The sequence below is a fragment of the Homalodisca vitripennis genome, chromosome 4 (genome assembly GCF_021130785.1).
Source record: "Homalodisca vitripennis isolate AUS2020 chromosome 4, UT_GWSS_2.1, whole genome shotgun sequence".
Lineage (NCBI taxonomy): Eukaryota > Metazoa > Arthropoda > Insecta > Hemiptera > Cicadellidae > Homalodisca > Homalodisca vitripennis.
This window is the reverse complement of record NC_060210.1, coordinates 96,691,589-96,835,767: the sequence shown is the minus strand read 5'-3', so window position 1 is coordinate 96,835,767 and position 144,179 is coordinate 96,691,589. Positions and strand designations below refer to the sequence as shown.

The following is a 144,179-nucleotide window of genomic DNA, read 5'->3' as shown; positions in this document are numbered from 1 at the left end:
CAATTTTATCTGCTCTAATCAGCTGGTTGTAACATTATATTGTTGGATTGTGACCATAATATCCTTACCCACGATAGGTTTAGGGCCTGATGACACTGCAACCATCACTGAGAGAGTTAGGGTTAGGGGAAACAACGATTTATTCCAATAAATCTTACAGATTATTGCGATATTCAGTAACAAGTCGTCACAGACGTAAAGTTCCCTTCCAATCGTATATTTGAAACTGCAACGGTCGAAGCCACACCGCTTCTCTAATTATATAAAGTACTATTTTATAAATGTTCTAGAAAATATTTATGTATAGTTTAAGATAAAAATAAAGGGGTTTATGAATAAAACAAACATTTACAGATTTGATTGATTAATCACCACTTGTAGTAATAACACGATTAAATATGGTTCTATAAATATCATCGTTAAATAAGATAACCAAATGAGGTAGTCGTTCTATCTAGTCGTAGATATTCCAGAAGTTTCCAAAGAAGTGCAAATGGTCAACTATAATGTCTAATACGTAAAAGTTTTTAACATATTACTAAGAACCTATGTATTATTACTAATAAGGCATGTATGGTATCTTAATTATCTGTGTATTGCAATCAAATTCAAATCTATAGACGTTGAAGTTATTCAATTTTTTAATATTTTTATTGCGTCATTTTTGTTATGTTTCAGGACAATTACTAACAAATGTTTAACATATTTCAATTTAACAATTAATACTGTAGATAACAATAGAGAGGAAATATCCTCGTCATCTATTTTCATAAACGTAATGTCTTACGGATTCAAATTAGAGTGATGTATATTCATACAAGCCCGGAGACTCGGGTTCAGAGGAATGAAATATTGGAGCAATATTTTGGACCTTGTGGTTCGGTGGTTTACTTGACATACCCCATTATACCCGAATGTTTGCGAACATGCGTTATGTGACAAAGCTGTAGCTACTTTCGTGTGAAGTCTTAATCATAATCTTTCAGTTATTTATTTCTGTAGCAAAATACGCCTTTTACATAATGTAGGGTAGAGTCATCTATGAAATCAATAATTAAAAAAAAAAAAAAAAATAGAACACTACGTTCGGGGATTTACTTTTGCCCTCTTATTCAGGCGGAAAACTCCTAATACAAATTCAAGTAAGTAAAAATCTATAGACTGCAATAAAGTCGTCTCAGGTACATTTTTGTCAATGGAAAAAGTAGAATGTAAAAAAGTTCAAGCAAAGCCTCAGGCTCAGAGCTGGCAGACGAATCACACATCTGGACTGCACAGTACAAACACACTGCTCGAAACATGCTGTATATATAAGAGAAGGTAAGAGACGGAGGGGAAAACGTAATATCGGCACGACTGAAACAATAAATCAGAATGCGATTGTTGTTAATGGCTAGGGGCACACGATTTCGGCCTTACTTTTTTGTTCTTGATCGCAGAATATCAAGTGGTCATAGTGTGTGTCCAAATTTAACTGGCTGTGGTTTCTATTATTGTTACAATTTGTTTAGGTTTCACAGCTATTTATTTTTTACTATTGATAACTAAATCAGGATAACTTTGACAGAAGGATGACTTAATTTTTATGGCAGTTCTGTCTATGAACTCTCAATTACTTTACGTTAAAAACCTTTCTTCACAGTAATGCATAATTTTGGGTTCATCTCAGTGCATGCGATATTTTTCATACCAACACAGTTTAGCAATTTTAAACGTTAGCATAGCTATTTTAACGATTGTCTATAACTCTCACATTTATTGATGTCTAAGTTTAGCTTATGTTTTTCGTATGACAAGAATATTTTATACTCAAAATACAGTTTTTTTAATCAGCAGAACGAAGTTTTTGTTACTATTTATAAGCCTGACAGAGTGTTTTCTTGAATTAACCATGGTTCTAATGACCCAAACCCTTGGAATTTAGTGCTCTATTATCGTAACTCATAGAGTTTTTTACCAAATAGATTGAACGCTTCTGGGGTTTTTCCTCTGTTCAAGAAGGGAAACAGGAATAGTCTTAATAACTATCGCTTAATCACCAGTTTTTTTTTTTTTTTTCATACATATTCCAGACCATAATAAAAACTTGATGGACTACTATGAAAAAAATGGCTTGATTAGTAAACAAATGTTTGGATTTAAAAAGGTTTATGAACTACTCATGCTATGTTGAGTTAGTTGAGGGAATATGTATTTGAGGAGAAAAATTTTGATGTGGCTATTTTATGTGACCTCAACGGGGAGTTTCACTCTGTTCCTCAAGATTTACTTTTAATTAAACTTTCCTTTTACAACGTATCTAGCAGGTGGCAAATGTATTTACATCGTATCTAAATGCTGCCTCCCTGATGCTGGTAATGAGTAACTACGTACTCGGGCCGCTGCTATTCTTCATCATGATAAACTCCTTACCCTTGGCTTGCCAACTGACTTGATGTTCTGTACAGACTATACCACGTTAATAAGTATGTACAGGGTCACTGAGAGCGCCCTTGTTGATCCCTGCTTAAGACTGTCGAAACTCAAAGATCGGCTTGTTGAAAATGTGTAGTTCTAAATAAAATATATCAGATGAATTCTATTTTAGGAAACTTCTAAATTTCTTGTAGAAACTCTCGACAGAAGGCATTTTTTCTCAATTTTCGCTTATGGTCTTCTCATGTGGGACAATTCACCACTATGTGACTGCTGGTGCTGATATTAAAGCTTACTGCGTTCCTTTGTTTAAATCACTAAATATGGTATTATTTTGTTTACTTTTCATTGATCAAAACCCGATATATTTTTAGAGAACCAAATAGAGTTATGGCCTGGTCACAAGGAGTGGTGGAAACTGTCAATTTACGAGAAATACGAGTAATACTGAAAGTAACGCTCCTTATTGTAGACATGCTTTATTTTCAGCATTTAAGTTAACGAAAAAGTTGTCATTAACTCTAAAACGTTTAAGTAATAGTAAATTTGAGAAGGCTACTTCTAAGTTCTGTTGTGATCATGTATAGTACAGTATAGCCTACAACATATTTTAAATTTTAACTGAACTGGAAGAGACTTGGTTTAATATGTACTCCAGAACTTTTTCAAATGCTTAAGTATTCTTGAATACGTTTGAGGACCGAAAACAGTCATGTACTGGTCACTAGGAACGATGTGCACTCTAATTGCACGAGAAATAAAACTGAAATTAATATCCCATACCTGCTAAATCCAGCAACACTTCTTTATTTTACCATTTAAGTTAATGAACAATTATCCACAATTTAAATAGTAATACGTTGGATAGGGTTGCTTCTAACTTTTGTAGTGACCATGTATTCTTCAGTGACCAAGATATTCTAAAATGCAACTGGACAAAAAGAAACTTCTCTTAATGTTCTGTGCATATGAAATTTTTTGTTGTGCTTGTGCATTCTTGAATATGTTTGAGATGTGAATAAAATCTTGAATATTGTTTCTTGATGGCATATGACCGAAATCCTGCTATCCTTTTAAATTATTATGATAAGCCTAAAATATTAAAAATAAAATTTTAAACTAAAAAACGACATTTTATTTTTAATAAAAGGCAAGCAATATAGTTTTCAGCTTGTTTTATTTCTGCGATGTAATAATAATTCAAATTAAAATCGTGAACCACCGCGCCCGGAAGTGAGCCTCCATCGCCTCTCCACCTTCCGGTCTAACTAATTATTTTTCAATTACCGGAGTCATAATTTCGGTTTACCTATCTCATTTAGGGAAAGCTTGTGGTAATATTTCCGTACTCTTAAACTCTAAACTCTTAATACTAAAGTGTACGTAATAACTATATAATAGTATATTCATATTTTTGACTAAGTTATGTAGTTATAGTAGAAGTTAACACAAAACCTATGATACTTGTATTTAATAAGATTTTATTGTATTAAAAGCGAAGCTTATTAGTTTGAAATTCATACAAAGGATTCTAATGTATAAGTATCATTACACTAGATTCTTAAAGAACCGTATCTCACCACACTCATTGTAGTTTGTTTTTTTTTGTTTTTTTTTTTAATACTCAATGAGTGTGGTGAGATACGGTTATTGAAAAATCTAGTGTAATAATAACTATACCATTTGAGTCTGGTGAGAACGGTTATTTAGGACACTAATGTAATAATACTAACACCGCATAGAGGCTGGTGAGATAAGGTTCTTCAAAAAACTAGTGTGATAATACCAATACTACATTGGGTCTGAGGATATATAGTTCTTCAAGAATCATAAGTATCAAAATTTCAATATCGAAAAGGGGCTGGTGATATACGGTTTCAATAATTTAGTTTACTAATACCAATACCAGAATGAGTTTGATGAGATACGGTTCTTTAAGAATCTAATGTAATAATACTTATACCACACTGAATCTGGTGATATACGGTCCTTCAAGAATCTAATGTAATAATACCAATACCACATTGGTTCTGGAACGAAACCATTCTTTAAGAATTTTGTGTAATAATTCCAATATCTTAAAGAGGCTGGCGAGATGGAGGGAATTCACTAGAACAACAAATACAAGAATTTTGGCCGGTGCTCTTAGCTTACTCTGCTTGTACCTGTGAATATAAAATATTGATCCTTACGAGTCCACGGACAGTTTTGAAGGAAATATTTAGGATGTAATATTGTCAATATTGTATTTTATCTTTTGCACTTAGAAAAACCGTTATTTGAAAATATATAAGTTGAGGCATTTCTGCCTCAGTATGAATTGGTTAAAAGTATATTAACATTTTGACTGTTATATTTTACATTGTATTTAGAATTGTGGTACAGAAACTTTAATGTTATAAATGTTTAATGAATGTATACAGTCTTAAATATACAAATTAAAATATTTACCGATTTAACGTTTAACATTAAAGGGGTTAAAATCTTACAAGAAATCTAAAAGTCTATTTGAGATTAATATTTAAACTGTAATTTTTTCACTCACAATCTCTTAAATTTACATTGGTTTGATTTTCTTTAAGTGTGTGCTATCTTCTCAGTCGATTAAAAGTTCTTGCTGTCATACAGTATTACTAGGTGACTTTAATTCTTGCGTTACTCGTACACTTCATATATAATAGAACACACTGTTCTCAGTGAAAGTAGAGATTGATACCGTGGTCGGGTGAGGAAGAGTTGTACGTGACTAGGCAACCTCTCCGGGAAGTCACCGCTAATTGATTGTACGGACAATGTTGACGCTGTAAACCCCTATGTTTGTCAGGGACTGACCCGGTTTTGATGTATTCGGACTTTCTTTTTACAGTAAACTATTCACGTTCCCCTTTGACAAAATAATGAAATAATAATCCTTTGTAAAAGCACAACCCCGGTCCGAACCGCGGGGGATCAGAGCATGCTGTATTGTTTTTTTTTATTTTCCATATTGAGTTGAGTTTTCAAGTTGAAGGCCTTTTTTAAGCATATGTACGTAGTTAATGGCAACAAAGTTTTCCTTAAATATTATAACTTAGAAAGGAGTGAAATAAGGATGCAATCACTTAGATGAAATTTGAAATAACTCACACTAATCAAAATTGGTAAAATAATGGTTTATATTATACTGCAGTACCAGCGCATATTTATAACAGTTGTCTTCTTACAATATAATTCAAAACATACCAAGAGTTTCTTTATATAAAAACATAAATATTAGAAACACGTGACAGTTCAACGTTTAGGCTAATAAATATAAGTGTAACGTTTATTTATAGGCAATACTACGAAGTAATGATTTTAGTGTTCAGTTGTTAGTCGTCTTCATTGTCTCATCGGGTGCATATTTGGATTTGATATAATTCAGTATGTAGACACAACGTGCCTCAGATGGGTCAACCCGATGTGCAGTAAAAGTTAGTGTTCAGTTGTTAGTCGTCTTCATTGTCTCATCGGGTGCATATTTGGATTTGATATAATTCAGTATGTAGACACAACGTGCCTCAGATGGGTCAACCCGATGTGCAGTAAAAGTTAGTGGTCAGTTGTTAGTCGTCTTCATTGTCTCATCGGGTGCATATTTGGATTTGATATAATTCAGTATGTAGACACAACGTGCCTCAGATGGGTCAACCCGATGTGCAGTAAAAGTTAGTGTTCAGTTGTTAGTCGTCTTCATTGTCTCATCGGGTGCATATTTGGATTTGATATAATTCAGTATGTAGACACAACGTGCCTCAGATGGGTCAACCCGATGTGCAGTAAAAGTTAGTGGTCAGTTGTTAGTCGTCTTCATTGTCTCATCGGGTGCATATTTGGATTTGATATAATTCAGTATGTAGACACAACGTGCCTCAGATGGGTCAACCCGATGTGCAGTAAAAGTTAGTGGTCAGTTGTTAGTCGTCTTCATTGTCTCATCGGGTGCATATTTGGATTTGATATAATTCAGTATGTAGACACAACGTGCCTCAGATGGGTCAACCCGATGTGCAGTAAAAGTTAGTGTTCAGTTGTTAGTCGTCTTCATTGTCTCATCGGGTGCATATTTGGATTTGATATAATTCAGTATGTAGACACAACGTGCCTCAGATGGGTCAACCCGATGTGCAGTAAAAGTTAGTGTTCAGTTGTTAGTCGTCTTCATTGTCTCATCGGGTGCATATTTGGATTTGATATAATTCAGTATGTAGACACAACGTGCCTCAGATGGGTCAACCCGATGTGCAGTAAAAGTTAGTGTTACTGACGTCCACCTAGTGCCCTTCATGTTCTCTACTCTGTTTTATTATATCTCACTATCTATCTACCTACTCGTATATATTCAAATAAAACAAAGATGAGATGTCTAAACAGTTTGCAGCTGTTAGGACTCTGTGTATCTTGGCAAGTTAATGAGACGAATATCCATCCTGAGTGTTGATTGGTCCGTTTGTAGATTGACTAACTTGGTGTCAATTGATCGTGTGACGTATAATTACTAACTCCCTTGTATTGACTCAAAGTTTATAGGCAACTTCACAACATAACTAGATTAATTATATCCGCTTCTAAGCATCTGCTAAGTTATATATACCTAATCAAATACCGATAGTTCATTTATATAAATTGTTTCTTGGCTTTGGTTTCAAAGTTACAGTTTCAACAGTTTCAATCAAAAGTTTGTTATCAGGAATCGAATCCTATTTATTATTATTAATAATACGTGATTAAGAATTTTAAGTTATAAAGTAGGGGTCTATTACGTATATTTTCAGATTACCGCAAATCAATAACTCTTAGTTCCTAGGCTTTCGCAGCAAGTATCGTAACTAACATCAAAGTTCTCCGGTTAGTACTGGTAAAAACGTTGTTTGAAATATATTGGTCTCTAAAATTGTAGAATATTAATTGAAGGAGCCTGCAAAATGTAATGTACTGTTCTTTGTACACATTGTTTTATGATAGCACAACCATGTTTCATTCATTATTTTCAATTTTTTACATTTACACTATAAATGTATCCCCTAAGGAGTAACCATTAGTCTTCATGCAGTGATTAGATTTCAGCGATTAGGTAAGTACTCATCTACCTTATAAAATGTCATAAAATATAAATGGTCAGAATTTGAGACCAAAGGCTTCCTCTGAAGCAGTCGACAAGAATTATGATGAAAGTTCTTTAGATTAGTAGAACTAATGCACCAATTCCAGCTCTGAATGTTCTAAAAATATATTCAGTTATTCAGTGTAATTTTAATGGGGGTTTTAGCCTATATTAAGTATTATGTATAAAAGATTTAGTTACTATCTAATTTTAAATATAAATTTAAAGAAGTTATAAACCCCATATTAGTTGTCTTTTGACAGAAGTAGGATTCTAAGATCTGTGATATAAATTTTTTTGATCGGGAAACAAGACAAAATCAAATATGGAACAAAAATTACTAAGAACGAAGTAAATTACAATTGCTATAAATTTATACTTTTTATGTTTTCCCTTGACCGTGGCAAACAGGCATATTTAACAGTGTCGTCGGAAACATAACTCACTCAAACCTGCAGTGATCAGACACCATGCTAAGGCTGCTAAATTGCATGCAAAGCGGGGGACGTAACTGCTAGCAGTGTATATATAGAAAAAAACAAAGTAGTTTAAATTTTACGATACATTTAAAGGCTGTTATGTTATCTTAGTTGTCTTTTTAAAGGAGTAGGCTTCAAAACACTTGTACTATATTTTCTTGATCTTAGCAAGAAAGAAAACATTATAAATTCGAAACAGAAGTGCTTATCCAGATTCAAAAACTAACAAAAACTCCTAGGTTATAATATATGTATAGCAAAACTGTACACGCAGAACATTTATGAACTGGTGTTTCCGTCCACGGCCATAATTGGTATTATTGACTGTAGTGATATCCTTTAAATTATGCAACTTCACATCGCCACCGTATCCACAGTTGTCAGTTGATTGCTGTGTACCACCATTACACGAACTATCTGTTCTACATAACTGTGTATCGGTCGATGAGGACTGGCAATGATGTTCATTAATTCACTTGTGGATATAATTATTGTGTCGTATCTGTTAATCTTCAAGAAGAATAATCAGGCAGTCATGTACACAATCTTGAGATCGTATGTTACTAAAAGTTTATGAATATAGTAATACTGTTATTATGGTTATTTGTACATTACTAATAAGATTAATATTGTAATGAAGGCGTTAGAAGGTATGAATATCTACGACCTTAGGACAATAGCAGAGACTAACCTCAATCTTCCGCAGAATGTGATTTTGCACAGAGCTCGAGATAGGGTGTTTCAATTTATTTATTTATTTATTTCAACGGCAATCGCCAATTTTATACAAAAGTAACAAAAAATAATTATGGACAAGATGTACAAAAGTTTTCTTAGGAGCTAATAAGACAGAGAGTAAATAGTAACATACAACAAGGAGGCATGACCAGCAAACAACACAGGTAACAACTGTACAAGACTGGAAATTGTAAGGCTAGTAAATACTGTATAGCAATAGGACATAGAACATATAGCCTGATGAGAGCTATTTAAATAAGAAATAACAACAATTAATTTCATGCTAGTTAGGGTGTCTTTCAACTCTAGATTTTTATAGTATTGGATGGACACGCCCTAACGTCAGCTACCAAGAAGTCCTGACGACATGTTCGGACTTGCAGAACGGAAGGACTCTCCTTGCTTTTCTGACGAGGATATGCTTGTTAAAGCCAATTCAGAAGAACGCTAATATTACGAACTTTGGAATGTAATATTTTCAATCATGTATTCGAAGTGCATGATCCATTCGATTCATAAAAAACCAAATTTATATACTCTTTTGATCCTTTTGTATTAAATGTTGCTGAGAGTTAGATGATACTTCCGTGAAGACTTTTCACTATCGGCAAAAACAATATAGTGATAACCCAAAAAGCTGCCTATTTCATTATTTAGCTGGGGTTGTTTTCAAAAGTCTATGTAACATAGAAAGTGAAATAAAACTTGAATAAGCTCGAGAAATTAAAACTGTTGCAATCATGAGATAAGACGTCCCGATATTTGAACGCGTTCAGTTCAAATATCGATATGCAGCTGTGTTCAATATCACCATTTTGAACCAGTATTATAAATTAGAGATTTATACTTTTAATTTTAATTTAAAATATAGATACGACAACTCTCATTTTCATTTTCATGTTAGGAGCATCGTAGCAAAACAGTATACGGCTAAACTACTGTTTTAAAATAATTACGGTATGTTTAAGTTAACTTTGGGCTAGCTACAAAATTATGTGTATTCCATTTTGTTTCTTGCATATTTAAAATTAAAAACTGTCGTTCAAATTTACAAAGCTGTAACTTTCAACAGTTCATGTACTACAAATGTTTCATTAGTATAAAATTTTATGATTGCTTGGATTAATTACGTTTATTTGTGTTCTTTATCTAATACTCAATGATCTGGCTTACACCAGACGTATAGACGATGGCGTAGAATCAGGTTGAATTGCTTCCATTGGCCGAGACAGTTTAATCTACTCCATCACATGACATCACGTGACTGATCGGTCAGCACAGCGACCCTAGTTCGCTGCCCGGGCCATCATTTATTCTAAGATTGTTAATCCGATTGGGGTTCATCTGGTTGTTATTTTGCGTCGGGCTGTCTCTTACAACTCTCTAATTGTTCTCTTCGTTTAAATACTATAGGATTTTCAGTCAAGGGGCTGGTATTATCGATGACCCCCTTGAATCTCGTTAGGTATCGTGCAGTTCGTCTTTTGTCCAGTAAATATGTGGATTCCCGTACAACTGCTGGCCCCCCTCCCCAAAGCCAGTGACTAGAAGTGTGAACTGTGTTTGTACTATCTGTGATTTCACCCGCAAACCCGCATACGACTCTGTGGGAGCCCTCTTAACAGGTTGCGAAGTCTCAGACGTGCATTTCGATGCATGTGACTTATGAATAATACTTTTGAATGGCATCATTCCTATCTTTTTATCTCAAGCTCTACCATTGTCCTTCCCAACCACTCTGTTTAATAATTAATCACTAGCCCTCTAAGCCTGGATTGACTCTTTATTTTATTATCAACTCTAAACTGTTCACATATAATAATAAGCACCAAAGATATTTTGTCTCAAATCCAGGGACAATACCACATAGCCTGTCCAGAAAGTTCAAGAACATTGTGAACGTGGAAGGTCAGACACTTTACGTATACTTTATTTTTGAGATATATTTGAATCAGATTCCACCTTACACTCTCGGGCGGGAAAATTCCCTTTTCCTCATCCACCGTCTCCTTCCACTGTACTAAGCTCTAAACCCTAAGAGTCATTCTTTGTAAAATGTTTGGTAAGATATATTTGGGCACTTATTTGGAGCGTATTAGTTATTTAGGCAAGAACACAATACAATAATACACACTATTGGAAGATAAACGCAAGCACAAAACACAATTTCATGTTTTTTAGAACTTGTCATCTACTCTTGAAGTCTGTTTCAGAGCATAATATTAATTATTTGAGGAAACGTTTCTTACAACAGATTCCAGTAAACTGCCATGTCGATTATTATTCCTCCACGAATTTTGCACAAGTTACACCTAACTTCAGACTTGCCCGGCCGAAACTGCTTTAAAAGTGTGAAGTTACAGTCTAAATCAACAGCTGCAACTTTATAATTACGCCTTATTCCGTTCTCTCAGCAAAACACTTTAACGCTAGTAAAGGCTAAAGTCCTTTCACTCACTAAGCTTACAACATTAAATTTATAGTGTTACTTACATCAATATTATTTTATTTTTAAAATTTAAAAAAACGTATACATATTTTGTTTATTGTTTATAGTTTGTTATTGACGGTGGAAGGTTTGAAAGGAAAACAGGATTTTGGACATTTACTATCGTTATCGGTTATAAAATGAATAACACAACGTTTCGAGGATTGGAATCTATCCTTCAAGCTTCCTTTAGGTTTGAACCCCTTCCTTTCCCTTCTTTACTTTTTTCTATTCTATATTTTTGTATGTATTAACATCACCCGCACCTGACGAAGAGAATAGATTGCAATGCAATCCTTGAAATGATGTGTTATACCTTTTATAACGCATCAATAGTCCTTTTAGAATTATTTTAAGTTATTATAAAATTACTATTAAATACACATTTTCTTTCATTCTATAACCATTAGATGTTACTGTAAGATAAGAAAAGGATCGTCTTCGGATTTCTGAATTTCCTGGTCTTTTTGAATTGGCAACCAAATCTGTTATTGAAAAGGCAAATGTTTTGTTCGAAAAAACACATACCAAAAACGCAAGAAAATTTGAATTCACTGCTTAAGGAATGTAAATAAAAGATATAAAAATTTACATTTACTATTTCAATACAGGTGTATTCAAAACGAGCTATCAATATATTATTTCTGCGGCACAAGTCCATAAGGATGAGGTAAATTTTCAACAGTAATTATGTTGCCACCAAAGACAGGATATAAGAGCTTTTAGACTTGACTCTGTTTCTTTTTTTCCATGTTATTGACAAATTGCTTAAAATTTAACTCAACCAAGTTATCCTAGGTTACCGTAACTCATAGACAAGATACTTGTCCTATGGGCAATTGAAACAACACAAAAATCTCTCACAGCAACACCGTTTGACATTTAGTAATAAACTTGCAGTGCACATACAAATGGACAGAAATCGCAAAAGACTGCAACTTAACACCTGATTAAAATTATTATTCCATCACTTCTTCATCACATAAACTTACAATTTATGAGAGCCTTCTCCAAATAATTCAAACAATAGAATTCAGCTGGTTGACTCAGGTATAGAAGTAATTTAAAAACCTCCAAGCTTTATTAACCTAAACTTTTCAGTTTTACAACTGGCGCTCGGGAGCATTTTAACAACGAAACACTGTGATACCATTTTAAAATAACTTTTATTAAAGAATTTACCAAAAGGCTATATACAAATTCCACTAAAAGGCCTACGTAAACTCTCTGATGCGATAGTAAAATAGATGGCACACGGTGTGATAAAAGACTCCGATGCAGATGAACCACGTTTTGCTACCTGTTTGTAGCGTTTTTAAAGCTACATTGGTTGATTTTTAATTAAAACTTAAATTAAATAAACATTTTGGGAAAGAAGTATTGGGATTTAAGTTTAATTATATTGTGAGAAGATAGGATAAAAACGAATATGTAATCCTTTGGCAAGTTAACTGGTAACTTCAAATTATTAGGAAGGCGGTTCACTGCCTTGAATTGTTTACAACTTGTCTTGTGTACTGCAGTTACGTCAGATCTGAGAGGGCTATTGTTTCTCGAGTTGGATACGGCTGGGCCAGTGAGAGAACACCGCGGATGTCCATCAGTGAAAGTGAACTATAAAAACTGCCAGCTCATAATTTTCGGCCTTCTTTTGGGTAATTATCGTGAATTTAGTTAATGACAGTGCGCGCCGTGTTTACCTAAATTTTTCCCGCGAGGTATTTTGAGGTAAGCACCAAATGTATTGTACGTTATATTGAAATAGTCTTCCAGATCTGATACTAAATTAATTTTGTTGTCTTTTTTATATGTAAATTTGAATTTATAGAAACTACAGAGCAATCTGCATAATTGATGAACAATAAACTAATGAACAATAAAGCACAATAGATTTAAACTAGTTACATTTGGTTCCAACTTGCAAGAAAAGTGAACTAAAATTGAACTATGATAATAACTTTGATTGAATTTTGGAAATTTAGTAATTCATTAATATTTAAATTGAACTGTTTTATTTTGAATTATTAATTGGAAATTATTTGAACTGTAATAATTGTTTGAGAGAGTTGTATCGGAATTGCAAAGACTTGAAAGAGAAGTTTAGTTTTTTATATTTTTATTTTGAGTGATTATTTCCTATCCCATTACGTTTTGCATCGAAGCAAAATCTAAGAACACTGGTGTTTCCTTACTGTAAATACTAAAACTCTGTAATCATTAACATTCACTGAAGTAAACAAAACTGTATTTATCTAGTACTATTAAATGTTGCAAGAATGAGCAATGGGTTTTCCTTATTGTAATTACTAACACTTTGTAATAATTAATATTCACTTAAAGAAATAAAAGTGTAATTAACACGCAGAATATACCTTTTTTAAGTAAGAATATTAGTGTTTCCTTACTGTACTTTTTAAAGCTCTGCAATCAGTTATATTCACTGAAGGGAATACAACTGTATTCATAATGACGTGTTAAACTTTTGCCAGTAAGAAAAATGATGTTTCCTTATTGTAAATAATAAAGCTTTGCAAATAAATGATACTCACTGAAGTAAACAAAACTGTATTTATCTAGTATTATTAAATGTTGCAAGAATGAGCAATGTGTTTTCCTTATTGTAATTACTAACACTTTGTAATAATTAATATTCACTTAAAGAAATAAAAGTGTAATTAACACGCAGAATATACCTTTTTTAAGTAAGAATATTAGTGTTTCCTTACTGTACTTTTTAAAGCTCTGCAATCAGTTATATTCACTGAAGGGAATACAATTGTATTCATAATGCTGTGTTAAACTTTTCCCAGTAAGAAAAATGATGTTTCCTTATTGTAAATAATAAAGCTTTGCAAATAAATGATACTCACTGATGGAAATAAAACTGAATTTACCATATCGCATTGAACCTTTGCCAGTAAGAATATTGGTGTTACCTTACTGCAATTACTAAAACTCTAATCAATGATACCCACTAAAGGAAAAGAAATGGTATTTACCAAGTCCCATTAATCTGTTGATAGTAAGAACAATGGGGTTTCCTTACTATAATTACTATGTGCACGAAAGAAAATGGAACGGAATCTAACGTGTTACGTTAATATTTTGCCAGTGTTTCCTTATTGTATTTTATATATATATATATATATATATATATATATATATATATATGTATATGCAATAATACTGTAATCAATGACATTGCTGTGGTTTTATTATGCAAGAACTGCAAAACTTATTGCACATTATTCTTGTTATCTAATAAAAGCCTGTTACACCACATTATATTTCTCCTTATATTTTTATTTATTTTCCCACTGTATTCTAGATAATGATGATCTATATTGTTTAATTATAGTTATAAATTTGTGAGAGTGAAAAAAGCGTAAGAGTTGCCTGAACCGAATCTAAGCTGCGTATCTTATACCACAGGTCTACAATGATGTCCAATACATCCGTCTTTTTTATACTACGCATGTAGAGTATCTAATTCTAGTCCATATTCTATGAAAATTAAAAAGAGTCGAGTGTACCATCGTATCAGAACTGAAAACCTTCTGGGACGAATGGCTGTTGAAACTGATTATAAGATCTGATATTTAGTGTATTGTGATGAGTAATTAAGATGCTTTTATTTTATTTTGATATTCTTTTCAGTTTATTATTCAATAAAATGTATATTAGTAACTTTATATTTTCTTAATATACTAGTTAAATATAATAATATTATATTTTCCTAAATTCCATTATAATTGGTTAATAATGACGTAAAAATTATTGAGATAAAATGTGACAATGTAACCGATACGTCGGATAACTGTACGCTTATATATTTAGCTGTGTTTGATACTATATATGTACATATTTAATAAGTATTAATGAGATAAATGTTCACTTTCCTATATTACTGTATTTCTACAGACAGCTTGTATCAACTTATCATCTACAAAAGCTGCAACATGCATGAAGGAAGTGGAGGAAAATTCATTAGAAACTCATTAAAGTTACTTATTAAAGATTTCTACTTAATGACAGCTTAGCGAGATTGAGAATAAAATACTAAAGTTCTTAACGGAGTAACATTCGTGAAAAGCATCCTTGATTTGAATTGGAGTCTTTCTGAGAATATTCGTTTGATATAATTGAAGAAAACATTTCTTAACATCAACTTTATAAAATGTTTAATTTTTAGTGTCTTTAGCTGGTATGCTTATTACAATTATAAATTCATGTTGCAACTGTTTAAGCCAGAAAATAAAATGGTTTTCCCTTATTTATATATGTATTTAAAACCCGATTTTTAAAAGTAAACGTTGTAGAAAGCTAATTGAATGTAAGCCTTCTTTTCTTACACACTTTAACTTATGTTATATGTAGTGTTTTAGTAGGTTAAGAAATGTTTGTTTAACAACATTTAACAATTCTGGTGAATTGTGGTATTTTAAATTAAGCGTATTGAAATTATTTTTTAATAGAATATCTTAAATTTTGAATCGATAGTTCTCAGACTACAAAACTGACCCCATTTGAGAGTATATACTTTACATATGTATACAGTAAACGAGGTGCAACAATAGAGTAATGAGACTGATGTGAAAAGATGTTGCTTATAGTTACAGTCAAGTTTAGTGTTGTCTCCTTCAAAGTAGTTCCCTCTGGTAACATTTCGGGAACTCATCTTCTGTAATATTCTCCAATACCCTCGTCACAGCTTTTTAGATTTCTTGGGTTGTTTAAAAATGGGGTCCCTAGACCGCGGTTTTGACTCTCGGAAATAGAAAAGTCACACATAGCGATATCTGGTGAATAAGGTGGCTGTGATAGTACTAATATTTATTTTGAGTTTAAAAATTGCTGTACTGGCAGAGCAATATGGGATGGGGTATTATCGCGATGCAGAAACCAATTATCAGCAATGTTGGCACGGACATGGAAGAACTCTTTTACATTGTCTTTTTAAAATTTCTTTGAGCACCATTGCAAACTTTGACGTTTTCTCTGGATCGTACTGAAAAAAACAAATTTCTTCACTAATTATAACACTGGTCAAAAGTTCTGGATTGATTTCCGTTTTTACCGTGTTTCTCGCCGTTGTGGTTTGAGATTTTGGGGACCATTTTACACAAATCATTCTCATACCTACATCTTCAGTATTTACTAGACGAACAGTTAAATTTATGTGTTCGATTTAAATAAAACTAATAATTACTAAAATTTAGTAAAAAGGTTATTATGCCCAAAACTTAAACTAATATTTTTTGTTAGCCATAAAAACTGTGTCCAAGACACCTCCAAGTATATTTACGACATCACTATGAAGTGACTCTGCCCTCTCTTAACGGTTTTAGCTGGGGTTATTCTACTTCTTACAAAAAATTAATATATCACGTAACCTTTTGAAATAATAAATTAAGTTTCTTTTATGGACGGCAAAAAAGCTTAATCATTTTCTTCTATAATAAATCCAAAGCACGTAATACAATATTATGCATTCTTTTAAAGCAATTTTATTATTTAGTGCATAATAATAACTAATAAATAGGAGGCGCGTCTTTAAGGAATAGTTCCTTCTCCTGCATTACGAACTTTTCTGCCACATTGCATTTGGGTGAGATGAGGTTTCCAATAAGCCCTTCACAGAGGTAGGGTCCCATCAGTTCTAATGCAGTAGGGGAAGTCTCTTCATCTAATTTTTTCCAAGTAGAGACACAGAAACCTTTCAACTTACGATGGAGCTGTTCTGAACTTCGTGGAGGGCTACTAAAGTAATCAGACTTCTATTTTCAGTAACCATAGGGCTAAGTTATATTTTATTCTATGAGAAAATAATTACTCGTTATATTAGTGAAAATATAGCTGTTTTTAAAGTGGCGTGTAGTCACTAAACTAATACATTTACAAAATAATTTATGTCCATATTTATAGGTTATTGTTTTAAATTTGTACAGTTCGACGAAAAAAACATATTTGGAAAGCTGATATCTAAACTACTTCATTTTAATATGTAGGACTTCCTGTATACGTAATATATACTTGTCTTAACTGCCTGAAGGTTAGCAAAGTCTATTACTCACTAAGGAGCTTGATACATATAATATCTTGACATCATTCGAGAGCGACATGCATGACTCGAAATTTGGCATGAATCATCTCCATTAATCCTATGTGCCTATATAGAACTCGATGATGGTGCATTTCACTCCTTGAGATATGGCTAAGCATTAGAAAACACTTTTACATTGGTCTTACGGGTAACTATGATGGGAACATGATACATGCATAATAAATAAGATTGTAAACAACCTGAGTTGCTTACAATCATGTACATATTTTAACACGTGACAACTGTTATACTAGCAACATATCTCAAGAAAGATTTCATCTGATGACTTTAAATATTGCATGGCACTTTCAACATATAGAAGGTAGGAGTACGCCTCCCCACGTGTAACGTAACAGGGTAAGTTGAGTTCAAGTTTATAAATAATTTTATTCTCGAGATGGCCTGCGGACAAACAGACTGACAATCATACTGAAATTCTCCTTCGTTTGCTGGGGGGATGTAATAAAGTCCATTCTATATACTCTGTCCAAGGAAGATATAAGGAATGAAATATAGATTTAAAGTATCGTAGAGTACATTGTATGTGTAGATGTAAATTGTTTGCAGTTCGTAAAACAAATTATTATGGTCAGTTTGGTTCAAAATCCTAAACAGTTGGTTTCTTCAGATTTCAATACCCCTATAACTACTGTAAAACTTGTAATTAAATACATAACTAAAAAGATTATCTCAGGCACTGTTACTATCCTAACTAGACAGATTGATTTGGAAACTAATATAGTGTTCAGTATACATAATTTCTGTCAAATTGATTTTAATATAGTTTGTAATAAAGAGTGGAATAAACGAATAACATGAAAATAATATATAGTATAGCAATATATAAGTCATATAATGTAGGGATATGTTTCTAACTACCCATTGCTTGTGAATTGATATAGTAAAAGGAACATTATTTAGTTATCAGTCAAGCGGCTACATTATTTCAGAGGTTTTTATCTTTCGGACATGAAGACACGGGCACATGGTGACGGACAGTACCCAAGCTTAATAAACACAAAAAGTAATGTACTCATTACAGTTTAATGGTACAAGTTCTTTCATGCTCGAAAAATAACAATGAGACACAAAGCTTTAAGTTGGACTATACAATACACAGTAATGAGGGCTCGTTGTTGAAGGCTACGGAGCAGAAACAGATCTGAGGAAACAATCCCACTGTTCCATTGTTGTCTTTCTACTAAAGATTGGTATAAGGCTTTGATCAGTTAGCTACATATTTAGCGAAACTCTTTTGGTGTGATTGGACAAACTTACATGTAAAATTTGTGTTTTAAATATCGACAAAAGCATATAAAGATACAGAAGTATTTATCACATCGAAGCTATACCTCCAATATTGAGTTTGCCTTGTTGCCACGAGAATCTGTCGAAAATTGTGTTATTATAGCCATTATAATTTAAATGCACAGGTCTTAGAATAAATAAAAGACAACTAAGGTGGATTTTATTACTGTATGATTTTACACTATAAATCTAGAGTAATTGAAAATAGTGGTTAAATTAATTAAACATATCGTTGTAAAGAATATTCAATTACATTTAACAGGCTCATTCAATTATATTATTGTTTGCTCTAATGGAACTTTACAGACCAGTGGGCGTAGCTCGGAGGGATTTTCGAAATAAAAATATACCTATATTTTAATCACAAACCCTAAGAATATCCATGGAAAACTTCAGTACAATCAGTTTAATAGTTTACGCGTGAAATCATAGCAAACAATCTCACTTTCACACACAATACAATATTATTTGTATGTTTATTTTGAATACTTTTTTTAAATTATCTGGGTCACATTTACTATGTGCCTGCAACTCATAAATTATTTATGAAGGTCCTAAATACCATAGAAGATGTTTTGGTGCACCGGACAGTTTATAAAGTAGAAAAGAAACGATTAAAATTAATCTGGTCGAATTGTTGGTGTACTTATCTGTCTCAGATATACGCAGAAATAGGCTCTTCTTCGTATCACAGACTATTACAACTAACTTCTAAAAATCAAATAATCTAACATCAAAAACATGTCAAATCAGTTACTCAAGGAATCTTTTCTTTCATTGATCACAATGATGGCCGGAGGCTTTCGTGACAGACCGTTCGTAAACTAAAAATACTTCCTTTTCTTTTTTAAACTTCATTAAGACTGTCCTTTGGTTTTATTCTACTATCAGCTTTAGATCTATCATTAATGCTTCCGGTAAAGAACGAAAAATGTCACCGAAATAGTGGTTGCTACGTAACAAAACAACTAGAGTCTCTGGTAAGACATGTCTGATTCATCTACAAAATATTATAATTTAATTTACAAAGATGCATTATATAGAAAATAAAGCTGGAGGTTGAATCCCAACGGACTATTTACTTCCAAGATTTTTATATTTTAGCGGAAAGACATTTTACTGATAAATATGTAAAACTGATTCTCGGTAGCATTATTAATGGAAAATAATATATTAAATTCTTTAATAGTTCTAATGAAAAAGCTGCGGACACCAAACAGATGTTGATCATAGCCACGCAAAGCATTGTCATACAAACAAACCGAAGAATTTTGCCATTCAGATATTTGTTATTGATTTCATGATTTAAGTTTTGAACCGACAATATGATTTATCATAAATATAATAAACAATAAAAGATTAGGAAGGGTACAGATGGATGTGGACATGTGTCTGTCAGCAGGATAAAGTGGAAGTGCATACACATTGACAGGAGTGACATCTGTTCCATCACTATGTATGAGCTTCCCTGTGTCATTTCAAGTAATTGTATATCGACTGGACGATGACAAAAACGTGTTGCTGAGTCGCTGTAACTAGCAAAATAGGAAATATAACATTTCGTGCTCTGAAAATTTTTATCGAAGTAAGAAAACAGATAATGTATACTATTAGTCTTTGCGCATGACAAATGAACCAAAACTAATTTTACTTCATTAATATATACGTGAATGATGTAGGGCTATGTAGGGATAGAAGTTCGAAACGAGTATTATTGATATAAAAAGTTTCAGCTACATGCATGTTTTCAACCATTTTTAACACACCTAAAATTGTATGCCTTAGATCGTGCGATCACAGACTCTTCCACAGGAATATATAAAATGAAATAAAAATAAAAAAGGGGTGTGATAATCAATAGGGCATTTTTTCACAAAAAATAATGAATATTATATGGCATAGTCACAAATTATTTGAAACATTTACGATGCGTTCTTCACTTTGGAGGTTAACCAGATTCGATTTATTTCATCAGCATGCAAATTTTAGATTATCTTGTTGCTACCCCTTAAATCTTTATTAGAAGTATCGTTGAAGAAGGATTTAACAAAGGAGAATTCCAACTTATCCAACTTTATCAGCTTTAAGTCACAACCAACGTCATTTTATAGACAAAAGGTGACAGATAATTAGGAATTGTACACACCCAGTATTTGTTGATCTAACAGAATTTGTACAGTAACACTGACCAGGATTTTCTTAGAAAGAGGATTTAGATGTCAAGAATTTCGTATTTTAAAGAAGGTTAGGCAGTATAATCGTATTGTAATTTGTATTTTGAACTTTTACTATACAATCTTACATTTACATCTTAGCTCTGCCGCATTTTCCATCTAAAACACGACAAATTATAGAAAACTTTAAATGGAACAGCTTTAACGACTTGTAATTGACCATTAAACTATCAATATTTTTTCTTCACTGTATATCATGGTGTGTAACTCTATGTATTATTTGTAGAACATTTTACATTTTCATGCAGTGTCGATTATTTCAAAAACTACTAAGAATATAACGATCATAAAATCCATAGCGTACCAAATTTTAAAATAATGCAAAGTTTTGCCAAATAAAACACCATTGATTGCAAAAATTATTTCCAAATATAATAAACAGCGAAGGACAAAATTTAAATTCCAAGATCAGTAATAGAAATTTAATCTTACCAACTTGATTATGAAAATGGTGTTACATACTTGTTTGCCGGTTATGATGATCATCAAACCCACTATATTTTATTCAGTACATTGAGAACACACCCAGCAATACTAATAACTTTTTTTATTTTTGTGAGGCCTTTCGATTTAGTATTGGTTGGTGTGTTCTTAATGTAGTGAATAAATTAAGAATAGCCAATACAAGCTCCATCTTCAACAAATCCTCTACATCCTTAACAACTCTTAGTATATTCAGATCTGTAAACAATACAGGGTGCCTATAAGAAATTCGATAATCAGCTGCTGTTTTGGAAAAATTTAAATTCATATTTTTAATGGTTACAACTTCCTGTGAATTTAATCGTTTGAGATAGTAACAGTAGCACACGTAGCGTGTGTAGTACAAACAGTAGACACGAAACTCTCAATAAGACTATGGTCAATTATTGCAGTGATGAGGTGGTAGCCAGAGTTTAGAAGACCTAGCCGTGTATAGTACTAAGGGTCAATCAATGAAGAATCGCTGCGGAGGTGTTAATGTTGTGCACCTTTTGTGGAGTTAATTGAGGAAGATATTTTGATGGTAGCTATGGAGTTAGCTACTCCAGCCGTGCAAGACGATATTTGGATTTTGGACGTTGCCATGTTTCAAAAATAGAAGACTACGTTATGAGGAATAAAATCCTCATAATCATAATCTTCTTGAGGTATCTCAATTGCTTGTATCAAAATATCAAATTCGTAAACCTATTATCCTTAAAAAGTTTCTTGCATAATTCATTTTGTTAAGCCAATAACGTGACTTGTATTAAATTGTATATTTGTAAACTATAAGAATATCTTAGTGCTTAAACTATATATTGCACTAATATGTGCATACAGTTAATTGCTGATTAATCCACGATTGGTTGAAGCATTGTGGTTATTTCAGGATTGAGGTGATAGTTGAATTAAAACTATATTTGAGGCATTTAAACATTCAGTGATTGTTTTTGTGGATAATAGGACATTTTGTCTGTATAGAACACTTTTGTAATGTTCACCAAAACAAGTTGTTGGTGTACTTCATGTGTTGAAATTTCCTAAAGTGATCATTTTTTTACTATCTAAACCTATGAGGAGGGTTAGATAAAGCCTTAAAACGAGATCGGCATCTCCTTAATACAAGTTTCATATAATCATTTTTGCCCCTACAATTAACTTGATAAACATAACAAGCATTCTTTCATTTTATAATAAACATTTTATGAAAGAACTTCTTGGTAGAGGTTGCCAACAACGTATATTGAACTGATCAGACGCCAGCAACAGAATGATGTTGAAATACAAGAACAATCACTCTGCATATATAAAGAGAACCGTCTTTTACGTTGCATTCTCAATTTATTGGATTTGCTGAATAGAGCTGATTTTGATTAGATTCTTCTCCAAGTAATCTTTTATCTCAAACTGTACTTTCTTCCAATAAGTCTTAGCTTTATCTTTTCATCTTAGTTAAAAGGCGCTATATAACTATAATGTTCAGCAAAAATTAAAGTACAAACTTTTAATACTATTCAATTCCTGAATGAATTTAAATTGATTATTTATTTTATTTTAATATTTATCATTTGATGAAGAGTCTAAACAATAGCTAAGTCTATGATATGTTATCAATCTTGACGAAATTATTTGATAAATTTATTAACGAAATACACTACAAAATAGAACTGCTAATAATTTTCTAGTTACTAGTATTTTTTTTTTTTTTTTCAACTTTTTAGAAGTTTTCAGTCCTCTAACACCAAAACAATAGCATACTTCATTTGTATTAAGTATACTTTTATTTCTGTTGCGACGTCTAAAGCAGCGTATAATCGGGATAGTAAAATACTTTCTCCTTATAAGTTTATGTACATGGTATTAATTAAATTTTATTTTGGCATCTATATGCCACCAGATTAATAAATTAAACAGATTTTGTAATTTCACATTACAATTCTTTGATTACAATTAAGAAAACGTGAATGTGTCTCAAGCTACTAGGCGGAGCTTGTAGTCAGTCAAAATAATATTACAAGATCACACCAAGTTCCTAATTATTCATTTACTTCGAAAGGATTCCTTGCATCTAATGGAGTGCTTTTAACTAATTTGGTCCTCAAAGGGACAGAACCCTTTCATCCTCGTGGGGAAGGGAGTAAATTAGTTCTTCGCAATCTTTGTATTAAATACACTCGGATCACAAGGAGTCGTAATTTGCTCCACATACGCTTCTACATTCATAAAGAAAGATTCCTATTTTAAGTTGAGCATTGTAATATATTTAAAATAAAAAATTCAAATTTTGTAAGGTATTTTAACGTTTTGAACGAAGATTAGGATTTAGTTATTGTCAACATGCATTTTTAATTTCTGTTAAATATTGCATTAATTTTATGTTTTTTTTTTTAAGTTTACAGTAAAATAAATAAATACGTTTAAAGAATATAAATCGTTAATTAACTTAAAAATTTTATTTCAAAGGTTCAAAACAAAAGAGAGGTTATAATAGAGAGATTCGATAAAATATTACGAATACACTTGTTGGTTCTCTCTTTGATCAGTTAAAGAATGTGTCGGCTTGCCCTCAATCACGTATTATCGTTCATCTGATCTCTAAACCCCGCCGCTAACTCAGTTATCACGTCTGTTAGTTGGAAGTTGTTTCTCCAATGTTGTTTCTAGTTTGGTGTTTCCTCTTTAACTTGTACTTTTCCATGTACTTGATTCAGAACGTTCTTCCTTCACCATATCAAAACTCTTTCACTCCAGCAACTCTTACATCTGGTAACATTTTAATCGCATATTTCACTTCAGAAATTATGAACTGTGGAGAAATGGCGGTAAAAGTTACATTTTATAAAAAGAACAGATTTGTATAAATAATTAATACAAATTTGTTATGAAGCTCTGCAGACCTTTTTTGTGTAAAAACATCCTTTATCCTGAAAGTTTGACAAAGTTGAAGAACAGGATCACTAATAACATTATGAGTTATTTTCAAAAAAAAGAAAACATTTCAAACATATTAATATATTAAAACATATCAATATCACAATTGCACAAAAATTTATAATTTATTACATTTTGAAGATGAAGACACAAGTTATTAAAAAATATGTAATTGAAAAAAAGCTCCATCGCAACATACATTAAGTTTTGCAAGTAACCACACTTTGTTCATTTTCCAAATCCTTCTGATTAGAGATAGATATTGTGCAATAAACATAATATGTGGTTTAAATGGTAATATGTCGTATTTATCTACACAAATTACAGAAGTAGCCTAAAATTGATATGAAATATTTGTTTAATTGTATGCATAAATATTCTTAAATAACGGAAATGTATTAGAAACTTCTAGTAATACATCACGATTGTTGGTTTAAATGTTTTGCTCCTAAACAATTGTGAATATTTAGGTATATAAAATTCTATAAACATAAAACAAACTAATTTAGAATTCACTGAAAACTGCTACATACACATTTTATACCTTGAAGTATTTAGTTTCTTAGACAATTAGATGTATAAATGTGTGTGTGTGTGTGTGTGTGTGTGTGTGTGTGTGCGCGTGCGTGCGTGTGTGTAACAGCTCTTTTATACATCTATTTTGTTTTATACACAAAAAATGAGTTTGCTAATTATTAAATGGTCATTTTCTGTACTTTTAAATAATATGAGACACTCAAACCTTTATCATAAAAACTGTTATATTCTCTATTAATTGTATACATATTATTTTTGTAATTATTATACATTGCATATACAACAATAATGACTGACTTGTAAATATTATAGTAATATTTATATATTTTCGTTATTATCGTTTGTATTAGTTTCTGTCATGTGTCAGTATCATAAGTAGAACTACAGTCTTGTATTTCAGAAAAGAATTATTTCATTTTTATTTCATTGAATTCTAAAACTGGATGAATTTAAAATGGATAAAGGTTTAATTTAATTTATCATTTTAAAAGTCAAATAATAATTATTTTGACGCGTCTTCAGCAAATTTTGTATTAACGTTTGTTTTTACGTAAATATTGTTTAAGTGACTGTAAGATAATGCCCAATCTAATTGAGGAAAGGTTATAATTATAATCAACAAAAAGACTAATTTTCTTCCAGGATTAAATTACATTACATCTTTGTTAGTTAGAAAATATCTAATAAAAATATTACTTTACTTAATTGAGCTTCAGTAACATTACCTGATAATTTACATAACCAAGGAGTCTACAGAAGCAGGGGTAAAGCCAGACATGATATAAATATATATGTATGTATCATAGGATATATGAGATATTTTGGACATCATTTACGTCAATAATTATATGAGTAAACTGATCGAACAGTTAGAAAACGTATCATTGTAAAACACTACTAGAGAAAAACATTTCGTTACCTTTCTTATCATATATCATTTTGTACGTTGCTGTGGTTTATATTTCCCTCTTAACCTCTCCTAGCAGGTTTTTCATTAACGTAAACTTTTTTAGTTCAGATCATTTAGATTTATATAACGGTTCGTTTACGTTTCGGATCTGTCATTCTATTTCGGAAATACGTGGAAAACATAAAAATTCGTGACGCGAAACGAAACTTTTCCCCGTGCAAAACATACATCCATAGCTCGCCAAAAGAAGTAGTCACACTAATCACCTTAAGAAGCACGATGTCTCTCGATCACCATCTACTCCTTCCACCACAGATGCCACCATTCTGGTGGTGGTGATGTTGGTTCCAGGCCAATATCCTTCTCCTTAATGTCACCCATTTACTCACGGCCAGCTCTCTCTACGAATTCATTGTCTCGTCTCGTATATTTCACACTGTAGGTATACATGATCAACTGAGAAAATCTTCGAAATCCACGTTCGTAATATCCAAGCCTACTCCTTATTCGGGTTGTTTTTCTAAATCTAGTATAACATATGGTGCCATATCAAGGCTTCCGTTTTTCCTTTTCCTTAGACTGATACGATCGGATCAATGTAGGTTTGGGGTTTTGATTCTTTTTCAACCTATTCCACGGTGGCCAACACGAGCTATCCAACATCAATATTTTTCCTTCTTGAGTGAGGTCAGCCATATAACCACATTCGGAACTGTATGTGCTACAGCTATCTTGAATGTGTATCACACACTTCTGTCTTCCTGTCACTGGCCGAGCTCTTCCTCTTTTACCTCTTCAGTTCCCTCTCCGGAAGTCATAAGGCATCATCCATCTTACTCTTCATCACCATTTGGTTGTCGAATATAAGTAGGGAATGGAAGTTACAGATCAATTCACCTACTCCTAGCTCGGTGTTCACAGTTCCATATTTTATCTTTCCCATGTGTGATGATCGATTGGTACAAAAAGACAGAAGAGTTCAATTCCAAATTGCCGACAATTACTGCCTTCCACAAATTTTCGTGATCAAGAGCACTTGAATTTGGATCTTTTGTTTGTTGACTCTCTACAAATCTTATATCATTATTTGTTATGCAAAAATATTACAGACGAGTATAAAACGTTTTATTACTAGAACAAAACGTATTAAAAAATTAATGATTATTATTGTCGTTGCTGAAGCTGGAGTGTTTTCATTAATTGACTGCTACTATCAGACTCTATCGGTAGTGACCTTCATATTTCCCCATAAGAATAGGGATAAACGCTAAAATCGCAGTTTTTTTTAAATATTTTGGTCCAATCTTTTTATCTTAGGACGATTCAAATATATGGTTTATAGAAATTATTTTATTAAATGATTAATTATAATATTATTACTTATTTAATAAAAAGTAACATCTTTCAATTTAAACACTGACTATTTAAAGAAATATACTCACCATATAAAATGCATTTAATTAAATAATTTAATTTAAAATTTGAGCCTAATACAATTTCCCAAGGTAAATAGTATCAATTATGCGTTATTTGGAATTTCAGACGAGGTTGGTTTGGAGGTTCGAGGCCTTGGAGTTACAACAATGAGTTTGGACGTGGAGTATTCATACTGGCCTATTTATATATCATATTCTTGAGACGCTTTCTAGTTTTTACGAAACAAATCATAATCGAAATTTTCGGCAGTTAAACAATTGTTTGTCTTGTAGGCTACAAGCCAAAAACTAAGATCCAAAATAAAAAATGTAAATTGGTTTACTTTAAAAAATGCAGCAGAATCGCAATCAACCGTCGACCACAGCTGTAGCGATCGGTTCAGTTTGGTGTCAGCGCTTTGGCTGCAAAACCTAATTACATTTGGTGAGGGGTTTACCAATTACAAGATGTAGCTAACTTTTAAATTGAATTTGTCATCACATTCAAAATCTTTTGGTTGAACTAATGTAATTTTAATTCCGTGCACACATTCAAGACACATCGCTTATTGCAGTATAGGTCCAAAAATAATTTGGAATTTATATTTTATAGGACCAGTTCATTGGATGAGATAGAATAGCTAAAGTTATTTTAGGAAACTGTTACTTTGAATAATGAAATAGTCAAATTGCACGAACCATGGCGAGTTGGGATTTGGAGCAATGTTATCTTTGTATAAACTCCTATAAAAACTAGATTTATTTTATGTTTGTTTTAGACAATGGCAGGATTGTGAAGGTAACAGGAGTTTTCTGAACGTTTCAGATTGAAGATCTCATAACGTTGTGTTTCTGATTTTTGTATTACTAAACGATGGAAAATGTCAATTTACGGACCCTTGAAGTGAAATGGATTTATGTGAACTTATGTAGACGGAATAAAATGGTTTTCAGAGCTGAAGGAGTCATCCAGATAGGTATATCCATATATTCCTCGCGTATTAGTTTGATGAAATGAAATGATTCTGCATTGTAGTTATCAGAAACCAACCTAAAATTCCTTTTATTTGTTCTAAAATCAATGTTGGTAGAGTTATTGTCCCTGATGTAAGCAATACACACATTGTGTAAAACCAATTACAAAACAAACTGGCGGTGTGATGATATTCGAGATGACCCTTTGAGGTCAGATGTTGAGAATGATTTTGAAAATTAAAGCCACTGAAAACGGGCGACCTCTTTGGCTATCAAAATACTCATAAAAATTTCCAATGAAGCCTTGGATCATGAGTGGATGATAATCCACTGATCCGATAGAGAACAGAATCTTAATGATTTTGAATTGAGTTGAAATTATAAAACTTTCATCGTTAATACTGATATTCAGCTATTAATTAATGGTACTTGATTAACAACAGCGGACCCTAACTTGGGGTTAAAACATCTCATCTTGTTAACATATTACACTCACAACTCAATTAATATTTTTTAAACTTTCAAGTTGAACTTAAGATTAATCTGCAGAACCTCCATTTTCACCACCAGTTATTGTACTATTAATTATCATCTGATCATTCTCTAAACTCACTACTTCAGTCATTCTTTGTCAGCTTCTAAACAGTTGGACAGTGCGATGTCCTAAGCTTCCACTGTTATTGTACTCGTTTGAGACGTCTCATCTGATTCTTTTATTACATACCCCACCTCATTAAAATATTTCTGACCTCTTAATTAATTAAACACTTCTTTTAAAAATTTGGCTGGTATTTTAAATTAAAAGTTAGTTGGATTGTATTTTATTGGTTTATATTTAAAACGTTTTATATTGTAATTTATTTTCCTTCCACGTCTTTAAAAATATTTTTTATATTTTTTTCTTTTTTACGGTCACATAGTAGGTTCGAGACAAAGAATCAAATACTTCGAAAAAGTCATTTTATAGTGATATGAAATTATTTTTATCGTGGATCCAAGTATATTAATTTCATTTAGTCCTGTTCTTAATGGCATATCATTTAAATATATAAATTTAAGAAATCACGTTCATCCACTATATCTCGCATTTCTAAGACATTAATTTATAAAATGTTTTTCTTATAGAGTATAATATTTTTAACTAGTTATTGGATATATAGTTGAAGTCAACAGTTTAAAATTTAATACTGTGTTAAGTACCGCATAAACAAGATAAAGCTATATTTTTGGAGCACAGTCAACTTACAATGGACGTATAGTAAATGTAATGTTTATAATTATATAAGAATCTAATAATAGTGTTCACGTATTTCATGCCATATTGACCCACGTATGTAGATCTACTATTTATTATTCTCTTTTAATTGTCACAGAGTGTTGTCAATATAAACATTGTTTAGGCTACTTTGTCTATTTGTCACTTATATAGAGAATTACTTTTTATAAGTGTATTTATATGGAAATTTAAAAATAGTTTTTGTGTTGGATCAACTTCTATCTATTAGTGAACCTGAATGACATTTATGTGGTTTTGGCTTATACAGTCATTTATAAGAAGTAAATAGGAATATTTTTAACTTTGTATTATTTGACTCATGCTTGCAGTTCTCGGAATAAAATTATAAATATAGTTTAAATATATATTTGCTTTTTTATTGTTATTGCATACATAATGTAAAATAGTTACTGTTATATTTTAATAATGTATTATTATTTAAGGTACACAAAAAAACCTACTTGTTACTTAACGTGTGTGCAATAATAAAGTGGTAAACCGATTACGTAAAAATGACACAGTAACCAATTACTTGAATTTGGCTCTTCGTGTTACACTAATATTAGTTACATACTTCACTTATATCGGTTATGTGATCGAGTATATCAATGTATAGTAACAATTATCACGTATGACAATTATGGGTTTTACAAAATAAGATAGGTTTAAAATTTTAATGGCATATTTATAGGTAAATACGTTTCAACGTAAAGTTAAATATGCGTTCACAAAACATTTAAAAAGTTGTATTGTACCGTTGACATTTAATATTGCTGTTTGTTATATCAAATGACAAGTTATAAATAAGAGCTCTGGTTTGATATGGAGGTTTACAAGTACATCCTGAAATAGAAAATGTGAGGTTTAATTTTGCTTTAAAAATTTAAAAGAGACAAAAGAGTTGTTTTTAATCAAAATATTGTCTTTCAGTCTCCGTCTGCAGCAGACATTTCTTGAAGAACTCATAACATAAACTGAAGTATCTAGGTTGAGTGAAAACAAAACATTCTTATATTTTCATGAAATAACATCTACAATTTTATGTTCTTGAATAGACTAGAATAGTCTTGATTAGTCTTTGATTAGACTATTTATAAAACAGTTTTCTTGAAACAATAATATTTATATTTACCAAAACAATTGTATCGTTTTGTATAAATTATTTACATATAGACAAATAAAAATGCAATTCTTTTGTCTTTATTTTTACTTCTATAAAAATAATTCAAATGAGGTGTCCTTGCCTACTCGATGATGGAGTGAAATATTAATGAAAAGGTAGGAAATGGGTTACATTGATTAAAGCATATTGAAAAGATGAGAGTAATTACATCACAGTATACACATAGGAATGAACACATTACATATAATAATCTGCTAATTTACATCATACGATGAGTTTGTTTTTAGTAAGTAGTAATGAGTGATACGGGACTGATTTATTTTATTCTCAGAGGACCAAGGAGGTAGGATAATGCAACGAGGAAAGATCGGAAAGAAAGGGAATCAGGTTTATCATTCGGCTCAGCTATACGAAATCCGCGACTGAGAAACGAGCACAAGCTTTGATGCGCTGCAAAGCAGAAAAGAAGTGATCTTGTAGTGAATTAATATAATACTAAGTATTATTATTTGCTTTCATACGTTATACTAATATCACACCACATTTTGTCGTAGAAATTGTCAAGTACGATTTTGTTAAATATTTTAAATAAAGTTTAAACAGTTAAATAATGTTTAATTCAATTATGCATATTTAGTTTCAAAACTGTTAAGGGTTCCAGTTGTATTTCATGACAGGTGATTTCACTAAGAAAGGGTTCTTACTGAAGTTATTGCTCAAGATCCGTAGAATATCTTAAGATGGATCATTATACAGTAGTTCGGAAATGAGACATTTATCTCTCGGCAATTATCAACAAAAACCGTTTTTAAATTTTCGAACTGTTTACAACATTGTGAATAAAAATACGTTTTTTCAATATATACAACCACCATCAATACGAGTGAATAATATTTCAGCAGTATATAGTACCTCAATGTAATGAAACTGGCACTGTTATATTTAATGTGTCCTAATCAAGAATATACTAAACTAAAAAGTATAGTATGATAACATTTTATTAGTAACGCATATATTCATTACAATTACATGCACATATACAAAATTGTGCACAATAATGATTATTTAATCTTATATATATAAAAATCTTGAGTCACGATGTATGTTGCCAATAAACTCCAAAACGACTGAACCAATTTCAATCAAATTTCACATGTATCCGTAATTTAGTCTAACTTAGAAGATAGGATAGTTATTATCTGAATTATTCGCTTATGTCGTGAATATAAACGAATAAAATGAAGAAAAGTTTTCAAAGCGCCTGCACATTATAACCTGCAATTACGAGATAGATACGTATATTAAACAGTGAAACACTATTTGAAGGCGCTAAGTTATGATGTATAATTGTCTAAACTAAATTTTTGGTTGAACTTAAAGGTTGAGTGGTAGACCACTTTGTAATAAAATACATTATGCATGTACAATACATTTTTGACATATTTTCTTGATCGTGACATCAAGGTAAAATCTACATCGGGGTTGGAAATATAATTTACTTCAACCAGAAATGCTCATACGCGGGCAAAACTTACGAAAAGCGTGCGAAGCCGCGGGAAACAGCTTTATATATATATATATATATATATATATATATATATATATATATATATTATATATATATATATAAATATATATATATATATATATATATATATATATATATATAATATATATATATATATATATATATATATATATATATATATATATATATATATATATATATATATATATATAAATGCAAATGTTTGTTTGTATGTTCCGTTATAACTCTGGAACCAATGCACGAAACATCGTGAAATTTTGTACAGTGATTCTACACGTTCCTGGAAGTAACATAGGCATACTTTTAGAGAGGTGGTTTGGTCCACTGGAAAATGTTTTAATAATTAATTTTTAATTTCTAAGTAGTTGTTGATTTTATAATATTTTACCTTCGATCCGGCAGACTGCGCTGCGACACGTAATACAAAATGAACTGATACTTAACAGCTGTTTATACTTTCAGCTGAAGTTCATCAAAGAGGCAAAAACATTTGTTTACATTTAAAATTTAGAAAATTATTATTGTTAAGTGCTTAATTAGTAGTGTAATGCAGATTGCAAAGACGAAGTTATTACCTAATTTTAAATTTAGATTGCACCAATGGTCAATAAACTATCTAATGCAAAGAAAATACTATTGAACGCTGTTATAAAAAACCACCTCATTGTTGAAAGCCGTGAAAGTTTGTACATAAGGTAATCGAATTTGGTTAGACTGAAGGTAAATGAAAAGAGCCGAAAGAAGACGCTTTATGATCGAAATTGGTTTTCGTTGATACATTTTCTTGGTCGGAGCACAAGGTAAACTCCACAACAATACTGGAAATATCTTAGACAGAAAATTAATTTTAACAAACCGAATTTTATTCTTTATAAACAAAATAGTTTATCGACATTCATCTATACATAGTAATTGTACTGAATAACTTATCAACACCTAGCAAAAACCACGAAAGACAGATCAGGAAATATTGTTTATACCTTCATAATGCGCTCAAGAGGCTCACGAAGGAACGACTATCAATTATATCAGGAGTGTTTAAGAATGTGACAGAAAAAGAATAAGTGAATATAGTGTATTGTTTTTCAACAGGAAATTGCGTGCGAAGCCGCGGGAAACTGCTAGTTAATGATATAAAATGATTAGATTTATCAATCATAACTGTTTCCAAAAAGATTTTCAAAATGTTTTGTCAACAATTATGGATATTTAATGTTTAGAAATATGATACAAATTTAAAATGTGTATTAAAATGCCAGCGAATATAGCGCCGTTAAGCAACGTATTTATAGTAGAAATATCTCGTATTACGCATCAGTTCGATATTTCCGGTCGAAGGCCTCAGGAAATTTAGTTTTCTCACACTGAGCCAAAAGGGAATTTTTAAATGCAATGTGAATTTATATGTTTATGTATTTAGTGTTTATAACTCACTTGTGGATGGATATATTTTTTTTTTATTTATTTATTTATATATTTATTTATTTTTATATATTATAAACCAAAAAGTGAGTTATAAACACAAAATAAAATAAATCAATTAATAAATATTACAAGAAACGTAAATGTTTGACGGTAAAAGTAATTGCTCGAATAGGATTCGTGTACTAGTTAACACTCAAGAGGCGATCTGCAGTTGATAACAACAAAATATTTGATTTCTTAATCCATAGAGAAATGTTCTCTAAGTAAGGAACAATCGTCAGCAATCTTAATTTTGGTACATGTTAAAATGGGAGGGTATGGAAAAGGTTAAACTACTAAATGGTCAATTGTTTACAAATAATATGTTTCGTAGTTTGAAACAATTATAACCGACCGTTGAATACGTAAATAAAAGTTAAATAAGAGTCAGAAACTTGTATACAGACCAGTAAAGTGGCGAATGTAAGTCTCATTATCTAGTCGTCTGACGATGATATATCTGTTAATTATGTGTCTGACAATTGGTTTATTGAGTAGATCACGCAAGGAAATACGTAACAAGAATTATAGTTTCATATTTTTTACCCTTTCGATGCCTCCCATTTAGATCTTTACCAAAAGTTTCTTGGTTGACGACCAAAGTTTATCTTAGGAAAAATTCTCCTATTATTACAAAAAACCCAAGTTGCTTTATGCTTTTACTCCTACAATGCAAATTAGCTATCGGTTAGTACACAATACTTATATCGTTCCAGTTTATTTTCACCCACATATTGCAATCCATAACAGGCACGATTTTCTCAAAAATTATAATTAATCAATTTTACTTAAACATATTGACTATACTTTACTATTCTCCTAAGTTCTATGCAGCTACTAGAACACTTAACTTCAACATTGTCTTAAACTTTATTCATTAAACTAAGTGGAACTTCTGTAACATGTGTTAGACACAGCTCCGAAGTGCGACTAATTACCTCACATCAGTGTATAATACAAGAGAGTTTAATAAATTCATTCATCAATAATATTATGCATCATATATTATAACTTATTTTCTTATATTATTCTGACAAAATATTGACAGATAGTCAGTGGTTGTAAAATTATCCCTTACTTCCTAACTAGAACCAAGGCTTATAATTAAACTAGTGCTAGCAAAACATTTGCAATCCTTAAAAACGAAAAAGAATAATAGCAATAAAAGGAGTAGTCCAGAGCTTCATGATCAGTTTAAGATGTATAATATGCGTCAAATAATTATAATAATAATTGTAATTCAACTCATATTTTATGGCGCCTATGTAGTACTACGTTCCTAATACATTTATGGTAAAAAAACTGAAAAGGAAATGCAAGTTAATGCCCATTAATTTGAATAATATTTACATGAGTGCAATTTTTGGCCACTCCTACCAAATATAATTTTACATTCATTGATTTCAACTTAAGGTAGTATCAAACTACATTTAGTCCTCAGGGGGTGTAGATGCTACTAATGTCGATTGCAAGGCGTCTGATAATTTATAAGTTGCGTTTGAAGCTGGTGTGTGAGTATCGTACAAATGTGTGAGCTTGGATACCACTATAAGTGACAGTAGGTCCAGGCCGAGCACACGGCTCGAGTTGGGAACCAAGACCGCAGTGTGGTACAGATGGGAATACTTAGATGATGGTTAGGGATGAGGGGTTCCTGTGTACCGATTGTATTAAATAATAATTCTGGGGTAACTGGATTACCGGTGGAAGGAGTAGGCCCAGAAGAATGATAAGGACTGGACAGTACAAAAGAGGCTACTATCAGCGAGGCGCGCATCGCAGATGGGAGTGTTTATAACGAAATTGAGAGGTGGGGTGAGGTAGACGTGCCGTACCTCCCGTCTCAGTTGATCAGTAGTAGTCGTAACGAGTATAGTCTTTGAAAGTGCTTAGAGTTATTTTTTCTAATCGTCATCGAACCTGCGGATGCTTTCAGCAATATATAAAATTATAACATTGAAAAGAAGTAATATTTAAAGTAAAGTAAAGAAAATTAGTAACAAAATAAATTGAATTTTGAAGATAAATTAAAGTGAAGAATTGCCAAATCAGATTAGAGTGTGAAAGTTTTAAATTTTGAAAATTGAATAAAAGACAAGCTGTAAGAACATTGTACACTTTTGAGTGACGAATATATTACAAGTTTGAATTTAAAATTCATCAAGAAGTTTTTATTTTAATTTTAAATCCAGTAATTATTTTCAAGAAGATGTTTTATTTTAGTTTGAACTTTATTTATTTCAGAAGATTTTCTTTTCCTTTTTTTGAACCTTCACAAAAATTTAAATTTCAAAGCTAACCCCTCATGTGCCAGTAAAACGGTACACCTGTAGAGTGCCGAATTCCGACCTGTGGCATTAAAGTGAAATATCTTGGTCGGAGACGAACCAGGTACCCTTCTAAATAACTTGTGTTTTAGATTTAATTATACATTAAACTAATTTCTCTTAGCAAGTTATAAATACTGAGACGGCCTCAATTATCTTCTTTAGGGAAATTTGAGTTCTTTGGTATTGGCAAGCGATTAGGTAGAATTGGTATAATCAATCAGTGATGGGGTGGTCGAATACTACATTTGGTATAAATATGATGTACACAATTAATATTTATGTTTTGGTTTCGAACTAAATTGAAATTATCAAAGCTGACTAGATCCCACAAGGTAAAATCCCGAGGCCTCTTGTGATTGCTTACGTGTTTAGTGATTGTGAACGGGCTCAAACCTGAGCAATGGTATCGAAAATGCTATATCCAATTCAGAACATGAGACAAGAGCCCAAGATAATTACTATAATTTCCCGAAAAAATGGATTACAACCTACTGCTTCTAGTCAACAGATTGACTGGCCGCTATGTGTGTGGTGAATTTTATTATAAAATTCAGCTTACACAATATTGTATTCGGTTCAACTTTAACCTAAAACTAAATGATCATGAATCTACTTATTTTGAGCAATTATCTCAGTTCAAATCAAAATAACTTCAGGATCTTCATCTATTTAGTTTGTTACACGCAATAATTCACAGTGGCTTTTTATGATATTTGGCCAAAAAGTTTGTTTTTATTCCCTATATTAATGCACGCAGAAATCATATGGGCATTTGAAGAAAACCTAGTTATTACTTTTTATGGAATAAAATTTACATTATCTTTAATGTGTAAATCTTGTACAGACACAATTAATATATAGTAAATAATACTACATATTTTGCTTCAGAAGTTAAGAGATTTGGGGTAGTCAGTAAACCTGTGCTCTGTTGTTATTGTTAATGATCCCTAAAACAGATTTGAAAACGTTTTTTGAGTTTCGAATTTATTTTTAGACATCATTTGCCTTGGCAGCTTGGATCACGTTTCTGTAAGTTTTGTTGTAAACTCGATTATTTAAATCCGTCAGAGAAAGACCATGCGTTAGTCAACAATTTATATAAATACTATGTTCTGTGGTTTGAAAATTATTTGAAGTAGACCATAAAATAATTAATTTTAGGCACATGATAACATAGGCAGTTGGCGAGGTTTTAGTGGTGGAACGTAAGTAAACCTAACGGACGTACAAATGTTTTAGGCGTGGTCGTGATTTTAAATTCTTCTCAGACATTAAATCCTATTTATTCGTATAAAGAAGCCAAACCCCAGTGAGATCCCCTTAATCGCTATTCAGAATCTCCAGCAGCAATAATGACAACTACCCCACTATTCGTCACACTATCTACTTCACAGATTTAGATATGTAAAGCCGTATCTTTGACACGCATTCCCACAAGTGGTAATTTTCTGTTGTGGATAGATAAGAAAGCTGGATGGTGGTAGACCTAAAGTATCGGTTACAAAGATGTATGTAAGACGGTATCTGTGGCACATATCAGACAAGCAATGATTGACTGATTTGGTGAAGGGATGGGACAATTGGTTGGTGGTAGATCTAAGGTTCCGGGATGAAAGGTGTAGAATAGAATAGAATTATTTTATTGCAAGAGTCAATAACGAATATTGCATTGCAAAAGTCAACTGATAATTTTGACACGTACAGCATAATTCGTAGGGCGAAAATAAAAATTCAAAACAGATTTTGCGAAATTTGTTGTCAGACTGATGGAGTTTAAATTATGGACGCAATTGTTGAGTTCGACAAAAGATTGGAATTCCAGATTCGATTGTGTTTTGGAACTTAAACAGAGAGTCGTACGATACTGTACGAGTCTGGTAGTACTGATGACCCTACGTCGTTGAAATAGATAAAAAAGGACTTGATTGAAAATGGAGCCCTGAGGGACTCCAGATTTGTTACATTGGAAAATTGGTTTTATATTAGGATTTTTTCCGTCCTGTGGCTGAGAAAAGAGCTCAGCCATTTGGTGGGGAACTCTTCGAATGCCATGTGATTTTAGTTTATCAAGCAGTATGTTATGGCCAACACAGTCGAATGCTTTTAATAAGACGAGAAACTTGAGTAGAATTCCGACACTAATTAATCTGCAAGTTTACCGCGTCTACCGTAAATTTGCCTTTCCTGAAGCCAAATTGTTCATTTGAGAGCTGGTTGTTTTTATTAAGAAACTGCAGTATTCTCATCAAAAACATTTTTTCAAATATCTTTTTAAAATTGGCAATATTGAGACAGACCGATAGTTGTTAACAGAAAAAGGGTCATGTTTATTTAAAATTGTGGTTACTTTTAAAGCTTTAAAAAAAATAGGAAACATCCTGTTTGGAAAGACAAATTTATTAATCCGGTCAGTGGTTTCACAATGTGCTTGGAAAAATCAAATTCAGGCTGTTTGATTTTTAGCTCGGAGCTGCTTAATAATTCGTACAAGCTCTTCCTCTGTGACAAGTGCCAAAGCCATTGAAGCTAGTGGAATCTGTCTTTGCGTGCGGTACAACTGGGGAAGATGCGGCCGTGGGTTCCGCCTATCAGCAACAGACGCAAAGAATCTATTAAATTCATTAGTAACCTCGACCGCATCATCCTCGAGTCTATCCCCCCACTTTTATTTATTTTTTTTTTGTGTGTTCCCTGTTGTTATTTTTATGATGCCCTAAACATCTTTGAAAACATTTTTTTAGTTTTGAATTGATTTTGGGACATCATAGGCCTTAGCAGATTGGATCACCTTTCTGTAAGTTTTCTTATCAATTTATAATTTGTTTTTAATTTCTTTTTGGTCCATTTTTTACAACATTTGGATTAAAATGACTTTTTCTCGCAAATAAAATTTCTTTGGTTGATCCATGTTTTTCTTTACTCTCTTGGAACAAATTTTGATTGTTTTTGAGAGCAGTATTTGTTAATTTTATAGTTTAAGCAATCCTTAAATGTTTGAAGTTGATCGAGAATTTTTTTTTGAAAGGGAATGATTGAGGAGATTTATGTTTTCTGGTCTTGTATCTCTTAATGTTTTGGTAATTTTGGGCTCCCTTTGAGTCTGACTTCCACTTATTATAACCTCTTGGCCATAGTGGTTATAGTTTGAGTTATCAGTTTAAATTTTTATTCTGCCTGCCTCGAAATCTTTCTATTTTTTTTAAAAGAAAATGTGAAAAGGCGAAACTTTAAAGTAAGTTTGAAATGTTGAATTTTACGCGTATCAATGTTAGTGCTGTTAAACCCGTTTTCAGTAACAACAAGAGAACCGTTGGTAACAACCCTAGCGTAGCTCTCATGGTGCATAGAGGCAGGGTTCGGTGGGGCGGTGAGTTATCTCGGGGCGACACTGCGGAGGGTTAAGAAGCAGGCCAGCGCTCTCAAAATTATGTCGGCCAGAAGTCAATTTCCTGTGCCTTGCAGATGCAAGCCATGCGCCGTGAGGTGCTCTCTGCCGAGGTCGCACAAACCAAACAACTCGACGCCTTCATATTGGTAACTCACCTCGGCAATATAGTTATTGGCCAGTAGTACGGGTTTGTGGACAGGGCTGACGGGAGGCAGGTCGTATCTGGTTAACAGAGGAGAAACGAGGACTCTCGAGGATCTCTTGCAGTTCACCATGACCTGCTCGAAGTGACGGAAGATGTTTGCATGATTCCTGGCAGCCAAGGCATTCGTTCCTACCAGGATTACATAAGCATGGTTAGCTGGAGGGGCGGGGGTGGAAGCGATGTCTAGCAATCTACCGCTGGGCTTGCAGACTTCGGTTATGTTCACCACGCTAGTGGCACTTCTCATGTACAGTACGCTGCGAGCCCTCAACAGTAATATGGCTATCCAATGTTATATTTTGCAACTCCGGGATATGATTTTTTCTCTGCAGTATTATTGGTAGATTCTTGGCGTTTTATCCTTTTTGCGCTTTTTATCCTTTTGCAATTTATTTTCTTTTTGTGTTGAACTTTTATTTATCTTGTTTACAGTTGCGAATGTATTCTGATCTACCTCCGATATATAATACAGTATATGATATTCGTTTTGTGTTGTTCGTGGTGTTCACTGTCTTCTACTGTGCTTAAGAGAGGCTTGTTGATTTGTTATTTTCCATCAGCATATTTTTCTCTTCCTCTAAACATTTGATTGAATCTATCGTTTTTTCTTTCTTCTTGCAGGATATTGCATTTTCTGCAGGGAATTTTATCGTCTATAATTTTTATTTCTAACTCCGCTATCCTCTTCATTTCTCCTTCTAATCTTTTTTCAAGGCATATTTTTTTATTTTTGACTGTCTTCCACCAAATCTACATTATGACCTATCAAAATGTCTTCTGTTTGCATACCAGTGTTTTGTTTCAGTGTTTTTTATTAATTGCTGTAGATGAAGAGGTCGATGGGTTCATCGCAGATACCTGATCCGTAAATTGAACCAGCCGCTGGTAAGACTATTGAGTGATCCGGAACAGTGTTATACTGCTCTTGAAGCTGAGTCATTTTCTCCTTAAGGACATAGTTTCTGGCTGATCCGGATAGTTCGAGTTAAAGGTGGTTGGGGAAGGCGTCGAGGTCGTGGCCGGTGCAATTGATAGGTTTATGTTTCAGGCATGGTCCGGGGTGGCGGTTAAGTTAAGGTTTTCTAAGGTTATGAATACGCTTTATTCTTCATATTTGTTTTATTTCTATTAGTTTTTGCCTAACTGTTGCATGATTTTGAACAACAGCGCCAGATTATTTTCCCATCAGTATTTGTTCTTGACTTGCGGAATGTAAATCCGTTTATTAAAGTATATTGTTTACCAGCTACCCAAGTGAATGTTAAAGTAATTGTTTACAGTCAGAGTGTAAAAAATCGTTAGTTAAAAAATAAAAAACTTTTTTCAATCAGTATTAATATTAAGAACGGTAATCAGAAGCAGACTTGAAATTTTTGGGATGTCTCCGAAACTCCTTTAGTCGAATGAAGCAAAGGGCAGCCCTGTATCGAGATTGTGGTGAAGAATTGAAGGCGATTACCAGAATCGAGTAGAACCACAATCTGTCTTATTGACCGCGATCGATATGTCCTGACATCAGCGCCTCCAGTATTAGCAGAGATAATTATTTGGACAGCTTAGCAACTATTTCAGTGTTATTCCGCAATAGTTAGCAACACTGTACGCTGTTTCGGTGCATACTAGAAGCCTCGATTTGTTATAATAATCAGAAAGAAATCCAGCGAGAGGTTATTTGTAAAGTGGATTGCCTGAGTCCTAACCTAGTTGAAAACTTGTCCACTCTTTAACGTAAAGAAACGTGCGAGTATAAACTATGTGCATACATTGAACTCAACAATTTCACTCTTACTACAAATATTTAACTAATGAATACCCCTATCAGCTTTCCATTCAATTTACACACAATTACCACAAGTGCTGCCACAAAACCTCCAATCGACACTTCTGCTGAGCCCACAGCAGAAAGATCCTGATTTTAGCCCCAGAGCAATAAATATTTCTGCAGTTATCTGGGCGAGAGTTCCACAAATACATTCGGAAACAGGAAAATACTTACTGATAAAAGGCTCTCTGAATAATTGGATTTGTTAATAAATAATTCATGTTTGTAAAAATACAAGACTATACGTTAGGCAAGTTTGTATGAAATTAACACAATACACACACAGAATAGGCACAAACTAGAGGTCTCTAATTACTCTATCAAATTTGGTGGACAAATTAAGTTTGTATTGTTTTATTAAACCCCACAGTTAAAGTGACATTTAAAGTTTTTTTTTTTAACATAAAGTTACTTGCTATGGGTTCCTATTTAAAAATGTTGACTTACCACCAAAATACCCCATTTGTGGGTGAGTAAAAATTTTCATATACGAAAAAGCTTGTCAGTTTGTCATATAAATATGCCCCAAAGTAAATCACTCCATCTCTCTTTACGACATAGTTAACAGGGATGGTGGGACTTTTAAAAAACCCGGTATAAGCTTTTTGTATGAAAAAAAAAACTAAAAGTTATGTAATAAAATGTAGAATTTAGCTGCTGCATTATTTTTCACAGTCTTCTAGAGACTGACGTCATATAAGTCAAAGTAGTGTTGGTGATAAGTATAAACTGCTTTCTCCATGTAGCTACTGAACTTGCTCAATAGTAGACCAGTGGCAGTGTATCCTCGAGTGCATCCGTGAACGATATGACAGATTTGTCTTATCAAGGCGTGGCGAGAACGGAAAATAATATTTTGACACATGTATGGTACATTACCCTAACAACAGTTTAAAAATTCTCTTTTGTACAATTGTTACTACATGTTTCAAGACAAAAGTCCCATCGTCAGGTATATAACTACGCGGAAGTCAACTGAAATAAAAGCAGGTAAAAATAAAATATAATAAAACATAAAATTCAATAAATAAAACATAAACACGTTAAATATTTTACGAAACATGTAAATGGTACGCCTACCGCACACGTGCTACCGCTAAGAAGAACCGGCAGATCGGCAGCGCAGATACTGAGAGGTGAAGGTTATGTCACTCCTCTTCCCCTGATTCCTGGTTCTTATCTATTTGAGCCTTATCAGTAGTTAAAAAATATTCTTGTGACTATCAATGTATCGTATATACTTACATTCTTGTGACATTGGATATTTTTTTAATATAATGGGAACTGAATTGGAGCTTTTCGTTTAATATTGCACAATTTTGGTCTTCGTTAGCCTAAACGAACAATAATACTTGCCTAATTCCTCACAAATTCCGTCACACACTTCAGTTAATTAAAACTTCTTGTACTTTTTCCTCAAATAGTTTATGTAAATTGTTGCTTTTGCACAAAAAAAACAAAGCAATTTGTTAAACGAATTCATAATATACTTATGGTCGTTTTAAGCTTAGAGCTTTGAATTATTTTTCAGTGCAGTAGAACATGTTAGTATTCAGTAAGCTGCCGGTGCCCAATCGATTTAGTTCATAGCCCCTTCTAAATATTGCATATAATATATGCGATGGACTAAATATTAACTGAAAATAAATGTTACCTTTCAATGTATCAAGACTGCGGCGCACTTACGTAATATTGTTCTGCAGCATACATATGGCCTGAGGAAAATTCGTTGGGGTCACGCGATCTTTGCTCATAGCTAAGACAGTAGCATAGCAAGAAGCGAATCCTCTTGTTATGTGGATTAAAACCGTCTAAAATGTTTATACGGAAACCCCAAAATTGAAGTGAGAAGAACATTTTAATAAAAAAACAATCTACACTATATCATTATGATAGTCTCCAATCAGCGTATCAATTTATACTGGGCATTACTCCTTGTAATCAATGAAGTCGTTCCACTGTCAATATGTATAAACTTCATTACAACTGTCACAGACTATTACACAATTGTTCGATGGTAACAATTCCTACTCAAATGCCCACCTTGTTAAAACACAATCTATCGTACTAATTTCCCATAGTATTCCAACTTAAGGGTAATAATTACAAATCGACATAATGTTTAAACTATTGCTGTTGTACATTCGTGAATATTCCTTATTCATCCAAAATCTTGATAAACAGATGTAATGTATACTAGAGCAGACACACAAAGAGACCGAGTTATCATAGTAAAATTCCATTAAAGTTAGAAGAGAGTCCTTATGATGTTACGTTAACGAGGTTAACTTAAGAATGATACAGCGTTAATATGACAAACTATGCAAAACTTGAATGTGGTGTAAAATAAAAATATATTTTTTCTGAGATAGCGGTGATTTCAATGTAGGGCTTACAGCACAATCTCAGTCAGGAGCTTTTCAGGATACAGTTTCAATATAATCTTGTCTTCTGTTGTTCTAATATTTTTTCTTCTCTGAGTCAGAACAGAGTCCTTACGTTGGTCTGTAAGATAAGGACTGTACAGCGTGAATATGACAAAATACACTAAAATGGAAAAGTAATGTAAAGTAAAGAGAAATTGTTCTGAGAGAGCGAAGAGTTCCATGTAGGGCTTACAACACAATCTCAGTCAAGAGCTCTTCAGGACACAGTTTCAATATCATCTTGTCTTCTGTTCGTTTCCCCTTAACATTTTCTCACCTCATATTTTGTACAAGGGAACTAAAGAGTATTCAAAAACGTTCCTTTCCTTTATCTTCTGTGGATATTACCTTTATGGAGGTTAATAACAATGAAATCTACTAAATTATAAATCATGCCCCTACGTATTGAAAAAAGCTCATTTTGATATGAATTATCAGTATATTTCGAATATGTATTAAATATACCAGTGCATGAAAGTAGAACATCTGAATTTGCATTGTATGAACACAGAAACTAAGTACACGTGAAATCGATAAGGGGAGGTTGTTTACGGTAGAAATCGATTGTTAGTCGTTTTAGTTTAGGTGAGGGGTTGAGATGAGAGAATATCGAAAGAGTTAAAAATATCAAGCGATGATTTTCTTATCTGATTATTATTGTTCTTATATATAATTTAAATAAAACGTCAGGCACGTAAATGACAGTAAATTTCCTTCAACCAATCGGATAACGATACTAAGAGTCTAAGTTTTAAGCAATAAGTCGGTTTTCATATCTTTGGCTGATGCTGATCTGACTTGTATGCATGTCTGGTGATTCGTGTTAAGTGGGAAGTAAAAAAGTTATCTGAGACAACATCATTCGATATTTTCAACTCTTTTGATATCCTCACACTTCGACCTCATATTTATTTCTTAAGGAAATGTCTCTATTGCGTTTACAAACAGTAAGGTTGCATATGTTTACAACAGAAATTGGATTTCACGTAGTTAGTTATTTTGTAAAAACTTTTAGATGATAAAAAAATATAAATTTATACAAAATTAACACCTTTTAACTTCAATAAATATTGCTCATAAACTGAACAAACTGTGATTTTTTTTATTTATTTCATTAACAAAGTTTTCATTCGTTATAATTATCACACAAGCGGCGATTACAAAATATTCAATCTAATGCCATAGTATACTAGTATATGAGAATTCAAGCTGTCACTTTATTTCTATTGTCATAATAAAAGAAACTGTCGCTTTTGCCAGTTTCTTCCATGTAATACAAACATGGAAAATTAAACTGACCCAAAAAGACAGTTTGTTTTATTATGACAACGGAAATAAAACGACAGCTTGACTCAGTGACCGGATGTATCGGAGGAAGTGAAACTGGTAGCTACTGTGATAAGCGCCGTGAGGAAATTAGATTTGATGTTGTAATAAGAGTTGTGTACAGTGACAGTATTACTGTTGCTATCATTTTGGTACACAAAGCATTGTTTCCTTCATTTTAACACAACGTATACAGAGTGGAGCATATGTCAGTTTCACTAGATGAGAAATTTAAAGGCGTTATAGGTTAATTGAATGAAACACTTTTAGGCAAGAAACAAATTCATTATATGAAATGACTTACATTTTACTATACAATGTTATAGCAGTTGTTCGAAATTTCCACTTTGATTTTGTATACACTTCGTACAAGGACTGAGAATAGAATCACAAATTTTTAGCAATAAAGGTTTGTCGTTATTAACAAGTTCAAATTAATATACTCGTATAATTAGGTTCCTGAGTTCGTCAAGATTTTGCGGTTTTGAAGCATACACAGTCTCCTTTATAACAGGTCTGGCGAGCGCGCAGGCCAGACGATTGTACTACTAATGACCAATCCATTCATTAAATGTGTTATTTAAAAAATCTAGAACTTGGATACCGAAATGTGCTAGGGCACCATCTTGTTGCAAGATGAGCGAATGAATATTGAAAACAGGATTGTTTCTGAGCTCGGGAACTACTACTTCTAGCAGCAAGCATAAGTAACTTTCTGAGTTAACATTTCCTTGAAAAAAAGACCAATCAGTGCAGTACTCGAAAGACCACCCCATACCATAGCACCAGGCACATTGAATTATGCTTGTATTATATTATGAGGATTTACATCCGACCAGTACACGCAGTTATGCCGATTAACGTATCCATTTAGTTATAAACATGCTCCGTCACACCACAAAATTGATCGCAAGAAATTTGGATCTGAACGGATAATTATTGTCTCACTGAACTCCAATCGCATATCGGAATCATCCTCGTGAAGCGCACTTGAAGTAAAGATTGGCGGTATGAATTAAATTTTAATTGCTTTAACATTCTCTGCACGATTATTCTTGATATTTCTTGTTCAAAAGATGCCTTGCGAATAGATTTACCGGGACTGGCTACAAAAGCTTGAGCAAGTGTCTGCAGGTTTTCTTCGTTGCAACTTGATCGTGGGAAACCACACTTCGGGACATTTAAAACGCTTCCTGTGTTTTAAATGTCTTTTTTAACTTCCGCTTATACTTTCGAGTGGGTATCGCGACACATGGATATTTACCACTAAATTCTTCAATTATTATAGCAACTTGGTGGAAGTAGTATTTTTATTATGCTTCCACCACAACTGAAGGATATAAACTCATTGTTAGGTTGTAATTATTTTTAAAACACACACAAACAAATAACAGAGCGTCACTTTACACTAGCCACTGGAACATACAACAAAAAAACTTACTCCTTGTTGCTACAAACTTAACATTTTACCAACCTATCGAAACAAAATATCCCAACTTATGGGGAAACCCACCCTGTATAAGCATTTGATAAACAAAACAATAATCAGTGAAGTACACAAACCTATTTAACCCAAAGAAATTTAAAAAAATATTACCAGAAAGTTGTGCAATTCTGGTATTATGATAACAATACCATGACTTTGAGCAGGCTGACTCTTAACAGGAATGAGTGCAAAACCTTTACGTACGTGTCCCCTCGAGCTGTGGACGTGGAAAACAGAATAGACATATAAAACTATAAAAAATGGTTCTTTCACAGTTTTCTGTAAATAATCATATCACAACATAAAAAGTAATGGACTACTGAGTCGAATGTAGTCTAGTACACTGACTTAAATAGTACTCGAAGAGAGAGATCTCAATCTTCATCTGAGTACACTTTGTCTTCTCTGAGAGATTGCTCTCTCTTCGAGAACCATCTCAACCGACTCATGTAGGAGAATAAACTCGAATACTGAAACTTTCCTTGCTAAGAATATCATGATAGACTACATCTTATCTATCTCCTCTCAGTAATGGCCTCTCATAACACATATACCTAGAGCAGAATAAATATCTACATTAATTGTATAGAAATTATATACCCTATGTAGTACTCCTAAGTAACGTTTTATACCAAAGTGTACTCCAGATGTTGTGTTTACAACGCGTCGAGGCAGGTTGCTACGTCCGGCTCCAAGATGAAATAGTATTTCCGTCTCATGAGCCTTGAATATTTTGCTAAACTCATGGAATCGGGAAAGTCAACACAACACAACTGATTTCAGAAGGAGTGTTTAGTATAACCATTTATAAATAGATGAGTGTAGGGGGAGAAGCAGTGCATAAAGGGAACAGCGAGGGTTCCGAGTCACTCGTGGTAGATATGAAAGCGGATATTTAAGACTAAGGGAATAGATATTACTAATATCACACGTACAAATATTTCTAATGCAATTAAATTCTTCATTAAATTCGTCAACACGTGTTTAAATGAAACTTACAATAATATATATTTGCCTGTACATGTAAAATGAAGAGGGCGGAGCCATATCGCAATGGGCTGTAGTTTGAGAAACCAAACACCAATATATTCAACCGTGATCAATATACTGCTTTAATAATAATCACTGTCCTCTGTATTTCGGTATAGAGAACAGAATTAGTACAGATTCTGATAGGAGAATTTGTCTAAGTACCTAACAGAGAGTACACTAGCAGGTGACCAGATTCTTGTCCATATACAAATGTGAACTATTATAGGAGTGAATTAGAAATTTATAATGATGGTCTGAATTGTTCTAGTTTTAGAAGTTCTAGTCTTTACTTAGATAGATATTCTGGTTTATTACAAACCTACATAGATCCCACTAGTAGGTAGTAGGTTGCTGTGTAGTGTTTACTCTCTTGTATAAACAAGTAGATAAGCACAGCAGTCAACTGGTGATGAGCAAGGGAGGTGGGTTATGTGTGGCAGTAATGCTGACAGTACATGACAGGGACTAATTAGAGACTCATGGCAGCATCACATTGACAATGTCTACAGTGATGGAGGACAGGGATTATGAGGTGTAGGTACTACAGGTATTTGAGTTAATAAAATACACTTTAACTTAGTCACATACCTGGAAACATTGTATAACAAAGCAAATAACCACATTAAGTATAAGTTATTAAAACTTTCATTGCATTAGAATTTAAAATATATTCGTTTGTCAAATTATTCAAAAGTATAATTCGATTTTATGTAACAGTTCAGTAATAAATCTGATGGGATAAACAATTGTAATTTGTAAATAAATAATTATTGTTAGCTGTATCCTATCAATTGTTTAAAAAAATAATATCTTAGTACAAATGAATTACCAACTGCCTTTTAGTGAAAGTCCTAGATCTGTGTTTATATTTTTATTATAGACCCAGTGAACCACACATCCTAGTTTGGCTTTTAAATTTCTTGCAAGGAGAATAATCATTTATTACAAGACTACCAATGCTTGCAGCTTACTATTTATTCAAAACCATTAACAATTCTTCATTAATGCAGTGAATACAAATTGGTATGGTTCACTACATCAACATGTTTGTTTATATTGATCTGTATGCGGTTTTAATAATTTACATTAATTAGGTTATCATGTTTCACAGTAACTACTGTTGAACAACAAGAAAGAGATCGCGTTTAAGATAATATATTATAATCTAATATAATTAACAAGAAAGTCTATAAAATATTATTAAATGTTAATAAAAACACTACTTTTCCAAATATTTCCCTGCTGAGATGCCTAAAGATGAAACCTTTATTTCGAAAGGCCTCGTCCAAAAAATAAACAATTTGGAAAAGTAGTGTTTTTATTAACTTTAATAATATTTAAAGAATTTTCCAATTGCTCCAAGAGTCTTCAAGGAAAGTCTATGTTCATTAGTGTCCAAAAGTCTCTACTAAGCTAATGTAAAGCGTTAATGAGAATTTATAAGAAAAAGAAAGAGTAAATATTCGCATTGTCTTCAAAACAATTTTTAAAGTATATCTTTTGAATTTTATAAGATGCCTTTGAACAAACTAGATGGGAGTTCATTTCCATTAAAAGAAGAATAAATTATAGCCAGCTTGGATTGTAGGTCATTGTCATGTAAAAATTTAGTTCCCCAAACTTTTGGATGATTTCTAGGGAATTTTCGTATTTTGTAATCATGTTCCGTAAATTATCTTCGAATAAAGAAGGCAGCACAAAGAGTTTACCTGCCGTAAGGTTATTAACTACTCTCAACACAAAGTCTTGTAACCCCATTCACCTTGGTTCAAATTCATACATGTACAATAAACTACAATAGAGTATTTTATTGAACTGTGAATGTGTGAGACTTCGCCAATTGCTAATCTATAGCACACAAGTTGTAACATCATAAGCCTTTCTTGTTTCTTCTGTATTCTTTTGCCATTGAGATTATTTTTGATCAAATTGAGATTATTCTTGAAGAACCAGAAGATAATACCATTGGGTCTCAATGAGAGCAATCGGTGATAAAGTGCAACGTGACTGTTTTGCAACGCCCCCTTCAATGAGGAATTATTTTGATATGTCATTTACATTATAGCACATTTACTCTGTAGTGGAAAACTACGTAAAAATTAGCAAAAATATAAGAAATGTAATGTCTCTTTAGTTAGAAAACAACATACATTCATTCATACACAGTCGTCCTGACTTCAGGTACAGAACTTCGAAGCTGGGTATAGAAACAAACAAATAAATATTAGCGTTTCAATGTAAATTTTGAATGTTTCCATGGATAAAACTGTAGTGAGTCTGTAAAACTTTATAGTATCCCTAACTTTTGCAATTCAATACATGTTATTGTCAACTGCAATAAAGATGTTTGAGTTTGAATTTGAATCTCACGGGCTGATCGTGAATTCACCAAAAGAGTAAAAGTAATTGGACAAGAAGAGATTTGGTCAAGTGTGGCGTCACCATAAAGGTTCCCCTCATTTAGTTATATTTTTTTATAAACATTTGCTTTAAATAAAAAATGGCTGAGCTTATCTTAAATAGTTAAACAAAATATGCAACTTAGGTCTATCATATCTAGTGAATACAAATCTTAGAACCTAGTCTTAAGAAATAGTTGAAATTAAAAGTATGTTTATAATGAAGAATCATATTCTTTATCAACTTTTTCAAGCAGTAACATTATTGGTATTACTGGTTAATACTCGTTCAGGTAGTAATACACACAAACGGTGTTGGCAGTAGTAAGTAACAAAAACATTCTCAGCAGAACGCAACGGAAGTGCCTCTTTTGCTGTGTTTGGGTTATTTAGGATTAGTCTGTATACATTAAGTAACGTAATGGTTACCTTTTAATTACTATTGTTAAGCTATAACTTATAGCGTATCTGTTGCGGCTCATCGAGGACTATCTCCGTTCTAGGCGTCTGATATACGACACTCAAGACGGAGCGCGGACGGTGGAAGTCACCTCTGGTGCAACGCAGGGCTCAATACTCGGCCCGGATCTCTGGAATATCGCTTATGACAGCCTCCTGAGATCCGAGATGCCAGAGGAAACCGTCTTAGTTGGGTACGCCGATGACGTGCGGCTCTCATTGCCGCACGCAACGTTGAGCTGGCCCAGCTAACCAGGTCATGCGCGTGGTAAATGCCTGGATGTCCGATCACGGTCTTTCGCTTGCTCTGAGCAAGACGGAGATCGTGATTCTCACAAAGAAGAGAATGAACACCGTCGTCCCGCTGCGAGTGGGAAGGGAAGTGGTCCAGTCAACGCGTGCCGCCAAGTACCTCGGAGTCATGGTGGACAACAAGTTAAGTTGGAGAGACCAGATCTTCCGTTCGGTGGTCTCTTATCTTAGTAAGCTAATGGGCAATGTCGGGGGTCCTCGGTCCAGCAGAAGACGGTTACTGATGTACGCAGTTCAGTCCGTGCTCCTTTTTGGGGCAGAGGTGTGGGCAGACGCTCTTACCTAGGAATTCTATAGGTTGCGACTCGCCCGGATTCAGCGTCAAGCTGCGCTCCGAAGGTGTTCCGCCTATCGGACATTATCCGAGCCTGCCGTCCTGGTGGCTGCCGGAGTCATCCCTGTCAAGCTCTTTGTAGGGGAGAGGAAGGCGATTTATCAGAGACAAGGTGAGATCGGCAAGGACGCAGCAAGATCCGAAGAGCGTGCCCGAACCTTCCAGCAGTGGCAACACAGCTGGGAGCACGAAACCCGAGGACGATGGACTGCGCGACTCATCGAGCAGGTTCAAACATGGGTCGAAAGACGTGTGTCCACCTGTTCCCCGACATTAATATTTTTATGTTAAAGTTATATCATATTTTTTTACCATTTTTGTACCTTTTTTTAATACCAATAAATAATTTTGTACCACAATAGTTTATTAATAAAGTACTATGTATAAACCGGAGAACAGGTGGACAATTGTGGTTTTAGTGTTTAGTTGTGTAGGTATTTTTGTTAGTGTATTTTCACTCTTAAGCTCCATTTCTCATATGTTTAGTGGTGGAGAGAACAAATGACAACGAAATTCCGTGCTGGCTTGAAGAACATGATGTAAGTGAGGGTGATAATTCTTTTCAAGGACATTTATCAGATACCGATAATGAGAGTGAACATGACATTGATGACGTGCACACAGACCAGTCTGATGACGATAGCCCTTGTTATGACACCGTTGATGAACAAATAAATATTTTACAATCAATTTCTGTAGATGTAAACACTGTGCAACCAGGGCCTTCTACACAAAAAGGTTCTAAACAGCCCATTGAGCGGTTTCTGCACTTTACACATCTAAAGACGGAGTTACTAACTGGGATGTTCACAAGCCACAAATAACGAAAAGGGCAAGACAAAATATTGTAAAGAAATTCCCTTCTGTTAATCGTTATTTAGGAATTGAACCACCCAGTTGATTGTTGGAAGATATTTTTCCCTAACGACATGATATCAGACATTGCACGTTCTACAAACCAGCAGTTACAAGAAATGCGTCCAAATTACACAAGAGCGCGAGACTGCCACGACACTGATTTAGTAGAATTTCAAGCATTTATTGGGCTCTTATATCTTATAGGAGTGAAAAAAGCTAACCACTTGAACACTTATGAACTTTGGAACGGCACCTGAGATCTATGCAGCAACTATGTCCAAGAGACGTTTTCATACCTTATTACAGGCTATTAGATTTGACGACAAAATTACACGATCTCAAAGAAAGAAAGTTGACAATGCAGCTCCAATACGTGACGGTTTGTAAGTTTGTGTAAACTAAGTTATAATGTGGGAGAATTAGTAACTCTCGATGAAATGTTGGAAGTTTTTCGTGGCCGGTGTAAATTTCGGCAGTATATACCGAATAAGCCGGCGAGATATGGCCTCTACGCACTTGTAGATGCAAAAACATTTTTTACTTCTAACATGGAACTCTATGGTGGAAAGCAACCCCCAGGTCCCTTTGCTACATCTAACGATGCTACAAGTGTGGTTTTAAGGATAATAAAACCCATTGATAACAGTGGGATAAACGTAATAATTATGGACAACTATTTCACGAGTGTCCCATTATTGAATGACCTTTACACTAATCACAGAATTACTGTCGTTGGTACTATTCGAAAGAATAAGCCGGAACTTCCTCAAGAACTCTTGGCCATAAAGGACAGGCAAAGGTACAGCTCAATGTTTGCGTTTGGAAAACCACCAAACAGGTGTACCATTGTATCCTATGTACCAAATAAGAAAACTAAGAAAAATGTTCTTCTTGCATCGACAATGGATAATGATGATGAGACATTGAAGATGCTGCAAAACCCACCTTTATAACATGACTAAAGGTGGGGTGGATGTGGTTGACAGACTAAAAAGCGAGTATAGTGTAACGAGAATTATCAATAGATGGCCGTTAACTGTGTTTGGTGGACTATTCATTGTTGGGGCAATAAATGCACAAATAATATATAAGACTAATACAGGTGAGCTCAAACTGCGAAGGGTATTTTTTTGTCTGAATTAGTAAAAGATCTAATAAAACCACATATGACAAGACGAGGATCCATTGAAACCTTGCCTACTCACCTTCGATAAGACGTATATATATATATATATATATATATATATATATATATATATATATATATATATATATATATATATCCATATTGATATATTATAATATAATAATATAACAAATAATATATGTATTAATTAAATATGTTTAAATAGTTATAAATATAGTTTGAAACTTATAGATTAATATCACTAAATACAATTTGTAACTTATAGGTAAATATTACTAAATACAATTTTAAACTTATAGGTAAATATTACTAAATACGCTGTTTAAAGACACGTCTGTTAAATTTTTTCTGGCCCTCCTACTCCTTAGTTTCACTAATTATTAAGATGTTTTACTCACAATAGCATGCACTACATCCAATGTTAGTTGGATAAATTAATGTCTTTAAACTTAAACTAATATTGATATTTAGTTATTTTTTGCGTATTTTCGTTAATGGGTGCCTTTGTCCAGCGACACGTCGCGTCGGCCGTCTTGGGCCTTGGCTGGATTTGGCCTTGCAATATTCACACAGTTGTGTTGAAGTGTGTGGATATCGATATATTACATATCTCCATTACCTCCTTTTTTTGAAGTATAGAGCAAGTTCTATGTTGCTTTTTAGATTTTACTAGGGATATATCTACTACTATATAAAAATGGATAGCTAAATGTGTAGGTAAGCGTTAATCACGAGATCGGCTGAACCCATTTGGCTAATTATGTTTTTATAATATTCGTGCAGTCCGAGAATGGTTTAGAACAAATGAGAAGCTAAAAACATTGCCCAAAATATTGAAGAATAGATGAAAATAGTTAAAATATTTACGAAACGTAATCTAAAGTTAATTAAAAATTGACAGCTATTATCATTTTCATATGAAGTTCTAAAATTAGGCTGAAACGTCGGTTTACATTTAAATATAATAAAATATCAATTTTAGATATTTTCTAGACGTTGAAATAAAAGCTGTTTCACCCACCTCTTGGATCATAATAGAATATTTTCCAGTAACCATCACAAGAGTGATGAGTACGCGTTTAAATAGTATATGATCATGGCATCTGTTATTCAGCAGAAAATTGCGTGTGAAACCGCGGGTAACATGTTTAGTGAAATTGGTTACATCAATAATGGAGTACACCAAGGGTCAGTTTTAGGAGCAACTCTTTTTTTTAATTTACATGAATGATTTTTGTAATTCAAATTGAAATGGAAAATTATCATCTTCTGCGGACACAACAGCTTTTTGTTACGTAAAAATAGGTGGATTGAAATAGAGCAAGTCATGAATTCAGACTTCAACGCCATTATATGCTGGTTTACAACAAAAAATATTTAATATTGGAGAAGGAACCTCTCAACGCAGGTGTTGACTTTGAGGCCCTATGTTTTTATAAGTAAATCTATATCGGATACGTATGCGTATATGCATTTATACTAGAATTAGTGTATTGCATTTAAACTTGCATATAGTTTTTTTTCTGTTTTTATTTATGATAGTTTTTGATATTATACTGATTAATTGCAATATTAAGTTTAACACTAATTTTAAATTATTGTTTTAAACCTCTGTTTTTGTTTAGTTTGTATCAGGCTAATGTACTTGTGGTTGATTGCAAAAAATTTAGGAAAATAAATAAATAAATTCTATTCTATTCTATTTAATTGTCCTCACATAAATTTTCTTAATGGCTATACATAAAAACCTACTCATTAAAAAGAACATTTTAAAACTTTTCTGGTACTATCTTTCGTCGACAAGTTGTTCTTCCCTTTAAAAAATTAAAAAGTTTAATATTTTTAAACATCCTTTAAGTCAACAATTATTAATAAATTTATTGGAACTGTCCTTGTACAATAGGCCTAGTATATAATTTACTAATTGTTTAGTTTACTAATTTTGTAAAACTTGACTATCTATCACATTGATGTACAAAGCTAAAACTGTGTAAGTCAATTGGCAAACTACTTACAAGTATAATTGGCTTTCGAAGCTTATTTTTGCTTATAAAGTTTTAACACGGCTGGCGAGTGATCTTTTCATAGCTCAGTTCCTATTTGAATTGGATACAATGCTTTTTCTAGGTCCTGTGGTTTTCCGCTGCCTTCAAAAGCCCCCGAGATAACAAAACAAACTTCGGCACCTGAAAAGGCGGCCCTTGCCCACCCTCACACGTGCAGCCCGGCCTACCTGTCATCACTGTGCTGATGACTCACATAGCGGGTCTGCAAAACTGATATTTTCCATCATTGATATTTAGGTTAATATTTTTATAATTTTTTATATCTACATGCTATTTCATAAAAGAAGAGTCCCAACACTAAATGACTACGACATTCCTGACGTATCATAGAAATAAAGGGGTTAATGATCAATTCAACTGTGTAATATCAGTTACTTATACTTTACTAAAGTATAATGATAACAAAGTAAATAAATAATATATACTACCATTTACACGCAGCTTCGCAAGTATTTTTCAAAATCGAAGAAGCATGCCTTCTTTGTGAAAACATCTTAGATAGTAGGCCTATATGATGGTGCCCTAACAGTTTTGAAATAGAAGTTGGTAAACATCCGTCACTTTTTATTTTAGTGACCGTGGCTGAGTGATTCATAGGTTACGAGCGTGTTACATAATTATGAATTTATATTAAAAAACGGTAAAAAATGGTAGAAAATATTATGTAACTTTAACCAAAAAATATTGATGTCGGGTGCACGTATCTACCCATTACCCGGTTATATATTGCATTTTATTAATAAACGAGTGTGGTACATAATTATTACTTGGTATCACGAAGTGGCACAAAAATTGTAGAAACATATAATGTAACTATATCATAAAAATGTTGATGTCGGGTGTAAGTGTCCACCTGTTCCCCGGTTTATACATAGTACTTTATTAATAAACTATTGTGGTACAAAATTATTTATTGTTATTACAAAAAGGTACAAAAATTGTACAAAAATATGATATAACTTTAACATAAAAATGTTGATGTCGGGTGCAAGTGTCCACCTGTTCCCCGTTTTATACATAGTACTTTATTAATAAACTATTGTGGTAAAATATTATTTATTGGTATTACAAAAAGGTACAAAAATGGTACAAAATATGATATAAGTTTAACATAAAAATATTAATGTCGGGGAACAGGTGGACATCTGCACACACGTGGACGAAATGCGGCATGGCGAGGTGGACTACCTCACGCAGTTCCTGACAGGTCACGGCTACTTCAAGTCGTACCTGAACCGAATGGGCAAAACCGGTTCACCGACGACGCGGAACACACCTTCTTCCGCTATCCGCGTTGGGAAAGGCCCCGCCTGGAGGCCACAAGAAAACTGTGTTTTTTCGGTGGATGCGGTCTGCCGTAGATATTGTGACGTATTCTCTCCTCCTACCTCCACCAATATACGGACACGTACACGGACCACCAACACATACACAGACGTAATTTTCAGGAGTTATTTACAAAGTAAAACTTAAACACGATAGCTTACATTAAAACATAAAACCATATCTTCTTCAGACACATCACAAAAGTAAATACAAAAAGTAAATTTGATTATTATAATTAACATATGTGATTTAATATTAACTTGTCCTGTGTGGCGTAGTGTGTAAAGACAATTAAATTATTACTGGTATTATACTATATACATTTTGAATGTTATTTTTGTAATCTTCGTTTAAGTAATACTGAATTTTGTATTGGTCCATCTTCTTGATTTTAAATATTGGTTTTATGTTTTATGTAAGTTAACAGTAACCAATATAAGCTCCATCTACAGCATTTAAACACGATGCACTATTTAAATATTTTGTATTTATTTATTTTTAACACGTAATTTTACAGAATCATGGCCTCACCAAGTCAACATTACTTATCGGTGAAGTTTATAACTAAACTTTAAAAAACAAGAGACAAAATTACATTAAATTTTTATAAACTGTATGCTTTGCTTACTTTATGTTATATTTTTTCAAAAGATGTTATATTACTCTTTATGTGTCGGCGGTGCTTGTATAAATCCAGGTTTTTAAATATTGGCATTTTATATAACATTACGGGGATAATACATACATTAATCAGAGTAGAAATAGATAGTATATTGTACAACTGGATAACGATGAATAAAATATTTCCCATCAACAAACAGCATTCTATAAATAGTTAAATATATTATGCAATAAAGTATGCAATAAATATTTGCAATACTTCTGTATGATGAAAACAAATTAAATATAGAAACAATATTTGTATCAGTTTGATGAATTATTTATATTTTTGATGGTGCACAGTTAAAATCACAAAACATTTATACAGTTCTCCAAATGTATTGTGTAAATCCAATAAATCTGTCTGGGTGCAATCATAAGGGATTGCCGCCGTAATACCCATGACTGTCTTACGTCTCACCACTACCATCATATCCTGATTGTCTGTAGATACTAGATGTTACTTAGTACTGTGCGCAAAATATGTTTTATCAGTGTGTGTTCTGTAAATGAAAATAGAATACGGAGTTTTAATGTTTATAATTTAATAAATTTGTGTCTGGTTTCCTTATGAGAGATAAAGTGTCTATACGTCCTTAAAGAGTTTATCAATTCATTTCAACATGTTAAAAAAGTATTTTAGTTTTTAGAAAATAACTAAAAGCTGTATAAACAATTAAAGTTTACACAAATTTAAAATCTCAATAAAACTTCTCACTGTAACAAAGAGTTTAAATTAAAATGTCAAAATAAAAATAATTTGTAACAAAATTACTTAGAATTCAAAATAAAATTTTCGGTCCGTTAAAAAACTATTGAAAATTACAGATTAAAATGTCAAACGTGGTATCTCAAAATAAGAGACTTCTTCTATTGTACTTAAAACAATGAGATTTTCAATATAATTAAATCAATGAAACTAAAAATATACAAAACTTTGCAATACCTATCTTTAATATATTTCTGTGCTTGGTAACATCGGGATAGTTGATGTCACTTGGTTGTCCTGAGGGTCCTTAAGATTGTTTATATTTGCGGCTTGTAAAGGGTGTCTTTATGGTCTCTTTCCACAGGAGTGCCGCGACATGCGGGGTCGCTGGACTAGACTTCTTTCTGCTGTTTGACTGTAAGTTATTACCACTAGCTTGATGAACCATAATTGTCTGTCATTAACTTATGTCTCAAAAATCGAGAAGCAAGAGGTTAAGAAGAAATTGTTGTGTTTATATAGAATGAAACGCGTTTAAAGTATTACCTGCATAGTTTTATCCCATGCAGAAACGTTCTAGAAAAATTATTGTAGTAGATTTGAGAAATCAATATTAAGTTTCTTTAAAGTTAATCTATTAATTGAATTATATGAGAAAAATAGAACTTAATTAATTCTAACGTCACGAATTATTGAGTGTGAAAACATTTTAAATTGAACTTTAATCTGTTATTTAAAAAAAGTAGTAAGTAAGAGTAGGCTAAACATCAGGAGTTGTAGAATTTCATATGAAGTTACTAAATTAACAACATGTTAAATCGAATTCAATATTTCAAGTAGGTTGCAACTCTCTAACTGATAATAATAAAGGAAGATAATTTTTCTCTCAAATTTTAATCTGGATTCGAAATTTACTGAATAATTTTACTTAAATAATAAATTAGGAGATGATACTAAATTTAACATTCAAGTGTGAAATTTGGTAGGTGATAGTTTATAAAGCGAGACAGTGAGTAGACGCCGGTGCGATCCGAGCAATTTTACACTCCAACTGTTCTCTGCCAGATTGTCTCATCTTCGCTTCTGTTTTCTTTTTCAAATCAAATTCCACGTCATCCTGCCATATATTTTGTTTAGTTACCAATCTCTAATTAAACTCTTAACTCAAAAAGTCCTTTCGTAATGTTACATTTTATAGTCCTAAACAGAACAATGACTCTGTAACTCTGAGTAAAATGTTGGAAATAACAATCAGGTATAACACACATTAGTTTAATGCATGGTTTTTTATCTAATGATTCACAAATTTGTTTATGTCTGCAATTTATATATGTTAGATAATGGTATGCCTTTATATTAACAATTGGACTTTAGTTTGGATCCTGCAGATCTGTTCCTACAATTCTATTGAAGGAGTTTCATATGGAACTGATTATTGATTGATTCAGCTGTACATCTACTCCATGGTGCATGAACTCATATGCAGTTTGCCAACTTGTAAAACTGAATGTTTGACAATATGTATAAGTGTTATTCATGACTAATATTCATTTAAATGGAATACCTCAAATCAAAAGTTCAATTATTAGACATGCGTGATTATCATTTAAGAAGACACCTCGAACTGATTTATAGAAAAATGCGATATTTTTGGAATCATGAAACAAATAAGAATATGAGCAATCTTGTTGATCACCGTTCATGATAAAAAATATTTCTATTTACAGCAAATCTTTGCAGAAAATCATGATGATAGGAGTGTCAAAGGAGTGTAATAAAACATTTGAAACCTTCAGTTCTACAGGTAAGAGTTGTTCGATAGAACACTAAAATTATTTAATATTATTCGAAAGTAATCTCCATTTTTAATTTTTTTACCGAAATTAAGAAGCGACACTCATTTTGTTCAACATTAATCCGCATACCTTGTCTTACAATTGCATTTGTTATAAACCCTTCTATTTATCTACAATAGCTAGAAATGTAGTTCTTTGAACTTCTGTTTTAATCATTAAGGAACCATCCAGTCACTCTCAGTTTGACTCATATTGAAAGAGAACTTCTTTAAGAGGATTACTATCAGAGATTAACGCATGGTGTTTGGTGTTGGCTTTGACAGATGCCAGCGGTGCGACAGGAAATGGGTAAGGCGTTTGAGTCAGTCATGTCAATATAAATGTTTGATTGTATTTGTATGGAAGATTTTAACTTATAATGTGAAAATTGATTTTTAATGTAGATGTTAAGCGTAAAAATATGTTATAATAGTAAAATATACTCAATATTACTTCTGTACTCTAATCGATTTCCATTTGACTGTATAGTAATCCTTTTAACTACCTGTGTAAACTTTATTTACCTTTATGCGTATATAACCAATATGGGTGTTCTCATGCGCAAACTGAGTTACGGCTAGTTTCTATTAATGGAGATTCCCATTTTCCAATCTGAACAAAATTAACGGTTTGGGCAACTTCCAATTTAATCTTAAGTTTAACTCTAACCTGTCAAATAAGTTGGGATCCTACGTTTGTGCATTTTGCTTTTTTTCTTATATTGTAATGATTGCGATCCTTTTACATTTCTGCTATTACAGAAACAGCAATTTTTTTTTAATTGCCAACAAAAATGCCAATACTGACCTAGTTCGTAGATAGCTTTTCCAAACTACAGGTAATAAGCGCATTTAGAACGTCAATATGTTTTAACCAGCATTATTATTATTACCCGTGTCTCATCTGTAGCTTAATATTAAAGTAGAGGACGTGCTGCAATTTTCATGACTTCAAATCTTGAGGAGTAAACAAAAATTAGTGTAAATATAATAAATAAAAGGTACTGAGTGTATTTAAAGTCTCAAACATATAATCTATAATAGTAAAAATCGCCATTAAATTTGTTGAGTTTTCTAGTACGTGATAAATCTTATATAACTAGATGAAGATGAAGATGATGATAATAATAAAATAATAAAAAGTAAAACTACAGCGTTGAAGTTTTAATATTGAAACATGGAATATTACTTATTTTAGAAGCGATTAATATTCTTGAGTGTTATTTTTGCTTGATAAGAATTATCACAAATGGACAGAGAGTGATCTTTGGTCAAAATTGAAATGTTATATAATCCATGGAAGCTTATTGAATGTGGTTGTTAATAATTAAGATACAAACTCGGTGGATGTGATGCCGAAATACACTTAACTCAATCAGCAGTTCAAGAAGGAGTTGAACATCTCATTCTTGGAGAGGGCGTTAAAAAGCGAAGTTTACAGAATTTAATTTAAATCTCATCTGCCTTGATTAGTTCAGCTATACAAACGCTTCGGAATCTTATTTTCTAAGGAAAATCTTTCTTTCATTAAAATGCATGAATTGAAAGTAATGAAACGTAGTTCTGTCAGTTCTCGTTAAGCTATATAAAATGCATTGAAGAGTTTACAAAATTGAATGTTATCCATTTAAACGTATTAAAATTTGTATTTATATATATTATGGACTGGTAATACCTCCATTCCTTTCGCATATAACCGCGATAATAGATCATTGAAAAATTATTCAGTTTTAAGTTTGTTCGATTATCAAGCAAATAAAATTTCACAATTAAAACATAACTCAAGGAAGTTTTAATGTCAAATTTTTCGTTACAATGAATTCTAATCTAATAATTCTAACTATTACAAATTTAAAGTTTTATTTGTTACTCCTTGTTTTTATAAAGAGGGAAAGTATTTTAAAAGTGATACTTTAAAAATGTATTTAATACCATAAGTTTCAACAACCAGTATCCAATTCTTATTCGCTGTTTTACACCATCTCTATTACATTTTTATATCTTAATTTTAAATATTAATTTATTCATAATAACAATAACATTATTAGTTAATATGATACAAAATTATCAATAGTTATAAACATTGGTACACTCATGGAAAACATACGAGCCCGAATGCAGAATCATGTTAACGGCACGCAGGGAAACTAACGTGACCTTCCGTCCATGTGTATCAGCTGTTAGTTTAGTCATATTAGATAAAAGTAGATCATTTCGTCAAACAAGCTGTGGCATATTACATCAAATTGCCGCAACTGGACGAAGCAGAAGCCATTCCAACTGCACGTGGCTAGCGTGGCTGAGTGTAAAATATACCGGCCAGGCTAGTCAGGCACCACACCACACTGCACGTGGCTAGCGTGGTCGGGTGTAAATTATACCAGGCCACGCTAATCAGGCACCACACCACACTGCAGTGGCTAGCATGGCTGGGTGTAAGATATGCAAGCCACGATAGTCAGGCACCACACCACACTGCACTTGGCTAGCGTGGTCGGGTGTAAATTATACCAGGCCACGCTAATCAGGCACCACACCACACTGCAGTGGCTAGCATGGCTGGGTGTAAGATATGCAAGCCACGCTAGTCAGGCACCACACCACACTGCACTTGGCTAGCGTGGTCGGGTGTAAATTATACCAGGCCACGCTAATCAGGCACCACACCACACTGCAGTGGCTAGCATGGCTGGGTGTAAGATATGCAAGCCACGCTAGTCAGGCACTACACCACACTGCACTTGGCTAGCGTGGCTGGGTGTGAGATATACAAGCCACGATAGTCAGGCACCACACCACACTGCACTTGGCTAGCGTGGCTGGGTATGAGATATACAAGCCACGCTAGTCAGGCACCACACCACACTGCACTTGGCTAGCGTGGCTGGGTGTGAGATATACAAGCCACGATAGTCAGGCACCACACCACACTGCACGTGGCTAGCGTGGTTAGGTGTAAGATGTACAGACCACGCTAGTCAGGCGCCACACCACACTGCACGTGGCTAGCGTGGTTAGGTGTAAGATGTACAGACCACGCTAGTCAGGCGCCACACCACACTGCACGTGGCTAGCGTGGCTGGGTGTGAGATATACAAGCCACGATAGTCAGGCACCACACCACACTGCACTTGGCTAGCGTGGCTGGGTGTGAGATATACAAGCCACGATAGTCAGGCACCACACCACACTGCACTTGGCTAGCGTGGTTAGGTGTAAGATGTACAGACCACGCTAGTCAGGCGCCACACCACACTACACGTGGCTAGCGTGGCTGGGTGTGAGATATACAAGCCACGATAGTCAGGCACCACACCACACTGCACTTGGCTGGCGTGGCTGGGTGTGAGATATACAAGCCACGCTAGTCAGGCACCACACCACACTGCACTTGGCTAGCGTGGCTGGGTGTGAGATATACAAGCCACGATAGTCAGGCACCACACCACACTGCACGTGGCTAGCGTGGTTAGGTGTAAGATGTACAGACCACGCTAGTCAGGCGCCACACCACACTGCACGTGGCTAGCGTGGCTGGGTGTGAGATATACAAGCCACGATAGTCAGGCACCACACCACACTGCACTTGGCTAGCGTGGCTGGGTGTGGGATATACAAGCCACGATAGTCAGGCACCACACCACACTGCACTTGGCTAGCGTGGCTGGGTGTGAGATATACAAGCCACGATAGTCAGGCACCACACCACACTGCACGTGGCTAGCGTGGTTAGGTGTAAGATGTACAGACCACGCTAGTCAGGCACCACACCACACTGCACGTGGCTAACATGGCTGAGTGTACAATATACCAGGTCACACTAGTCAGATGCCACACCACAATGCAAGTGGCTTAGGTTCAAAGTTCAACAGGTTTATTTATCAACAATGGTTATTTATATATACGTGATCTCATGTCCCCTAAACGGCACGTGCGGGATTTAGAAAAACGTGCATTAGTTATATAAGTTTTCATTTATTTTCATATAGCCACTCTAAAATAAAATCCACTCTAAAATTAAATTACTTTTCAGAACTAATAATCATAACAATAACAATTTCTGTCTAGTAAATAAACCATTTTTGGAATAAGACTAATTCCCCCCCCCCCCCCCGAAAAAACCTTGTCATATTGTTTTACTAAAGGTTACTCTAAGTGACTCTCAGTGTATGTAAGTTCTCCTATCAATCTAGACTTAGATTCATAGATAATTGAGTAAAAAATATAAAGGACAAATAACAACAACAGAAACTAATAATAAATATCTAAATGCATTACAACAACAATGATCAAAAGTAATAACAAATAATACACTTCTAAATTAAATAATAGGATAATAACACTTTAATTATAAATGCAGTAGCAGAACACAATAAATATAATAAAATGCACACAACTATTCAAATGTAAAACTAAAATCAGGAAGTAGATCTCGGAAAATTTCATTATATTATCATTTGATGAATAATATAGTTTACTTTCAAACAACTTGACGCTGCCTTTTATAATGTATCTTACACGTATCATTGTAACTTGATGCCTTGTAAACTTATCAAATATTTTAATTCCTTCATAAGCAAACTCTTTTCTGGCCATTTTTTTCGAGATGTATGCAGTTGTAATTATAAGTTTAGAAGACAAGCATGAATTTCGGGAATACTCATTAAATTTGTTATATGTCAAATGTTCATGACTATACAATAAACAACGCAGTGTATATAGTTGATTGAAAGTTAATATATTACATTTCTCAAAAATATGTGTTACCCTGATAAATTTTCTTATATTATAAATATTTCTAATTTAAAATCATCGAATCATGATAACATTTTGCAGGATAGAACTGTATGTACCGCCATAGTGGGTACCATACCTCATAGTTCCCCCAAACTATGAAAAATATAGTTTCTTAAAATGCCCCGGTCTGATAAATTCAATCATAAAATACTCATACAAGGCATAGTTTATCTTGCTTAACTGTAAACCTAAATGTAACAATCCCATTTGAAATTTCTATCTATAAGAAACTTCATTTTCTTAACTATTCCTTTGCACATCATTGCACATTTACAGTCAGTCATATATACATTGGTGACTATAAAATAAACATTCATATTCATTTGACAGATTACTAATAAGTTCCAGTTCTAAATCAAAAATGAATATATTGATTTGTTGATATTTACTATACTCTATTAACCAATTCAAGTCACTATTCAATAATGTTTTAAAACGTCTTGTACTATTGAAAGATAAAAATAGACCAGTATCATCCGCCTATTCAAAAATTTATAACTAAGAAGGCAAATAGTCAGTTATCCACTGACGCCTTCACCTATTACTAATCCTCTTTAAGTCACATTAAGCATTGTACCAATTAATATACATTTTTAAAACTTAGGCAAACTTATATTAACTTCAGTATAGCTGTCCAAACAGCTCTTTTTAACTGTATAATAAGGTTTTTACCATTTACTATCATAAAATATTTTTCCATAAACAAAATGGACTTCTTTGGGTATTCCAATAAAACATCCAGGCAGAAGTGGTCGGTTTTATCAGTATTAAATATTTGGCAATCAAACAAAGAAGGCCTAGAATTTCGGATTAACACGTGGTCTAGGCAAGACTAGAAGTCACCATACACCCGAGTTAATATACTTTGGACCCGATCCAATGTTATTCATTGTGCAGACATCATTCGCCAAATACTAAAGTAGGATATGTTGATGCTTTTAAAATATTATCAAAGTTGTATTTAAACTGAGTAAATGTAAATTTTAATAACAATAAAAACAAACCTAGAATATTTTAAAAATACAATTGTTAAAAGTTGAAACAGACACTATGGTACTGATTATATCAGCTGGAGGTAGAGAGATAAGCAGGTTGGAAACGAGTCCAAGTAGACAAGAATAGTTCCCGCTCGGTATTCCTTGTCACTTGTCATTCCACACTGAACGTAGCTGGCGTGACTGGATGTAAGCTATGCCGGCACTCTAGTCACTCTCGTTACGAACAATTCAATACTGCATGTGTCTAGCGTGACGGATGTAAAGCTATGCCGGCACTCTAGTCAGTAACTAACATCAATACTGCCGTGACTAATGTAACACCGGCCACTCAGTCACTCTCGTAACGTTGTCTAGCGTGACTGGATGTAAGCTATCAAAAAAATAGTCACTCTCGTTACGAACCACTCAATACTGCATATGTCTAGCGTGACTGGATGTAAGCTATAGCCGGCCACTCTAAGTCACTCTCGTTACGAACCATTCAAATACTGCATATGTCTAGCGTGACGGATGTAAGCTATACCGGCACTCAAGTCACTCTCGTTACGAACCATTCAATACTGCATATGTCTAGCGTGACTGGATGTAAGCTATGACCGGCCACTCAAGTCACTCTCGTTACGAACCATTCAATACTGCATGTGTCTAGCGTGACTGGATGTAAGCTATACCGGCCACTCAAGTTCACTCTCGTTACGAACCATTCAATACTGCATGTGGTCTAGCGTGACTGGATGTAAGCTATGCCGGCCACTCTAGTCACTCTCGTTACGAACCATTCAATACTGCATGTGGCTAGCGTGACTGGATGTAAGCTATACCGGCACTCTAGTCACTCTCGTTACGAAACCACTCAATACTGCATATGTCTAGCGTGACTGGATGTAAGCTATGCCGGCCTCACTAAGTCACTCTCGTTACGAACCATTCAATACTGCATGTGGTCTACGCGACTGGATGTAAGCTATACCAGCCACTCTAGTCACTCTCGTTACGAAACCATTCAATACTGCATGTGGCTAGCGTGACTGGATGTAAGCTATACCGGCCACTCTAGTCACTCTCGTTACGAACCATTCAATACTGCATGTGGCTAGCGTGACTGGATGTAAGCTATAAGCCGGCCACTCCTCTCTAGTCACTCTCGTTACGAAACCATTCAATACTGCATGTGGCTAGCGTGACTGGATGTAAGCTATACCGGCCACTCTAGTCACTCTCGTTACGAAACCATTCAATACTGCATGTGGCTAGCGTGACTGGATGTAAGCTATGCCGGCCACTCAAGTCACTCTCGTTACGAACCAATTCAATACTGCATGTGGCTAGCGTGACTGGATGTAAGCTATAAACGGCCACTCTAGTCACTCTCGTTACGAACCATTCAATACTGCATGTGGCTAGCGCGACTGGATGTAAGCTATGCCAGCCACTCTAGTCCACTCTCGTTACGAACCATTCAATACTGCATGTGGCTAGCGTGACTGGATGTAAGCTATACCGGCCACTCTAGTCACTCTCGTTTACGAACCATTCAATACTGCATGTGGCTAGCGTGACTGGATGTCAGCTATATCGGCCACTCTAGTCACTCTCGTTACGAACCATTCAATACTGCATGTGTCTAGCGTGACTGGATGTAAGCTATACCAGCCACTCTAGTCACTCTCGTTACGAACCATGCAATACTGCATGTGGCTAGCGTGACTGGATGTAAGCTATACCGGCCACTCTAGTCACTCTCGTTACGATCCATTAAATACTGCATGTGGCTAGCGTGACTGGATGTAAGCTATACCAGCCACTCAAGTGCACTCTCGTTACGAACCATTCAATACTGCATGTGGCTAGCGCGACTGGATGTAAGCTATACCAGCCACTCTAGTCACTCTCGTTACGAACCATTCAATACTGCATGTGGCTAGCGTGACTGGATGTAAGCTATACCGGCCACTCTAGTTACTCTTCGTTACGAAACCATTCAAATACTGCATGTGGCTAGCGTGACTGGATGTAAGCTATACCGGCCACTCTAGTCACTCTCGTTACGAACCTTCAATACTGCATATGGGGCTAGCGTGACTGGATGTAAGCTATACCGGCCACTCTAGTCACTCTCGTTACGAACCATTCAGTACTGCATGTGTCCTAGCGTGACTGGATGTAAGCTATACCGGCCACTCTAGTCACTCTCGTTACGAAACCATTAAATACTGCATGTGTCTAGTGTGACTGATGTAAGCTATGCCGGCCACTCAAGTCACTCTCGTTACGAACCACCATTCAATACTGCATGTGTCTATGCGCGACTGGATGTAAGCTATACCAGCCCACTCTAGTCACTTTTCTCGTTACGAACCATTCAAATACTGCATGTGGCTAGCGTGACTGGATGTAAGCTATATCGGCCACTTCAAGTCACTCCTCGTCTACGAAACCATTAAATACTGCATGTGGCCTAGCGTGACTGGATGTAAGCTATGCCGGCCACTCAAGTCACTCTCGTTACGAACCATTCAATACTGCATGTGGCTAGCGTGACTGGATGTAAGCTATGCGGCCACTCTATAGTCACTCTCGTTACGAAACCATTAAATACTGCATGTGGCTAGCGTGACTGGATGTAAGCTATATCGGCCACTCATAGTCACTCTCGTTACGAACCATTAAATACTGCATGTGTCTAGCGTGACTGGATTGTAAGCTATGCCGGCCACTCAAGTTACTCTCGTTACGAACCATTCAATACTGCATGTGGCTAGCGCGACTGGATGTAAGCTATACCAGCCACTCTAGTCACTCTCGTTACGAACCATTCAATACTGCATGTGGCTAGCGTGACTGGATGTAAGCTATACCATGCCACTCTAGCCACTCTCGTCACGAACCATTAAATACTGCATGTGTCTAGCGTGACTGGATGTAAGCTATACCGGCCACTCAAGTCACTCTCGTTACGAACCATTCAATACTGCATGTGGCTAGCGCGACTGGATGTAAGCTATACCAGCCACTCTAGTCACTCTCGTTACGAACCATTCAATACTGCATGTGTCTAGCGTGACTGGATGTAAGCTATGCCGGCCACTCAAGTTACTCTCGTTACGAACCATTCAATACTGCATGTGTCTAGTGTGACTGGATTTAAGCTATACCGGCACTCTAGTCACTCTCGTTACGAACCATTCAATACTGCATGTGTCTAGTGTGACTGGATGTAAGCTATGCCGGCCACTCTAGTTACTCTCGTTACGAACCATTCAATACTGCATGTGTCTAGCGTGACTGGATGTAAGCTATACCAGCCACTCTAGTCACTCTCGTTACGAACCATTAAATACTGCATGTGTCTAGCGTGACTGGATGTAAGCTATGCCGGCCACTCAAGTCACTCTCGTTACGAACCATTCAATACTGCATGTGGCTAGCGCGACTGGATGTAAGCTATACCGGCCACTCTAGTCACTCTCGTTACGAACCATTCAATACTGCATGTGGCTAGCGCGACTGGATGTAAGCTATACCGGCCACTCTAGTCACTCTCGTTACGAACCATTCAATACTGCATGTGGCTAGCGTGACTGGATGTAAGCTATACCGGCCACTCTAGTCACTCTCGTTACGAACCATTCAATACTGCATGTGTCTAGCGTGACTGGATGTAAGCTATGCCGGCACTCTAGTCACTCTCGTTACGAACCATTTAATACTGCATGTGACTAGCGTGCCTGGTTGTAAGCTATGCCGGCACTCTAGTCACTCTCGTTACGAACCATTCAATACTGCATGTGACTAGCGTGGCTGGATGTAAGCTATTCTAAGAAATAGAAGAGTTATGGTGAGTACCATCACTTGATTTGTCATCTTGAGGCCTATGATGAAAGATTTAATACTTTTATTAGGTTAAATCACATAAAGTTTAACAAGGTCTTGTAACCAAAAATACACAACTCAGGGATATAACAGAGAACGGTGCTGGATACTTGAATTCAGTGGACCGAACTTGGTCAGCTGACTCGCTTTACGCATTCGCTATCTGAAACGTGTTCCCCACATTTCTAGATGATCGATCATCGACTGCTAGGTTTGCACGGCGTGTGGCCATGGACATGAAGTGTGAATGGTACAGTTAATAAGCAGAGAAGCTACATTTTTAAACATCTAACGCACACCCAGCCATTCTAGTAACGAGCAGTGTTGAATGGCCTTTAATATGCCAAATGAAGTCACAGTAACTGTTAAGGTTGGTTTAAGAAAGCAAATCTTCACATCCAACAAGTACAGGAGAAATGGATATTATGTTACAGTTTTGCTATTGGCAAGATTAATCCTTTTATAAATGAACCAAAAATAGATTTGACATTGAGAGATCCTTTTCATTTATGATACTCTCAGAAAATTCCACCTTCAAGGTATGAATCCAACAATTTTGTGAAAGGGTCAAAATAAGAATACACTACAACACATTGTTCGCGTACCCACATGACTTGTCCACTTTACGTTAAGTTCTTTTGAGCTTAGAGACCGTGGCCATTGGTATGATAAGGAGTAAGTTAAAACAACGCAATTTGACTCCCATTGTAATGTAACTAAGCCGTAAATATACACGCATTTCGTTACTGAATTTTATACGTTAATTCAATGAATATATTCGTGTTCTAAATTACTAAATTATATTTACTTTGGTATTACATTATATACTTAAAGGATATGATTCTTAAAAATCGAATAGCGATATATCAACATAGTAGCTGGCGAGACTTAATTGTATCTATTACAATCGTATTAGAATATGCAGAAACTATTCCGACAGTAATTATGGATCGTAATCATCATTGTTGGTCAAACTTTTATCGTTAATTTCAATGGATAGTAACAGTTAGTTATTGTGACTGCGATATTACGCATCTACTCGGCGGTAACATGTGGAGTCGACACCCGGTCACAAATCACTGTGATACTTTCAGCGCGTGCGGGTTTTGTGGTAGCCGTTAATTCTTTTTAAGGATTTATAGTTGATTAATTCTTCAAACCTGTCTTTATGTTCACACAAATATTATTAACTAAAGAGATCAATGCCTTATATTATATTATCATTGGTTTGTATACAAGTAATGGAGTTAGAACCACGGTTTTAAATATTAAATCATCCTTATTTTACAATTTTAAATTATATATGCAGTAATTATGGGGAATCCGAGAAAAACATTTAAGATTAATGACTAGTAACTTCATCCTAACGCTAAACAAAAATGTAAGTATGTTAAATTTCATTTTAGATAAAAACATAATATAAATTTTAAATCTCTATATGCGGAAAGCAAATATACGTGTTCTCTAATATTAAATAAATATAAAAATTTTCGTTTTTAGTATTATAAAACCAAATTTTAACCGGAGTTTATAGTAGACTTAAACTTAAATACGCGAGGTATTTCCTGCTTATTTATAGAATGACATGTGCAAGCTGTAAAAACCATTACTCTGAGATTGTAATTGAATTTTAAATTCTTTACTTTGAGGCAAAATTCTAGTACTGGAAAATATTTGTAAATGTTCATAAAACTCATATGTTTACTCAATAGATATCTATTAAAAATAATTAATGGGATAAGACTTTGGGGAAGTTGTGCAAAAAACAAAATGGAGCGCGTCTTTAGACTCCAGAAAAAAGCTGTCAGAATCATTAAAAATTTAAATTATAGAGAGTCGTGTAGGGAATCTTTCGGGGAGTTGAGATTGCTGACTTTGCCTTGCCTCTATATTTTTGAGGTGATCATGTACTGCATATCAAGGTGCACCTTGATTCGTGGCAGGGACTTTCATCAATATGAAACTAGAGGCAGGGACAACTTTCGCACGCATCAACACAGATTGACATTAGCGCAAAATCTACCGCAAGAAGTTGGTGTCAGATTAATCAACAGGCTCCCTGAAGAAATCAAAATTTCCAATAGTCAAAATCAATTTAAAACGCGTCTCAAACTCCTTTTGGAGTCCAAGGCTTTTTACTCTGTTGATGAATTCATGTCAAGCCGCTGGGATATTTGAGATTACTGGATCTGAGGTCAATGCGATTGTGACCTGAATGATTGTAAGAATTGTGAGAATGAGGTTGTGTGAATGTGTGGATGAACTCGTGTAAATAGACTTATAAAAACTGTTGACGATTGCGATACGATGTAAAAATTGTTAAAATAATGCAATAAAGAGATTATTATTATTATTATTATTATTTAATGAAAAAGACTGACGCTAAGTTCAAGTAAACGCGCTGTAAAATGATAACCCCTGACCTACAATAGTTATAAATATACGTGATACGGATAAATTAATGCATTTTTAATTCTTATCGCCATTGTTTAAAACAATCTAATTTAAAATTATGTTGACTGAATTAAAAATCAGATTTGGACTAATCCGAGCCATTCTACTATTTGAACTTTAAAAATATCGTGCCGCACACTTTTACACATTGTTTTCCATGTGGAGTCATATATATATTTATTAACTTGTATATATGGCTACGGTTAACGGAATGAGAATACAATCTATGTGCTTGCCTTCGAAATTCAAATATAGAATTTCCTTCAGTCCGGAAATTTATGAATAGTCTAACGTTTTTTGCTCACGATTTGAGGATCTTTTCTAATTCAAAACATCCTGGACACTAGACCAAAAGATTTAGCGAGGAAGCAAGAGTTGCGTAACTTCATGTTCGCACAGGTTCAAACTGTAAACTCACAGTAAAGGAAGAATTAACAGACTGGACATCCCCATACATCCATAAATTTCATTCATGTTATTGCAATTGCCTTAAATCATACTTATAGTAGTTACAAAATTCTTCAATCTTTTAATTACGCACAGCTGGCATGAAGTATTTTAGACAGTCTATTTTGGTTTTATTCTAGTTTGAAAACATCTCACTAACAATGTTCTTGTTCATATTTGTTAAACACTGTGCATTTTTGGCAGAAATTACGCCGGAAGTAAGTCATGAGTGAGTCAGCTGCCCGTACCCCTATGCGATACGTCTACGCAGTAATGTATGTCTATTAATCAATCCAGCCCTCTAACTCTTCTGTAGTTAATTTTGTCTTACTCAAAATGTTCATTTAAATTGAAAATACAATCTGTGAAAACTAATTTTATAACTATAGAGTTACCGTTCGTTATTTAAGTGAAATATTCATAGCATAGCAAACCTGTGGAAGGAGTTATAATATAATAATTATAGTTTTTGTTTCTAAGTTATGTATTGGTTAATGAAAAAAGTATATATTTTACAAAACTTTATAAAACGCAGGACAAATAAAAATACATCTTTCACATAATTTTACACATAAGAATTACATATTAAGAAAAGGATTGTTGCTGTTTTCATAAAGTTTGTCTTTGACGATGAAATTATTGTAAAGAAAACATTATTTTCTGTGATGAAATGAGTGAAACAGTCAGTCACGACTCTCGGTAGAAATTGACTCGTGTATTTCCTCCCCATTCTTTATCGGTGACAATGCTATGACCTGGTTTAATCTGCCGCTCACCTATGTCCAGTCTATTGTGTACTAAACCTATGTCACTGATCTGAAGAAATTACTACGCATTGGTACTAATGTCACAACATTGCGTTTAAACGATGTAATAGTGAACAGTTTATGCAATTAAGCTTTGTGGACAGGCCATTTGTTACGTTACTTTCACCAGCTAAGTGGAGGAAAAAAAGTACGAAAACCACTAACCTATAACAGTTTATTGATACAACCGTTTATATAGCGCAATAAGGCGAACACGAATGGCAATCGTGTCCACTTAAAGACGCGGACCTTTCTCGAAGTTTTGAAGTCTTGTGGGAATAAGCCTTCAGATAGGGATTTTTCGAATATGAAAGATAGGACAGGTGCGAGCTCATTCGAAAACTCTTTTATTAATGTAAAAGACACACCAAACAAAGTCTATAGCTTTGCTGTTTTTAAAATAATTTATGGTCTTAAGGATATGAAGAGTTTATATAGAATATAAAACAAATTATCTGTTGTTAGAGGTCCAAAATATACGTGTTTGATTAGGGGCTAGAACATTAAGGAGCGGAGTCTGCGAGGGTGACATCAAAGATGCTGTGTAATGAAATAATCATAAAACATTGATGCAATTCTCTTCGGATCCAGCTCACTGTCATGCTCGATCATCCACTCAGACTCTCGCCGAACCCCACCTCGTGGCCTACAACAATTTATTAGATCTCAAGTTGCTCTCGAGGGACTTCTGCTATGTTGAATGGTGTCGCTGTTTGTTATGCCTTTGTTTGTTTTTAATTGTTCGTGTTGAACAAGCAAACTTTTATAATGAGCTTTAGTTTCAGGTCCTCCGGTCTTCTGTACTTTACTACGACTGGATCTTACGTCGGGGGTGAGCCATTCAGGTTTCAAGGGCAACGAGGAGATTTTGATCCGGAATTTAAAAGAATTTGTTGAAGTAAGAGATGATTGTGTTCACAAACTTTTCGACGGAATCCCGGAAGAACCATTATAAACATTGTTCCAATCTTCTGATTGAAGGTATGATATACAATGGCTTTTTTCGATCGAGCAAAAGATTGATATTGCGTTTTGTGAAATTTTCTTTCTTTTTTCGAAACCTAAAGAGTTGATGGGGGGGGGGGGTGGGGGGGGGGGGGGGTGGGGGGGGGGGGGGGTGGGGGGGGGGGGGGGTGGGGGGGGGGGGGGGTGGGGGGGGGGGGGGGTGGGGGGAAAATATAGTTTTCCTTTTTCCGCTGAAAATTTTAACGATTACTTTGTAAATATTTGTAATGATATTATACCAAATTCAAACCCAGCCAATATTGTAAATGTAGACAAAATGCTAGAAACAACACAATGTTAATGTTGTAAATAATTTTAAATGGAATGATGTAACTGTACTTGATGTAGAAAGATGTATTAAAAAACTCAGTAGTTCAAAGTCCGAAGATTTTTATGGTTTATCAAATTATGTATTAAAGCAATGTTACAGTGTTTAGCTATGTCCTTTGGCCTATTTGATAAACTGGATGTTTTTTGAGGGTATCTATCCTAAGTGTCTGAAACTTACCATTACAATACCTGTTTTTAAGAAAGGAGATATTTACTCTCAAAGTAATTATCGTCCAATATCACTAGTCCCAGTTATGTCAAAAGTTGTAGAAGCTATAATTAAGGAACAACTCAATAAGTACTTTGAAATAAATAGATTTCTATCATCAAGTCAATATGGTTTTAGGAAAGGTCTTTCTACCATCAATGCTATAGAAAATATAGTGTCCTATGTATTTCAAGGATTTGAAGAAAAAAATTATACTCATGCCACCTTGTTGGACCTAAGTAAAGCGTTTGTTGACATTGTGTCTCACGATATTCTTATGACAAAACTTGAATTTTACGGTATTGTGCAAAATGAGCTAAATCTATTAAGGTCGTACTTGAGGGATAGATATCAAATGGTTAAAACTGGTGAACAACAATCAAGCCTGCAAAAAGTATTAAACGGGGTTCCCCAGGGCTCAGTACTTGGGCCATTTCTTTTTATTATTTTTACTAATGACCTCCCAAGTTTCTTATCCAGTAATTGTGCTTTATATGCTGATGACACAACATTGTTAAATGCAGGAAAAGATCTTAATATATTACTCGAAGACAGTGAAACCACATTTAAAAAGTCTTGCATATGGCTTGAAAATAATAAATTATTACTTAATAAAAATAAGACTGAAAGAATTGTTTTTGGGCTTAAAAACACTGAAAATAGATCTGTTAAACTCCTAGGAATAAATCTAGACTGCAAGCTTAGTTGGAATGAACATACAAATCAATTGTGTAAAAAATTGGCTAAAGTTCTTTTCTTATTAAGGAAACTAAAAACATGTACCAGTAGGGAAACTTATTTTAAATGCTTACTACTCTTTTTTTCACTGTCACCTATTATACGGTACAACTCTTTGGGGAAACTCCTCTGGGGCTCAACAGGTTTTTATATGGCAAAAGAAGGCGATTAGATGTATAGTGGGAATTGGGGACACTGAATCATGTAGACCGCATTTTATTGATCTGAGTATTCTAACGTTACCCTGTGTGTTCATGTTTCAATCAATTATGTATGTTAAAGACCATTATGCAGAATTTAATTTACGAAGCAGTAAACATGTATATAACACCAGAAATAAAAACCTTATTGATGAAAAATTTGTACGTCTAAGTAAGACGAAAAGTAATTACATACATATTGGCATAAAGCTTTTTAACAAATTACCTCTAAATCTCTTTGTCTTTGTCTGTAAATAGTTTTAAATTAGTTCTTAAGAAATGGTTTTTTAAAAAAAGCTTTTTATAGTTTAGACGAATTCTACAATGTTTCATTAGATGACATAATATTTTAGGTGTAATATTTATATATCATAATTTATTCTCATATTTTGTAATTTTTTTATTATTTGTTGTATTTATTCATTGTTAATTTTATTAATTGTTATGTTTGTTCATTGTTATATTTTTTTCATTGTTATATATTGTTAATTGTTATATTTAGATTAAGACACATTGATAAACAACAAGCTATCTTACATCAAATTTGCACTGAAGTCAAATGTCTACTATTTTATTTATATCATTGTGCTACCATTTAATTGACTAATGTGACAAAGCCTATTGTAACATATGTTATTTAACGACAATAAACGAATTGAATTGAATTGACTAAGTAACTGACCAACATCAATCAGTTAATTGATAAAGTAAGTATTTTTCAAAAACTTTCAACAGTGCCGGCTGAACTATATATTGCCGTCAGGCCCGGAAAGGGCTAAACAAAGGAATGATTTTAGAAACTTTTAATTCTGTAGGATATTTGTTAGATATAATAGAACTATTTACTACATGTACCAGAGGTTTGACAAGAACTTCCTTAGCTTTCAGACTAATAGAAATTGATGATGGTTTATCAATCTGTTGTTAACAACAGACGCGGTATTTTTCCTCGTAATTTCTGGATTAATGTAATTTTGTTACTGTATTAATAGAAAAGGTGTTAAACACATTTGACACCTCTTTGGGATTCAACATAACGTAATTATTTACTTTTAAACTACGGTTTTGGTTGATCTATCTTTTTTGTTTTTAATTTCAGAATTCATCAATTACCAGGTAGTTTTTACAATATTGGCTGATTCTTTAATGTTTTGACTAAAGTAGCTATGCTTTTTTTCAAGTAACATTGTTTTGTAATTTTTACTTTGTTGTCTGCATTTTTTCCTGAATGACTTGCTATTACGAGTTCTGTATTGATATACATTATTTATTTATTTCTTACATGTTGTTCTCATTATAACTGCATTGGCATTTTTCAGGGTTTATTTTCTTATTAACTTTAGGAAAATGTTTGTCAAAATAAAACAATATAATGGAGTAAAAATGTGAACATTTCATCTCACATGGAGATAAATACAAGACCAACAAATTTTCTTTATTCAAATCAATCAGAAATTAATGTATGTTTTGCTCACCATGGTAATGTAATTCGAAAAAAGATTTCCTTCTCTAAAAGTTGACTTATTGTAAAACTTTGCCCATCATGGTCTGAAAGCTGTGTTAACAATGAATATGACTTTATACATTACCCTTCAAAATTGTAATGAAGTTGTCTATATAAGACTGATCTATCTGTTACTCTAGTAGCAACATCAATGGTTTAGGAAATGTCATGTGTTTTGATTAAATTAATAAAGCTGTTTTATTGCTTGTATTTTACAAAATGATAATATTAATATACCTTTCAAAAACTATTTTGCCAGATAACTTAGACAGAATATTTATGGCCTGATCCATTCTTAACTAGAAACTCACCAGCATTAACTGAAGGTGTTCTATATAATCCAACTACAATAAATTTTAAATTTGTAATGCTTATCTTAACTGCACAACACTTAAAGACTTTATCAGTATTTAACTGTATAAAAGATTTACACCTTATTTCTTTGAAATTTATTTAATTAGAAACCAAAATTAACATAACATTAACAAAACATCGACGCACACAACAGGCAGCAACTGTATATCCCAGAATAATAATAACCCTGTCCATATTACTCGGGGCAACTTGTGCTCAGAGAGAATAACTATATGTGGTTTAATTTCTTCTGTGGTTATGATTAGAGTTAATTTTTGAAAAGAGATGTATATTTTGGTGAAAAATAGCAATGGACTTTTTTATGTTGAGTAAGAAAATAAACTATTTGTGTATCTAAACGGATATGTTTTGTTTTATTGTGGATAAAAAAAATTACTTTCTCTGTCAAAAGTCGCTTCTCTCCTCAAATAGTACCCATGCTAGACCCACTGACAAGCACTGTACCAGAAATGTTGGATCTGCTGTAGTTTTTGTTGATTAGAGTCTTGATTCTGTTCACAATCCCCTCATATGTAGTAATTTGTTTGAGCCTGTGTGGATTTTGCTTCTGATGAGTTGACCACCCATGCCAAGGGGAACCACTTGAGACCAGGGAAACGTCCTCCTGAATTGTTATTGAATACTGTAAATCACTACCAGAAATGTTGGATCTGCTGTAGTTTTTGTTGATTAGAGTCTTGATTCTGTTCACAATCCCCTCATATGTAGTAATTTGAGCCTGTGTGGATTTTGCTTCTGATTAGGAAAGTTCTCCTGGTGCAACTTCCGTCATTGAAAGTCGGATCAGCAGTGTCGAGCACCCGACAGCAGAGTCAGCAAGATGGGATGTAGACTCAAGAGTTGACCACCCATGCCAAGGGGAACCGCCTGAGACCAGGGAAACGTCCTCCTGAATTGTTATTGAATACTGTAAATCACTACCAGAAATGTTGGATCTGCTGTAGTTTTTGTTGATTAGAGTCTTGATTCTGTTCACAATCCCCTCATATGTAGTAATTTGTTTAACCCTGTGTGGAATTTGGGTGTATGATATTATATCAATCACAACACCAGTTTTTTGCTGAAGCTGGGACAAGATTATTATTGAATTGGTGAAGTTTAATCTGATCCCATGGGTGAACGAGACTTTTATATCCTTTCTCCAGTGCTAGCATCCTCTCTTTAGTATATTAAATTTGAACTCACACAGTTTGTCACTGAGGATTTACCAAATGCTCTCACGAAAAACAACAACAACTCTAAACATGGGTTTATTTTCAATCAACATTTGGATCATTGTGTAGTTTTGAGATCATGTCCTTCATGTTAGTTTCAATAATTTTTATATCTTTGCTGTCAAATAAAATAGATTGCTTGCATAAAAATTCTTTTTTGTTTCCAGCGTTATAAATTATCAATCTATATTTATTCGGGTTGTTAAAATGCTCTTTCCAAGTAGGTTCATATGAACACTGAAAGAGTTGAAGCACCTATCAGACATTGATGTCATGTCCAGAAAGGAAATTTTACCCTTTGTTTGAGTAATCTGAGAGAGGTTTAAGTTAAGGTTCATAATGTCCTCATTTATTTTATGGAAGAGAGGCAAATCTCTTCTGAAAGGAATTCCCGCCAATATAATTTTGCTTGACCAGAATGATGTTAGAGCTGATTTTAAATTTTGGTGTACATTAGTAGCTTCATAGTTTTATGCATCATTGGAACCAGCCATAAAAACAATCAAATCATCAGAAGAGAAATTCAAATGTTTTGATTGATCCGCCACATTTGCCAACTTAGCCCCAGGAAGCAGCTCCTTAATGTTAAGGTCATCCAAGTCTCGTATCATTATGGCAAAACTCTTTCCATGGATGTCCCTTAATATGTTAATATGTTTGGTCTTTTTGTTTGATTAACACAGGACTGTTGTGTTCGGATGTTAGTTTCAACATATGATTTATGATTATAGACAAAAGAGATTGTTTATTGGCATTAAACATGAGATGCAATAGGCAGAGTTATTTAACAACTTTAAATCTAACCTAACCTAATATCACAATAAAAAAACCTGTATTGAAAATTGTATATTAGAACTAAACATTTTTATTAATGTTAACATATCATCAAAGCAGGAGAACCTAAGCAAGAGCTTATCAATTAAACAACCTTGTTTCAAATAAAATAAAATACTAGTTAAGATCTAAGGTTGAAATGAAAGTTAAAGTGTTTGGTTAAAATTTTAAGGTAAAACAAAGATTAAAATTTAATGGTTGTTTCGTTAAAAGTAAAATTAAAAACTCTTTAACGCCATAAAATGGATTTACTAAAAGCCATATATGTAACATTCTTAAATCTAACATAACTTATGTGATGAACAATTCGTGCAGCCTATTACATAACTTAACGCTCTTAACATTGTGGAAGATATGGTTTTACTACCTATGGTGAGGCACACCAATTAAATGACTAGACGTGGTAAAGTGGTTATGTACATCAGTAGCAAGGATGTGGTCATCTAATTAGTTTTTAACATGATGTAAACATACAAATATATACAAGTTGATCACACTTAGGATTTTTTTCTCTGAAAAACAATGATCTGAAATGGTCAGTAGGCCCAAAGAAGGTTAGGATTCGTAATACTTTCTTTGTGTCAGTAGGACCTTTGATATCCCAATACCATTCCCCCAATATAAAATACCATACAGCAGGACAGAGCGAAAGAAAGGATAACACTGTTTCAAAAAGTTTTAGGATGCAATTTCTCTTAATCTTCTAATCAGGTACACTACTTTGCCAGTTTATTACTAACAAAGTACATGCCTTCATGACGTTGTTATGATACATGTCTAATGTGTCTCTGCTAATGCCTAACATGGGGTTGTACATTATCTACATGATTACTGTTGAGAAAGCTATTATTTACAGAGAAGTTTATTACTTGAATTTTGAACATTCAGTAAGAATTTGTTTGCTGCATACCACTCAACTACTTCACTTAAAGCTATATTTGACATATAATCACAAGTTGCGATAACAGCTATCAGATTGAAAAAAGTGATGTCATCAGCAAACATGCTCAAAAACAGATTCCAAGATGAAGTATTAGTATTTTAATTCAAAATCACTTTGTTGTCTTGTCTAAATGTGTATCTGTAGAACAAAGTTTATAATATATTTTAATTAGGCCATTGTTATTTTGTATGATATTTTATTGTTAATTTGTGATTATATTGTATGTTAAACAATATATAATTGTAATTGTTAGTAAATATGAACAAAATAATTATAAGCCTTTGACTTTGTCAATTACACAGTTTGTGTTTAAAGACAATAAAAACTTCTTGATTCTTGAAGTCGAGTCCCGACTACCTAGACGGAACAACCAATCGATAGTACTCAGATGATCTCGAAACAGGTTAATTTTACTGTGCGAGAAAATCCTAATGAGCACCATTGTACTATCTGTAGGCACATCACCATAAGACTGATGACAGGGTAGCAACTTACCTGTGGATCAAGCGGTGATAAGATAAAGAGAGATCAACAACACAACTTATATCTGTCATAGGGGATATTAGTCACCATAGTATCAAGACATGAATTGTCTCAAGTTACTTCGAAATTAGCACAATGACAAACAAATGTTGCTAGAATGCTACTAAATTGTTGAGTAACATTATTAGTAATCCGTAAATTTATCACCAAGGAGAACTACCGTTGAGTTAAAGTTTAACAGCACATTAAAACACTGTCCAGTGCATTGGAAAATAGACCCTCATCATTGGAGGCCTATAACAGCACCAGAAGATGGTTTTTAGGCTCCGAACCTTAATGGCGCATAATTCAAAACGTTGTTCAACACAATAATTAGGTACATCTATTGCTATTATACTGTCCTTTTTTTCTAAAAAGTTTGTAATTAAAGAACTACTATTAAAATAGTTATTTTGTTAGGTTGCTAATAATTTATGTCATATAATCTTACATAATTGTGAATGTTTATTCTTTTTAGGTTAAATTCTAAGTAAACATATCTAATTCTAAAACTAAATTAGGTTCTAATTCTAAAAACTATTCATCAAAACTAAAAAGAAGTTGAGTTCATCTATTCAATAGTTGCATGATTAGCCACTTATGATTTGTAAACCTGACAGTCATGGATATTTTTGTTCAATTATAAATAAAACACCACAATCCTTGAAGTAAACTAAAAGGCCTACATACCCTAGTGCACCTGCGGACACCTAGTATGCTAATAGTGAATTACATTGAACTTAATAAGAAGTTGAAAAAATGCTTTAGGTGACTTCCAAAATTATTATCAAATCTAAGCTGTGCTAAGTAGTTGTCGATTAAAGACCTTATTAAAAACTTTTGCAGTGCTGTATATTTTAAAAGAGCTAAGATCTTACCTCTTTCTGTACAATTTTTGGAAAGTATACATTTTTATGAGTTCCTTTTGGTCTCTATGTAGGTAGTGCTGTCGTGTCAGCTTAATGAGACATAGTACTTAAGGACATAAAATTTTCATACACTACATTTTTATGATGACATTAATTTATTGTAAAGACCTTATGTCAAGTTTAGCATATAAGGGAAGTTGTGACTAGATTAAGTAAGCATGGACTAACTACTAAAACAGATAAAGCTAAATTCTGTTTTGAAGAAATATCTTTCTTAGGTAACGTTACAAAAAACAATACTGTATCCATAGATCCAGAACAGACTAAGAGTATAAGGGAATTAATGAGTTCGATGATGGTGCATGTTTATCCATGGGATTTGAGATTTGGCTGAGCATCATTAAAGCCCATCCACTCAGTAGGCTGGCAAATTTTCTCTTATGTCTGGCTGGAGGCTGCATCAATTTTTTTTTCTGACTGATTGTCTGTAGGACATCTTGTGAAATAAATGAGCTTCAGTATAACATGTAGTCTGACTTACTTCTAACTTGTAGTAATAGCAATTTTTCATTGCAGCATGAACGAGAGAATTTAGATGATAATCATATAGACTGGTAAGTTTCTCCGCTAGTTCATTAACCCTCCGGCTGATAATAAGAAACTCCCAGAATGATAAGCTAAAATTTGCCCGTGTGTAGCATATTTTTAAGAAATTTACTAAAGATATTTAATAAATTAAAAGGTATAAGTGTTATATATAATTTTTTTTTATTAACCATAGAATAATCTACAGTAATAAAAGTATTCACTTACTTTAGCATATTTTTTTTTATTTACACATAAAACTGAAAATGTTAATTAAAAGAAATATTTTTTCAAAGTTTCACGCTTTGTAGCTTTGTTACTTATAAAGATATCAAGACACTCCAAATGTAAGAATTATACACCATATTATAATGAACAAAAATCTTTATGACATATATACACATATTTACAACACAAAACATGTTTTCTTTCAAAAACTGAAAAAATGCACAACTGCTTTTTTTAGTCATCTTTACTAGAGTAGGTCCTCTTCCTCCTCCCTGAATGTGTAGGCCTAGTGAAGTGCTCCAACTTATGGTAACACGTAGGGTGAATACCACAGTTACAACTGGGACTCCAGAAAACACTTTTCTTCCTTTTTACACCGGGATCATCAGCGCAAACAACACAAATTCTTTCATTTTTACCAGGTAAATGCGCAAGTAAATGGCTTCCATCCCCCATTTCATTTGGATTGAGTGTTGCATCTTCCTGGCTAGCTAAATTTGATATTATGCTGTCTACAAAGTCTTCTCTAGACATAGGAGAATCAGTATTTCTGTGGTATAATATATATGAATCAAATACTGAAATGCCGAACAATGCGCCACACCCGCGATGAGTCACCAGTTGCGTTGCCGGTCAGCCGCGTGCCGAGCGGCCTTTGGTTTGAAAACAGCTGACAACGAGTAATAATACGAACGTAAACTATATAAAATGAATTGTTAAATATGAGCATAGAAATCAACTGGTGTAAATTACTTTTGTATAACCTTTGTGGTTTTCGCGCAATAACAACGGAAAGTTGACCGACGGCTGTGCCGTCTTTATCAGTTCACAAGCGGTATAAATAGACGGCTGTGCCGTCGGTCATCAGTCGGAGGGTTAAGGTATTTATCTACTTCACTCTCACTTAAAACATTACTAAGCTCTTCAAGGAATTAGTTTTCCAGGGAGTAAGGGGATCAATAACAAGTAAATGGACCTCCCAGTTACCAAATGAGCCTGTCAAATACTCTCGTCAGTAAATTGTAGCAGTCTCCAATAGATGCAGTCTTGAGCCTACACAGTTTCCTTGATCACAGAACAAAATATTAAGGTCATCTCATTTTGATTTCTCAAGGTATTCCGGAAGAGAAATTAAGTATGGGGTGTATGTTGTATTCTCTGGATGGTTAGAATTTGCCCAACACTGTTTTAACAGAACCTTTTGTATGTCTCAATGTTTGTCACTCAGGCAAGCATAAGTTTCTAATACATATGAGTGTATTAATGACATACTTAAACAAATGGTTGGTTGCCTTTTATAGTTCTAAATGTGCATTGTATTATTTCAGCCAATGATGTGTTGCTTTCGCACATGATCACTTTCCTCAATGACAAGAACGATAAACAGCTACGCATGGCTTTCTTTAAATGCATTGTGGGAGTGGCCATTTACATCGGAGTTCACTGCTCCCCTATCCTCTCTCCTCTGCTACAGCAGGTTAGTATTGATCTGTTATTATTGGAAATACGAAAAATCTGATGTTAGATATTTATCTAAAGTAATCGCTATACGTCTTGAGATAGACAGATCTTAAAAAATGAGATTGGAACTACTTACTCATCATGAGGACGAGATAATAAAGGTTACAGCGGAACTGTCATGACGACAATGCAACCTTTGCAATGAATGCATGAACTGGTAATGGTACTAGAAAGATGAAATTACTGTAATACTGTACATTGGAGACATTCCAGAGGGGCTATATATGTTATTACTGCCTTGCTTCCCCCCCTCCAATCAACTTCTATCCACGAATTTTTATTTGTATTAAGCAGTTTTTATTTATATAACAATGTTTATATAATTTATATTTATCATTTATCTGGAATTGTAATCACTACATAAAAACGTTTTTATATTTTTCCTGTTTTGTGGTACTAATTATTATTGTCAATCTTGATCAGAATAAAACTGTATTTTAGAATTTTTAATGTACCATATTTGATGTAGATTGTAATATTAAACCCTCAAAAAACTAAATAAATTTTGTTTTTAAAATAATTTTATTTAATGTGATTTGTAAAAATTGTTTTGTATTTTGACCACTATTAATAATTGGTATGGTCTTTAACATTGCAAAGAAGCAAATGCGATATGTGTCCTATGACAAAAAGTAACTATGTGAATATGGTGTATGGTGTTCTACTGCAATGGCTGTCAGCTTAAACTACTTCATGGCTGTTGTGAACTCTGCATTTTTTTTAATGTGCGACCTCGTGTCGTCGCGACCGGAAGAGGGCACCTTCCAGAGGAATAATAACCGTGGATCCGCCACTAGATTCCCTCTATCCAAAGCCTAACCAGCTTTGATGACTAAGGATTAACTAATAATTTGGATGTAGTTCCGAAAGGTTTCCTAGCAATTATACCAAGTCCCAGGCCACGTACACCCACTTCTACCGTCCACTCTACCCGATCGCTGCACAACGACTGCCCGCACAACCTCCGGTCTCAGCTTGCTAACCTAGCAGGAATCATCCTACCAGAACCTGTCCAGAAGAATTCCGGATGGTAGGAGGCTCCTATTGTTTAAGCTAAGAGCTAGAGGTTGGCGCAGCTGGCTATCGCGTTCGCGGCTACAGAAGGATTACGCACGCCAAATTCAAATCTATAGCGGCACTCGCCGCATCCTCCCCTCCTTCTCCGAGGAGTTCGAAGGGTTAGCCATTAAGAGTGGTAGAATGGGTGAGAGGAATGTTATCTGGAAGTGAATCAGTTATAGTTAAAATGAGCCAAAAATCTTAAACTAGGACACAGAGCTTACTAAATTTTCAAAAAACACTACCATGCAGAAAGGCAGTGCAGAAACCGCGCCCATTCTCGCTGAACAGCTCCAGTCCTCAACCACAGACAAATTCAACTCATAAGTGGAAAGCAACTAAGATCTATCTATCACCAATATGTCACATACCTGCTACATACTTCTAACTCTTCCCAAGTTAAGGTTGGGCTTCTTTAAAAAGTTTAATTAAATTATAGAAGATAATCTAGGTCAAAGGAATCAGGATTCTGGAAACCGTGTTTGACTGAGAATCTCAACCTTCATTCAGCCCCATCATCAGACTCAGATTTCCCTCCAAAAATAGGCCAAGTAGGAAAGGAGAAGTTAAGGATATTTTATTCTTGTGTAACTCATTAGAATATTTCTTCCATCGTAGCTGGCCATTATCCTAGTCCTATTTCCCTTACTTCCCTCCCCCCCTCCCGCAACGGGAGACAAGCCTGCTACCAACAAGCCAATCCACCGGACGCAGAAGGAGAGGGAGTGAAAGGTCCCCATGACCTCTCTGGAAGAACATATACAATTGTTTTGTTCATTTTCTTTCAATATTTGAAATACAGGAAAGGTGGTGAAAAGATGATATGGCCATTGGAAAAATAAATCCAAATCTAAATGATGAGGTCTCCTAGTGACTACAGTCATAAGAGGCAAGGAAAGAGGAGAATTGGTCTGCTAACAAGTTCTTTAAACTTATCTACCCTATTAGTTTCTCAAGATTGTTTGGTGACATATGGCGAGTAGTATTCCCTAAATGGAGTGTTCAGATCGAGAAGGAATGGGCCAAAAAACAATAACTCAAAAGAAAAAAAACTTCTGTTGGCTCAGAGTTATGATAAGTTAGTAGGCCAGGATAGGATTGGTAATAACCATTATTTTGTGGATAGGATAACCACTCTATATAACTTACACATACAAATAAATATACATATAACTGATCATTATAAGGTCGTAACACGCATGCTCGAAAATACAAAGTAATATTTATCAACAAAAAACCATACACGAACACTAAATTACACAGAGATAAACATTTATAGCAATAAATAAAGTTTGACTAACTGGCGTGAGTGCTTCGCTATAGCTTTAGCCTAGTTGTATATAGGAGAATACTTTGTTGAATAGTCGACTATAAGGGAAATGTTAAGTAATGTCGGTTCTAAAGCATTTATCGATACAAATTATTCTCTATCCATAATTGCCTTAAGTTATAACTTAACAAAAAAATAAATGAATAGGATAGAGATAGTTAAAGATGTGTTAAAGAAGTGTGTTTGGGGTTGCGCATAGGAGGCAATGAGACTGTCGCTGCTCCCAATATTGATTACAGAAAAAATATATAAATAAATGCTAATTCATGGAAGCTGTAAATACTTCTAACAAAAAAAAATCTAAACGGCAGATCTCATAACCAACCATCCCCGTGTAAGTGTATAGTAGACAGTTTGGACCAAACACCAGAATTGCCAAACCCAACACCAGGTAGCAAGAGGAGAGCACACGCAGGTGAACTCCTTAGCCAAATCCACCTCAGTGTCAGGCAGAGCCACCAATGCAGGGTCCCAAAGAAGAGTAGAAAAAGAAAAGGAAATGTTATTTGTAAAGTGTAATATGAAAGAAGAATGGAAATAAACTCAAATTAAACCTAATATCACAATGGCTTTTTCGGAATAGAGGAAATATCTAGTGGCAGATCATTGTTGAGGAGTTGGGAGAATGCATTTTTTAATATGGGATACATGTGCTGACCTCACAAATTTCTTGGTTTTTGGGTCACGCAAGGCAACTGTTACAGGGGAAGTAAAGTTCTCAATTTCCAAAGGTTTAGACCACATAGGCTGCAACTTGGCTGAGATGTGTTTGGGTGCATTACTCAGGTTAAATAGTCGATACATTACTGTATCACCCACTCTAAAGGGAACTTGTGCTCGACCTTTATTATACTGTTTGGATACTTTATCCTTAGCACGGATCAGATTGTCTAGAGCTTTACTCCATCTCTGTTCCATGTTTCTTGGTTCAGAATTAGATTCTAGGAGTTGGTCAAGATTCCATTTATTTTCCAAAGGAGTGCGTATAGAGTATCCCAAAAATATTTCAGAGGGTGATGTGCCAGTGCTCTCGTGCTTAGAAGAATTAAAGGCGGTTTGAAAAAAATGTAGGTTTTCATCCCACTGAGTATTGTCTTTGTGGTGGAAAATTCACAAGGCAACTCCGATATTTTTGTTCACACGTTCAGCGTGCGAACTTTTCGGGTAATAAGGAGAAGTCCTAATGTGTTTAATCCCAAGCTCATCGCACATGTTTTTGAACTGATGAGATTTGAAACAACTGCCAGAATCGGAGACAATAGACTGGGTAAACCCAAAGTAGGAAAATAGGCCTCGTTTAAGGGCATGTACTGTAGTTAGAGCTTTTGAATTCTTAGTTGGGATCATGACTGAAAATTTGCTAAACGCGTCTACAATGGTTAGTAGCCACTGGTGACCACGTCTAGTTCTAGGGAAAGGACCAACATAGTCAATCATGATCTTTTCAAAAGGTCTTCGCGCTAGATCTGACGATAGATAACCATATTTTGTGTTTGGGGCTTGCTTACAGCGCTGGCACTGCAAGCATGATTTAACCATGTTAGTTATTGTTGTAGTAAGATCAGAACTGTAAAATGTTCTTTTTAACCGATTTAGTGTTTTAGAGATTCCCAAGTGTGCTCCAACAGGGGACGTGTGATACATGGCAAATAGCATGTGGTGTAGTTTTTTGGGAACAACAGCACGCGGTCTGCTCTGGGAAGGGGTTTTATAAACTAAGACATTATCAATTATTTCATAGTTTGGAGGGTGTTGTCCAGACTTAATTGACTTAATTATATTTTTTAATTCTGGGTCTAGGGCTTGATGTTCTCTTATGTCTTGGAAGGCTTCTGGTAGAGAGAAAAGGACTAAACATTTTGAGGTAGGATTTTGGGGTTTTGCTTGTCGAAGGTGTTGAACTTGTTGTTGTGGGGTCTTCCTTGTACAAACGAGAGAGGCAGTCTGTAACGACGTTCTCTTTGCCCTTAATGTGACTGACTTGAAATTTAAATGTGTTTATTAAGGCAATCCATCGTGCTATTTTTCCAATTTGCCTGGGGTGGTTCAGCAACCAGGAAAGAGCACTATTATCCACAAAAAGAGAAAATTCTCTATGCTCTAAGTAAGTTCTGAACTTTTCCAAACCAAACACAACAGCGAGAGCCTCCAGTTCAAAGGTTGAGTAGTTCTTTTCATGGAGGTTCAGGGCACGACTGGCGTAAGCAACAGGTGCTAGGCTGCCATCCAAAGTTTCCTGGGACAAGACCGCACCCACAGCTGTGCCAGAGGCATCAGTCTGCAACGTGAAGGGTTTATCGAAGTCGGGTAGCCTCAAAACAGGTGAAGATACTAAAATTGCTTTAAGGGTTTTGAATGCCTCCTCCTGAGAAGGTCCCCATATGTAAGGAACGCCCTTTCTTTTTAATGAATTTAAAGGTTCCGAAATCTGAGAAAAGCATTTAATGAATCTCGAGTAATATGAGCACATTCCCAGAAACCTAGAAAGTTGTTTTAAATTCTTTGGTGTTGGGTAGGAGTCGATAGGTTTACTTCTGTCAGGATTTAGACTGATTTTACCATTATGAAATATGTGACCCAGGAATTCGATTCTAGGAGATGCCACAACCATTTTTTCAGGACTAACAGTCAGACCAGCATCTCTAAGCCTGTCTAAAACTATTTTAAGATGCTGTACATGCTCGTTGAAACTGTTACTGAAGACAACTAGGTCATCAAAATAAACAAAAAGGAATTTGAATTTTATATCTCCAAAGACTTTGTCAAGTAGATTTGCCAAAACCATGCCACCGGATGCTAAGCCGAAGGGCAGATAGTTATACTCGTAACAACCTGTGCTTGTGACAAAAGCCATATATTTTTTGGAATTCTCATCAAGAGGAATTTGATTATAAGCGCTTACAAGGTCCAGGTGGGAAAAATGAGAAGCCTTCCCTAAATACTGGAAAGCTGACTCCACGGTTGGCATGGGAGTGTTCTCCAGCTCAACCATCTTATTTATGAGACGGTAGTCTACCACCATGCGACTTTTACCATTCTTTTTCGGGACTAAAAACGCCGGACTTGAATACGGAGAGTCACTAGGACGAATAATACCCTTACTCAACAGGTCTTTAATATGGCTGTTTAGCTCTTTCAGTTTGGGAGGAACATAATGAAAAGGTTTTGAGCGGACAATCTTATTAGTTGTTATGCGGATGGTATAAGATATAAGTTGGTTTTGCCAAGGCATGGTGTTATGGTATCCGGGTACTGCTGCAATAGGTTTTTTAAAATGTGTTTTTGTTTTATGTTCAAGTTTTCTCCTAATGTTGGTGCTGTATGAGTTGGTTCTATGTTAGGTTGAGCTGACTGATCCTGGAATTGATTAATAATTAAGGTTGTGTCAAAGGAAAAGGTTATTTTACGCTGAGCCGCATTGATCACCATTTTACTGTAATCTACAAAGTCCAAACCCAAAACAACTGCCACCGGCAGGCTATCTGATACAAAGAAAGGAAAAGTTCAGGAAAGGTGTAAAATTTTAAAATGCAATTTAATCTGTTTTTGGAAATTCATGTAAGTACCATTCGCTGTCATGGCTTGAGTTCTGGTGTTAAGTGAGTTGACGTAAAACCCTTTACCTTTCTGAAGATCCTTAAAGACTGACCCAGATATTATTGAGTATGTGGAGCCTGTATCAATTAGTGCTTCAAGTTTGATTTCTTTTATGGATAGCCAGATAGTAAGGGGATCTACGTTGGGTAAAGAAGGTGCCATAGATCGGACAGGGCAATTCACCTTCGGTTTAGGAGAGACAATTTCCCTGTCTAAAAATGCCCCCCTGGGAAGTTTAAATGTTTCGGCCTGGAATTGGACTGACCCGAATAATTAGCTTGCCTATTCTGCTGACCGTTTTGGTAGTTACGCTGACTTGTGTTGTTTTTTTGTGTACTATATTGGCCTGGATGGTTTTTTCCTGATTCCAAGTGTGAATGACTGCCATTACGACTATTTTGAGGTTTATAACGATTAAAGTCACGTGACCGGTAATTTTGGTAGTGGTGTTGACCGTTAGTATGGTTAGAGTGGCCACTGCTTCGGTTGTAAAACAATCTGTTGTTCTGTTGAAAACTTTGATTATATGGTATGGAACTATGAAGGGATGTAGGTGGGGGTACATTGGTTGTTTGTGGAGTGTCATAATATGTAAGACGTAGGTCATCTACCGTGGGGGCCAATTTTAAAAGATCATTAATGCAGTGTGGTGTTATAAGTCCTGATAAGCAGGCTCTAGTGGAGGGATTGAGACCTGCCATAATAGTAGTAAAGACAACTGCATTATCTACTGTAGGGTTTAAAAATGTAAACATGGCACTAATGTTGTGTACATAGTCAGCTAAGGACTCTGAGTTAGTTTGCTGGCGGTACAAAAACTGATTCTGAGCTTCCCTCAGTGTTCTATCAGTTAAGAGTGAAGTACGTATTGTCTGGACCAGTGAGAGCCAACTAAGATTAGACGTGATAGCATTTAACCATATACCACGAAGTCTACCCTCAGTCCGCGGAATAGTATTCGTAATAAATAGTTTGTTACTTACAAGGTTCAAGTTGAATATTTCTGTAGCTTTAATTACAAATTGTACGAGGTCTGGGAGGGACGAACCTGAAGTCATAGGCAGGGCTCTAATCATTTCGCAAACAACAGAAGGAAATGTCGCATCACTATCCCTATTATGGCTTGAGAATAACTCGGCAATCTGTAAAGACACTACTTCTGTAGTGCGTTCAACTGTTGTTTGTGTAAGTTGTTGCATAGCAACTATCAAATTTTGTATATTCGGATCTATTGGTTGTAAAGGTGTGTATGCTATGTTGGGCTGTACCTCAGAATGTTGTGTGACTGTTGGTGTAACATCAGTCGAGGCTGCTGTAGTTTCTAGTTTGGATTCATTAACATTTTCGTCTGAGTCGATTTCACCTAATTTATATTTTTCTTTAACATAAGCACGAAGCTGAACTCTCATTCCCTCAAGTGTACCTGCTGGTGTGATGCCCAATAGAGAGCATTGATCACGGGCCTGAGTTGCTTTTAACTCTTTAATCCACGCTACAGTTTTGGGAATATTGTCTGATTTATACATATTTAAAGAGAGAAAATAGGAACACAATAAGTTAAACAAAGCAAACTGGTACCAAAATATGTTTACTTTTGTAATTATTAGACTGGAGGAGTCTGAAAACCATAACAGTAATAACACAATTATTTCAAACTAATTGGGCTGACTTAGCTTTGAGGAAAATACAGCAAACCAACACCTACTGGGGAGGAAAAAATCAGGTAGTTACTTTAATATATTATAAATTAGTTTTCTATCGATGTTAAAAAAGTTTAAGTAGTTTAATTTTTATAATATTTACTCTGTAAATTAGCTTGTATATATCTTTTGAATAAATAAAAAGTTATTATATTCAAATTGCATTGTTAGACTTATAATTATTGTAACAACAGTTTAAGTACCTGAAACAAATGCTCGTATCCAACATTAAACATATTTCCAAGCGAAGTGATATTTAGAACACAAAGGTTAAGATTCTACTGAAAGTAAAATATTGGCTATAACAAAAATAACAAAGTCACCAACTACCTTACCTGTATTCGTAACTCAAGATTAGTTACAAATGATCGTTGCAAGCTGCAATTTACACAAAACAAAAGCACCAGTCATTATTATGTGTTTAACACTAACTAATATAACCAATATCTAAACGTATATAAGGCTAAGTCGTAAAATAATTTAAAGAAATCATTCGGTTTACAATTTATTTAAGTGAAGACGAAAACAAATCACCGTTGACTTACAAAGATAACTTACGTAGTACCTTAAAACATTGACCGGAAATTATAAAATATTCGTGCTTAACTGTAGTAGTAAAATCTATATTAACCTCTTCAAATCTACAATGTAGAGTAACATAATTAGACTTCGCTATCTACGGAGTGATACAAAAACGGGATCTGAGGAACTCTGCTTACACAATTACGTGGTTGCACGGCAAACTGATTAAACTTGTGTCGAAAAATATTGCTTTAGTTCCAAAAAGAAGAAAATCTAAATCAGATAAAAAATTAAGTAAAATAATTGTAACAATTGCGAGCTTAGAACTATAACTATAATTACGAGGAAAATTGACAAATTTAAATTTTAAAACTGTCTTAAAACGAAACGAGAAATTCTTGTTTGAAACAGACAGACAGACGGAAATTACGAACTCCGTGATAATAATTTTTAAAAGACTTAATCCTTATGAAAAACTTGAAAAAGGAATTGTGGCTGTAATAAATAAATGGACAGTTATGTAAATAAAAGTTAACAGAAAAATACTGCATAACACCTATAATTAGTGAAAAAAATAGTGTTACAGTCTAAAACAAAGTATACTTCAGGTTACTAGTATTTAAAAAAACTAAATAAATTGGTTATTAAAATCGTAACTCTGCTTAGTTAAAGCTTAAAGGAGACTTTACTGTTAGTAGTTATTAAAAAATACTAAGTTATTTAAGAAATACTGTATAAAAAAGGGCAAAAATTTAAAATTATTAAGGTTGAGCTAATTGATGAATAAATTTTAAATTAAGAACAAAAAAAATAAATGTTTAATTCAACGTATGTAAGAGAAGTTTATAAATTGAGCTTAATTTAAATTACTAAAACTAATTTAGTTATCTGATCGGTTGGTGAAGGTTGCTGCTTCCCTCATGGCGTCGGTCGCTGCCCTGTGGTGATTTACGCCATTGTTTGAAAAATTACCACTGTTATTCGAAAACTAAAAAATGGACGGAATGTGTGAATTTGAAATTAATGCCGGTTAGGAATGGTGTTGAGAATCCGAGGCGGACGGCTCGCGCTATCAATATTTGCGACCTCGTGTCGTCGCGACCGGAAGAGGGCACCTTCCAGAGGAATAATAACCGTGGATCCGCCACTAGATTCCCTCTATCCAAAGCCTAACCAGCTTTGATGACTAAGGATTAACTAATAATTTGGATATAGTTCCGAAAGGTTCCCTAGCAATTATACCAAGTCCCAGGCCACGTACACCCACTTCTACCGTCCACTCTACCCGATCGCTGCACAACGACTGCCCGCACAACCTCCGGTCTCAGCTTGCTAACCTAGCAGGAATCATCCTACCAGAACCTGTCCAGAAGAATTCCGGATGGTAGGAGGCTCCTATTGTTTAAGCTAAGAACTAGAGGTCGGCGCAGCTGGCTGTCGCATTCGCGGCTACAGAATGATTACGCGTGCCAAATTCAAATCTATAGCAGCACTCGCCGCAAATGGAATGGCTTGATACACATCTACTGAGCAAGTTTGTTGATAGACCTCTTGCATTAATTAGTGCTGAGCACTAGCAACATCACATGAGACAAAAGTAACTATTTGAAATCAGTAATATTACGTTTCAAAACTCAGTATTATCTGAGTCCATGCTGTATGGTTTGGCTATACTCTATGCAAATAAAAGTGTTGTTTTGAGTGTTGTTTTGCCCATGCTTATCTGATCTCTTTCTCAAGTTGATAATCAACCTAACAAATAACTACATTCTAGATTTAAAAAAAACAAATTATACAAGAGCGTTGTAACATGCATAAGTCAGTAATCACAACAAACATTAAAAGGTGACTGCATATATGTTCACAAGGATCATAGTAGTCGGTTTCGCCTTGTCACTAAAAAGTTTTTGACGCAAATTAATGAAAAGATTTGTAAAAATTGTTAGATCACGATCACTCAATTTTCAGAATATTTTTTCCCAGATTGCATGAAGTTTAGTTTATTAGTTCAGTTCAATTTGAATATCGAGTTTATCGTATTTAGTACATTGATGTAAAATTTTTAAATTGTTATTAATTTCTCCCATGTCATGACTGTTGTCAATAGGATGCTGGGCAAAAGACGTTTTTTGTTTATTTATCCGCACGTTGGAACGGACTACATTTTAACTTATATATAGACACCAATTCCATTGTTTGGCTTGTCGTGGTTGTTCCCATTCCTGTTCAGGATGTTATGTACTCTGTTATTTGTTTTAAATGTCAGATCCATGCTGTATGGTTTGCCTAAACTCTACAGAAATAAAAGTGTTGTTTTGAGTATTGCCCATTCTATTGTCATCTTTGTGAGTATTTTTACTTTTAAGCTTTAAAACAATTCTGTCCACTAAGTTGATATTCCATCCATTAGATGTAGCAATATGATTTATAATATTGACTTCTCTATTGTAGTTCTTGTGACATAACGGAACGTTTAAAACACATGAACCATGGAATTGCAGATGGCTAATTTCCGTGAAACAGGGTGGAAATAAGTAGAGTGTATGGTCTGGTCTGAATAAGTGGGTTTCCTGTATATGTTGTATTCTAACTTATTGTTGTATTTTTCTAGGATGAGATCCAAAAAATGTATTATTTTGTATTTTAATATTGGAAATTCTACTGGCAGAGTATTACCATTGAAGAGTGCTAGTGTGTCATCTACATATCTATGGTTAAAGAGAATTTTCTTACTGAATTTATTTTTATTTGAGATAATAAATTCATTTCCAATGTGGTTTCAATAAATATCAGATAATATTCATGGCAGAAATGAATCCATCACTTAGCCGTCGGTCTGAATGTAGCATTTTCTATAAAACTGGAAATAATTTTGTTTTAGGACTTCTTTCAACGTAATTCATATATAGCTCCAGATAGCAGGTTCGATTTAGTGAGACTATTTCAACTGTATTAAGTGTTTCAGAAACCGGTATGTTAGTGTAGAGGTATCCACATCGAAAGAGACTAACATTTGGCAGATTAATGCTTAAATTTTTTCTATTAAATCGTAGGAATTCTTGAGACTTAAATTGGATCTGAGATGATATTCTTTTAAAAAATTTTCAAGCTTTTATGCGACTTTACAAGTGGGGTCAGAAGTATAGTCCACAAGAAGCCTAATGGGGGTGTTAATTTAATTTTCAGTAAATGGTATTTTAATTTTATTGATGTGTAACACTTTTAACTCTTTTTAACCACCTGATGATGGAAATTTTGTTCCAAAACATTTATTGGAACTGTTACTAAAAGATATAGTACAATACTAAGTTGATATTTAAATTTCTAGGGTTTAACCGATCCAGAAGAGTTTGTGGTGAGAGAAGCTATCAATGCTATGTCAGCTCTAACGGAACTCAGCCTGCTGCACAAACCTGCCATGTATGAACTGTTGGCTGAGACCGCCTGCTTCCTGGTGCATCCCAGTCTGTGGGTCAGACAGGCAATAGTTGGATTCATCAAGTCATTGGCTAAAGTGCTCAGCGTTGTTGATGTTCATTGTAAAGTGATGTCTCTGATTCGTCCGTATCTCAAGAATCATATGATTGAGCTTCATAGAGAGGTTAGTAAAAATACCATGTTTTTAGTGTCTGAAAACCTTTGTGTTTCCATTGTTCTCGATTTTTTCTAAACAATATTATAAAATAGCAGATATTGCATTTAAAATTATATCTTCATATTTCTATATTTTATGAGAATATGATTATTTGGATAGGATAGATAAGAGCAGGCTTATCTCTGTGAATTAAAAGGTTAGTCCTCCTCTTCCTGACATAAAAAAATTTAAGTAGAACATAAGTAGAATGTTTCATGCTTACTCAAAACTGTATCAACTTATCTTTCTGGGTAGAGAAATGAGTGTCTGAGTCAAAAAGAAAAGTTTCAGTAAGTTAAGAAGAAATCTATCTCTGCTCTTTCTAACATACTCAGTGACTCTTATCGAAACCTGGTTTTGCTTCTTTATGCAATCAAGTAAACAAAAACTGTTGTATTTTTATTAGTTGCCACCATTCATTATGTGAAATAAGCCACCCTTAAATAAAAATTTGGTTTCATTCCATATGTAGTAGATCCGTATTTAATGAGTCTGTTCATTCTCTGCCTTGTTTAGACGGCTCTTAAATACCTCAGAGATCAAAATCCCAGCTCTCAATGAGGAAAATAAATTGTTCCTTGTTGTAGATCAAAATTCACTAAATTTATTTATTTAAATTATCAAGTTCAATTCACTAAATTTAATAAATATAGAATGTGAAGATTTAATTTAAAATAAAGTTCAATTTTTCAATTTCACGTGAATACTTTTAATATAAGTATTATTTACCCACAAGAATTAGAAAAAAATAAATGTCCTAAATGAATTAAACATTGTTTAATGTATGGATAAAGTTTTTGATAATCTAAGTAATAAAATTTGTTTTTTTTTCACTTTCTCTAAATAACAGTTGATTTATATAGATAGACTGTTTTTGTGTGAGTCCAAAATCTATTGTATGGTTTTAAATTTTCTTTAAAACGTAATAAGTAAATATATTGCCATGTTATCACAATTTTATACCTAACTTGTGGCTTAATATTATGACATCATTCATGTTCACTGTGTGAAATACTTGAATAAAGACAATTCTAATTCTGCAGCAGAGTCATCGCCTTATAAGGAGTTGTTTACTTGTTTCTCATGCGATGACTCAATTGTGCAATTGCAATGACTCACTTGTGCAATTACGTAATGAATTCTATTTTTCTAAATGTTGTTTTGAATTAATAGGGCTGAAAGCCAAAGATTGTTACTAATTAATAGGAAAATCTGCAGGCTTAGCTTGAAAACTGTCTTCTAGGGTCCACTAATTGAAAGAACACATAAAAGTACACACATTTTACACATAATTAGAAATTTTCAATTGCACTGCAGTCCTCAACTCTGTTTAGTTGATTATAGTTTTTTTTTATTTTGCTGTAAAAACCAGTACAATATGTTTATTAATTTTCGATCCATTAGAAATATGCAAACTGAACGTTGACAACTTCTAGTCATTTAATTTAATTTAAGTATATTTGCAACATTGGTGTTGTCATTTATAAACGTAAGAATACTTATTGACTGTCCGATTAGTGAAATATGTTTGAGCACTGTTACAAAAAGACAATTCCACAACTTGTAATCCCTCATTTGCTTTGTTTTCCCCAATGAAATTTCTATTCCACGTTTTTGTGATTTTTCAAGCAGCCAGAGAGAGAACAATTTCTCCTTCGGCGAACCTTTGCCTGAATATTGGGAATAAATCCTAGCAATATAATTAAAACACAACATAGCTAGTACGTAATTGTTGTGTATTAAAAAGATCGAGATAAGGGAACTGGTTGAAATTGCAAAGTATTGATTTTACTCCTAGATTAATTGTTGGTACAGTGTTGCCAGCTGTAATGGAAGAATATTTTGTGATGGGGCAATCGATTGAGTTCAACAATCAAGCAATCTTTACTACTCATCTTTACTTTTCATCTACCTTCATGATTCAAATTAACACGTATTTACACTAAGACATAGAAAAAATAATAACATCAAAACATACAGAATAATTGAGTGCTGAAAAACAAAACCATTGTAACAACCAGGATGAAGTGAGACATCGCAGTTACGTTACCTCATACAGAATCATTTAATATGACAATGTGCCAACGCCACAAGGTGAGAGGGGCAGGGGAGTACGATAACTCCCCATACGGCCAGGCTTGAAATAGAAACTAAATCTGCTTAGTCAGAAGTTTATTTTAATAATAATACAGAGTTTTATTATGTGTAGGAATACTGTGGTACCTAAATAATTAAATGGATTGAATTTAACAAAAATTTTTCTTTGATCTTTGTTGTCCTGATTGATCTTGCTTCATTTGTTCTGTCTGTTTGTCTTTCTTTAAATATTATAACTAAAAAACAATTAAACAATGAATTATGGACTTAAAATTTTACATGAATACTTATCATTATTCTATCTACTTACTCATTATATTTATATTCATTACTTATCGATTACTATACTTATTATTATGATGGGTAAATTCAGAATTTTTTAATCTCAAATGTAAACATGAATGTAAAAAAAAATCAATTCCCAAATTTATGAATTTCGAATCCTAATAGTTCTTTTTAGCCAAATATGATTTAGAAAAGCTAAAACCAAACCAATTTCTGTTAAACTTTGGGAGACCGTTCAATAACACAAAAAGTAATCTAAGAATACCACTCTCTTTCAAAGGGATTTACACATTGTCAGAAAAATACCTATATTTTAGTAACTAAGTCATATCTCTTACCTTCTACTTTAATTTGTTAGATATTGGATTCCAGAATACATATCTTTAATGTGCAAAAAAATGGACATATATTTGTATTAGTTGTAAAAGATATTTTATACTAAATGTCTTTCAAACAATTCATACCGCCTCTTGGCATGAAAGAAATAATATGTAAACATAATATATTTTGTGATAGAAATATTTATACAAGTACAATAATTGCGAAATAAAAATTAATTAATGATCTTGTGTACACAGATGAAGCAGACACATGTTTATGTTCAAACATAAACATAGAAAATGCAAACTGAAAGCAAATATTTGAACAAAATCATGTTTATTTGATAATTTGGTTCCGTATGATTGTTCAGATCTGGACCTGTTCCTAACTATGACAACTAACAAGTGATGTGGCACTCTTTATGTTGACAGGTGCTAGTGTTGAGCTCTCTGCACCCCAACGTACCTCGGGTGGTGTACGATGAGGTGGTCCATTGTTCAGATCTGGACCTGTTTCTACACACTCTCGTCGAGAGGCAAAAGGCCAGGCACAAGCCCTCGCACATACAGACACCTCTCATGTCCAACCTGTCTGTGTCACCTAAGCAGAATAACAGTATTAGAGCGGTGAGAACACATATGTTATACACTTCTGATGTGCTACACTTTGTGTTTGCTTTTGTTCATTTCACAGTTCTCTGAATTTTTTGTCCTTTTGTGGCAATAGGCTTTTTTCTTCGTTCTCTTGCCTGCAGCACTTTGCAAGGGAAACAGTAAAGTCAACTTTAATTCTTTTTACGTGCTAAAAACTATAAAGGGATAGCATTCACCTTATTTCTTAAACAGTCAACTGGCTAACTTTTCCACCTAAATTTACGTAGCTTACTCTTTCTCTGCACCTTCTCAGTATCACGGCAAACACAATCCAATTATAGATTTGTCACTGAGGACCAGAACACTGATTTCATTAGGATTATGCTAGGTCTTGTTAATGGTGGTACTACTAGGGCTGAAAGTTGGATTATGCTGTGAATAATTGGTCCAGTGAGACTGAAAATTGAATGCCTGTTGATTTCTGACTTAATTATAGATTTAACTTTTTTTGTGAAATCTTTACAGGAATCTTCTCAAAGAAAGAAATTTATTGGTAGGAGTCAAATAGAAGGGTATCAAAATAATTCAAAGTATTAAACAGTAATTTTGTAGATCATATATTATTTTTAAACTTATAAAATTCACGACTAATTGTCAGACATGTAAATAGTAACAAATTCTCCACACATTAATCTGTTGGCTACCAATGGAGTATATTGCCCTTCATCATTTATTATCAGTATAATTATCTATGACGGTCGCTACCCATCAAGCTGAGTTCATAATTTTGGAGTCGAAAAATATTCCCGATATCGGTTATTTTGGCATTGCAATATTGTTTTGTGTTTCGAAAGCAATATTGTTGTTTACAATTTCATCTGTTGATTGTATGTTTAGATTAGTTGAAGTATGAAATGACGTAACGGTAAACTGACTCTTTGTTCTTTTCTGAGTTTTAGTAACTTTTCAAAAAACATACTCAATGAAGTATTATACAAATATGAAAATATTATATTCTTGGGAGGTACCAATATTGATGTTAGATAACAATAATGTAAGTAGGAATAGGCTTAGTAATATGATTCTTGCAAATGGTTTTCATTATGTTATAAACTTTCCAACCAGTGATCACTGAAACCACTGAAACTACAATAGATATATTCACTAACTTAGATGAAAAATGTTGCAAAGTCAGAGGGTACTAAGGTACTCAGCTTTCAGATCATATGACCAGTTTTTTAATATCTTTACAAATAAATCTCACAAAAGAAGTTGTACTTACTTTTAATAATCTCAGGGGTTTTTTGATACTAATGTTAATAATAATTTTATCATTGAAGTGGAGTCTGAGACATGCCTAAAATTGTACATGGCTCTTGTATATTATAAGTATGATGTTTTTTTCAAACACTTAAATTCTAGAAAATGATGAGATATCACAGTGATAAGAGAATGTTTCCTACAGAGTTAAAATAATAAAAAAATATTATTGATTTTGGTTCAAGAGAAACAAAAAGTAAAGTTATGCATAAACAGTTAAAAGAAATGAATAATAACTTCAAAAAAGTAACTGCCTGTGAAAAGGAGTATTACAAAAGTAACTTAAATAAAACTTCAAATGTAAATAAGATAACTTGGAATATTATTCACTTAGAAACTGGGAAAAAAACTTAAAACATATAACCTTTAACCTTACCTTGAAACTTAATGGCAACTTAAATTCAGACCCTGATATGATTAGTAATGTTTTTAATAATTATTTTAATGATATGTTCCTGACTTAGACTTGTCAACTAGAATTAATGGCCGAATTTCAGATACTAACTTAAGTGATGATATACTTATATGTAAGTCTGTTGATGAGAAGGAAATTAGCAACATAATAGGTAACTTCAAAAATTCATGTAGTTCTGGCTTTGATGAAATACATTGATACTCTTGAAAAGAGATGAATCTGTTTTGTCCAAACCAATAGCTTATGTAATACACTTGCCATTTGTATATGGATTTTTTTCTGATAAACTTAAGGTCACAAAATTTAAGCCACTGTTCAAAAAGGGAGAAAACAGTGAAGTTGAAAACTATCGTCCAATTACTTTGCTACCATCTATATAAAAAATATTTGAAAGAGCAATATATAATTAGCTAGTTAATTATTTAGAAAGTAATCATCTTTTGGATGACTGTCAACATGGATTCAGAAGTAGAAGATCAGTTTAACCCTAGAAGTGGCAATGCTAAACTTCCACAGTGGCAAGCTCTTTTTGGCCACTTTGCAGAGTATTTTTTAGAAATTCACCAAAAATATATTTTTTACTCTAACCTAGTCATGTTGCATACTATTCTTCAGAAAGAGTTGAATTTTCATATTATGACAAAATAAAATGATTTCTTGAAACCTGAATTGGACTTATCATGTGAAAAACCAAAAAAATGTTGATTGACCAAACTAAAATTGTAACTTTGACACTTTGTAAAAAATAATAAAAACATAGTTACAGAAAATCCATTATATACCAAAAGGTAGAAACGATAATTACCTACAAATACCAAAGGAAACAGTTTGAAAATTATAAAAAATAAATAAAATAAGTGAAAAAATAAAAAATAATTTTTTTTTGCAAAATAGCAAAAAAAGTTGTTTTGTTGAAACTGGTAAAAAACAACCTAAATGCTGTAGAATCTTTGCATACTATATTTTATTTTGAAGAGAGTTTTTCTACAGATCTACTAGATCAGTTTATTACAGTAAATTATAATTTCTAGTTTTTTGGTTGTAATCAAACTTGAAAATGAAATTTGGTACCAGGAAACAGTGAATAAACAAACTAACACAAGATCGTAAAAACAATGCCAAATTTATTACAACCAAAAAGATAGACAATGTTATAATAATAAAGAAAATATATAGCTATATGTACAAGCCAAGAGAAACGAAACAGTCACGTAGGCCTACTCAGCTAGTTTTGCCACAGACCACGGGAGAAAACTAAGGATTATTTCAGTTAGTGCCATTGATTATTTCATCGTGATGTTGATGATACTATATGAAATGTATTTGAAATTTAGTGGTGAACGCAACTGTGCAAACTAGGGGTAAAAACAATTATCGGTTGCCTAGCAATAAGCGGCAATGTGAAGCGACTTCTAAGACGTCGCTTGCCACATCACAGCAGCGTAAATAGAATGTCTCAGACGTTGCTTGCCACTTAGAGGGTTAAACAGTAGCTACTGAGTTCATTGAATCAATTATTGACTGCCTGGATAGCAAAAAAAAGAAGTAGGTATATTTATGACATCACCAAAGTTTTACACTCTTTATATCAGTGGCCGCCAAACAGTCAATCGTGGGTTAGTTTTTGCCTTGATTATGAATTCTTCTGAGAAGATATTATCATCTGTATGGGACGGGTGTGAAAAATCAGTGTACACAGTTTTACGTGGTTCACGTACCCGCCACCAGAATCGCAACCATCACTTCACCCATCAGCCCCTCCTTAATCACCCACTAACCCACAAATGTTCGGCTTTTGTCGGTGATAGTCAGAACTGCTCGGCTGTCAACCTGCTCTTTTGTTACGAGTCGTTGCCCATTTCAGACCTCTGAAACAGTATTCAGAGACGCTCGTGCAAAATTCTTGTGAATTGAATAATAGCTCACCCAGTCACCGAGCAACAATCCATGGGAGTGGCCAAGATAAGCTAATTATCCACATAATTTTGATTTTGGTGGTAAATCTGGTATAAATCCAAATGTTGCTAACCAACTAAATATTTAAAATAAAGTATAATAAAATACAACTTTAACGTGTTATATCATTGTTTAATATTTTTAATTGATCCTAAGCAACCACACAATAATTTCTATTGCTAAAAGGAAAAATAATGTTATACCTATACCTGAGTGTAAACATATTTGAATTTTAATTGGTAGTCAATGGTTAACAAATAATCATCTAAACCTAGTTTAATGTGATAGAGCTTCTGGTGTTCATAAAGCTTCAGATCTTGCATAAACATTAACCCTTTGAGTGCCGGAGCGTTGCTATTTGCGATCCTGCATTATATGCAAGAAATGCCATAATCGCTATTTGCGACTTCTGCAGTAAGGCTTATATTTTATATAGTATTTATCTAAATTGGCTCAAAGACTATACATACGCATTCCAAAGGCTTCAACGTAACTTTTGATGAAGATTTGTTGCATTCTGGTTAGATTCTGATTTTTATGGCGGTTGTAAAGAGAGCGTGAGTTTGGAATCGACAACTACACGGACGAGCCGTCACATGTTTTGTTTGCACTGGTGTTTAGGGTATTTCACAAATGATTGTAAATATTGAAAGTTTTTAAGTGTAAATGGGTTCGTAGTGTTAGTATCTCCATATTATTTTGTTTGTGTATGTTGTTCTAGTCTGTGTGTAAGTAGAACAATGATTTGACTGTGAGTTACGGTGATCGTAAGCAGCTAGTACTTTACTAAATACGTTTGTATAGTTTTTTATGTTTTTTGTGTTTGTTCATTGATATTTATAAGCAATGAGTCGTAAAAACATTGCTGACAATGAAGACCTAGTATTGCAAGCATTAGATTTAAGCATTAGCAGTATAGACAATACACAGAGTGTTAGGCTAGGTTAGAAAATGTCTAGTTTTGTAGTGGTTCATATTTTCATATTTATTTTCCAAACTTTATTTATAAGTATAAAAAAAGTTTTTAAATTATTTTTGTAAAGAATTAAACGGAGTATAAGATAGAATAACTGAAAGTGAAAAAATAAAATATTTCAATAACACGAAGTTTTGTCAAAATAAAAAACAAAATGTTTTTGTTCATACATTTTTTGTTAATGTTTTTTATCGGTATAAAAAAGGTAAATAAGTAATCAATGTGTTATATTAATAAAGAAAATATATATATCTACAAAAAAAAAAAAAAAATCCAGGACATTATACAAAAAAATAATTTTTTTATGAATTTTTTTAACCAGACCCTTGCAAAATCAGGCATTTTCACTCAGCATTTTATGCATACCATATAGCAAAACGCCACGCACTCAAAGGGTTAATATCATCTATTAAAAATACATATTTGTATATTCTTGTTGTATAAAGTAAAATTACAAGATTGCAAGTAAATTGCTCATAATAATATGTAACCTTATAAAAGTGAATAATTCTGTAATTCCTAGCTCACAAACTCCTTTTTGACTTTGATTTGTCAAATGGAGTTACATACAAGTTATACAACTATTTTCTTTCTTTAATACTCTTGTCTTTAAGAATTATAGAAAAGGTGATACCTGTAACATTTTATTCTGATACCCATTCTAAAATTGTGGTCCTGATTCTGAATTCAAAACTGTGGTCCTGTGTTGGTAACCAACATGCTACTACTGCCACTAAACTGCAACTGATATAAGTGGTAAATTTTTATTTTAACTATCTAACTACCAGGACCTCTTCTGACAAAAATAGTTCCAAACAATAACTAATGTATAGAATATAGAACTAAATAGCAGTACAATAAAGGAATGCTCACTAATTGTAATATCGGTACGATCTTCGTCTTGAACTTCAATTAAACAGACAGTATTTTCAATATCTATGCAACTACACAATATAAGATACAAAAATGAAGCAATAAAAAATATTGGTTGGTAAATCTATTGTGTTAAGAGAATTATATTTTAAATCTGATATAATTATAGATATTATAATTATTATTTGAAAGTATTGTGAGTTAAAAAAAGTATTAAAAATATAAATTAGTAGCAATATATATATATATATATATATATTTTTTTTTTTTTTTTTTTCAGAATCTAACAAAGATTAATATTTGCATTTAAATTAGGCCACAAAAATATTTTATTTGAACATCTTTTTAATGAAATGGAAATTTTGCAAAAAGAGTTTTTCAAATTTAGGAGGACCATGGCCGTCATATCAAGTTATTGAGATAAAAATTTAAATATGATATAGCCATTTTGTGTAAAATTTCATCTAGTTTCAGAAAACATGAACTTTATACACATATATGAAACCATTATAAGGCTATAAAACAAAAAGCGGTTATGCGCATAAATTATAAAAAATCAAGTCTATACATAAGAGTGTGGTAATGCAAGTTTTGCTAATACAATTCTATATGATTATATATTATATGCATATTTTCTTACTCAATATAACATGAACTATACAGCAACAATGAAATACGTTCTATAACTCATTTTTGAAAAAGTACAAAAAGTTACTTTTTCCCAGTATTCAAAAACTGAACAAAAAATGTCCATACAGCAAAGTAAAAAGTATTTTTGAAAGTTTGAAGTATATCAAAATTTATGGTTTATAACTGATGTTTTGTAGTTTTAGAATACCATAAACTATATCTAAATATATGAAATAGTACAAAATTTACAAAAGAAATGTAATAACACACACCAGTTAGAAAAAATTCAAATCAACGATATACACTCTGTTACTAAATTAGCTAATGTTTGTTTACATCAGCGTGAAAATTGCTGTATTAGAATGAATAATAATATAATCGTGGATAATATAAAAGTGATAAACAATAAAAAACAATGTGAAATGAATTTTAGCCAAACAAACTCCAGTACCCTATTCAGAGCTGATAATTTATCAGATTTGCATTTGAAGAGGTGTTGTGAGTGCTCTCTGAATATGGTGAGGATTACACTTCAAACAACTGCGATGAAGATTAATTAACAATTTGTCTACATCTTTCCTACTTTATTGACGTATTTTTGGATTGATTCTCAGCAGAAGAATTATACTGTATTATTATTAAAGACTCTTACTGAAGGCACCTCCTGTGTAGCAGAGTATTGACAAATTAATATAGTGAAGTATATTTAAGGTTTCAATTTTGTACTTATGAGTTATAAATCCTGATTGTCACCTTATCGTGCTAAGATAAACTTAAAACAAGGATAAGACTCATTTAACCATAAATAACACTCTTTACTGTTGAAAATGTACTTCTTTATCATGTACTTACCTTGTGTGATTTATTAGTTCTATTCTTTTCTTGTATCAGCTGTTTAGTCGGCTCACGTCAGAGGGTATGACAGAGAGCGTGGAAGATCAGCTGATTGCCATGTCTAAACACTTGCGCAAGATCCATAAGTACGGCGGCAGTGGTGATTCCGGTCTTTCTAGTCATGGAAAGGTATGTGAACTTTGCAAAATCAAACTCCATTTGAGTCTGTGCTTGAGCTAGGCCATTTGCCAAGCATGACTTAGTAAAGCTTTAGTGGTTTATTTATTAATTTTCTCAAATGATTCTGGAGGTTAATTAGATTTTTGATGGTTATTTTAAAAAAAATCTGCTGAAAGCTACGAAAACACCAAATTTTGTGTGGGTTTTTTTCATTAACTCAATGTTAAATGTTGTCGTCTGTATTTAGTTATTTGTTTTGAAGTAATGTTTTGGCAATTTAGGGTACTGGTAGAATTAGGCTTTGAATTTCTAAATAAAACTAACCTTTTTACTTACAAAATCAATATATTATTGTGTGACTAATCTTGCTTTTTATATGATTCAGCTTTTTTACATACTAGACATAACGTTTATAATGAAGATTGCACATAGACATTTGAATATTTGCAGCCTGACCACAGTATGCTGTTGTAGAAAGAGAGGAATTCATTAAACATTTAGGAATCCATCTTGATAAGAAAAATCAATTGGAACATTTGTATTAATAAATACAATTTAAACAATATTTTGAGATACTTTTATTTTTTACGAGAAATTTGTAATGGAGACGTTTTTTATGAATGTTATATTTTGCTTTGATCTGATGTAGATTAGAATATGAAATAGTTTTTTGGAAAGGGACATATTTTAAAAACATTAAGCCATTATACATTCTACAAATACAATCCATAATATAAATGTCCTTTAAAAATAAAACTGAGTTTTCACATCCTCTTTTTGAAAATTTAAAAATACTTCTATTGCAGTATATGTTTTGTTTACAGTGTAATGAGACTGTTCTACAATAAGAAAGTTAACATGCCTTGAATAGAAATGGATTTTTTGACCCAAAATCTTGTACAACCTTTTTTACAAAATCCTATATTTTTGTTGCACCTAGAATTACCAGACCATATTAAAATTTCCAAAAATGAAAATATATTTAAAAAAAGATTTAGGCATGAGTTATTTAGTATAGTAGAGATATAAACACTGCTGGGGATTCCTGAATGAAGCAAGTTTAAGTTATAATAGCATACATTTATATTGCAGCAAGGTATTGTTAATTAATTGTGTAATGTTTATTTTTATATCTGTAATAACAGTATTAGTATTCTGTTATTGTTGTGTGCAGTCTTTTTTTGTGTTTTGTTCATATGAAATAGATGCATGTTTTGTTTTGTTTATGTTTTTTGGAGGGATGAGTTGAATTTTATTTTTCTGTTATGTTGAAGCTGGATTATTGTATATATTTTGTTATAATACACTTACTTAGCTCATAGTAAATTAGTTTAATCACAAAAACGATTTCTTTTCAAATATTTTCAAACAAAAAAAACAACAAACTAATGGTCTATATACATAAACAAGTATAAACAATCACGAATCATTCTCTATTAAATATTTGAAAATTAACTTAAGATGGCAAACAAAATGGAATAAAATAAAATTAAGGCAAAATAAGTAATTGTAGCCTTTATTATAGGCTTTGAAATTTAAATGCACCCTTCAGTTTGGTCTCGGTCATTAGACTTACCAATCAGCTGATACAAGAAAACTATGACTTTTGACAATAACATAAGTCACTCTGTGGCAACCGTGTCCTGTTTCCCTTTGAAATACTCTTCTCTTAAAACCACTACTGTCATCCAACACTCCTCCTACATTACAAACATTACTTTAACTCATACTTCAGAATAATTAACAGCTGCCCCATTGTATTTTGTCTGATTTGTTGTATGTTTTCAATTCTTTTCCTTTTCAGTAGAACTTTTAATTTTGAGAACATTCACAAATTACATGAGGAGCTATGTTAGGATCGTAGATAGGCTGACTGATAAATTCTGTTTTACTAAAAAGTGTAGATAAAATTTGTAGATTGTGTAGATGAATGAAATGGCTTGGTGTCGTGATGCAAGATCCAATCACAGCATGTCCACAGTTCAGGTAGTTTCATTCTTACTGTATTTCTAGCTGCTCCAGGACATCCAGATAACATTCCTTGTTTGTTTGATTTTGTGAAGTGTATTCATTATGAAAAACACCATCCTGATTTTTTTAAAAGCTGTGAGCATTACTTGCTTAAAAGCAAGATAGAGCTTTTATTTCAGTTTTTTGGTGATAAACCCCATGTCTCATCACCAGTAATAACATTAATTTTAAACATTATTTAACAAATAAAATATTATCCTGTGTAGTTTCAACTCAGCATGTCTTTTGATTGTCCTCCAACAGTTGAAGAGCAATTTTTACTGAAAACAAAGTTCATTTTCAAATCATCATGTAAAATTACACAATCATGCCAAGATCTTCTTCTAACTCCTATACAGTCAATGTTTGTAGGATTTCTGGCCTTTGTAGACCTATCAACTCGAGGGTTATTTTCCAGTGAAATGTGGCTGACTTAAAAAGTTTAAACCACTCTTTTATTTGAGTATCACATATAGAATCGTGACCAAAACGTTGTGTATCATAGAGGTTGTCTCTGAAGCAATGTGGTTTCTGATAAATCTTTAATGCAACTCTTTGTTCAAGATTTTTAGTCTTAGTGAAATGTAGTAGCATATGAAACAGAGAACTAAGACTCACTGACTGGGAGGAGCAAAGAGAATGCCTGGTGTGGTCTTGAAAAGGTCTCCACCTCTACCCCTATAATAGGTCTGAGACAGTTGGTTGCAGCCAGCAATGGGAGGTTGGATACTTTTTGGACGAACCTCGTACACATAGATGTGATGCTACAGGTGCTAAATACATATTTTATTCCTATTCCTAATATGATGGCTAATTTGTACTCTCTTATTCTGTTATCTATCTCATAAAAAATATAGCAATGCTAAAAAAATTAAGACTCTAGACCGAAAGCTATTTTTAATTGTTTGAAATATGAAATGATGTAGTTCCACCATACTTTGTGCCAGATTGACCTGGGTAGTCTGCGCAGCCCGGTGTCTCGTCACTCCATACCTCTCAGTCGTCCAGACCAACCCAAGACTGACAGCTCGGTTACCATGTCCAGGTAATATAAAACCTCTCTCCCAACCTTTTGCATAATAACAATCACATACTCCATAATCTTTATACTCCATAAATGACCACATGGTTTGTGATTATTAGTAACTTAAGTATTTAATCCTGTCTTAATTTATGTTTTAGATAACTAAGAGATGTTTATACTAATGTTTATTTGTATATTATTAATTATTTCTCTTCTTCCGTTAAAGGAATGGCTTATATTATATTATAAAAATAATATGCTATATGAGTGGTTGACTTTGTCTATTATATGATTTTTAATTGTACTTAATGACAATAAAAATGTCTTGTTTCTTGTAATTACTTTTTGAAACTCGTTTGCAGGAGAGGTGTGGACGACTACAGCAATATGAGTGTGACCATGAATGAGGAGTGGCGACATATGTTCGGCACCTCGGAGCCTCCATCCTCCTCCAAGCTGTCTGATATTGGCACAAAAACGTACCTAATCTTTTATATGGCATTACAATACTTAACAAGGAAGCATGTTTGTATTCAAATTGAATTTATACAATTTTATTAAATTAGAGATCTTATGAAAAACATTTAATTTATGTCATTGCAAGGCACAAAGATGATACAAAATGCAGAAAGAGATAAAACTGCACCATCTTTACCTTGAAAGTAACTATTCGGAATGACATTCTGTAGTAGCAGATGATACTTCTGTAGATGTTGTATACTCGGACAAATGTAACTGTATTTAAAGACAATTTTTTTTTTATAAAGTACAGAAATACAAGGCGTGTTTTTTTAATTTAGGTCTGTTTGAACATAAGTACACAAAAGGTTATTTCAAAAAAGTAAATTTATTTTCAGAAAGTACATACTTCACTCTATTTTTTGACATAGTTGTGAAGTTTGTTTTAACACTTATCATACAGGGTGCGGCAAAATGATCTGACGGTTTTCGCCACCGTGCTGTAGAGCGAGTAAGTGTTGGGGGGTGGTGGGGATAAGCGCGTTCGGCAGCCCACATGTGGACATTTTCAGTAGCTATGGAGCAGTAGTCGGCTGAGCATCGTGCGTTCGTTGTCGAGGCGTTTTTTAAAAGTGGCGATTCCTGCGTTGCTGTTCAGCGGCAATTCCGTAGACGTTTTAATGTTGGTCCCAGAGGAAGAGTCCCAACTCGTAACACGATTATGTTATGGGTGAGTAACTTCAGAGCTACCGGTTCAGCCTTAAAACGTAAGTCGACTGGACGTCCAAAGTCAGCCCGGACACCAGAGAATATCGATCGAGTGAGAGAAGCGGTGGAAGCCAGTCCTCGGCGGCCGGCCCGTAAACAAACTGCTGCTTTACGCATGTCTGACCGCTCGGTACGACGAATATTGCGTTTCGATCTGCATTTCCACCCATACAAGATGGCTATCGTCCAGCAGTTGAAGACTACTGACTATGCAAATCGGCAAGTTTTTGCAGAGACAATGATTTATTTGACGACTGATGACAAAATTGTCATGATGAGCGACGAGGCGCGTTTTCATCTGGATGGTTATGTCAATAAACAGAACTTTCGCTATTGGTCACCTACAAATCCTGAAGAACTGCATGAACGTCCTCTGCATAGTCCTAAGGTTACTGTGTGGTGTAGTGTAACTGAAAGTTGTGTGATTGGACCATACTTCTTTGAGGAGGGTGGTCGAACCGTGTTACGGTCAATTCGCAACGTTACCTCCTGATGCTGAAAAACTTCCTTCTCTCTGAACTCCAAAGAAATCGTTTAGTACGCCGGAGGCTGTGGTTCCAGCAGGATGGGGCAACTTCACATACGGCCAATGAGGTGATGGACTTCTTGAGAAGTAAGTTTCGTGGCCGAGTCATATCGCGTTTTGGGGACATTGCATGGCCAGCTCGCTCCCCAGACCTTAGCATTTGTGATTTTTTCCTGTGGGAGTTCCCCACAACAAACTCCGCACACTGGTCGAACTAAAAGAAGCCATAAGTCAAGAAATTGCAAACCTGCCTCCTGCAATGTTAGAGGAGGTGTTCGACAGCTTCAGTGCAAGACTTCAAGAATGCTTGTGTAATAATAGACATTGTTTTGAAGGACGTTATCTTCAGGTCTTAAATGTGTGAAATAAGTTGTACTGATGTTATTTCTATTAATTTACATCAACACCCTTATGTAATAACCAATAAATACTTTTTATAACTTTTAATTTTTTGTGTTTTTTTTATTTTAAATACATCAGATCTTTTTACCGCACCTGTATATCATATGTCTCAACCAATTTAAAACACCCTCTTCATAAAAACTTGCTGCCTGCTCTGATAACCAAGAGTTCACTGCTGTTTTCATGTCATCATTGTAACGGTTGCCACTGAGCTGTTGTTTGTGGTGGAGGGAGAAATGATAATTGTTCGGACCAAGATCAGGACTGTAGGGTGGGTGGTCAAAAACTTCCCAGCCAAAACTGTTCAGTACATCGCGGGTCTGACGTGTAGTGTGAGGTCTTGCATTGTCATGGAGAAGAACAATTCTCTTTGTCAGCATGCTGTGTCTTTTGTTTTGAATCACTCTGCACAGCTTTCTCAGGGTTTGGCATTAGGCTTCTGCATTGATAGTGGTTCCTTGTTGCATGATTTTGACCAATAAAACACCATGCCTATTCCAAAACACTGACGCCATGATCTTGTGTGCAACAGTGTGTTTGGGCTTCACCTTTACAGGCGAGTGTGTAGGTCTCCATTCCATGCTCTGTTGCTTTGATTCGGGCTTGATATGCGAAACTCGTTTTATCTCCAGTTATGATCCGACTCAAGAAGCCGTCACCTTCTTCGTGATAACAAGAGGTGACGGAAGAACTTCATTGCACACTTAAATCTTTGGTTTTTGTGGTCCTCTGTTATGAGTTTCGGGACCCAATGGGAGCACATTTTCCTAAACTTTAGATGTTCAGAAACAATGTTGTAAAGCACTGATCTCGACAAGTCATGAAATTCGTTTGAGAGACCTGTTATCATGAATCCTCGCTTCAACTGAAGCCTTATACGTCTGTAACCAAAGAAGGGCAACAGGAGTGATCCTCATCATGGACGTTGTCACGGCCATCTTTGAATTGTCGTACTCACCTTCGCACTTTGCTTTTACTCATAACAGTATCACCATACACCGCGCAAATCGGTTGATGAATTTTTGCAGCAGGCAGGTTCATTGCTGACAAAAACCTTATCACTGAGTGAACCTCACACACGGTGGGTGAGTTGATAGTCTTGAACATTTTGAAAGCACAGAACACAACCGTACAAGTTAGCTACAAAGCTGAAACTGAGCACAGATGTTCCCGGGGCATGCTCGTACACGACGTATGCACTCGTTGCAGTATGTGTGCAAACTACTAGTTTCTACAACAAAACGGACCTTACTTATAAAACACGCTCGTATCAATGTTTTTAAAATGTGGCAAATTATCAAATACTGTGTAATGGCATGTTTTAGAATAGACAATCACATGTTTTTTAAAGACAAGTTTAACTTAATCAGTATTTTGTAATTATATGAGTTTTCAATAAAGTCTTAACTCTTCTTTTTCTTTTTAATTTGTCTTTAAGGGGAGATGATATATATATATATATACATATATATATATCATGTACATATACAGGGTGATTCAAAACTAAACGGCAATCTCTCGGGAGCTTATTCTATAGCTAAAAACAAGTAAAAAAGTTCATATAACCATATGCCCGGAAACGCTTTGTTAGCGAGTTATGCCTAGCGAAAGATTTCGCCCGGATTTCAGAACCCTTGGTGAAGTCAGGCCGTATAAAAATGGTAAAGGTAGTTACAAAGATACAAATACGATTGTTTTTTATGTTTTTATATCTGACAAATTTATTAAAATTCGTCCCAGAGCTGTAAATGCAATACTTTCAGAGATATCTTACTAAAACACAAGAATTGGTGCAAAGAAATAACACATTTTTGTAAGATTACTTCCATAAATGTTAAATAAAGGTCATTTTTTTTCTTAAACAGATTTGTAGAACATTTAATTCTGAAAAGATTCATGTGAATTACTTAGGAAAAAAATTAATAATAGGTATTGAAATTTAGCTTTATTTAAAAATAAAACAGACGCACAAAAATGCATATTCTTATCTGCATAAAATATTAACTAATGTTTAGGTTGTGAGTAACAGCTGATCATTTATTCTAGACTGAACATTAACATAAAATGTATTTACCTTTATAAAACTGTAATAATCACCTATAATAGTTGCTCAAAGTGTCCTCCGTTGTTAGCAATGCACGTTTTCGCACGACGAATCCACTCTTTTCTAGCGCGTTTCATAACGTTTGGAGCATTCTTGATAGTTTCTGCCGCCTCTGTAATGCGATTACGTAACTCCTCTATGGTGTTAATCCGTTTTGAATAAACAATTGACTTCATCCAACCCCATAAGAAAAAGTCTGCTGGCGTGAGGTCAGGAGAACGTGGTGGCCATTTTACTGGTCCATTTCGACCAATCCATTGTCTACCGTATGTATCATTTAAATAGTTTTTCACATCATTAGAAAAATGTGGAGGTGCTCCGTCGTGCATAAACCATGCATTTATTCTGTTTTGAACAGGAATATCTTCCAAGAGGGTAGGCAGGTTTGTTCTTAAAAAATTTAAGTACGCTACTCCATTAAGTCGATTAGGGAGGAAAAATGGACCAATCAAATTATCACCCAGAACACCAAGCCATACATTGACTGAAAATTTATGTTGAAAATGCCTCGTCGCAGTTTCATGTGGGTTGTTGTACGCCCAAGTATGGGTATTACGAAAATTTACAATTCCATTTCTAGTAAAACAGGATTCATCAGTAACGAGAATACGCCGAAGAAAATACTGATGTCGTAAACAATTTCTTCTTAACCAGCGGCAGAACATCTTCCGTTTATTAAGATCTTGCGGTAATAAGTCTTGAACACGTGTTATATGGAATGGGTACAACTGTGCTTCATGAAGTGTCCGCCATACGCTTGACTGGCAAATATTTAACTGACGTGATAATCGTCTGGTGCTTGTGGTTGGTGATAATTCTACAGCATTTATTATTGCTTGTTCATTATTATAGTTCCTTGCGCTACGTTGACGACCAGTATCTATTCGCTTCGGTTTAAAGCTACCAGTTTCTCTAAGTCGTCTCTCCACAGCTTCAAATGTTTTGCGATCAGGTGTTCTTCGATGTGGAAAAGTATCACGATATTCCTGAACTGCAGCTAAACCATTCTTGTTAACTTTGCCGTAAATCAGTATCATGTCCGTATACTCTTCAAACGAATACATACCATTTACATTATCTGCCATTATTTACTAAGATAATTACATACACTTTTATAAAAATATTTAATAAAATATTTAAAAAATAAATATTTCATAAAATATTTAAAAAATAAATATTTAATAAAATATTTTAAAAATAAATATTTAATAAAATATTTTATACACTTGTATAAAATATTTCCAAATAATCACAGGATCTCACAAAATACAATCTTCACACGCCACAATACAAAAACCTCCATAAAGGTTATTCAAATATTACTTCATGAACTTAATTGTTGATCAGCTGATATTGCCAACCTTTGCAAAGAAAATATGACGATAAAAAGTGTTGAATAAATGATCAGCTGTTACTCACAACCTAAACATTAGTTAATATTTTATGCAGATAAGAATATGCATTTTTGTGCGTCTGTTTTATTTTTAAATAAAGCTAAATTTCAATACCTATTATTAATTTTTTTCCTAAGTAATTCACATAAATCTTTTCAGAATTAAATGTTCTACAAATCTGTTTAAGAAAAAAATGACCTTTATTTAACATTTATGGAAGTAATCTTACAAAAATGTGTTATTTCTTTGCACCAATTCTTGTGTTTTACGTAAGATATCTCTGAAAGTATTGCATTTACAGCTCTGGGACGAATTTTAATAAATTTGTCAGATATAAAAACATAAAAAACAATCGTATTTGTATCTTTGTAACTACCTTTACCATTTTTATACGGCCTGACTTCACCAAGGGTTCTGAAATCCGGGCGAAATCTTTCGCTAGGCGTAACTCGCTAACGAAGCGTTTCCGGGCATATGGTTATATGAACTTTTTTACTTGTTTTTAGCTATAGAATAAGCTCCCGAGAGATTGCCGTTTAGTTTTGAATCACCCTGTATACGGTACGAACAAAAATAACATTAAAATACTTCAATATTTTTTAAATTAAATTTGTTGTTATTTTTATTAAACAGAAAATTCAGATATACCATATAAAGGAGTTTGAAAGGAATATGTGATGAAAATTTCAAGGAAATAAATTAAACACTTTGTTTAAAAAAAGTGTTGAACTTTGTTAAAATTTTGAAGTTTTAAATATATATATATATAAAACTTCAAAATTCAGTTTATATATATACATATATATTACTAAATCCTGGAGGTATATAAATTTAATTTTAGGTATAATAGTGTGTTAAAAGAGTCATAACAACATGTCAAGAAGTTTGGTTTATCTGACTGTAGTAGTTTTTAAATAAATAGTACCAAAATATGACAAATTTAACATTAGGTTAAATGTGACAACAGACTCCCATTAATACTAAATTTGGAAAAATCAGTTTGCAACAACAGTTTGACAAATATTTGTCTTAGTTTTAGATTTTAGACAAAAACTGTGTAAAATAATAAATTCATTAAAATATTACATTTCAGTATCTTATTGTAATATACTACATAGACTAAAAAATTAAGTTCTTTGTTAAGCTGTGTGATTTTAAGGCTGCATTCATTTGTATTCTATTACTAGTGTTTTTGCTCATATCACTGTTGTTTGGTGTGCAATTATTCTTGTAAAAGTCATATGTGCTGCGTGAAGTTATGTGGCGTAGTTATACTTGCTTTCAAGTTTCATTGTTGTTATTTTTATTAAACAGAAAATTCAGATATACCATATAAAGGAGTTTGAAACAGGGAACATGCACAGAAGGTGGCTGAGAAGGTCCATGAGCACTTGGGTATGGAAGGTGATGTCCTTTTTCAAATTGTCGAAGTCCCTCAACAGCCTAATACTGTTGACTGTGGAATTTACTTAACAATTTTCACAGACATTCTTATACAACTGATAGGTTGTGGTTCTTTGGACCCACTGGGTAACACAGGCAGCAGATTAGTATGCACAATTCGTCACTCTGACATCTTAACAAAACGCTCCCAACTGGCACTACTCTGGCACAACTATCCACATTTACTGCTGAATTGTCAGACTGTATCTGACATGATGTTTAAGCACTTTGTATCTACCTCTACTGGACCTCAAGCTCAAGTAGGCAATATTGTGGTAAGTGCAAACACAAAGCCTGTGACATTGATCTCTGAAAGTGACAGCAATATGAACGTGAAAGTGACTACATATCAGATGAAAGAAACACAACCAAAAAACCCATGGCAGTTTGAAAGACGGTCAAAGCGTTATAAATTAAAACCCAAACACAAAATATTTGAAAGGGAAACTGCTATCTCAACATCAAATAGCTTCCATGTACTTACTGAAAAAAAATTTACTACAGATAAAGGAAGGAGTCTAATAAAAATAAAAATTATGTATACAAAACTAACACAACAAGTAAAAAAAGGACAAATTATGTTCATGAGTATCGCCATGACAGCAACTATGAACTTTCAATTGACAAAATAAAAGTAGAATTGTACGCTGACAGCCAAGGTAAAGGACTACCAGAGATTATTGGTTCATGCAGTAAGGGAAAGATTTATGTGGATGGAGTAGTTAAATCTGGAGCCGATGTCCAACAGGTCTACAACCAAGCAGCTAAATCTCTACAACGTCCTATAATAATACTTGCAGGAACAAATGATATTTTAAAAGGATCTCCTCAAGTTATTTATAAAAAAATGGAAAATGAATTACAAATTCTGAGTAGGTCTAAGCCAGTGTGTGTAACAACAATCCCCCCTAGACATGATGTACACCATGACAACTCAATACACTATGATCTAGCCCTGACTAATAGTTACATAAGAGAAATTGTTTTAAGAATGGACAATGTTCACCTCATTGATTTGGATTCTTTCCAGCGTTATCACTTCACACGACAGGGTCTGCATTTAAACTATAAAGGAAAGAGAAAACTTGGTTTTATGATAGTTGATTTTGTGAACAGTGTTAATGGAAAAAAACATGAAGTAGACCAAGAAAACTGGGCAACTGGGCCAAGAAAAGTCTTCAGTCATCCACCAAATTCAAGCTCAGAAAGTAAAGGAGGTACTTGGACCAACTCTGTCACTGACGTCACAGACGAGAGCCCCGTACCTGAGGTCAACACTCCGTCATCTTCACAAGTGAAGTGCCGTGAGCAAAATGAGAGCATTGCAAGTGATCGAGTTTCTTTGGTGAATGTCACAAGTGATAATAATCAGTGTCCTTTGGAGCACTCTGTGGGTGTATCGGTCTCGAGTCATTTTTTGGAGGGGGAGAGGAGTCTAATTGTAGAAATTTAATTAGCTTAAGACCAGGTAATTTGCACTTTCGTCATTTTGAAAATTGTTCTAACACATCACGTTTACAAAATAATATTATAAATATAAAATTGCTATTTTTAAACATTCAAGGTCTTAATGGCAAAACCACTGTTCTAGAAACTTTCATACAAAATGAATTGAACCTATATGTCATTTGCTTATCAGAGCATTTTCTTAAACAATCAGTGGTAGCAACTTCATTTCCAAATGGTTTTTACTGTGCTTCTGCTTTCTGTAGAGCAAACCGGATTATAGGAGGAACATTAATATTTGTCCACAATAATTTTCATGCAAGGCCTCTTGATGTTGCAGAATTTTGTATAGAACTTCCTTTTGAAGTAACCGCTGTATTGTTGGATAAATTCAAGTTAATTATTGTGTCATTGTACCATTCAACTGATGGTGACCATAATATTTTTCTCAATAAACTTGAAAATCTTTTATTATATTTAACTCAATGGGCCAATTATACAATAGTTATTGGAGGCGATTTGAACATTAAATTTGATATTACAAAAAACAAACCATCTGTTAAATATTTTTTAAATTTATTAAGGGAGTACAATTTTTATTGTCTGAATCAATCTACCACACGAGGTGCAAATTGCCTTGACAACATTTTTGTCAATTGTGGGCAGAATAGGGTTAACTCTTGTAATATTTTTCGTTTTCCCTTTTCTGATCATGATGGTGTAATGGCTGACCTTAATGTGCTAGATACTCAAGCTCTTTCTCCACCAAATGATAAAAATGGTTTTATTGGAAAAAACATGTACTTACAAATTGTCTTGCCTAAACAAGAAATATGCAACTTAATATCTAGTTTGAATGCTTATGACTGGGAACATTTAATTAACGAAATTAAGTTCACTGACGCTGAACAATCTTTTTGGTCCTTTTTTCAAATTCTTTTAAATAATATAAATTATTACTCAGTTATTAAGAAAAAATCAGTTATAGCTAAAAGCAATTTTAAATATAAATGGTACACTAGTGAATTAAGGAATATGAAAGAAAAGTTGTTATGTTTTGACTCTTTAATCAGAAGTTCTAGGGAGCCTTCGAATGAACTTCTCCAACTTTTTAACCACCTAAAAAAAGAATATAAATTATCTATTAAAAACGCCAAACTTAATCACAACACCAATTATATTAAAACCAGCAACAATAAAAATAAAGCTGCATGGGAAATAATTAAAAGCAAGAGTAAAAGTACACCCCATAGGCTTCAAACTGATATTACTTCAGAAGATTTTAGTAATTTTTTTATTGACTCAATAAAAAAAATTAAAGTGAAAACCGGTACAGTTATTAATAGTAGTTTAAATTCATTAAAAGCTAATTGTATTAATTCATCATTTTTATCATTTAAATCAATCAAGCCATCTGACACAATTGATGCAGCTAAAAGACTAAACAATTCAGATAGTAATGACATCTACAATATATCCAATAATCTGTTAAAGAGATTGATTTATACTTTTGTTGAGCCACTAACACTTTGCTTCAATATGTGTATGAGTCAGGGTATTTTTCCGGAGCAACTGAAGGTGTCCAGAATTTGTCCAGTCTTTAAAAAAGGTCCCTATAATGATCCAAGTAGCTACCGCCCAATTTCGGTCATCCCAGTCTTGTCTAAATTACTAGAACTACTGGTCTATGACCAAATAAGTGACTATTTAGAAGAAAATAAAATTTTAAGTCCATCACAATTTGGTTTCAGAAGAGGTAAATCTACTATTGATGCCATTGACAAGCTAATACGAAATATACTGTCAACTTTTGAAAATAAGGCCTTTGCTCAGGCCACTTTATGTGACCTGAGTAAGGCCTTTGATTGTGTAGAACACAGTACTCTTTTAGCCAAATTAAAGCATTATGGAATTCATGGAAGTGCCCTTGATTTTATAAAATCATACCTCATCAATAGAACACAAAAAGTATACATCAAAGGAAGTTGGTCACAGGAAGTCAAAATAGAGTACGGTGTCCCTCAGGGATCTGTACTTGGACCCTTACTTTTTATCATATATATAAATGATATAACATTGGCTGTTGATGCTAATACGCTTCTCTACGCTGATGACACAACTTTTTTCAATAGTAGTAATAACCTGAATGAACTAAAGAAATTAACCGACACCACAATAAACAAGGCATCAATATGGTTTAAAGAAAACGGTTTTTTAATGAATGAAACTAAAACTCAAAACATTTTGTTTACTTTAAAATCAATTCCTGAAAATAGTTTTAATTTTGAATCAAGTAGTGTAATCAAAATTTTAGGAATTCATATTGATAATAATCTTTCATGGGGACCTCACATTGATTTTCTGTCTACTAAATTATCTAGAATTATTTTTTTATTGAGACGTCTATCTTGCTGCATAAGTGAAAATTATGTTCGGACTGCATATTTTGGATACTTTCAGTCAATTTTGAGATACGGATTAATACTGTGGGGAAATAGTGCTAGAGTTCAGGAAATACTGGTGCTTCAAAAGAAAGCTGTTAGAATTGTTGGTAAAGCTGAATATCTTGATCATTGTAAACCTGTTTTCATTAACCAAGGAATACTTACAATAGTTAATTTATATTTGTTTGACTTATCTGTTTACATTTTAAATAATAAGGACTTAATAAACCATACACAAACACATAATTATAACACACGAAACAAAAATAACATTTTAATTGAATATTGTCGACTGAGCAAATCTTTGAATAGTCATGTTATAATTGGCTTGAAGGTGTATAACAAATTGAAACATTTGATAGAAAAATACCCTCTTAAAATTTATAAAAATAAACTTTATGAATGGCTGTTAAAAAACCCTTTATATAATATTGATGAGTTTTTTTCTATTAACAAAATAGACTTTTAATGATTGTTTTAAGATAAACTCATAATATAACTAGTATAATTATCAACTAGACAATTAATGTCTTATATTGTTATATATATAATATTTATGTATTATACTTATTAAATATTATTTAGAGACAATGCTACTTAGTCTGTAGCTGAATTAGACTTTGTCAATGCATGTAACATGTTTTACGACAAATAAACGAATTTATTATTTATTATTATTATTATTATTCTTTGACTTTTCATGCAATATGAAGTTGTATAATTGCTTGTGACTGTCATTCCAACCATGAGTTTATTTATATTTTCTGCTGCATCAGATTGGTTAAAATAAGTCATAAATTTCCAACACAGCCAAATTAATAAATAATTTATATTAGTTGAGTCAATTATTATATTAATAACAATTATACCAATGAGTATAATTTGATAGGTTGTTATTTTCTTATAGCTAAAAGAATGTGTTATTGTACAATTTTGAAAGAAAAAATACTTTTCAATTTGAGCAAGAAAGTGTATACCATGAATTCTCAGGAACACTACAAATTCTGATTATACAAGAACTATTGTAGGTATCTTTTACAAACCCCTATGAGTATGATGTAAACAAGTTCAGTGCTTGACCTTTCCCACCAGTAATTTTCATCTTTCACAGGCATCTGTTATCAGATTGTGCTAAAAGCACATTCCAGTATAAATAGTTCTTCAATTTATTTATAATAAACAACACTACTGACAAGAAAGTATATCATCATTGTTGACAAAATCAATGTGATTTCAAGTGGCAACTGTTTTATTTTATAAAAATGTGTAATCTGTGTAAAATTACCTTTTGAAAGATGTTTGATATACAGGATACAATCACCATTGATCTGTAATAATCACATTTAATATTATTGTCGTTAGAGAAACTTGACTAATTTTCAATTTTGACGACTTTAGTGAAAGAGGATTAGTTTAAATAAAGTTGACCCGGCTAGAGTAATTTAATGTGGATAAGGGTAACTGTAGCTCACATTACCTAAAAATTCTGGTGTTGGAAAATTTTACTTTTTTATTAATCAACTTTTATATTGTATAATGTTGAAGAATTTGCACTAGGATGATATTCAGCAACAGCCAGATCTTTTCACAGAGAAGTATGGACACTGAGTGTAGCCTGCAGGAACTTACATGGTATAATGTTGCAGAAACTGTACCAGTGTGGTGTCTGGTGATAAACAGATCTCCTCACAGATAAGTAAGGACACTGAGTGTAGCCTGCAGGAACTTACATGGTATAATGTTGCAGAAACTGTACCAGTGTGGGGTCTGGTGATAACCAGATCTCCTCACAGAGAAGTATGGATACTGAATATGGCTTGCAGGAACTTACATGGTATAATGTTGCAGAAATTGTACTACATGGTATAATGTTGCAGACACTGTACCAGTGTGGTGTCTGGTGATAACCAGATCTCCCCACAGAGAAGTATGGACATTGAACATAGCTTGCAGGAACTTACATGGTATAATGTTGCAGAAATTGTTCCAGTGTGGTGTCCAGTGACAGCCAGATCTCCCCACAGATAAGTAAGGACATGAGTGTAGCCTGCAGGAACTTACATGGTATAATGTTGCAGAAACTGTACCAGTGTGGTGTCTGGTGATAACCAGATCTCCCCACAGATAAGTAAGGGCATTGAGTGTAGCCTGCAGGTACTTACATGGTATAATGTTGCAGAAACTGTACCAGTGTGGTGTCTGGTGATAAACAGATCTCTCCACAGAGAAGTAAGGACATTGAGTGTAGCCTGCAGGTACTTACATGGTATAATGTTGCAGAAACTGTACCAGTGTGGGGTCTGGTGATAACCAGATCTCCTCACAGAGAAGTATGGATACTGAATATGGCTTGCAGGAACTTACATGGTATAATGTTGCAGAAATTGTACTACATGGTATAATGTTGCAGACACTGTACCAGTGTGGTGTCTGGTGATAACCAGATCTCCCCACAGAGAAGTATGGATACTGAATATGGCTTGCAGGAACTTACATGGTATAATGTTGCAGAAATTGTACTACATGGTATAATGTTGCAGAAACTGTACCAGTGTGGTGTCTGGTGATAACCAGATCTCCTCACAGAGAAGTATGGATACTGAATATGGCTTGCAGGAACTTACATGGTATAATGTTGCAGAAATTGTACTACATGGTATAATGTTGCAGACACTGTACCAGTGTGGTGTCTGGTGATAACCAGATCTCCCCACAGAGAAGTATGGACATTGAACATAGCTTGCAGGAACTTACATGGTATAATGTTGCAGAAATTGTTCCAGTGTGGTGTCCAGTGACAGCCAGATCTCCCCACAGATAAGTAAGGACATGAGTGTAGCCTGCAGGAACTTACATGGTATAATGTTGCAGAAACTGTACCAGTGTGGTGTCTGGTGATAACCAGATCTCCCCACAGATAAGTAAGGTCATTGAGTGTAGCCTGCAGGTACTTACATGGTATAATGTTGCAGAAACTGTACCAGTGTGGTGTCTGGTGATAAACAGATCTCTCCACAGAGAAGTAAGGACATTGAGTGTAGCCTGCAGGTACTTACATGGTATAATGTTGCAGAAACTGTACCAGTGTGGTGTCTGGTGATAACCAGATCTCTCCACAGAGAAGTATGGACACTGAGTATGGCTTGCAGGGACTTACATGGTAAGATGTTACAGAAATTGTACCAGTGTGGTGTCTAGTGACAGCCAGATCTCCCCACAGATAAGTAAGGTCACTGAGTGTAGCCTACAGGAACTTAAATGGTATAATGTTGCAGAAATTGTACTAGTGTGGTGTCTGGTGATAACCAGATCTCCCCACAGAGAAGTATGGACATTGAACATAGCTTGCAGGAACTTACATAGTATAATGTTGCAGAAATTGCACCAGTGTGGTGTCTGGTGATTGCCAGATCTCCCCACAGAGAAGTATGAACACTGAATATAGCTTGCAGGAACTTACACGGTATAATGTTGCAGAAATTGTACCAGTGTGGTGTCTAGTGATAGCCAGATCTCCCCACAGAGAAGTATGGACACTGAATATAGCTTGCAGGAACGCTCCTACATTCAGTGTGAGTTAAGAATCATTTACCCACATTTTTTTTGTTTTAAGTTCTTGTTATTGCACATTTCACTATGGGTTTACTAATAATTAAAAATTCATGTACTTAAAACCACTGAATTTGCTGCTCATATATTTTAGTTTAAATATGTTTATACATGATATGTACATTTATGTTTGTGTTTACTCTTTACATGTTGTTTTGTTTTAAAAAAAGTGTGTTAGTGTGACTGAATTAATTTTCTGAAGAGCACAAAACTGATGCCAATGCAGTTATGTCTATTGATTAGAATGATAAAACATATGTTTTGTAAGATATAACATTACTGTTGTAAAGATGTCTTTTTATAACTTATTCCGAGAGCCAATGGACATATGGTTTAGGTAGGGTGTCAGACATTGGATTTCGCAGGTTTCAGTGCTGTCAGTGAGAAAAACACTTCTCAGTACTGCCCGCCTTGTACTTTATTAACTCCCTTTGTCATGTGTGATAAATTTTCACAGTTTAGTTGATCAGAGTAATGTAAAAAGGAGGTTGGCCGTATCACTAAAAAAGTAAGATTATAAAATATTTATAGATTTAACCCTTTTGAAACAGTTCATTATTTCAAAAAGAATTTAAAAGTTCCTGGCTGTTTTTAAGTAGGAATATGTTCAGAAAAATAGCTATATTATAAGCAGTACAATACATATCCTTTGTTTATATATATATATATATATATATAAACAAAGCGTTAATGTAATAAAACAATACCAGTGACCATGGGCTGTATGATGGTTGTTCTAAAATTTCGTATCTGGATACTTTTCTTAATTTAAAAAAATTGTTTGCTAAATCTTTTGAAAGTACTCTATGTAAAATAGAAAGTTAATTAATTTCAAAATTTTAGTTAATTGCTGATTTTAAAAATGTATCATTGTAGTGTCTTTAAAGTTCAGCTTGCTAGACTCTTATAAATCAATGTGATTGTAAGTATAAAGTAAGCTGTAATTTTGTATCTTTAGGATCTTGTCATGTTTGATCACAAACAGGGTAGTGTTTATGGGATATAAAAAGAAATTTGAACAAAATAAGTTTGATGCTCAGTGGTTAACATTTCTCCAAATATTTGAATGAATGAAGTGAAGAGAAAACTGACGAGAAAGTGTGAAGAGAAAAAACTTTGCTCACACTGGTGACTTGAATTCAACATGCATTGTTTCTAGATCGATACGCTCCCTGTAAGTTGGAGCTACGGAAGCTGATCAACCGCCGTCAAGAGTTGTATGCAAATGCCACTAAAGCACAAGAGTGGGCTGAACACGAGGCCTGGATTCCTCCCCTCCCCCCACCAGGCTGGAGGCTCAGAGGCACACTGGTTGCTCACCTCCACGAACATAGAGCTGCTGTCAACAGGTCAGGCACTCCTTAGTATATGTAACTTCGGAAATTTGCTATCATTCAGTGAGATGTTCAATCTGATTTCTCTGCCTTAAGTGAATAACTATCTAACACATAACTAAAATATAGGTTAACACTTTGAGGAATAGCGGGAAATCTTTTGCCCACTTTTTTAGTACTTTGTACTTTTCTTTTAACCCTTTGCGGATCGTATTGTTTTGGCGCGCGGGCACCAGCGGGCACGAATTAATTTACGGTCAGCGGCCGCACGAACAGCAATGGTGCGCCACAGTATCGCTCGCTATCGTATACTAGAATATTCAGCTGTGAAGGTATTCATTCAGATGGAACAACGACCTGCTGGGGTATCCGTGATGTAGGAACGATAACACGCGAGCAAGGTTCCGGGGTGGCAGGGATGATGTCTGAATCATAGTCTAAATAAAGCGGCTCGGGCGAAGCGATTACAACATCCGCGCCATTGTCTAGACTAAACCCGTCAATATGTACGTCTGCGTCGTTTAGTTGTGTCACTAACCTCAAAAGTATTATAATAACAACTTAGGAAAACACCCAATCAGAAGCGCTAAAAAGCAGAGAGTAAACTCATATGAATGATTTTTCAACTTCGACATACAACTGCGATCTGTAGGATATTTATAAAACTTTTGAAAACTCTAAACGTAGACCGTTGTTAAACACTCTTAGTAGACAAGTGAAGATGATCACCCGATCTATCAGACATTAAAAGAACTATTTGGAGGGAAATTTAAAAGCAGACCGCTTTTGCGACCTGAGCTCGTCATCATGCCGTTAGGCCCGGCCGCCGCGTGACGAGCCCAGCTCGTCAGTGATCCGCAATGGGTTAATACTGACCAAATTTTGTACTTAGTATAATGTCCCATGTTATTCGATGCAGTCGTCTCATGCCATCTAACTTATGTTCACTTTATGCCAAGATATTGGAACAGGTGTTTATTGTTTATGTTCACTTGTTTCCTTAATTGATAAGACGTTCAGTTTGTCAGTTCACCCTTGTTTCTTAGTCTGTAAGTTGTACCTCAGGAGGGTTTACTTCTTGCTGGTTTATATCCTCCAGTTGAACCTACACTGGGTACAGCAAAAACCGATGTGTCACTTAAATCTGGGCAACCCTATGGATGTCCAGGAGCAGCATATCACTCACCGCAAATGTCAAGGTATTGAGGTACAAGGGTAGATTGGTAAGTCTAGTCTACTGCGGGAGATGACTGTTGGAGTTGGTGGAGCTCTCTAAATGTTAAATGCATTTGCTAGCCTAAACATATGGATGTGCCACCCCCTCCATGCTTTGACTTGAGAGACTGGTACAGAGCTGACCTCCCTTTTTTCAAGGAGGTATGACTGAGATTAATGCTCAAAATCCTTTGGCATGGATCTCGACAGAAGGTGGATCCTACCCCCAACCTTACCCATCAAGAATATCTTGTCTCTCCGGAAGTAGCACAAAGATCCTTTTAGGACTAGGTGCAATTTTAAAGCTTTATGTCCTCATAGAACAAATCAATTTGTCAGTGTTTTATTAATAAAAACATTGCAGATCATATCATTGATATAGATTGTGAACTGAAGTACATTTTTCTTTATATTTTGATAAAAGCTCACTTAATTCTTATGATTTTTTGTTTTATTTTTTAGCAGATAATATTGTAATTGCAAATAATAGGTCTACCATGCATAATAGTGTATGGTTTTTAGATAGAATATAATTTTTTACCTAATTAAGTTAATATTAGTATTTTATCTGTAACAATTAACCCTGGAACTGGCTATCATTTTTCCCAAAATGGCAGGCACTTTTTGGTGATTTTGTAAGGGTTTTGTATTTTAATCACTGCTCATCTATTTTTTAAGATACAAACATTTTAAAAACATCAATGTCTTTAGAAATAAATGTAGTTTCCCAAAAAAATATTAAATATTGAATCATTTCAATGTATTTTTATTTTTTTACTGATTAACATAAAAATATTAGTAAAGAATACATTTTTCTCAAGTGTAAAGCACCCTCTCAGGTAATATGAAATTTTTTAGAATAATTCTAAAATATACAAAAGTTTGCTTATATATCTGAATTACAAATTACAAAAAAAATATTTAGGTAAAAGAAGTTTTTATTGGTACTTTTGAATAATATATCTATAAAAACTACAAAATCTGAAAGAAGTTTGTGTAGCACTATTATGTATACCATTGTAACATTTTGGAATCTATTGGATGAACAAATATTTTTTTTCTAAGAGATAAATATATGTAGAAGATAAAAATATGATATTTATAGAAGTTTACATTGTGTAAGATATTTTTATATGGCAACAAACCTTTTTTTTAATTTTTACAAAAGTCAAAATAGTGAAATAAATGCCTAACTTTTTTAGCTAACAATTTTCTTTTTATCCAAAAATTATTTATATAGATCATATCATTGATATAGATTGTGAACTGAAGTACATTTTTCTTTATATTTTGATAAAAGCTCACTTAATTCTTATGATTTTTTGTTTTATTTTTTAGCAGATAATATTGTAATTTATTGTACATTTATTGAAGTTTACAAAAATGTATAACAATGTATTTTTATCTCTATTATTTTTTTGTTTAAAAAATGAAACAAGCGATGGTCATAGAAATAAAACGCTAATACCTTCAGAAAAAGTAAAAAAAATTATTGTCTAAAATACATGAATATGCTTTTATAATAAATACCTTTGAATAAATTTAAATCAAACATACAAACTGAACCTTAATAATAAAACACTGAAAAAATAATAGAACACTAAAAATAATAAAACACTGAACCTACGTAAACATAGGCTTACTTTCAGTTTCACAAAAATCCAACCTATTCACTAAAACTTAACCTAACCTCTACATTTTTCACTTCACTAATTAAGAAAAACACTAAACAAACTTTTATTTATACACACTAAATAACGAAAAGTCTAAAATATCCAAATAAATAGCAAGCAATACACTAATACTGGCAATGGCGTAATAACAACAGAGAAATCAACAAGCGATGCGTTGTTCTCTAATGGCTGAGTCGGTGATTGTGCCAACAGAACAAAAATAAAATACTAGTTCATAGTCTTCGTTGACGATACTGTTGCTTAGAGCAATTCTTCTTCTTTGTTTTGATATGATTTTCACTATTTCCAGACAACGATAAAGTAACAAAAATAATAAAATGTAATAAAGCTATTTTCGACGCATTAGGCATTTTGGGATTTTACAAAACACGAGCTTTTCAAACGCTTATTTTATAAACATTTATTTTCCTACTGGCTATTGAAAAGATGTTACTGAAAGCCAAGAATACACTGTTTTCAATGACGACACTTACGATCGTGTAGAACGTAAACTCACGGTAGGGAATGGCAATCGGAAATGTGAACATCCAAGTTTAGAATTTTATAATGAAAGATTTAACGTAACTATAGAACGTTTTATGATATATGAAACCTTGGATCTTTATCTTTAGATTTACGTATGTTTTACTTCAAACAAAGTAAAAATAGACTTGCTGTGAGAGATCATATTACGACATAGTTAATGCGTCTAAAATAGCTTAGTGCCATTTTGAAACTGTAGTTAATGCGTCGATAGTCGCTTAAAGCCAGTTGCAGGGTTAAGAAACATAATTTAAATATCATAACACTTACTTGAATAAGTTGTGCTAATGAAAATCACTGATAAGAAAGTGTCACACCCAAAAAATGTGTGAAATATTAGTTGGTTCTAAAAGAGTTAAAATAAATAAATCATACCAATGTGTTGTGAAAAATATGTCAGGAATCACAACAAACATGTGTCTAGTGTGTCAATTCTATACACACTATCTTTAAGGCATGCACTTAATAAAAAACTAAGTATTTAAACTTAAATAATAAACATAGGTTATAGTGCATTTAATAACTAATCACTGACAACTGACCAAGCAATTAATCAATCAATTAAAATTCGCTTTATTTTATACTGTACAATTGGCACATTTAATAGTGTCACATAAATATATAAAACAATATTCTTTAGAAACAAAATAACAATATACAACAACAATAAAAGAAAAATAATAAAATAATAGTAACCATTGGCTTATAGTAAATGGTAATTGTCACAGCAGGAGCAGATAGATACAAGTTGGGGGGAATCAGGGAACAGGTGTGGGCCTCTTTTGGTCCGTTCTAAATATAGTTCTTCTTAATAATGTCTGTAAAAAATCCTGTTACTTTCACAATCCTTCCATCCTTAAAAATAAACTCTATACAAATAATTCAAAGCTTGAACCAAATATCAAATTCCTGACAGATTGATGTGTGTACAGGTTGGTGCCGATAGCAGAAACTCCACTGTTTGCTAGTTGCTCTTCAGATGCCTGCATCCGTATATGGGACTCCGCCAAAATGGAAGGCAGAAACATTGCAAACAGATCTCGCCAGGTACATTGTACAGCTTTCGATGAAAGTTTTCCATGAACTAGAGGAAGAATTTCCTAAAATGATTGACAATGACAAATTAAACCAATTTCATAGTCAAACAAACAAGAAAAGATGTATTTCTATATTTTTTCACTAGAGTAAAACAGTAACATAGGGTTTTTTATCATGGATGATGTATATCAAAACAAATTTTATTCTGATTCTTATCGATTCCAAAATTGTATTGTGCTCAAGATTCTGAATTCTGTACTGTATTTAAAATTCGATACTGTATGATTCCTGTATTATTTGTAACTAAGAATATAATGTACTAAGTGATTTTGTTTTGAATTAAGAATAAAAAATGTACTGACCATTAGGCAATTGTATAATTACAGTAGGTCAATTATACAAAATATTGTGCAGTCAAACTTCTAATATGGTACTCAGTAATAGTGTTTATTCAGAAAAACATACAAGATACAATATTAACCCTAGAGCTGGTATGAAACGAATTTTCGTCGCCAAAGTAGACATGTACAGTTATTGAAATTGTAGGCAATTAAGGTCATATAAATGATTTTTATTTGATATATTCTGGAAGAGCAATAACTATAGTACCGATTTACTGTTCTTACTTTGATTATTGTCTTCTTTGTTTACCGTAAAACATCGTTTATTTTGGACAGCTGACGTGAATGTAGTACGGGTCAACCACATTGTTGTGAAACTGTAAACAAGTACCAGGTTTTGTGTATGAGGTTACGAATCCAATAGTATTTGTTGTTGTTATTATTGTTTTTTTAGCTTTCTTAGGTTATAGTTTTAGTTGTTCAGTATGGGTGAAAACTTTAGGACCGATCAAATGATCTTAGAGAGCTCGCAGGGCGGGATCTAGTGACGCTGAGTGAAAAATGAAACTTTGTATATATTGTACATATGTAAATAAGGCAAGATTAAAATTTATTATTTTATTTTATTTTGGTTTTAACTGTCATACTTATATAAGTATAAATGCAGTCAAGAGATTATGTTTACCCACAAACAATAATATTTATTTAGAATTGTACACATTTTTGAAAATATGTAAATATGGTTGCTTTTTCATACAAAGCCCTGTAACACATACGTTTTGAGGTAAAAGTTACAATAATTATATTTTTTTTTAATCAGGACAAAGTTTCGAATAAGTTATACATTTACGGTTTTGATGTAAAGCTTTTTGCTAAGCAGTTACACAACGGAATATTTACAAAAAAATTTCCCAAAAACATTTTTCTTACATTTTGTAAAAAAAACAAAAATATGTTTCCATGGAAACAATAAAATATTGTTATTATAATGCTCTCCATATAGTTGTGAATACATTGACATATAATAGTTTATATTTGGAGTAACAGTTATGAAATGTGATACATTATAAGAAACGTCGCGAGGCTGTTAAAATAGAGCCGCCAGTAGTCATAGTCATATCATCTTTATTATAATTTCTTTGAGAAATACAATGGTGTCATAGATGCAAATATTAACAATTTTATAGGTATCTTAAGATTAGGTTTTCCAGTTGAGAAACTCTTCAATGGTATAGAATGTCCTCTCCAGTAGCCATTTTCGAGCTTCTTTCTTGAAGTGCCGCTCCTCTGTTATTGCCTTAAGGTGATTTGGCAGCAGGTTGTACAGCTTTGGTCCCGTATAGCTGGGTTTCTCTTCAGATAGTGCAAGGTGATGAATGGGCAGTGCAAAGTTGTTAGCGTTTCTTGTATTGTAGGGGTGTGTTTCTCCTAATCTTGTGAGATTGCGGGACATGGCAAAGCAGATAACTTCGTGTATATATAACGACACCACAGTAAGTATTTTTAGTTCAGGAAAAGCAGCTCTACAGGAGTCAAGTGGGTTTAGGTCGGCCAGTATTCGGATGACTTTCTTTTGTGCCACTAGAACACGTTGCAGGTTGTAATGGGAGGAGTTACCCCAGATTATTATCCCATATCTCAGGTGGGACTCGAAAAGAGAGTAGTAAGCCGTTTTGGCTGTGTCCATGTTACTAATATTTTTTATCCGCCTAATGACATAAGTGTTACTGCTGAGCTTTTTTATTAGTTGGTCAATGTGTGGTGTCCAAGTCAGTTTATTGTCAATGATAACTCCCAGGTACTTGGCTTCATAGCTGGCTTCTATTTCTGGCAGACCTGCAGCTTCTGTATTTCTTCTTCCAAAAGTAAGTTGTTGGGTTTTTTGTTCGTTTAGCACAAGGTCATTTTGTTGACAGTACTGTTTTGCCAGGCTTAAAGACACATATGATGTTATTTCAAGGTCTTGTACTTCTTTTTTTGCCACTAGCAAAATACAGTACAGAGTGACACCATTGCCAGTTCTAGGGTTAATAACTATTCTGTATAATATACAAATATACTAAAACATCTCCACAGTCCACGAAGTCTTCAATGGATTAAAAATTCCTTTCTTTTTAATCAATCGGACAATAGTTGTTTGAACTTTTGGCAAAGCTTTTACAGTGCAAAGGAGTTATTATATAGCTTAGTAGTTGTGACACTGTTATAAAATGTCTCAAATCTAATATTACTTGTGTTTAGATTCTCTTTACATATACTGTTATGATCATGGAGAATACTGTGAATCTCAAGTTTGCTTAGATTTTATTTTACACAGATCACATTAAAAAAAATACAAATACAGGCTAGACTCAAAATCTGGAGCCTTTGTATATCTACAAAATTATGTCTACAAGATGACTGGGTAGGAAGTCTAGCAATTCTTATTCTAATGGCCTTTTATGCCAAAGAAAGTGACTCTTTTTGTAGCACTTGCATTCTCCAAAGACGAATTCCATAATACAGACAACTTTGGAATAAACCATAATATGTCAATAAAAGTGTATCTAAGTTTACACAAAACTGGAGCCTAATTATCACCCGTGACAGCTTTTTACAAATATTGTCAATATGAACACTCCAACTGAGTTTATTATCCAGAAAAAATCCCAATAGTTTTATAGGTTTAAGCAAACTTTCATTCTCTTTATTAATTTGACTTCTTAATGTAAATACTAGTATTATATCCTCTGTTTGATCCTCATCGATTAATAGATTTTTTGCAGCGTACCAATGTTTTCTTAATTTAAGGTTGTGCTTGTGTGAATATCACAAACTCTCACCACTAGATCGCATGAGCAATATTATTGCCTGTTTTCTGCGATAAGCAAGCCACTGGCTCATTTCACTTGCATTCAAAATAGTTATCTGTCCCATCTGCTCATCTCTCTCTCTCTCTTAGTTTGACGTTTTGAGATGATAGACCCCCCTCAGTGAAATCTAACTTTTTTGATTAATTCGGCAGGAATATTTATTCCAAAATCATACATATTTTAAGTAGATCGTACTCGTACTGTAGATATGTCAACCCAGAGGATGTTGCTCTTTTTTTATTTAATAAAGATAAAATCCAAATAATTATAGCACAGGATGTCCTAGAGTAAAAAGGACAGGATAAAATTGTTTATTAATGTATAGTAAAATTTTTGAAGTTTTCAAACAATTAGTCCTGATCTTTTTAGATCAAATAAGCTGGGAAGACACTGATAAATAATCCATATTGCTTTATTACTTACCGTTCATGTTAATTATTTTTTGTTTGGATAAGGTTTATGGGTTTATAACATAGTTATTACGCGTCATTATAAACTTTTTTTATCGGGGGTCAAGAGGTTAACTACATTATAACTATCCAATTTCGTTAAATAAATCTTATAAATAAATATATGTGGGTTTGTAACACTTGCACATCCTTTAAAGAATGATATTATCGATTTTGAGATAGCATTCGGACAGTCAGGCAGACAATAATTAATGATTACAGAACTCCAGGATATGCCATCAAGCTCAGGTTAACTTTTCAATGAATAACGCTCTTTGAAAAGTGATCTAGTAAAAACATGTTTTCGTTCAATTTATAGGAATTATAGGCCTTTAAATTAGAAAATTTAGGCTATTGTATAACTAGGCTCAAATAAAAACGGCTAAAAATAAATTTTTCACTATAAATGTGAGTTAAACCATTGACTGTATTAGTTCTGTAATTGTAATACAATCAACTTTATACCTTCAGGAAGTGACACTTTTTTAATTATTTATGACTGGAGGAAATCATATTTTTTATAATCATAATTTACAAAACAAAATATTTATTATTCTTTAAAAAAAATAGTTATTTTAAAATAAAACATATGTCCATTCCTCATCTGAATGTATTTTTCACATACACCTCGTAAATCTTATCATTATCTTCAATTGTTTTACTTTGAGCCAAATTATAAGATAATCCTACTTTCTGTGTCAAATGCATAGCGTCTTCAAGTGTTCAATTATATAATTTCTTATAATTTTCCTGCCTCTACATTTATACATAGATAATTTATCAATTAAACAGTTAGACTATTTATTCTAACCTGACTGATTCTAATTAGTGCAGTGTTTTATTTTTCTTGTATGTTATCAGATAAAACTATAATTTTCATTATTCTCTTACCTTATCAAAAAAAGAATGCAAAAAAGTGTGTTCGGCTAACACAAGCAAGACTTAGTGAGATTAGCCTTGTAAAACTATTTTTTTGGTTATGCTAGAGCCAAGAACGGAGATTTCAAGTGCAGAGAGGAACTATTTGAGTGGCTGGAGGGGTAAGGTCGGGTAAAGGGACTGTCTGTGGGAAAAGGGCGAGTGCGATCCTGCTCCTGCATCCACAAGCAGCGCGGCAGGAAGCAGACTGAAAATTTGAAGGCACCCTGTGTCTTTTAAAGAATCAACACAGATTCTATATGAATACATTTTTTTATAATTTAAAAACTCCAAATTTTAAATATAAACTCCAATTTTTTTAGATATAAATCTCACAGAATAAATATCTGTCTCTATAAAAGAGAGTAACATATTTTTAATTTCAAACTATATAAAACAACATTTTAAACGTGGTGGAAAATTAAGTAATATTTTATAGAAGAAAAAATATGGTAATCCCTCCAGTCATATTTCTCATAATTACGGTAAAAATTAAAAATCCTTATCATCAGTCGTTTTCTATTATAAAAGGATTATAAAAGGACCCAAAATGACTGCTTCAAATGTCTATAATTTTTCATGAAGTGACCCAAAATTTTGTTTTTCTTCTTCTGCCTTTAGGAAGGGTATCTTGAAGAATTGTGACTATTTTGTTTAAAACATTTGATTTAACCCAAAATCGATTGCACCACCTGGGTCTGAAGTAACATTACAAATGCCTACACCCGTACTAATCATAGTAGTATCGTTAGGATTTAATACAGACAGAGTAGGTATATTAACACTAAAGCCATCAACATAAATTAGAAACAATTTGCTCAGACAGATCTCTGGGGAGCCTCTGTAGTAACATTAAGATAACCAGATTAATTATTATTAACTTTAACCACCTGCTTTGGAAAGGTAAGTTTTAAATATTTGTAGGGAAAAGTAGCTCTAATACCATAATATTCTGACTTTTTCCCTAATATAATGTGCGTTACATTGTTGAAAGCTTTGTTCAGATCTGTTAAACTACATTGCACTACTTAACATCTTAAAAACCCTCCAACCCTTAAAGCACGACTAAGGATATGACCGTATCATCGGAGATGGGATATATGGGGGCTGCAGCATACAGGAATATCTGTATTGTCTTATTATAGTTTATTGTGTAGATTATAATTCACGAAACTAAAATTAAAATGCTGCTAATGTGTAGGGATGCGTAAGTGTACTGATTTATGACCGTTTATCGATGTTTTGTTTTAAGACTATGATAAATGTGATATACTTGTAAACAATGTGGCTAATATCCTGAACGGCTACTATGTTGGTCTGGCTAAGAAGATTGTTTTTGTGTCGGAGTCTATGGTTAGGGATAAGGATCATGCTGTGGACTCTGTGTATCGTCTGGAACCGGTTACTAACGAAGAATGGGAGCATTGTGTTTGGGAGATGAAAGACAAGTCTGGACATCATGAAAAATAACTTTGAAAGTCTCAAATCTTCTATTATGCATACAATTAATTTAAGTATAACAAAAGGACTTTTTTCTCGTCTATTAAAAAGTGTTAAAGTTATTCCAATCTTTAAGAGGAGGGAGGGGGCAAAAGATTAGTGTTTCAGTTACAGACCCATTACACTTGCATTAGTAATTGGTAAGCTAATTAAAAGGTCCGTAAAAAGCAATTGTCGAAGTATCTCTATAAAATTTTGATTGATAAGTAATTTGGTTTGAGGAGTTACAGACCCATTACACTTGCATTAGTAATTGGTAAGCTAATTAAAAGGTCTGTAAAAAGCAATTGTCGAAGTATCTCTATAAAATTTTGATTGATAAGTAATTTGGTTTGAGGACAGATAAATTTATAGATGATGTTTTTCATTATCAAAAGAAATTCAGGATTCTGTAAGTTCTTTAATTTTATATTGTAACATGGGGAGCTGCTTTTAAAACTACAAGTTTACCACTTCAAGTTATACAAAATAAAATATTGAAACTATTCATATTATAAATATCCCTCAGATTTGCTTTATAGAGAATTTAGTGTCCTTAACATTGGTCAGCTTTAATTTAGAACCTTGGTATTGTATATATTCTAAAATAAAAATAGTCTGTTTCTTAAAGTTACTCATAATCATACAACCAGTTTGTTCCAAACGGCAGGCATCCAAATTCCTAACCTACTTCAAATAATAAACTCTTCTTGCTCTTATTATTTAGCCCTCGTAAAAATTTATGAAAACTGTTACAATTAATTTATAAAAACAAATAGACTGCCTGGATATATGAATTAATATCTCCCCGATTGAGCAGATTACGTACTCACAGTATGTTTGATAACAGCCTATGTACCAGTAAATTGTAGTTTGGTTGTTAGATATAGGAAATTGGAGCAGCAATCTACATAAAATCTACAATTAATTAATTTGTTAATTTGGTTATCTGTATAATATATGTTTTTTCATACAGAAATTACAACAATGACAGGAACGATCAGCTGTTGTCCCCAAACAGGCGCAACAGATTTACAGCAATAAGCGATTACAAATATATGATAATAATTTAGCAGAATATTTATTTTATAACTTTGGTATTTATTTTATCTATCTATGTTTTTGTATAGAGAAAGTATTTCAATAACACTTGAAATTAGTAAATTATGACATAGTAAAATGATACAGGTGTTCAACGGACAAAGTGGGCCATTAGTGGGTATGACTCTATGTCATAACAACGAATCCCTAGCCGCAATCAGCAGCACTGGTGCAGTCATGGTAGTGAGGATAGAGGCCAACACCAACAAGATGAACAACATCATGAATCGTCAGCTGGATCTCCACGAGGAGGTCAGTCCTGATAATCAGTATTGAATTGAAAGTTTACAAGTTATGGTAGTGAGGTTAGAGGCTAACACCAACAAGATGTCAGTTGGATCTCCTTTTGAGGTGGTAAGTCCATAATCATTATTGGATTGAAAGTTTACAAGTCATGGTAGTGAGGTTAGAGGCTAACACCAACAAGATGTCAATTGGATCTCCACGAGGAGGTCAGTCCTGATAATCAGTATTGAATTGAAAGTTTACAAGTTATGGTAGTGAGGTTAGAGGCTAACACCAACAAGATATCAGTTGGATCTCCACGAGGAGGTCAGTCCTGATAATCAGTATTGAATTGAAAGTTTACAAGTTATGGTAGTGAGGTTAGAGGCTAACACCAACAAGATAAATATTTTGAAATGTCAGCTGGATCTCCTTTTGAGGTGGTAAGTCCATAATCATTATTGGATTGAAAGTTTTACAAGTCATGGTAGTTAGAATAGAGGCCAACACCAACAAGATGAACAACATTTTGAATCATCAGCTGGATCTCCATTAGTAGGTAAGTCCATAGTCAGTATTCCACAGAAAAAGCTAAAATTATGACAGCCATGAATTTGTGTTTAAATAACATTTAATAATAATTGATATTTTAAAAATATTGTAAAACATATTGTAATAATGTAAAAATTGTAGGGGGCAGCTGTGGACATAAGCCACTATGGATCTGAATCGCAGAGTGTTCTAGTCTATGCCACGATGCTGGGATGTATCATAGGTTGGGATTTACGGGCTCCTGGGATTGCCTTCAAAATGGAGAATGACTTGAGAAAAGGTAATATTTGTCTTTTTCAATAGTAAATTTTATTTAGTATAACATACTTTTTTTAATTATTACAAAAATTGAAACTTCAAAATTAAAGTAGTAACTTAGATAATGTTTTAGGAGTGATCTCTGCCATGTGTCTGGATTCGAGGCAGTGTTATCTCGCATTGGGAACCAGCAGTGGTTACCACACTGTGTGGGACCTCAGGTTCCAGATGCCTGTCACCACCTTCCCTCAGCATCGTCTGGATAGGTCGCCCAAGAGGGTGAGGCGGCTTGTGAGGCACCCGTCTGAGTCATCGTGGCTGTTGTCAGCATCGCAAGGTCACAATGAGGTCACCATGTGGAATATGGAAAGTGGCAACCGACAAGTGATATTGTGGGCCAGCCCTGCTCCTCCTCTCTCCACCACCCAGGTACTCTAGTTTTATTCTTGGTAACTGTCATTTATGTTTTTATTTAAAATTCATTACAAGAGTCGTATGAAATTGTTTGTTTAGTTAATTGTGTATTCTTTATTTAAAGTTTATGACAGTGGAAGGTTTTTAAAAGTGACAGGAATTTCAGAACAATTCAGAGGGAAAAAAAACACTGTTTAGAGATCTGTAATATGATTTCTTCATATCGCATTTTGCGAAATGAGCCGAGTCAATGCGACACTGATAAGAAAAACTCTTGCAAAATTGCAACAAAAGCAAGAAAGAACTAACCACAAAAAAACGTATATTGCACTTTTAGAATCAGTTTACAGCATTAAAAATATTGTTTTCCAATGATAGTATAAGATCATACATTTTTTCATCACATTTAAATTTATGTATATAAAACATTAAACACTGTGCGGTGCCGCCAGTAAACAAACTGTCTGGTTGGAAGATGCTTGTCTACTCTTGGATCAAAAAGTATAGATACCTGTTTGACCTTTAACCACAAACTAACTAAATTATGGGAGTTACATTAAACTTAAGCTTGTTTATTTCAGCTTCTATATGTATAAAGCAAATTATTTACAACATAGTTTTGTGTCTGTAAAAGTGAAAAAAGGTGCCGATTTTGACACTCTACTACTAACTGCAATTTTAAATTATTCATTGTTAAACCTGCCATTTGATGCCAGAGCTCATATGAATAAATCTGATGGGATATGTTCTAATATATTAAAACAATATTTAATTTATTACTGCTCCTTCTTGCACTTAAGGGTGTGAGTAGACCATACATGATCGTTGCAACACTGCCCTCGATGGTCTGACAGTTCGCGCATTCTAACAAGCGTTCTCTAGCTGCAGCAAATTAACAAAATCTGTTAAACTAAGTTAAAATGGTGTTAAAACTATAGTTTTAAATTGTGTTTACAAAAGTAAATTGGCTTTAAAACAAAAATAATGACCATAAGCTCAATAACATGACCAATTCTGAATATTTAACCGAACCCGGTTGAGAATGAAAGTTAAATGGTTTAAAAACAACTGGTTTGACAACAACTTTTATCCATACAATTCAAAAATTCAAAAACTACATAGTCTTAGTACTCTTGAACATATTTTTGGGCTTAATACGATTACCAGTTTACCTGGTAGTGAATGTTCAAAATTGTAATTGGTTGAAAAGTGCTAAAAGTAGTATCATTTTTTGTTCTTATCAACATAATACTTAAATTTAATGTCTTTAAACAATTTAATTTATGTCTAGACGCAAAAATTAATAAGCCAAATTTTAATTCAACCACCATAACTTCCGCTGAATTAGTTAGTTTGTGGTTAGCATTGTAACTAGGTTATCTTTACTTTTTGATGTGAGAGTAGTATCCAATGAACAACCATCTTGTTGCTATTACAGCGCTTCTGATGCGCCATGGCTGACACACATACAAACAAAAACCAACGTTGTGTGCTTCAAAACATCTTGTCTTGGCGTCTGTAAATAGTACTAGAGATTTTTTGAGGTTGTGTTATAGTCTGATTTTATTTTGAAATGTTGGACATTTGTAAAAGTTTAAGTATAACCAATTTAAGCAATTTGTTAGTGATCTCTATTGAAGGTTGATTTCAATGAGGTTTTTTATAAATATATATAATCTATTAATATATTCTATTAATAAGCGCCACAAGCAAAATATTCTTGCTAAAATGTGTCTGAGGAGCTTGTAGCATTGTAGCATTTTTGCTAAGAAAATTTTCATTTCTGGTTAAACCCTGCTAATGACCCTCTAAACTTAATTCTGACTGCTAAATCTTATCAAAATCTGGAAATACCCTGTAATGAACAATTAAAAGCAATTTTCACATTAAAAAAACTTATTTTCAATGAAATAGCTTATTTTTAATTGACTGCAGATAATCCAATTATATTTTCCACAGTACAAACTAAAAATATTTCAGAAACTAATTTCTGTAAAAAACAAAAACAAATGGGACAAATGAATAATACAAAAGTATTATGACTGAATGTGAACAATAATCTTAGTTGGGGTTGTAACATAAAGTACTTAATGAGGAAACTGTCATCAGGCCTCTACATCTTGAGGTGAATGTATTTACTGTGTAGTATTGAAACATTAAAGACGATCTACTATGTTCATACGCATTCTCATTTATTTTACGGATTGGCGATTGATGGTGGAACATCTAACAAAAATTTAGATTCAATTTTGTTACTTCAAGAAAAAGCATACGATTTTGGACATTTGCCAGTGTTATGTGTTATAAAAAAGTAACAAATTCTTGAATTACTTTTTTTATCATCAGACGATCTCCAAAGGTTTAAGAATAACAGAAATTGGATTTGTGATGCTTTTGTCTAAATCATACTTAGGTTAAATAAAACTATTACGATTCGGAATTCTACAATCGAGACATGATTGTTTAAGATTTCTAATCGGATTTGAGATTTAAAGTTTTGGATTCCACTGTCCCTAGTTGATACACAAAATGATTGAATGTTGTAACTCTTGATTTATATATGCTTAACGTTTTTTATGATTGATTAATTTTAACCCAGATTGTAGTTATGTGGTAGGTTAGTTCACCTGAAGAAGAGATCAGATTACAAATCTACAGCATTGTGTTACTGTTTTCTTGTACCATTTAAAGATGACAAATGATGCATATTATTTTCTCAGAAAACATTACATTTCTGAATTCAACACAAATTCTGTTAGAAACAACCTACAGCTTTTGAAGACGATAATGGAAAGAACCAGCAATAATGGCTCGTGCTTTCACAATTATAAACTGTTGTTATGGTTAGACTTGTAAAAACTCTAGACACTTAGGAAGTCCCACCTACTCCAACAGTCATCCTCCACAATAAATTAGACTTACTGGTTAACTCTTCTGAATAGAGTACATCCATTTGTTTTAGGCGAATATCCACAGTGTGTGTGGTATGTACGCGGCTAACGTGGATCGCTCTCCATTTCTATTGACTGCTGGATCGGATCAGAGGATCCGATACTGGGACTTAGACAGCTTTGACAACTCCAGGCTGGCGATCCCTGCTGGCAGTGATCCAATGGGACTAAACTTCTCTTACAAGTGAGTCCCATGTCCTTAAAAATGGATAAATTACCAACAAAAATGTTAAACTATTCTAAATCAATCAGGCAATCACTAATACCATTCCAAAGAAAAATTTTGTGTTAGTTTATTTCCATACATTATTTACTATTATAAATTAAAAAATATTGATGCAGGGTGAGTTTCAAATTTTCTCTCATAATTTTTTTAACATTTCTAGAAATGTATCGCTACCTGACCACTACACATAACGTAGGTATGGTAGGAAGGGTGAATCAATGTAAATCTTGAGTTAAGCTCCAGTTCACTTTCCTCTTAGTGTAGTTTCTGAAATCCTACACTGGTTTACAGACTTGACTCCTGGAATCTGGAGTCGAAGAGATAGATAATGAAGAATGTCCCTCGGGATGTTCTTCATTCTTTCCTTTGTGTAGCTTGTTACGCATCACTTGGTGTGGTGTTCCTCTACCTGTGATATAAGTTTTACAGCTAAAGCCATTGACACCTCCCAAACCTCTCTAAGAGGAGAGAAAAGCCCCTGTGTCCCCCAATCTGTCTCCAATCATCAACTTCAGAGTGGCCTCATAATGTTCCAGGTGCCGCATGATAGATGGAACGAATGTGGTACAAGAGGTGCAGCCTAAACCACAGACCCCTGCCAAGCCCCTGGGGGGAGAGGAGAGCCCTCGTGCAGGTCCTGACCTGCCCCCGCCTGGCCACCACGACGGGATCACTGATTTAGCGATGTGTCAGGCATCTCAATGCTTTTTGCTGAGTGCTGCCAGAGATGGCGTAGTCAAGGTGTGGAAGTAGATGGAAAATTTAAGATAACTGTGGACTAAGTTTCCAAGTAATTCTCAATTTATGTATTTTTAAAACACAAGAATAACAAATAAAAATGTTATTTAACTAGAAGACTGAAATTTGTTACATTATAGCTTTAATCTATAATGTAGGTTAGAATTATTTACTAACTTGTGAATATTCATGTCATTGTAATACCTCATTCTGAATTTGCTCTTTCAAGCTGAATATTTTCTAATGTAGCATACTTTACTGTTATTTACTTTCTTGTAATATTATCACAACTATAAAAAAATGTTATTTTCCTATCTATGATTATTGTTTTCATTAACTGAATTGCACCAAATGTAATTTAATTGTATTCCCACTAAGTATATGATACTTATTGAAGGATTTAATTTGTGTCAACTTTTAACACCATTCAAGCAATGCAATTTCTATATATTGAAGCCCTCATTAATTGTTGCCAACTAAAATTGCTTCAAAAACACTGTAGCTCATTGTCTAAGAGCAGGACTGAACCTAACTGTTTTATTGATCATTGGTAAAAGTAAGATTAATATAAATGTGATGTTTTGAAATCTTGACCAATTGTTATGTTAATATTTCTCATACTTGTCTAAACATTTTATAATACATTATTATAAGTTACATAGTTGTATTGTTTAGGATTATAGTATATTAACCCTTTTACAGAGGGAGTGACATCTTAGGTTTTTTTATGGACCTAGCATTTTAAAGTTCAGATATAAAGTTAGAATTGTAAATAAAATAACTTAAGTACATTTTAAGATTTTTATATTTTTAGCCTAATCCCAATTCATTCACACATTTTATCCAATATATTCTGTACTGTTTAAATGAATATAATTATTTTGTAAAAAAATATAATTTTAATTTTTCAAAAACTTTACTAATTTATTTGATCCTGTCTAGTCTGTAGTATGACACATTTTTTGTGATCCCTTGGGCAAAAATTGGCTTGTTCATTTAGTCAGTGTGACTGCTCATGTAATATATCATGATATTAAACAAAATCAGTAATCACCATTGTGCACTAAAACTCTGCAGTATAACTATAAAGTACAATAACAAAGATGAAATGAATTGTCAACATGTTATACAGATTGCAACAGATAACAGATTATATTGGAATAGACACATACACAAATATTGATTATGTCAGTTGTATGTTTTTATGACATAACGAATATCTTGTTCTGCCAAGATTTGTTAAGAAGTTAAATGTAACTATTATTTGTAGTGAGATCATGGATACTACCACCTGTGCATTGATATCCAAGGTATTTTGTTGTATATTTTATTCCCTATGCCTCGTCTATCCAAAGATGAATTACAGTTACAAAATTAGTTCCTATAAGTTTGTAAATGGTAGTATCTTTGAAAGTATTTGTGTACTTTGTTATTTAGAAATAAATATGTATGCATTTTTTAATTTGTTAATTAGTCTCACATCCTAGTTCATTCCTGAATCAAATAAGAAAGTGAAATAATATGTAGTTAAATTTATTTGACACATTTTACCAATTACATGTTTGTGAGAATAAAAAGTAGAAGGAAGAAATAAGTGAAAAAAAGATGGAAAGAGGTATGTTCAGTGGTATAAATATTCAAACCACTACAGTATAAATATTCAATCACTGATCCACTCTCCCACACAAAGTAAATAGTCATAATCTAACATCTCTCAAACTGGCGAATGCTTCATTTATGGCAGCAGTGGCATATATTAAGTGTAAAAATAAAGGATGTTTGAAAAGAATTCGAGAAAGAGCAAAAGGACGATCACCCA

General features: G+C 33.6%; 1 protein-coding gene across 1 annotated transcript; it reads left to right on the top strand.

Moving 5' to 3' along the window:
- The first annotated feature begins 83,174 nt into the window (after positions 1-83,174).
- On the top strand, positions 83,175-143,822 carry LOC124361126 (phosphoinositide 3-kinase regulatory subunit 4-like). Its single transcript, XM_046815161.1, has 15 exons — positions 83,175-83,213; positions 83,858-84,058; positions 95,639-95,911; positions 99,079-99,273; positions 106,302-106,433; positions 109,382-109,479; positions 109,821-109,937; positions 123,922-124,016; positions 125,213-125,402; positions 129,751-129,865; positions 137,084-137,248; positions 137,915-138,053; positions 138,165-138,460; positions 141,408-141,580; positions 142,159-143,822. Exons 1-15 carry the CDS (start codon positions 83,175-83,177, stop codon positions 142,373-142,375), a joined length of 2,445 nt encoding a protein of 814 aa, XP_046671117.1. The 3' UTR covers positions 142,376-143,822.
- The last annotated feature ends 357 nt before the right edge of the window (positions 143,823-144,179 follow it).

What these genes read in the sequence shown, in the direction of transcription:
- LOC124361126 (XM_046815161.1), top strand. Translation starts at nt 83,175, where the DNA reads ATGCGCCACACCCGCGATGAGTCACCAGTTGCGTTGCCG. An exon ending in GTCTTTCTAGTCATGGAAAG is followed by an intron (nt 106,434 to 109,381) that starts GTATGTGAACTT and finishes ACTTTGTGCCAG; the next exon opens with ATTGACCTGGGTAGTCTGCG. An exon ending in GGAACGCTCCTACATTCAGT is followed by an intron (nt 124,017 to 125,212) that starts GTGAGTTAAGAA and finishes CATTGTTTCTAG; the next exon opens with ATCGATACGCTCCCTGTAAG.